This window comes from Sceloporus occidentalis, unplaced genomic scaffold (genome assembly GCF_023333645.1).
Source record: "Sceloporus occidentalis isolate IW3139 unplaced genomic scaffold, rSceOcc1.0.p SCAF_439, whole genome shotgun sequence".
In the NCBI taxonomy this organism is placed as follows: domain Eukaryota; kingdom Metazoa; phylum Chordata; class Lepidosauria; order Squamata; family Phrynosomatidae; genus Sceloporus; species Sceloporus occidentalis.
In genome coordinates, this window is record NW_028317419.1 from 205,001 (window position 1) to 321,110 (window position 116,110).

At 45.3% G+C, this 116,110-nt stretch overlaps 5 protein-coding genes across 8 annotated transcripts in view; 2 read left to right on the forward strand and 3 right to left on the reverse strand.

The window, feature by feature from the left end:
- Window positions 1-19,335, reverse strand: part of LOC149272575 (inactive dipeptidyl peptidase 10-like) — a 36,576-nt gene extending 17,241 nt beyond the window's left edge. Inside the window, exons 1-5 of one of the 2 annotated variants that reach the window (XM_089506941.1) lie at window positions 19,303-19,335; window positions 9,285-9,396; window positions 7,724-7,819; window positions 4,093-4,187; window positions 2,880-2,954 (exon numbers count right to left, since the gene is read on the reverse strand). In XM_089506941.1, coding sequence (XP_089363067.1) covers window positions 2,880-2,954; window positions 4,093-4,187; window positions 7,724-7,819; window positions 9,285-9,309 — 291 coding nt within the window. In that variant the 5' untranslated portion in view covers window positions 9,310-9,396; window positions 19,303-19,335. Of the gene's footprint in view, window positions 1-2,879; window positions 2,955-4,092; window positions 4,188-7,723; window positions 7,820-9,284; window positions 9,397-19,302 lie in introns of those variants that run through there. The other variant, XM_089506940.1, reaches the window with a different exon arrangement.
- A 21,174-nt stretch (window positions 19,336-40,509) lies between these two features.
- On the reverse strand, window positions 40,510-47,405 carry LOC149272576 (actin-related protein 3-B). 3 transcript variants are annotated; one of them, XM_089506931.1, is made up of 12 exons: window positions 47,362-47,405; window positions 45,571-45,626; window positions 45,222-45,346; window positions 45,018-45,128; window positions 44,540-44,635; window positions 44,058-44,165; window positions 43,679-43,822; window positions 43,217-43,390; window positions 41,645-41,737; window positions 41,432-41,557; window positions 41,264-41,347; window positions 40,510-40,605 (listed from the first exon to the last, which is right to left on the reverse strand). In XM_089506931.1, the coding sequence occupies exons 1-12, from the start codon at window positions 47,403-47,405 to the stop codon at window positions 40,510-40,512; spliced, it is 1,257 nt and encodes a 418-aa protein (XP_089363057.1). The 3 variants fall into 3 exon arrangements, with proteins under 3 accessions (XP_089363057.1, XP_089363058.1, XP_089363059.1); XM_089506932.1 differs by lacking the exon at window positions 41,432-41,557; XM_089506933.1 differs by lacking the exons at window positions 41,264-41,347; window positions 41,432-41,557.
- A 2,603-nt stretch (window positions 47,406-50,008) lies between these two features.
- Window positions 50,009-57,975, forward strand: LOC149272577 (solute carrier family 35 member F5-like). The gene is made up of 13 exons (XM_089506937.1): window positions 50,009-50,137; window positions 51,103-51,246; window positions 51,328-51,390; window positions 51,579-51,660; window positions 51,948-52,138; window positions 52,284-52,365; window positions 52,920-53,007; window positions 53,231-53,295; window positions 54,169-54,273; window positions 54,954-55,113; window positions 57,041-57,131; window positions 57,662-57,816; window positions 57,900-57,975. Exons 1-13 carry the CDS (start codon window positions 50,021-50,023, stop codon window positions 57,973-57,975), a joined length of 1,419 nt encoding a protein of 472 aa, XP_089363063.1. The 5' UTR covers window positions 50,009-50,020.
- Window positions 57,976-58,006: 31 nt separating this feature from the next.
- LOC149272578 (G protein-coupled receptor 39-like) lies at window positions 58,007-77,226 on the forward strand. Its single transcript, XM_089506938.1, has 3 exons — window positions 58,007-58,035; window positions 63,293-64,179; window positions 76,724-77,226. Exons 1-3 carry the CDS (start codon window positions 58,007-58,009, stop codon window positions 77,224-77,226), a joined length of 1,419 nt encoding a protein of 472 aa, XP_089363064.1.
- Window positions 77,227-77,514: 288 nt separating this feature from the next.
- Window positions 77,515-86,226, reverse strand: LOC149272579 (ly6/PLAUR domain-containing protein 1-like). Its single transcript, XM_089506939.1, has 3 exons — window positions 86,181-86,226; window positions 84,245-84,379; window positions 77,515-77,744 (listed from the first exon to the last, which is right to left on the reverse strand). The coding sequence occupies exons 1-3, from the start codon at window positions 86,224-86,226 to the stop codon at window positions 77,515-77,517; spliced, it is 411 nt and encodes a 136-aa protein (XP_089363065.1).
- Window positions 86,227-116,110: the final 29,884 nt, after the last annotated feature.

The window sequence follows — 116,110 nt, forward strand, 5'->3', positions numbered from 1 at the left end:
TCCAAGTCCAGACAATAACAAGCAAACGGATCCGGGCAGCCGGAAACTCAACAACACGCCAAGGCTGCAATTACAAGCGCTGCTAATTGGTGGTGATGAAGGTGAGCGCGGAGCGCTTGGACGGCGGCCGGGGGGAGATTTATGGATCTTTCATCAGTGACTAAAACACTGAGCTAATAACGTTGAATTATTACAGGACGGGAACCAGTGGCGGCGGCCGGAGCCGAGAACGTGTGGGATTTATATCACAAACACCCATTTTTAAGAGATTTCACCCCCAAAACAGCGTGGTTAACAGCCCAAGAAGGTACACGTGAGCTTCAGGGTGTGTCCAGGGTGTGTCCAGGGTGTGGCTGGAGGCGTGGCCAAAAATCACCAAGACTTTCAGTTATTATGGAAAAGGGAAAGACAATAAATACCAAATATTGAGCTTTTTACATGATGAGCAGCACATTGCACATGTCCGGTAACCGCCAATGTCCGTAGCGATGCCAACACCACGCGGCAATCTGGGGTCTCCTCCCCAAAACTGGGTACCTTTGGAATGCCTTGGAAGGCGGTGACTTCCAGACCCACCTCATAGAGGAACAGTTGGGTGGTATGGGGCAGGAACAGAGCCCACAGGTCCAACACCAGATTTAAAAGGACATTAAAGCTGAGCTCTGGGGCTGCAGAAAACTGCAAACCCCAAAATGCTCAGCCAGACACACACACTGTTCTTTTAGGCTGATGGCAGCTCTAATCTGGCGTTATCTGGGGGGCTGCCAATGGCCCCTCGGCGAGAGCAGTCTAACAGCTAATGTTTCGGGTTATTTGCACAATATATTGGTGTCCTGATGACACCGAGGAGATTGAAATGTTTCTCAGTCTCCAGAACACTTTGCTTCTTCAGACTTTGCTTCCTTTCTTGTTGCGTTGCAGGCGCATTTAATTAAACTCCGACACCATGCGCCGAAAAGATTAAGTGAACTTCTAATGCAAAGAAAATAAATCTAAACTTTACATTTTTCATTTCATCAAATGTCAGCGCGGGGAGGATTGTAATGGGATTTTTATGACTCGGATTAAATAAAGGAACCTCTTTTCTCGTTTGATCTGAAATCTTTGTAAATGGATTGCGCCTGGGGACTGAAATGCGCGGTTTTCTAGGCTCAGGATGAATTTGCCCCCCCCCCCGGGGGCAGGTCGCCCCGCATGGTGCTGTACACTCATCACGGCCAGGAGCGATATTACGGCGCTGGCTGAGTTCCAGAATATTACCCGTGATTACGAAATAAAGAAAAACGCGTTTCCCTGTCTCTGCGCTCTAATCACTGGTCTCTGCGCTCTAATTACTGGTCTCTGCGCTCTAATCACTGGTCTCTGCGCTCTAATTACTGGTCTCTGCGCTCTAATCACCGGTCTTCAAGCGCTCTAATCACCGGTCTCTATGCACTCTAGTCACTGGTCTCTGTCTCTGCATTCTAGTCACCAGTCTATCGCTCTAGAAACTGGTCTCTGCACTCTAATTACATATCTCCATGCAATCTAGTCCCCGGTCTCTGCGCTCTAATCAGCGGTATTCAAGGGATCTAATCAGCGGTCTCCATGCGCTCTAATCACCGGTCTCCATGCGCTCCAATCACCGGTCACCATGCGCTCTAAGCGCTCTAATCACCGGGCTCTATACGCTCTAGTCACCGGTCTCTGCGAGGATGCATCTGGGACTCGTCTGCGGAGAAAGGTTAAGAACAGTTGATTGGGGCGAAATCCCTCACACTCAGTGACATTTGGGAAATCTAATTTATTGATATTATGTAAATCTCTGCAATCTTGGGAACCGGGTTGAGTTTAATTATTTCTCAAAAAGCCTTCGGGATAAAAAGGAAGCAGAAATCTGCAGATCATCTCGCCAAACGCTCGCGGGAGAGCAAAGGAAGAAAAACGTCAGAAAATATTCCCAATCCTCGTTAATATACAGAAAAAAGAAGAGTAAAATCTTTCAGCTCCCTGGAGGCTCCACCTGCGCATGGAGAGACCTGAGAGACCCACAGGGGTATTACTACCTTCACAGCGGCAAAAATACCCCGCAGGGCACAGAATACAATCACTTTTCTTACATATTGATTGGGGATTTTTGACTGTTGCGGAATATTTTGTGCCGTCGGCTGACTGTCAATAAACGTCATCCGTCGGACCCACAAAGTTATATAAATTCTGATTAATTCTGAGGGTGAATCCCACCAAACATGCGCCATCTCCAGGTCTCTACACCTCGTAAAAGAATCACTCATTACAGAAACCTCTGCCGGTCGGTGATTTGGGGGCATGGTTCTGGAAATCTCATGTTCTGATTGGCCTTGATTGAATGTATAAATCTATTTCCAGGGTGTGACACGTGGGACCCCCCATGTCAGACGCAAGACCCCGATTCGTCCCCTGCCACAGTATCAGGACTCCAACGCCCGTATCAAAGTATCCCGACGGAGCGGCTTCCGGTTACTTGTGATTTAGTGTCGAGCCCCCGGGGAACCCCCCCTCCTGTACCAATAAACGGAGGTTCCACGAATCGACGCAGGAATAATCATTTCAGGTTTTTTGCGTTTCCGAGTAAATTGTATGATAAAAATATTTCAAGGATATTCGGCCCCAACGCTGATCATTTTGTGGCTGCGGGATGCCGGCGCCTGCCGGCCGGAGCCAAAATTAACTGGAAATGTTTAGAGTAGAATTTTCTTACATTTCGGTGTTTACGGGAAATATTTGCATTTTCTCCAAAAATATTTGAAATTTCCCACACTTCTTAGTTTCCCGGACCTGCTCCGGTGGCCGGTCTGAGGGACGCGAGTGCAGCAAACATACAATAACCAGTAACATGAATGAAATAATAAACGTCTTACCGGTTTGACGTCGTACGCCAGCAGAACGTATCTGAGATCCGGGGACACCGAGTATCGAGACGCTTTAAACGTTACCTGCAAATACAGAGAATGAAGAAACAAAGTAACAGGCGATCCCTGAGGAAGAAAGATTAGTACGCAATGAGTGAAGGTGAGTACACTGTGAGTATGGGTTGGCACTCTGAGTACAGGGAGAGTACACTGTGCATACAGGTGAGTACACTGTGCATACAGGTGAGTACACTGTGCATACAGGTGAGTACACTGTGCATACAGGTGAGTACACTGTGTATACAGGTGAGTACACTGTGCATACAGGTGAGTACACTGTGCATACAGGTGAGTACACTGAGTACAGGAGTACATTTAGAGTACTGGTGAGTATACCATGAGTAGACATGACAAACTATGAGTACAGGTGAGTACGCTGAGAATATAGGTCGCTCATCCCCGTCTCCACCACCTCTGCCCATGCGCCGGGAGCGTTAGTTGATTTGGAACTGGTCCATTATCGCGTGTCTTAGTGAGTGCAGACATAGGGTTGGATGAAGTATGTGTAACAATGATGTATAAGTGAGCCAGCGCTGGGGGTCTGCACATGGAGCTGTTGCTCAGGGAAGGCAGTTTCTGTAGAGTTCAGTAATTACACGAATATTCTGTTTGTAAACTCGCTATCGAGTAGAAATGTTTGCGCAGTGACTCCCGCCGTCTAATGGCTGCCCCTTTAACAGCTAATTTTGGAGTGAGAAAATGCCCAGAACGGCCCACGATAAATGAGCAATAAATGAAAACGCATGAAACCAGAGGCTACGAGTCTAAAACACGGGCACAATCTATAAATTCCATTCGCTTTATGAGATTCTAACGTCACCCGATAAATCCAACATCGAAAGACCCCCACTGGCCCCGCAGCTTGGTTATCGGGGGCCCTGGGAAGTAACTGTTCCAGGCGAGGACATGTGGATCGCAGACACTCACATTACTGAATCTGCAAGTTGTTTTGCGAGTGTAAGCTCATGCGATCTGAGTTGAGTTTGGTCAGCTGACTTAACCCTTCACTTGACTGACCACTTGACCTCTTAGTGAATAGACTCATGAGAGGTTTGTGAGGGTAAGAACTCTCACACTGACTCTTAGCACAACGCAGAGATAATATCCGCAGTCTCTCCCAACCCCCCGAAAACCTCCCGACCAGAGACAGAAAATCACTTACAAAAGTGGAGTTTTCCAGAAGCGCCGCCGTCTCGTTTGTTTCCGCATTGAATCTGAAGACGGAACCGTCCCGGTCTCTATACACAATTTCATGATCTAAATAAAGAAGAGAAATTTACTCCAATTTACCAAATTCAATGACAGAATATCACAAGAATTATACTTTAAACACCACGCAGGGGGTAGAACCCTGCCTGTCGCTGCCCACCCTGCTCCAAGGGGGCACCGCACTACACCGAATGGGACATTAACACATCGGAGCTAGATACAGGAACAACGGGAGGCAAATACATCACATTCCGGAAATCAATACTAATTCCAATATCTATCGATTTCCTCCAATTATTGATTTGCCAGGGGCGACACAGTTTGTTTGGAAGCCCGGAGAAAGCTGCCCTCCGCGCATGCGTCCCGGTCGCTGCAAATTACAATATTCTGAATTTTCAGATAAAATCGATGAGTAAATCAGTCTGCGGCCCCCAACGCGTTAGCGGCTCGTGCCGTAAATGATCATTAATGACGGCGAAGACTAACGGCGCTCGTTACTGACCCCCTCGCTACCAGCTACCCGGACCCCTTGTCTGAGGCGGAAGAAGCTGTTAATCTTCCTGATACCATGACAACGATCTCAATAAAAACTCATTGAAAATACTGGCAGAGACATAAAGTTCGAGGAGATTTTATTCAATGTTTTTATATCGTAAGCGGAGCGCAGACCGGCAGACGGGTTTCGCTTCACAATACTCCGCGTTACACGGCTCCTACCAGCCGCCGGGAACGGCTTCTCCTCCTGGCCCCCGCACCAGGCACCGGCCCCGGGGTAGCTGCGGGCTCTAAGGCCGGGGCCAGAAGGAAACGAGGCAAAAATCAGGAAGCTCTCGATACATCAATACGCTGCAAATACTCAAAACATGTGGGTCTTTGATGTAAAGCAAATGCACGCGTGTGCCTAGCGTGTACATGTTTACTCAGTGACACCCGCTATCGGGGTCTCACATAAAGAGCGATGGATAAATCTGGTTTGAAATCCTTCGGGACGGGGAGAGTCTGATCCCTCAGCTCTAATCTCGTTATTATTGTAAAAAGAGACTTTATCTCCGGGCCGCGTCTTTAGAAATAATAACGGTGATTTTCTAATGCGAAATAATCATTTTAGTGCAAATATAACATTTTCATTGGAAGAATCTTTTTTGGGGAAAATGAATTGGTGAATTTCTAAATATTATCGGAAGCGCTTTTAGAAAGTGAAGTTCTACATCGTTCCCGGCACAGCGAGGGTCGTTCCGGCGGCGAATGTCCGCACTCTGCGCTCGCTCGCTGATGTCCTCTGATGACAAAGAATTTGTGGAAAGGGGAAGCGGCTGACGAGAAAACTCGTTCAGAATCAGCCCCGCAGACGCGCATGCACATAACGCGCTTCCGCATAACAGTACAAAGCGCTCTGACCCCTGATTATGTCTCCTTACTTATTAAAAGCCCACAACCACAGACGAAGGTGAAGGCGCCTCTTACGGCTTCGTTTCCTAGAATGAAGAATTCCCGGAGACGACGTCTTAAGTGTATATTAATCTATTGTCATTTTAAGAATGATTCTGTGTAACCATGGAGACGAAGTCCTAGCGTGCAATTTACCAATTCTGACTGCTGCAGAAGTTAATTCTCCCAGAAAGCTCATTTTATTGATTCTGCTAATTATTCTTTCCCTTCGTCCTGCGGGATCTCGCCATCTTCTGCTCACGGGTCCAACGGCGTCGTTTTTCTCCTACAGACGCTTCTTTGGGTTTTTTCCCCCGATACATTTTCAGTAACTTTTAATATTGGCTGCCACGTGCTGGGTCGCTGCAGTGGTGAGGATTCATGGATCCCCATAGATCTCACGGGAATCCACAGATATTCGGACGTGGCATCTGTCCACGGACCTTCCCAACGCTACTGTCTGAGAGAAGCCATGGGAATGAAATCCTAATTACTAAAGGCTGGCGAAGCAGAGTAAAGGAGCTCGTCACCGATGTGATTGTGAGGCTGGCTCCATGTGGCCGAGATCATAATCCAAATGCCACAAAAGACTACAGCCGGGGTGAGAGTCACACGTGTTAGAGGGTATTGGGGTCCGTGCCAGGATCGGGGGCCATTAAACCGTCTACGTGTTTCATGAAGCCAATCGAAGGTCTATAAGGCTTCTTTGTTCGTGGGTTCCGGCCGTATGGTCATCCTGTGTTTATGTTTTTCCTCCCCAGCTGTAGAATGTAGCGTCGGTTCATGCCGTGAATCTTATTAGAATCTGCCGTGTGATGATGAAGGATAAAGCCTTGAACGGGACTCCATATTTATTCTCTCCAGGACTGCACTCGGAACGCCTTGACTCCGCATCGCGAATCGCGTCGGCTGTCGGAGGCGGATAGGAAGCTCACGCGACTCGTTACGGGAGAAGAGCTCGCATCTCACCGCGAACTCTCCGATCCCCGAAGTCTCATTAGAGGTCGCGGCCGAGGCGCGGATCAAATAAACAAAAACAGCGGAGTTTCAGAGGAGTCCTAATAAGACGTTAACCCTTCCTACACAGAATGTGGGTGACAGTGACATACAGAGTGACACAGAAACATAAAAACTGAAATGGGGGTCCTCAGGTGGTCTCCCACCCATGCCCCTATCACGCAGACAACATCTCAATGCAGATTGTACTGAGGATGATGGGAGTTAGTTACTTAGTATTAATGGCTGACCATGCCTGATTAGCAATCATAGGAGACCGCATGGGAAATAGAGATTTGCGGACCACCCTCGAAGTGAGTGGAGGTGGCCGGGCAGGTAAAACGCGAGCAGAAAGTGGTTCCTTTCCGTGACAAATGGTGAGGATGGCAGGTGGACGAGTCCCAGCACTCACAGCCAGCGGCCATCGACAATTCCAGGGAAGAATTATGAAAAATTCCAGTTCATTTTTTGCCAATTTGTCTTTTTCATTAGGATGCAAACGCCGATTCCGCGCTAATCGCTTCCGTTCATTTACAGACACGACTCAGATTTCTGGCCGTTTTGATCAATTTAATGATGACCTTTAATTATTGAAATGTTTACGAAAAAAGATAAGAGTTTGATTTGACAGCAAAAAGCCCACGATTTGCATAATAAAATCTGGAATTGTACGAAGGATTTAAAATCCCCTAACCCTGCAGGTACAGCGGGTCAAATACTTCGGTTTGGGTGAAAAAAGCCGCGTTTGGGGATCCGTCCATGAAATATTTCCATTTTCTGTCCGGCCGGTCCATGCAGCCGCTTCCCGAGGCTTTCGTCAGCATCGCGGCTCGGAGTCCGGGGGACATGCGGAGTTGGTGACCTTGATGGCTTTATCTCGGCCTTTATTAGTTTATAACTCTAGTCCACCATTGTCCCCAGAGCTGACATTCTATGCAGAGACAGATCTGCTGATGGAGACAAAGACCGCATGCAGCGTCCATGCTTGGTAGGGGTCAAGAAGCAGGTTCTTTGAATCTCTGCGGATGGCGCATGCTCTGCTGCCACGTAACACAGAATATGACGTAATAAACAATGATTATTTGCTTCATGGTTTGACTTTTGGTTTATTTGAATGGCTCGGTATTTCCTCTCGGTGATGGAAAAGATTCGGTTCTTACCGTGAATCCACCTGGGCTCCGGATCATGGATGGAAAATTCCTTCCGGAAAAGATCTTCCAGCGTGAGGACGGTTTCTGAGGAGTTGGGAATTTCATCTAGAAAAAAAAGACAAAAAGGTCATTTAAAGTCCAAAATCTTCACCTCCTTTTTTCTGAGGTTAGTGGCTCAAAAAAAAGGGTTTCATATACATTACAGGTGCGGGCGCCATGACGACATCCCCGACCGTCTGTCGCATGTGCAGGCGGTCGGCTTACAGAGGCCTTCATACTAAAGTCCAGGCGTCTCAATAAAAAGGCTGTCTTTATCAGAAAGGAGTGACGTCTCCTGGACTTCAGACCCTCGTGTCCTACCCATCAGTGTTCAGGGGTTCCTCTGGATTTGTGGGGTTACCCCCTTGGTTTTGGGTCCATTAGCGTGACCCTCATGCACTCTACAGACGCAGCGAAGACGCCACGTTCACCCACCAGGGACTGGTCGGCTTTAGTCTGACGCTGTAATGGAGCCCAAAGCTTTGTATACAGACACCAGATAATTCTCCCGTGTGGGTCTCCACGCTGCCTCCCCACGTGACTCATCACACATTCTAGGACAGTATGTTGGTATGGACCGTAACCAAGTTAACACACGTGACATTGTATCTCTGCGTGGAGGGGGCTATTTCTACATCCCCCATTTAGGGTTATTTACAGCCCTTTGGAAAAACCTTCTCTGACCGACAGAAAATCACCCGTTAAGGGACCGTCAAACATCCTCGAAGACGATGGCACCGGGGCAGGGAGCTCCCATGGGGCATTTTCTGTTACAGAGAAGAGGCTGGGTGGTTAGAAAAGTCATTGTTGGATTTCGAGCAAAGGCACAAAATATTTTCTTTAAAACCGGCTTCGTATGACATGCGTTACCCCCCCGGCCTGCGCCTGTCCTCCTCCCTGACAGATAATTAAATGCATCTCGGGGGTCAGATCCTGATTGCAGCCTTCAAACCGCAGGAAAAAACTTCTACAAGATCAGCATAAAAAATGCATGCGCTCTCGCTTCACCTTCCACGCGAATCGCGGCTCAGAATAGTAACGGACTCTCCGAGGGACTAATTAACACCAATCACCATCTCGGCCCCCCGACTGGTCCAGATTCCAGCAACAAATCTACCGGTCAGGTCTCGTAATCAGCGACCGGCTCGAGTGACGGCCACCCGCATGGTGAAGCGCACTCACTTCTCCGCTCGTAACAGGAACGGTGTGTTTAGTCTACGGGGCGATGGCGACTGGAAATCATCGACGGATGGAGGATGTCTCGCCCGTCCATCTCGCAAAACAGAGAAAAGCCAAGGGAGGGGACCACAGAAAGGACTCAGTCAGGGTGTGAGTGCTGCCACCCTGCAGACACCCTGCTGGCGTTACATGGAATGGCAAGGAAGAAAAAGAAAACCTCATGCAGTCGCTTCAAAATATTTCAAAAAGTCAGGGCAGCCCAGATGCCATATTGCCCCTCGTTTCCCTTGCCTGCCCTCTGCTGATGGCGTCCTGGGAAATATATATCGCATGCGATGGTGAAAACACTCACCTGGTGTGAGGAGGATGACGGACATTGTAATTAGTGAGCAGACCACCAGGATGACAAGCAGAGCGATGGCAATTCCCTTCCAGTTCTTCTGCGGCGGGGCGCTGCTTCCCAACTCCTAGACAAAGATAAAGTGAGCGTGAGTGTGAGTGTGAGTGTGCACCCAGTTCCCGAAAAAATGAGCTCACATTTCCTTTATACAACCTTCATTGATAACCCCCCCTCATGGCACTCTCAGGGTGCGTTTGATGAGCCTCGTACCCCCTACAGGGTGATTTAGGGTTAGGGGCTGGGCAGGAATTTTAATTTTTTTATTCTATTTGTTATTAACCCCTTGCATACCATAGGGGTAACCCTAACCCCCATGGTTAATAGTTCTTAGTACCCCTGTTTTTAAAAAATATATTTTAATGTAACAGGGGCTGTAATTTTGTGAACTTCGGACGAGGACATGAGATGTCACACTGAACCGCATGCCCTTGCCTGAACCTTGTAAAATGTAAAGTCGCAGACGACTTGCAAAGATTTGGGCCAAACGTTTTACCCAAAACCGGGAACTTGTAAGCGTTCCAAAAGTAACATTTAAATGAATTGCAGCACTGGGCCTGGGGGGCCGTGTTACCCCATACAATGACATCTGTCCCCCATTGGGTTATTAATCCATTTCCAGGATGTATTTATAAAGTCACTCGTTGTTAACCCTTTCGTCACCAGGCGATCAGTAAATGATTTGTAAAGTGTTTGGGGCCCTCTTAGCACTAACAGTTAATCAATAAATGGATCGGCCTAAACTGGCCAGTCATTAATTTACAGACTGTTATCTACGCATTTTAAAATGATCTGATTTCACCCAGAACGTGCTCTGAATGAGCCAGCGCTTCCTCTCGCCTCTTACTGGAAAGATTTAAACCGGGCAATTTGGGGTGGATTCGGTCCAAAAGCTTAACTTCAGAAAGCAAAGAGCAGGAGATCTGGGAGCGATGCTCTGCTGCTGCTGGAGCTCAGAAATACCAGTTAATAATGCATGGGGGGTTAAATACCAGTTAATAGTGCCTGAGGGGTTAAATACCAGTTAATAGTGCCTGAGGGGTTAAATACCAGTTAATAATGCATGGGGGTTAAATACTAGTTAATACCGCATGGTCATTAAATGCCGGTTAATACTGCCTGCGGGGTCTGAATGCCATTTTATATTGTCTAGTAGGTAATACTGGTGTATAAAGAGCCATTTTAGAGCAAAATGGTAAAAATGGAGCTGTTGCCATGGCAATGCCTGGATGGTTCCCCCCGATCTCTCATCACATAGAGTCCCTAGCGTGCGGAGCGAGTTGGGCTCAGCAGGCGCTGCTGAAATAACTGAGATTTTTATTTTATGGAAATTTAACCAAATGACTCGGTGTCGGCAAAACGTTTCAATCCGACGGCAAGAGGCGTCTTCAAAGGCTCGTCTTCAGCTGCCGGATTCCAAGAAACAGACTTTACTGCCCCAGACGGGGCGTCTGAGGCCGGGAATCCCAGAACCCAGCTTTATGCGGTCTAAAGGGGAGCCGGCATGTTTAACCCCTTCAGTATCAACTATGTACAATCTCAGATAAACTGCCTTTTGGAATGCACAACCGCTGACTAGAGTGTAAGCTCCTGGGAGCTGGTTTTGTACCAGTTTGTTATTGTGTGATTTTAAATAATTTTACTGATTCAGTTGTAACAGCGCTACGGAATCTGCTGGCGCTATATAAATAAATGTAAGGTTACACAGGGTAATGGAGGGGTTTGGAGGGACCAAATTGAGGTCTTAAAGCCTCCGGACCCTCCTTCAGCGACCCTAAATACAGCGCATCGGACAGTGGCTCTCGGCGCAGCTTTGCGGGTCTTTCTTCGGTTTTCTTGTGACGTTGGATAAAGAATTTGCTCTCACAGGGAACCCCAACCAGGAGCGTGAAGCTGAGACCCCGCAGCACATCCTCGGGGGGCTTCATCAATTCCATTCCCACGGATCCTCTCTCTTTCCAAATAACCCTTTTTATTCCACGCAGGTCCCGGCTGCGTTCTGCTTTGAAATAAATGAGATTTGGTTTCTCTGGCTGAGCTGCCGTCCGCGGTTCTCCACGCCAGGTTTCGAAGCTCTGATCTCCGCAGGAGATCTTCTTAAAGCCCCAGGAGCCTAATGCAGCCATCGCTGAAGCTGGAAGAACAAGAACCTTTATTTGAGGAGCGATTCATCTTTTCAATCTTTTCCACAAATGAATTATAAGTGAGATGCGATTATCTGCGGAAACGCCGAAGTGGAGCCGGAAAAGGGACTCTGAATGTTATTTTTCTGTTGTTTTTTTAATAAGTGAGAAAGAAATAAAATATGTTTCAAAGTAAACAGAACAAAGACACAAAAGCTGGAGAAAGGCCAGCGTTAACCCTGACCCCGCGCTCAGGGGAGAAATAAAATGCTGCCGGCGCCCCGCAGATCTGCCTCCCTCTGGGTAATTGGGAGCAGCAGTAAGAATAAAAAAAACACTTTTCTCAGAAAATTTCCAAAAAATCCCCATCTGGGGCCGACAATCAGAGGCAGGGAAGCTGCTGACGAGCGTAATTTATAATAATAATATCAATTTTATTTATAATAAAGCATTTCCACTAAATGCGGGCGGCGGGGTCTTTCTGATGGCGTCCAATGACTGAGCGGTAAAATCATCCTACCGGAGGACCATGCGCAGCACACAAGGCAGCGGCACCGGCAGATATTTCATGGAGCAAAGTGATATCGGGAAAGTCTGCCCAATAAAACAAAGAGTCTGCAAAGAATTGAAACATCAGGACTTTTCAAACTAATTCTGCTTCTAATATTCCGAATACTTGGAGCTGCTCGCTCCATTCCATAGTAAATAATCAGGTACCAGAGGAGGAGGGATTTATCGATATCTATATATTATTATCTAATATTATTGATTTACAGGAGAAAGGGATCAAGAAGCTACAATCCCATTTTACTTAAAAAAACACATCTGCCGGGGGGCTGCTCTGCCCTCAGTCTGCCGGATGGCTGCTCTTTACCCCCTGGTCTGCTGGGCGGCTGCTCTTTGCCCTCAGTCTGCCGGACGGCTGCTCTTTAACCCCTGGTCTGCTGGGCGGCTGCTCTTTGCCCTCAGTCTGCCGGGCGGCTGCTAATCACCCTCAATCTGCCACGGGGAGGCTCGTTGCCCTCTGTTCGCCGCGTGGCTGCGTATGATGCTTCTGTTTGGCGCTAATCTGGCTTCACTCGGCACCCGTTTCGGAAGAGTTTCTGAATTATTTATGGCTTCTCGGCCTTGGCTGTATAAATGTTTTATTAGATGTTTTCGATCTGCAGTTCATCAGGGTCTCCAGCTTCGTTCGGCTGCCGGGTTTCCACCCCTAGGCGGCTCCACTAAAAGAATCACCATGAAGACCGACCTGTGAAGAAACGTCCACAAATCCACCTTCTACCTCAAGCTGTGAAAACTCAAACCTCCATCCGTCTTTGGTCTCGCCTTTAGGATAGCGATCGCACGCGCACTCGATAAACGTGATGGATCCGTCATTTTATTCGGTGCCTATTCTCCATACGGTGCTGTTTACAGATTAGAAAAGCCCCATCCGTGTATTAGAAGCCCCAATGTGTGCAGCCCATGGGGTATTCTGGGGAAGTCGGGGTCAGCAGCATGCGGTGGAAGCCCTTACTGTGGATGAATGGCGCCGGACGCCCCGACCGCGCCGGTTTAATGTTTAACGAACACAGAAAAACGAGCGGCTTCATCTGAAGTCACCAGCGTTCCTCGGCATCTCCGCCACGTCCTTTCCATACCCTGACATGCGCCACGTCTCCCGCCACGGACACCAAGTCCCAGCTCAAACCACAATAAGACCGTTTAATAAACCATTTCCGCGGAATAAATCCAGACCCCAAAGAACCCCAAGCGTAAGGACTGGTAACGCGCGGATGTTCCTCACGGTAAAATCATCATCAGGAAACGTTAGACGCCGAGCCCATGAATGTTTCAGTAGAGAAGCCGCGCATCCTTTGGGCACCTCAACACGTTAACCCTTTATGGCCTGTGCTGGGGAAGTATTGGGGTAACCATTCCGTCTGCGCTCAGTCACCTCATTAAAAACAACTAAAATACCCCCAGTGGGGGGAAGCGCATTGTAGCCTCCATTAACTTCAACATTTCAGTCTATGGACTTCATTTATTTTGTAACCCAGTGTATACTCATTATTACTGGTGACGGTATACCCTGTGTTACTGCTGACAGTATACTCATTATTACTGGTGACGGTATACCCTGTGTTACTGCTGACAGTATACTCATTATTACTGCTGGCGGTATACCCAGTGTTACTGCTGACGGTATACTCATTATTACTGGTGACGGCATACCCTGTGTTACTGCTGACAGTATACTCATTATTACTGCTGACGGTATACCCTGTGTTACTGCTGACGGTATACTCATTATTACTGCTGACGGTATACTCATTATTACTGGTGACAGTATACTCATTATTACTGCCGGCGGTATACCCTGTGTTACAGCTGACGGTATACTCATTATTACTGCTGACGGTATACCCTGTGTTACTGATGACGGTATATTCATTATTACTGGTGACAGCATACCCTGTGTTACTGCTGACGGTATACTCATTATTACTGGTGACGGTATACTCATTATTACTGCTGGCGGTATACTCATTATTACTGGTGACGACATACCCTGTGTTACTGCTGACGGTATACTCATTATTACTGGTGACGGCATACCCTGTGTTACTGCTGACGGTATACTCATTATTACTGCTGACGGTATACCCTGTGTTACTGATGACGGTATATTCATTATTACTGGTGACAGCATACCCTGTGTTACTGCTGACGGTATACTCATTATTACTGGTGACGGTATACTCATTATTACTGCTGGCGGTATACTCATTATTACTGGTGACGACATACCCTGTGTTACAGCTGACGGTATACTCATTATTACTGGTGACGGCATACCCTGTGTTACTGCTGACGGTATACTCATTATTATTGCTGACGGTATACATTGGAGGAAAGGGATTTGGACCAATTGATGGTACTGGGGCAAACGTAAAGCTGGGTAACCCACCTACAGGGTTATTGAAAATGGAGTGAATTCAAGGAAATTGTAATTATCAGAGATTGGGAAGAGCCGCGGGGCCCCTATCTGTCACCCCGTCTGTCGGACACCGGCTGGGGACCAACGCTCCATTTTAATTATCTTTTCCTTTGCTATTGGCAGATTCTGCACTTCAAACGCGGTCACGTCGCTGATAATTAATCTTCGTAATGAGATGTCCCATGAAGACAGATTAAGATTCTGTAGTGAGGAAGACTGAACGGGGAGGAAATACATGTTTGTGAACGCGTTTAAAGGTCATTATCCACAGAAGAACGATACCACGAGATTACGCAGGAAAATGCTGCCTGTGGCCCCTGCACAGCCGTCCAATCAGAATGCGGGGTGCAAATTCCTGACGTGAATGTGTCCTCGTAGGAGTAACTTCGCACTGCTCTCCTCCGGTGTGCGGCCTTCCTCTGGGTGGCAGCATAACCCCCTCAGCCCCACACCGCGCATGGTGGAGAGTCTCACCATTAGACAAACAATACATTCTGAACCTGTTCCCAAATCTCACTGACCGACTTTCACGTTATAGCCCAAGCTCTGCTCTACAAGTGATCTCAAGCCCTTCGCAGGCAGGGACTCGCATCACAGGTTTATGAAACCCAGCTATGAAATTTGTTTCTCTCCTATTTATGCAAATGACCTGCTTCTCATTAACAAAACATAATAAAACATGATCTAATAATAATTAATATACATTGAGCACACTTACCTCTATACCCCATTTATCATACAGCCCCCAGGTATTATACCCAACTATCCCCCTTATTAATCAGCCGTAGCAGGACCAATTAATAAAAGTAATCGGTGGAAGCAGTGTAGTAGCGTTCGGATGGCTCCTCGGCCTGGGGGTAACCGCATAGTGAAGGGAAAAAAAATCAGCTCTATACAGTTTCAATAAATAACATTTACTGGACAGATAATACCACTTTCTATAATAACAAAACCCAAAAAACACAGGTTCAAAGAGACTACTCTGTCTATTCTACAAAGGTAAATGGATTCAAATCCTCTGCCTCCGGGCCTCCATTTCTGCAAATTGATCAATGATTTCATCAAAGCTATATTCATGTTCACTATATATTGAGCCAGACATTGGTGGTGGTACAGCATAACTCCATTACTATATACTGAGCAAGACATTAGTACACAGTGGTACAGCATAACTTCTGTCACTAAACCCTGTCAATCCTTGGTCTGGTCCTGTAGTGAGGATCTGCTTTATGTTTATCCCATGCCGGTTTACATTACCTCACTGTATTACCCTCTACCACTGCTGCTGGGAGACTGTTCCATTTCTCAGTTACCTTCTCAGTTACCTCTAAGCCTCTGACCCTCTAGTTTCAGACTATGACCTCTTGTTCTAATCTTTGCTCCTCCTTTCAAAATAAGTTTACTTCCTGTAGTGATGTCATCACTCCCTACAATTTTGTGATTGCCCATCCAGTGGTGTAATTGCCCCATCTAGCAAGACCATGAAAATCTCATGAGCAACGGCATATTAACAATGGGGCAATTGACGCATCTGCCCCAGGGACCATAGTGGCAAGTGGACACCACTTGCTTCAATGTAATTGATGCGTTTGCTGCTCTGCACAGCAGCCTGGGTATTTGCCACAGACAGACTAAATTGGAGGATTAGAATCAGTGATAGCAAAGTGATCTTCCTAGTCATGTGACAGGATCAACCAGTATGAATGCCTTTTCTAGTCACATGATGCAGTCAGTAAGCACGAAGCTGGCGGCTCTCTGCTTGTAATGAAAGGGCTCAGAGGTAGTGTGTCAGGATCTGCCAGCCAGCAGCCTGCAGTCACGGGGACGGAGATACTCTGTGCAGACAGGAGCTTGGATCCGTGTTTATGGCAGCCGGTGTGTGTTTGGGTGACATTTCTGTATGAATGTATGTGGCTGTGCCTATTACGCATATCTGTGCATGTGTGTGCATGTATGTATGTATGTATGTATGTGCATTACGCCTTCGCATGAAGCCCATGGAGCAGCGCAGCTTAGGCGGAGTGGGCCTTGACAGAGCTAGGTGGTGTGCAAAAAGGAAGGATTTAATTTAATTGGTTTAGAATTGTTATGGGTGGGGTTATTAGTAAGGTATATAAGTGGCAACCATTTTGTAAACTGTCACTTAACTGCTTATCCAAATCCTGGTTGTCCCACCCTCCCTCCCTTTAAGGTGGGTTGTGGGGGGTGACTGCCCCGTTTTGTCACAGCGGCGGGGTTAGTTGGGGATTATTGCCTAATACGGTGTTTTGTTATGTTTTTGGTTAATAATTTGACTTGGTTCAAGTTATTGGTGTAGGTTTCGAGCTGGTCTGTGGCTCAGAACCTGGGGTGGTGTAGGGGTGTCTCGGTATGCCTCTGCATTGGTGTGTGGTTAAATTGGTGGTGTGGGGGTGTCTCGGTATGCCCCTGCAGTGGTAATTTGGTTAAATCGGTGGTGTAGGGGTGTCTCGGTATGCCCCTACATAGTTATAATTTGGTTAAACGGTCTGGTAGGGGTGTCTCGGTACATCCCTATTGTGGTCAATATGTTAATATGTTAATGTGGAGGCACCTGGTATGTGTTGGTGCCATTATATGGTTAATTTATTGGTTATGAGAGGTCATTGTCAGTGTTAATAAGATTTGAGCTGTTAATAATGTTAACCGGGGTGGCTGGGTTGACAATGACCTCTAAATATTGTATATATGTTAATAAAGCTGTGGACAAAATATTTTGCACCCAAGTAAAGTGTCAGAGTCATTATTTGGGTATGGGGTATGAGCTTCCTGGGGCACAAACTCAACTATGCGCTTGTCATGTTTATGTATTTCAGTGCAGCAGCACATGGACAGAAGCTGCATCCATAATAGATATAAAGATTCATTTTTATAACTTCCATGCAGCTTTAAGGAAGAAAAGCTTTCTTTCTATGAAGGTCTCCTCAGTTCCCCTTAATATCATTCCTGGGGCTGATTGTGACTGGAGCTTTCCGATCACTCTCTCTGATTCTCGCTAATTCTCTGATTTCTGTCTCTTCCTCGCACTCGGTGAATCTCACAATATTAAACTAATATTAAACTGTCTGTCCTAATCAGCAGATACAATCACCCGCTCGCTCCTTTGCCCCAAAATGTAACATATTTATGAGCGTTAGTTACCATTTAATCCGTGAATAAATTCTACATATTAATCATTATCTGGAGTCCCTCGGCAGCTCAATTAAATCAGACAAATGTAAGAAGTCAAGATGTTTGGACTCCGAGCCGTCGACCCCCCGCGGCCACCTCTTTCCAGCAATTAAAAAGCTTCAAATGTTATTTAGCCTGAGCTGGGAATGAAAATTCGGGTGCTAGCTTCAAATGCCTCGCTGTCCACAAGGCTTCTAGGATATTCTATTAGACTGCCCCCCCCACCCTAAGGCCTTAATGAGAGTTTGAGATCTCTGTGAGGTCAGGGAAGGTTATGGAGGGCAGAAGGGTCCTATACCCATTTTAGTCCTCTCCTTCATCTTTACCTCTCCATGTTACAAATATTTTTGTCGCCCTACTCTCCAAATGCGCTGGGTGCAGCTGCACCTCCCTATGCGGTTCTCTTGGCTAATTGACAGCCAAGGCTGCTAGTCCTGGATCTTGGAGGAACTACTGCTAGGGTTGGGTTCTTGACACAGAGTTGGGGGGTAGCTGACCCAATTTACATGGTTCCCGGCCTATACAATATGATATAGCAAATTCTAAATATTAAATGTCTATATCGTGATACACTACATGTGGCCGACATGGTTGTAGTGCAGTCGACATCAGGGGACCCGTGTAACTGAACAGGACATTACATAGAAACTGAATCGGACTGAGCCTATCTAGGGCCCGGGCAACAAAAAGGCATGCCCTATCATGACCACACTTCTTCCTGGTTAAGCCCCTCCCCTATGGTTACATAAACACATTTTTAATTATTCACTACTTGTAATATTAAAAAAATAAGAATTTTAAAGAGTGTAAAAAATTTAATTTGTGGTTTTCACACAACTTCACAAAATTTTGGTTCTTATTAAATATGTATTAAATAATGGAAAAAATATGATATTGCACAAGTAATCTTAAATATATAAATATTTAAATACAGAAGCTCAATTTAAAAAATATAATATAAATAAATATATTTACTATCACTGTAAACAAGGACTAGAACTAGGAAGTACAAAGGCTCACTGAAAGCATATTAATATTCTGACACAGAATAGGTCTTCTCAAATAGAAACATTTTAACAAATATTAATTCACCAAATATTATAACCTGTCATTGGTACAGCATAACGAGCCAGAAACAGACAATGGTACAGCATAACGCCTATCACTATAAACTAAGCCAGACACAGAGTGGTACAACATAACTCCCATCACTATACACAGAGCCAGGATTGATGGTAGTACAGCATAATTCTCATCACTATACACTGAGCAAGACACAGCCTAACTTCCATCACTATACATTGATTTTGGGCTGGATAGAGGGAGGCCTTACAAACATCTACCTGTACACGCATACATACACATTCATGTTTGTCCTTACACACACATACTGGCTCACACTTACCTTTTGCAGCCACATACCTACTTGCCTTTAGGCTCGCTTACCCTAACATACACACATTTTCAAAATACAAACACACTCTTTCTCATCATCCTCTTTATCTCGTTTCTTTCTCCTTATCTCGCCTATTCTTTATCTATCCCTATCTGTTTTTTTTCTCATTGTCTCCCCTCCTTTTTTCTCTCTCATTTCTCTTTAGCGCTGCCATTATCCCCATCTCTTAACTTTCTCTCTCTGCCTTTTTCTTCTTAAACTCTTGTGGTGGGAGCGCAAGGCCTGTTTCTCAGATCTCTGCTTCTGTGCTCCCTCGGAGGATGTGTGGCTTCCATGCTGAGTGCTGAGATATGATGTCATATCCTGTGCACAGCATCAACTGCCAGAACACAGTGTTAGGGCTCCCTTCATTTTGGGCCAGTTAAAGGGAGATCTGTGATTTCCCCAACTGGCCCAGCACCCAACACCAGCAACTGGCTACTTCCGGGACAAATCCTGAGAAAACAGTACAGTTGGAGATATGGACACTGGCGGACAACCTACAGAACAACAGCCGCCCCACACATATATACGGTACATATGGGTACATATAGAATAGGCTAAACCTCATCACAGAACAATAAAGAGCATGCAGCAAGCAGCAGGGTACCATATAGCCAGCAGAGGCCTATAGGATGATATACATCTGCTAAGGACCTATTAAATATGATGTTGTAGCTGCTGACATATAACACTTTATTAACAGATTATTATAGCATGATATACAATAAGATACAGCTGAGCAGGGTATATGCTGTGTTACATGTAACTGTTTAATAAACCAAAAGAACGCAAGAATGTATATGGGAAAAATCTAATTTGCTACACTGTACTGTTTCCTTTCTTCTCATAAGCAAGTGACAAGTGGAAAATTCCAGGCCTCTGTATAGGTATCTGCTCTGAATGTAATGAATTAGTGCTATGATGTAAAAAAACAGCACAGTTATTAGCTAAATACGAGATCTTTAATGTAAGTAAATACCCTGAGAGGTTCACTTTTTACATGTCAGTCAGTCAAAATGCCCAGGTCCCATCAGTGCCTCAGTCAGGATAAATCGTGGGGCAATAATTTTCTGTAGCAGCATTAGAGCGAACCACAGCAAACCTTAGAACACAAATTGCAAATCATTCAGAGGAGGAGCTAACAAAAGACCAAATTACTCAGAGGCGGAGCTTACACAAGACCAAATTACTCAGAGGCGGAATTAACACAAGACCAAACTACTCAGAGGCGGAATTAACACAAGACCAAACTACTCAGAGGCAGAAATAACACAACACTAAATTACTCAGAGGTGGAGTTAACTCAACACTAAATTATTGAGAGACGAAAGTAACGAAAAAACAAATAATTCGGAGGCGAATTTGAACCATTAAATAACAACTGACATGCCCACTAATTCATCATCTTGCATAGCGTGTGCTATTCATGTACAAGTATTTCATGGTCTGGCAGACATGCTTATACTTAACATATGTGAAATGGTTGCACATAAATAAGCACACGTATATTCATAAACATACAATGTGCACACGTCCACAATGAATAAATGGTGCATATCACGTGTGATCACACACTTACATACATTATGCTCACATGGGTTATATAAAATTATTTTCATTAACCTGCATAAGGCTGTGAAAGCAAAGATATGTGTGTGAATACAAGGGGCTATGTGTATGTAGAGCGTGTTAACATGGCGTGTGAATGTGTGTGTACAGGCTGGTGTGCATACATGGAGATGAATGTGAGTACAGTGACGAGTGACGTGCGTATCCAGATGAGTATGTGTATACGTGAAGGTGAGTGTGTGCGTGGAGTTGAGTGTATGTGCGCAGCGAGTGTGTATGTACAGGTGGTCGTGCGTATACATGTGAGTATGTGTGTATACCAGCGGGTGAGGTTCTAGTAATGCGATGAGGAGAGGTACCTGCTCCTGGGGGGGGTTGGCCCTGCTCATTGCTGGCTGCTCCTTCATGGCTGTCATTCTGCAGATCACGAGATGCTCAGGACAGTCACATCCAGTCCCCAAATCATGCCCCCTGTGTGCGGCTGGCAGGTCTTGGTTGGGCCTCCCTGGGGCTGCCCGTGGTCAGTGGCTGCAGCTCCTGCAGTGCGAGGGTCCCCGGGCGCAGAGCAAGACGCTGCACTGCATGCTGCAGAACGCTCTGCTAGTCACAGTCTGTGTCAGCCTCAGCTCCTGCTTCTGTTCCCAGAGCCCCCTCCTTCTGCCTCTCCTCCTCCTCCACCAATCTCCCTCCCTCCCAGTGAGTGACGCCTCAGCCTCTCCTGCTCTGCATCCTCAGCATCCAGCCCAGATACCCAAAGCTTTCATCCAACCCAGAACCCAAACCTGGACAGAACCCCCCATTGTACAGCGCTACCGAATATGATGGCACTATATAAAACAATAAACAATAGGAACCTAAACCCTGCAACCCGGACAGAACCCAAACCCTGCATCCTGCACAGAACCCAAACCCTGCATCCGGCACAGAACCCAAACCCTGAAACCCGCACAGAACCCAAACCCTGCATCTGGCACAGAACCCAAACCCTGCAACCCGCACAGAACCCAAACCCTGCATCCGGCACAGAACCCAAACTCTGCAACCCGCACAGAACCCAAACCCTGCAACCCGCATAGAACCCAAACCCTGCATCTGGAACAGAACCCAAACCCTGTAACCCGCACAGAACCCAAACCCTGCAACCCGCACAGAACCCAAACCCTGCATCCGGCACAGAATCCAAACTCTGCAACCCGCACAGAACCCAAACCCCGCATCCGGCACAGAACCCAAACCCTGCAACCCGCACAGAACCCCAAACCTGCATCCCGCACAGAACCCAAACCCTGCATCCCGCACATGGGAGCTGAGATTGGTGGCAGACCGTGGCAGAGGCAGCATTATCCAATCAATTTCATATTCTGAACGTCTCTTCCTTCTCCTTCCCCATCTTTGGCACAGAGTGGCTGGTGCCACCTCGGGGACAAGAGTGAGCTAATACACCAGTGCCCTGTGCAGGCTATGGGGGAAGGCTGGTGATTTGGGGTTACATGACAACTGAGGCAAGGTCCGTTCGCATGCCTAGGGACCCCAGAGGGTCTTAATCCATCATATGGCAGAACCAGCATTATCTGGTTAGCTTCATGTCCTTAAGATCTCTAACGTCTCCAACCCTTACAAAGTCTTACTGAAGCAGTCAACAACATCAGCAACTTTATAATAGAGGAGAGAGAAATGAATGGAGGGAATAATCCTGCTCGTGCCAAAAACAGGAAATTAAGATGACTGCTCTCATGCCGTAAATATAGAGGGATTTCTAATACATAGACCTTCCTTATATTAATTTAGAACCACCATTATTTGGGTTTATTTAGTAGATAGTCATGGAACGTGTGGGATTTGGTAAAAGGGAAAAGTGACAAATTAAAGCTAAAAAAAGTAAAATATATCAAATTTGGTCAAAAGGTGGCAGCATGACACAGATAACATCATCAGACCAGAGGTATACCAGGGGTAATTAACACATAGAGAGCAGAAATAAAGTGCTAAGCACTCTCACGCCTTATAAGCAGTCATAACTCTCATGACACCCTGTTTAGTCTCCGCAGTCCCTTTCTGTGCCCGTCTTTCCTACCCCGATGTTCCATTTTTCAGCCACAGTCCTGCCGTCCTGCCGACATTTGGGATCATGAGCCGGTTACGTACCCCCCAATATGTGTCCGGACACGTGTGCTGGGAGTTGTGACAAGGATCCTTAACCTAATAGCCACCCTGCAAAGCTAGAGTCTGGAGGAAGCCATGTGGTGAGTTGCAATGGAAGCCTGACTGTACCATGAAGACCAGGACTGTTGGGAGTAGGTACAGGTGGTTACAGAGATTCGGGGGTCTGCACTCTGGGCTGTGAAATGTAATTCACAGTAAGAGAGGGTGAGAGTGAAAAATAGGAAAGAGCGGTAGAGAAAGATGGAGGAGAGAGATGATACAATGTGAGAAAGGAAAAGGAGACGAGAAAGGGAGACAGAGGGGAAGAGGAGAGGGAAAGAGAAAGTATAAAAGAGTAGAGAGTAAGAAGAGAAGAAAGTGAGGGAGAGGCAGAGGTTGAGAAGGTGTGAGAGAGAAGAGGAGAAAGCGTGAGAGAGAGAGGATGAGAGAAGGAAAGAGGGGGTGACAGTGAGACTGCTTAACAGCATATGGTGTAAATGTATTGTGTTAGCATGAGTGTGTGTGAGCGTATGGTTTCAGGAGTGAGCCTAGAGTTAGTGGCCCTTGTGAAAGAGAGGGAGAGTGTGTGGTGTATGGTATTAGAGTGAATGAGTGTGTTATTTGGGGGAGCCAAAGAAATGCTGCACCCTGGGGCCACTAACGCTTGGCTCATCACAAAAAAAAACAAAAGCATGAGACGCTGGCATTGTGTTTAAAGCTTGGAACGTCCCCCATGGGATGTCGCCTGCTTGATGGCGCCTGGAGATTTCTGGAACTCACGCTGGGTGAGTCTCACCCTGTCCTGGCATCAGAGCCCTTGCACATCGAACTCCCTTCTCACCACAGTGGAGAGGAAGACGAGTGACCCCGACCTGGGTCCATCCAAAGAGGGGAGATTCAGGCCCAAGTGTCAATGTTCCCAAGGGAGGCAGGTCATTAGGGGAGTGGTACCCTCAATGAGATGAGTGGAGATGCTCTACACACTGTGATGAAAGGACTCGTTTTAGGCCCTGCCGCTGTTTTGGTGAATCCATGAATCTCGAGGACATAAAAACATAGATGGTTCTGGATGAAGAGTCACAGACTGTTCCGTATGATGTGAACGCAGAGATGTTCTGTCTCCTCCAACAATGCATTCAATTCCCATTGCGGGACTGTGCTGGGCAATCCGGGACATATGGTCACCCTAGTTCTGTGGTTATAAGCCCCTCCGTCTAACGGCTGCACTTCGGCTTCACACTAGCTCCAAGAATCTGTCTCCGCTCACAGAATGAGTATATTTCAGATGAACTCACTAAATTTGGTTTAATGGCTGTAAAATGCCTTATAATTGCTGCTGTTAAAGGATCATAAAACAGGATTAAAAGGTGTGAGCTGCGTAAAAGGAGCTCATCTGAAGCAGAGTCTGAGTCCTGGGAGTGGGACAGACGGCCACCGAATTACAGACGGATCCGTGCGGAGCTCCAGACCATAAATCCTGCTGATTGGTGACGTTTCTGGATTAAATCAGTGGCAGAGAAGTAATTTGCTGCCAGCATCGGGAACATCTTCTAACGAAAGCCCGATTCATTTGGAGAACATTTTGGCCGAGCTTGCACCTCAGCACCTGCTAGGGTCTGAAATGTTGAAGTATAAAGTGTTCTTCGAGACCTGAAATGCGCTGGGGTCCGGATTATTTCTACAAGCCGGAGAGTATATAATATATAATATGAGGAATATACAGGGATATAATGGGTTATAAGGACGGGATTAGTTATACGGCCGGAGAGTATATAATATATAATATGAGGAATATACAGGGTATAACGGGTTATAAGGACGGGATTAGTTATACGGGCCGGAGAGTATATAATATATAATATGAGGAATATACAGGATATAACGGGTTATAAGGACGGGGTTAGTTATACAGCCGGAGAGTATATAATATATAATATGAGGAATATACAGGGATATAACGGGTTATAAGGACAGGATTAGTTATACGGCTGGAGAGTATATAATATGAGGAATATACAGGGATATAACGGGTTATAAGGACGAGATTAGTTATACGGCCGGAGAGTATATAATATATAATATGAGGAATATACAGGTATATAACGGGTTATAAGGACGGGATTAGTTATATGGCCGGAGAGTATATAATATATAATATGAAGAATATACAGGGATATAACGGGTTATAAGGACGGGATTAGTTATACGGCCGGAGAGTATATAATATGAGGAATATACAGGGATATAACAGGTTATAAGGACGGGATTAGTTATACGGCCGGAGAGTATATAATATGAGGAATATACAGGGATATAACAGGTTATAAGGACGGGATTAGTTATACGGCCGGAGAGTATATAATTTATAATATGAGGAATATACAGGGATATAACGGGTTATAAGGACGGGATTAGTTATACGGCTGGAGAGTATATAATATATAATATGAGGAATATACAGGGATGTAACGGGTTATAAGGACGGGATTAGTTATACGGCCGGAGAGTACATAATATGAGGAATATACAGGATATAACGGGTTATAAGGACGGGATTAGTTATACGGCCGGAGAGAGTATATAATATATAATATGAGGAATATACAGGGATATAACGGGTTATAAGGACGGGATTAGTTATACGGCCGGAGAGTATATAATATGAGGAATATACAGGGATATAACGGGTTATAAGGACGGGATTAGTTATACGGCCGGAGAGTATATAATATATAATATGAGGAATATACAGGGATATAACAGGTTATAAGGACGGGATTAGTTTTACGGCCGGAGAGTATATAATATATAATATGAGGAATATACAGGGATATAACGGGTTATAAGCATTAGTTATAGTTCATCCTTAAGAAATGTGTATCTAATAGTATTAAATTTAAAGATATATTCAATGGGGAAAAGTTCAGTTGTTCAGAAAACATCTTTTATTGAAAACTAAAGGGTTTGTGCGAAATCTATAAAAATGGACTAAATAATATGTATCCGTCCTCAGAACAGACGGGAAGCGCTTCTGCACGGTTGTTAAATTATCAGCAAACACATTTCCTTGTAAATCGAGCGTCTGAGATTTGATGGGAAATCAGAGCTTTAGAAGAAACAAACATTTTGTGCGCGGCGGAAGACGGCATCGCTTTCCCGAATCCGATATAAATCAGTGTTCGTTTCAGACTCTCTGATGTCTCCTCATCACCTTGACATTAGTCACCATTCTCGTTATGTGTCCACAGTCGATGTCATTAACGTCATTTAGTACAGATGCCGGGTGCCGGTCTTGCTGCCGGTGAGATGACATGTTCCCGACTCAATTAAAGTGAAAATAATCCATTATCAGGTCTTCCCGTTATTCCGACGCCACGCCGTATAGGGCTGTATCGTTCGGTCATTCAATGTCCCAAAACAGTCAAATACCTACTTATAATGTCAGGATTTCAGCTAATACACTCCTTCGATAACATTTCCCTAATATGACTATTTATTGTGTTGTGTAGCACCATCATATGCCGCAGAGCTGTACAGCGGGGAGTACATCACATAATGTGGACGGCAATGTAAGGAGGCGACACTCAGACGAGCCTATGATACTGAATCCATTAAAACAGTTTCACGCGTCCCTCTGCCCCCCGCGGCTCGATGGCTCCTCGCACCGTTAGCACTATTTTCCCGTCCACCAGCTGAAGCCGCGATTATTGCTCCATTTCACATATTAGAGGCAGTTATAAGCCTGGACGTGTTTTAAAGATGAAAGCTTCACATACATTTTCTGCAGTAAATGTCCATTTGCATGAAATTGCGCCAAACTGCGGCTGCATCAGGAGGGAGCGCCTGCTGAGGAATTACTGTTATAAATAAAAAGATGGAGCCGATACGGCCGCTTGATCTGGAAATAGATACGTATGTCATTTTGTAAAGTATGGATTCTGGGTGAGGCTGAGATGCCGGTGAAGCTTCAGCTTCCAGTAATTGGCCAATAATGACACTATAACCCTCTGTGTGTATAAACATATTATAATTCATATATAACATAAATATCCTGCCCACTTCACGCCATCAGCCTCTCCGTGTCCTATATGTATTTCATCCAGCACAGGATGATAGGAGTTGGTATCCATCATGCGCGATTCCTTGTGTTTTGTGAGATTTTGACTCTTGTTTATCTGGAGAAGCGCATGATCCAGTGAATTAGAGCCGTCTGGCCAGATACGAGAGATTTCCACTCACCGGGATCTGCGGATTTCCTTGATTAACTTAATTAATTCGACAACGAGAGGACGGCATCCGGGACAAAGAAAACACCCACCTGTGTGACGTTTCACTAGTGGTGGATTGGGGTTTATTCTGAGAAGGAAAAAGAATATTAAGAAATAAACATTTTTGGCACAATGACCTTGTTTTGCAGGAATGCAGAACAATCCCGTTAAAGCGTGAAGGTCACAAATTTCCAAGAAATCAGCCTTTCTAGGAAATACTAATTAACGATCTTTGTTGCTTCTTGGTAATGAGCTTTTACCAAAACTGCCCTTTTTTAGTGTTTGGAGATGAAAGTGATCCAACGAGTCGTTCCTTCGTTCGATCTGCTTCGCATTCAGGACGCCCCGGAGGCTTTATTTCATTTAACGGAACTAAACACAGCAGTTTATATAAGTATATAAAAAATCTAAACTAAATACGTAATGTAATCGATTGCATTTATATTTGTGTTATATTAAAACATGGCAATACGTGTAAAAAACCTACGAAAACCTACAAAATGAAATAAAAGCTGCTAGAAACCTCAAAAGTGTCCACCCAGAAAAACACCTAACATCTAATAACCAACAAACAAAAAAGAGCTAAAAAATATATATAAAGATAATGAAATCAACCAAATCTGCGATTAGTAAATATAGCAATAATAATGAGCATTAAAATATCTAATAATGACAAATATGATAATAATAAAAACAAAGTGATAAATGATGCAAAAATCCGGAGAATTACACTTTTATCAGCCCTGAGAGACGCTTTGCCAAAATTGCCTTGAAACGAGTTCAGTTCTTCACAAACATCCAGACCCAACATGAGATTTCTGCGCCCACCGACTACTAAAAATTAGAGGGAACGTTGTTCTTAAACCTCTCTTTTTGGGTTCTCTAGGCTTCATTGTGCTGATGGGGATATTATTCCCCTCTCTGGGTCATTAGGGTTCACTATGCTGGGGGCTCTTATCCCCCCCTCTTTTGGGGTCATTAGGGTTCACTATGCTGGGGGCTCTTATCTCCCCTCTGCTTGGGGTCATTAGGGTTCACTATGCTGGGGGCTCTTATCTCCCCTCTGTTTGGGGTCATTAGGGTTCACTATGCTGGGGAGGCTAATCTCCCCTCTCTGTTTGGGGTTTACACTGTTTCTAAAAAACAAAATACTGTCTGCGCTTCAGAAGTGCAGACAGTATTTTGTTTTTTGTATACATTTTGTATACATTTTGTATACATTATACAGCCAACACACTGTATTTGCAGCATGCTCACACTGTTTGGTAGGCCTCATATTATACATTTGTATTATTTGAGCCTGAGACTAGCTTAGCGCACCGACATTTCTTCTTTTCCCTGTTTACACTGTTTATTACTATGGTGAGGGTCTATAATTTTCCATTTTAAAGAAAATTAAAAAAAATAAAAATGCTTCTGAGGAATAATCTTATAATAATTTTCTGTGCTTGTCATGAAATTGCAAACAGTAAAGAGACACCAAGATCGGGCAGAGATGGGGAATAGAGGGGGAGAGATGGGTATAAAGGGGCAGAGACGGGGTGAGATGGGGAATAGAGGGGCAGAGATGGGGAATAGAGGGGCAGAGATGGGGTATAGAGGGGCAGAGATGGGGTGAGATGGGAAATAGAGGGGCAGAGATGGGGAATAGAGGGGCAGAGATGGGGTATAGAGGGGCAGAGATGGGGTGAGATGGGAAATAGAGGGGCAGAGATGGGGTATAGAGGGACAAAGATGGGGTGAGATGGGGAATGGAGGGGCAGAGATGGGGAATAGAGGGGCAGAGATGGGGTATAGAGGGGCAGAGACGGGGTGAGATGGGGAATAGAGGGGCAGAGATGGGTATAAAGGGGCAGAGACGGGGTGAGATGGAGCAGAAATGGGGTAGAGATAGAGTACTGATGATAAGGCAGAGACTGTACATGGGTGGGTTTATGTTCATATCTGCTGTATAGGGGGTCCCGTGGGATATCGTGTCTCATTTTGGCCGCACGCTACAGTGTGTTACAGAAAGAGTTAAACACATTTCTATTCCTGTCTTTCATTGTGTAAAATAGTCTGAAATCTGCTAATGACATCACTTTGTTGCCAAAACGGCTTTTATAAAGTGACATCTAATTATAAAATAGGGTAAGATGTAAAGTGCTCGAGGATTGTGTCACAGCCTCTAATTTAATGTGTTTAATGGAGGAAATGGAATTGTGCGTTTGATTTAATAGATATTTCCTGCGTGTTTTTCAAGTTCGTTTCCATATATCTATTTTTTCTTTTCGATTGAGGTTGAGCAGCGGCGTTTAATGGCGTGAGCGGCGTTCGGGGAAGGATGAATTGGGATCAGACGCCTTTGACAGCAGAGATGTTAGCAGAAGCCGAACATTCGTTTCGTGAGGATGTTTTAATGAAATATCCTGCAGATTTCACCAGAAATCTCATATGTTGGGGAAAGATGGTGGTCCTGGGGGGCGATCTGCAGAATCTGCTAAGGGGGTCTAAGGGACATCTCCTTAATGTAAGATCGGGCCCAGGGCCACTGTCCTTTCCCGCCCCTTGTTAAAGATGGCCCTGGTCAAATGCTTCTTGGTTACGGTGCGTGAGATGAGCTCTTGGTGGACATGGATTGCGCCACATTCACGCCACATTCACCCCACATTCACGTCACATTCACGCCACATTCACCCCACATTCACGTCACATTCACGCCACATTCACGCCACATTCACGCCACATTCACGTCACATTCACGTCACATTCACGTCACATTCACGCCACATTCACGTCACATTCACGTCACATTCACGTCACATTCACGTCACATTCACACCACATCCGAAGAACGTGCGGCTTTGGAAATTCATTTTTACATCCTGTGTAATAACGACGGACGTGTTCCTCATCGCAACATTCAACGGGGAGGCTTCTAAATGTTTGCCCCCAGGCAAATTTGAGTAAGAACGTTAGTTACACGATGCATGCAGCGAGGAGCGGCCCCTCAGTAATGCCCCCCATTCCCCCGCGTTTCCCCCGTTTCGTATCAATCTCTGCCGCCTGGAACGACCACATTTAGGAGAATTCCGGTGTTAACAGGCCCGGCTTATCACGGCACATGGACACACACGCCACGGCAGGCTCAGTCCCAGGTCATTTTCATCCTTTGTTCATATCGTTAGTTTGTTCTTTATGAAATTCGGCTTTCTGGGGATGGTTTATTATTTAATCACACAATTAATTTACAAAGTTTGAGTTATTGATGCAGAAATCTAATATGTTTAAATACGGAATCCCTAAGTTATTTAATTAGTCACACAGTGGATTAGTTACAGCCGACGGGGCCTGTGGGCCGTCACATGCGCCGTATCTGCTCTGTGCAATCCGTATGGGATCAGCTCAATAAATACCGAACCTCTGTCCCCATCCCTTCTCTGTCTGATGATTCCACCCTGGTTTATTCGCAGGTTCTGTGTTTATGACCATTCTTTGGTAGCACTTTTCAGCGAATTGTTTATTCAGATGGAACCGACTCTCATTGTATGCAGCAGAAACGTGGAGCTCCTCTACGCTTCGCTCTCATACTGTAAGGGCTATTTTGTGGCTGTTTTGTCGCGCGGTCATTTTTTCCATTTATCTTATATTTGATGTGTTCCCGTAAATTGTTTCATTGTCTGATAGGTTCCCCCACCTGATCTGTTTTACCTTATTCCCCCTCTCCCTTCTCTCCTCCTGATCAATTTACCTTATTCCCCCTCTCCCTTCTCTCCTCCTGATCAATTTACCTTATTCCCCCTCTCCCTTCTCTCCTCCTGATCAATTTACCTTATTCCCCCTCTCCCTTCTCTCCTCCTGATCAATTTACCTTATTCCCCCTCTCCCTTCTCTCCTCCTGATCAATTTACCTTATTCCCCCTCTCCCTTCTCTCCTCCTGGTCTGTTTTACCTTATTCCCCCTCTCCCTTCTGTCCTCCTGATCAATTTACCTTATCCCCCCTCTCCTCCTGATCAGTTTATCTTATTCCCCCTCTTCCTTCTCTCCTCCTGGTCTGTTTAGCACCCCCCTATAACCCTTCTCCCCCCAGATATGTTTTATTGTATCCCCATCTCTTCTCCGACCTGTACATATGAAAGGTTCCCAGTCCTGATTAGTACCGGGGAGATAATGAAAGGCACGGATTATATCTGTTTATTTCTGTAAATCCGCCAGCTCTGGGATCTGAATAGCAGATCTCGGGATCAGCGGGATCAGTCCCGACAAAAGCCGTGTATTTGCTCTAATTAGATAACACATGTCCTCCCTTTAGCCGATTATCGTATGACGCTCAGAGCCGGCATGTGGCATCTGACGAGGGTCTCCCCCGTGGGCCGGTTTGTAAGATGATTTATCTCAGGTTTCTTTCCTAGTCTAACCTACCGCAAATTATCAGACGTTTGGTAAAATGTGCAAATTCTGTTTGCGGACATTTTGGGAAATATTTCAAGGAAATGTTTCAAAATTAAACTCTAAGTATTTGTGTTCAACATTTTAACAGAATTTACAATTACTGGATTAAATAGAGAATTCATTTGTACAAAATATTCTTACGGTAACCGATTTTGGGGGCTTAGGCTACGCCGGTTTATGGCTCCTGTTCAGACGGCACAATGTTCTGCACAAACATGGAGGACAATAAAAAGCCGGCAATATTATTTTATATCGGTGCTGTTACCGAGGTTATGTGTGTTGGTGGCCGTGAAATCGTTCCCTGCGAACGCCCAAAGTTAGTAAAACGTGACATAGAAACGCTGCTGTCACCATGTGCATGAAGTCAGACGCCATATTTATTGTCACAGCGGTTTCTGGATTGTTAGCAGAGACTATTGCAATCTAAACGCCGTCACCCTGAGGACGCGGGGAACGCCGATGGGTTCTCTTCGTTCTTTCTATGGTAACAAACATTTGTCTGGATCATGGCCCACATCTGGATTCCTTAATTCCCTGAAGGCCACGTCCAGCCCAGCTCATAACGGGCAGCTCATAATCTTTTTCCAGATCCCTCTGATGGGTGTGGAGTCCTCAATAACTGCTAATTGATTTGTACCGGATAATTTTTAACTGTTTACGGTGTGGCTAGTTGCACATTTGCCAAACTAATCCCCAACTTACTGACCTGCGGCCCCCTCGATTTTACCTCCAACACTTTGTTGATTAATGGCTTGGTTGGCACGTTGGAACTCATTCATCTGGAATTTCCTGGGAAGGTTAAGGTCTTCGGGTATTACTGTACCATGCACAGCTTTGGGCGGCTTTTATCGCTGTGTTTCGGGAGAAGTAACATTAGAGATGACAGTATTTACACCAAGGTCCCGTTCGAAGGACATGAGATGATTAATGGCGGCCGAGTAGTTTGGGTTGGGGTGATTCCTGTGAGTCTCCCCGCGCTCCATCAAGTGGCATTTACTGAAGACCCAGCCTCACTTGTTTAATGTCCCCAAATTCTCTGACATCTCTGGGGCCACATATTACAGCAACAGGCAATACTGTGCTTATCGCCAAAATCTTCAAATTCCAAAAAGGAAAATGTCCGGTGTGGACCAGACCTTGAGAAACTGGACATGTTCAGGCCGGAGTATCCATTTATCCCAAAAAGCTGTTTTTTGGCCTCACTTTCAGAAGGTAAATGAAGGCAAATCGCACAGCAGTCGCAGCAAATCCCAGCGCATTACATTCAACGCGCAGCGCATGCCGGACGCGCCATCCTTTATATTTGGCCAAATCTCTGGGATCCGACCCGCGGGATTTCATAGACGCTTCACTGTTCTCTCGATAATGTTGTTGCTCTTAAAGTGTCTGATAATTATTGGCACAAATCAAAGAAATTGAAGAGGCTTCTTCCCATCGGGGCGAATCCCAGTAAAAGCAGATATTGTAATCTTTTCCCCAAATCTCCGCGGAGGGAAGGATGCATCTTTCAGGGTTGGTTGTTTGATGCTTATTAGCATTTTGCCAGGATTCGGCTCCTTTTGTCTTCCTGGGGGGCAGATCACCGGCCACTGCGGTTACTTCTATTAACTTTGCCGGAAATGCTCCGAATACCCTGATGTGCGAAGGTCTCGCATTAAAGGGAATATTTCAGTTCATTAGCGCTATTAAGCGGGTCCTGCTTTCTAAAAAGCAATCCGCGGCCCCAATTATACACTCCAGAGACGCAGTCCATTAACATCACGGAAAGCAAACTTCTCTGCATTTCTTTAGCTTCTGCCTCAATCGCTGCTGAGGGCCACATATCCAGGAGATACGACTTTCCCACTTAGAAAGGGTTTAAAGTAATTTAATCGCACGCGGAAATATCGCCTGGGGGGTGAGACCCCTTCATTTACATTCCTGGTCTCATCAGTGGAGGTTCTGCTGCCATTTCCTAGAAAAGCTCTAGAACAAATTGTAGTTCCCCGGCAGCCGGCAGAGTCCTCTGCTCAAGAAGAAGCCGTTGTGTTCTTGCATGGTGATGGTGATTTTGTAGCCTGGCCAACTAGACTGTTCCTGCAGACTCTGGCCTGTTGGTAGCTATCATCCTTTTTATTTCTCATTACTATACTTGTGAACCTCTAGGTCACGGTAAGTGGTACAAGACACGCGTGTTAACTAACCATGTGTGGGTGTGGAGACGGTGGGCCATTTTCACACTCGGTCTGCATCACCTTGTAAAAGCGGAACATAAACCACAATATTTGGATCAAATAAAGAAACTGATTTGTTTAACCTGCGTAATGTTTGTAAACAGCAACCAGTTGGAGCCGAGTTATAAAATAATTTATAAAATATAACATTTTTAAAAACATCCTGACTTTTAAAATATATATATATTTGTTCTCATGCACCACCCTTCAACCCCCATTGACTTGAATAGAAGTCTGCCACCTACGTTCAAGTGGGGCCTATTCACTAAACTGCAGGCACTTGCGTGTCGCGAGATAATGTGAGTTAGTTAAATATATGCATTAGTTAAATAAAATACATAACAGATAGAGAGGCCATGTTTTTAGCAGACGGTCGGTGAGACATAGAGAGCTGATTAAATTTAACGGTAAAAAATCCTCGTTCAGAGGACCTCGACACCTGCTGAAGAACAGAAGATAACGTTCAAAAAACACAAAACGTGAACAATAACTGTAAGCGTAGAGCTCGTTACCTCGGTAAAACATTTCTGTGATTGAATGAAGGAGCAGAGACCGTCTGAGGCTGACAGACGATGGCGGTCACACCTGAGAGACATCATACTGTCCAAAGGACAGGAAATATGTAACTCAGCCCAGTAACCGGCTGGCTTTCCACTGCCACAGATAGCGAGACAGAGCGGAGAGAGCCGGGTATAGAGAGCAGGATATAGAGAGAGCGCTAAGTATAGAGCAGAGAGACCTGGGAATAGAGAGTGCAGAGAGAGCTGGTTGTAGAGAAAGCATGAAACAGAGAGAGCAAAGAGAGTCGGGTACAGAGAGAGCCGAGATAGCGAGACAGAGTGGAGACAGCCGGGTACGGAGAGAGCAGGATATAGAGAGAGCAGAGAGCGCCGTGAGGTCTCGTTCATCTTAAGGTCTGGCTGAGGGTTTGTGGACAGACGGTGATTTCCTTTTCTCTCCTACAATAATTCATCAATCTATCGTAACCGAGAATTGGCGCCAACGCGCTTTCCCGTTATAGAAATGGGACAAGGAAAGAAATATGAATAATAAAAGCATCCCAGCCGCGTGGCAGATAACTTTAATACTAATGTGAATAATATCTGAGGACTCCATCTACAGAGAGGAAGAATAATCACATCGTGGCCTCAGGAGGACAGATTATGTGACCTTCATGGTGTCAAAAACAGGAAAAAGAGCAGAAAAGGCAAATCTGGGGATACTGAAAAGTGAATTACCGCATCACACCCAAAATTCTGAAAGTCTGCCACCCCCACTGTTCTTCACACTCTGTCTCCTCCTATCTCTCTCTCTCCTCCCTATCTTATTATCTCCCCTCCCTATTTCATTCTCTCTGTTCCCTATCTGATTCTCTCCCCTCCCTATCTCATTCTCTCTCCTCCCCATCTCATTCTCTCCCCTCCCCATCTCATTCTCTCCCCTCCCTGTCTCTCTCCCCCCTAAACTATTGATATTAGGAGTGTTACATTTTATGAATGAGACCCCCTTTTGCATGTAACAAGAATCCTCCTGCAATGAGGATGCGTTTGATGAATGGCGGTTAATTATTCATCTCCATGCTGTTTAACCAGAGGAAGCTTTGATGTTCCCGCCTCGTCTGAGCGGCTTTTAGTGATAACATCCGGGCTCCGGCTTTCAAACTCTTGGAGCTGCTTTGATCAAATTGCTGTATTTAGAGATGCAGGTGAGGATAAAGAAATAATCTGATGATTATTAATAAACTTTAGCTGATGAAATCTGAGGCCATTATTAACCCAACCGAGGGGCATCTGCCCACTGCCTGCAGACAATAATGTAATAAATGTGTATATATATATATATATATATATATATATATATACTATATCTATCTATCCAGGGCCGGCCCGACAATGGAGCCAAGTGGGGCAACCGCTCCAGGCGGCACTTTTTGAAAGGGCGCCCCAAGCCCCTTTTTTTTAAAAAGCGAAAGAGAGAAAGGGGCGCCGAGTGGTTTTCGCTTACCAAGCTGTCGGTACCCGCTCGGCGCCCCTCTCTCTCTCTCTGTGGCGAGTGTCCCTGTTCGGTCTCGGTGCCGGCTTGTAATGCTGAGTGCCGGAAGATTTCCTCATAGCCGGCACCGAGACCGAACAGGGAGACTCGCCGCAGGACTGCTGAAAGGTAAGTACAAGGGGGGAGAGGAAGGGTAGATAAGGGGGGGGGGCAGGGACGGAGGGAGAGGAAGGGTAGATAAGGGGGGGCGGCATTTTAAAATTCGCCCCAGGCGGCATTTTGCCTTTGACCGGCCCTGTATCTATCTATCTATCTATATATATATATATATCTATATATATATATATATATATATATATATAGTACCCCCGGCAACGCGAGCTTCCAAAAAGTAGCCAAAAGCTCTCCCAAAAAACAGATAAGAAGAGAGGGGCCCTGGATGGTGCATTCTTTCTGCTGTTATTATTCATGTCTCTATACAGGATTTCCTAATTCCACGGCAGGTTCCGCCATCCGCCCGAAGCCGGTCTACCGGTCACATTCTCCAACGCCGCTGGCGTCCTCGCAGGCGCGCGCAACATGGCAAGCGACACACATTACAGGCAACAGCGTCACGCGCGTCTTTCACGTATATAGAGAGAGTTTTTGGTGTAAATAGCAGATCTTTCATCCTCCCCTCACCGGAATGTAATAGAATCCGGGATGTAAAATATGATAAATAAGGAATAATGGTATTTTTCTCTCTTTCTGCTATTTTTAATTATTTGCTTCACTGAACACTAACGAGGTTAATTTCAATGAGTGGAATATGTAGCGTTGATACATTGGGAGCTGAATTTGGTGCAGGTACCTTATTAACGGATACAAATCTATTAAAAAACGAGCTTTGAATGTTCTGTGAAAGACAAACCAAATCCCATCAATCAAACGGCAGCGTTTTATAGCCAGACACGGAGTCTGCCCTGCAAGGACGCCCGATGTGTTATATTACCTAGAACCTCCTGCTGGGAGTCCGTTCCCTTCATGCGCCCGGACCCCCAAGTCTCTAACCCTAACCCCAACTAGTAAAAACAAAATTATCCAGAGACGACACAAGTGGACATTTGCGTGTCACCATGTCACGTTACACACCAGCGTCATACATGTGCAGCATATGGATTATATCCTGAGGAAGCCTTTGATCGGCGAAACGCGTTGAGGACTGTTTACTTTGGACTTTATTCGTCTTTTTATTCATTTTATTCTATTTACATATATTTTTTAATATTGTTTAAATACTTTTTATTGCGTTCGGACAACTTTGCAAACACCTATATGGTGTAGTTGCCGACTAGTGTTTGGTAAGGGCTAAGTCCCAGATTAAATCATTGATTCATTTATCCACTTATCTGGTATTTTTTGATCTACTTATGGCACATATTACCAGTTCATGAATCATTAAACATACACTATTCATCATACCATCCACAACAAGCACTTGCACTTTACCAACATTCACACTGGAACATTGAAGAAACTTTCTTGTGGAATCCAGCAAAGCCACCTCAGGAACTTCATCAAGGGATTGGTTCCGATCCAGGACAACAAACCAGACGAGCTTGATATCTTTCAACTAAATGTGAGTGCATTACCTTATAGCACACATACTGATTGTAAAGGTATTACCCTATGAGATATTTCTTGTCTTCCATACACGTGGAGCCAAGGAATCAACACATATACCGAGGAGTGGTCTGATATATGCGCTTAAGATCCATCCACATTGTGAGTGCATTTATTGAAGCTTTGTGCCAGAGTTTCAATTTGTTTACTGTATCACACAATTTTTTCTTTTCTTTTTTTTTCACATTTGTGTACGAGCTATTCGCGATCGTGTGTTTTTAAGCGCCCCTAGACAGAAGTCAAATTTGGATTATATCACGCCAGCTACATGCAGGTGCAACGTGTACAGCCCAGAACGTTGTATTATATCTCTATATATGACACATACAGCTTTTCATGTGTGTTACATGAAGATACTATGAATACATTTAAGATCCCCGCTAGCTCAGTTAATCGAAAACTTTTTAATGTAATCTATAGATCTATAGACTTTTGCTTTATGTTCCACTGACATCATCAGAAAGAGGGGACAAAGCGGCCGCTTGCGGATGATCCAAAGAACATTTTAATCTCGTTTACGGAAATTCCAAAACTCACCCAGTTTGTGACAACAGAACCCGCGTGTCCAATTCCTGCTTGCGGAATTCCAGGCCGGTTTATGGGCTTGTTGCTCCCTCTAGTGGACAGATCCTCTCACGTCAGCAGCTGATAAACGACACTTTGCTTTCTGTTCATCATCACATTAAACTTTCCAGGTATCTTCTTCCATCTGCTGCATTATTAACCTTATTATAGCTGGAGGCTCCTCATAGGAACCCAAAGAGTTTATCATGTCTTCTGTCTGCACCAGTCATCCGAGACCTCCTGTCACTCAAATCACTTATCAATAACGGGGAAAATGCCAATTCACATAAGTGACAATTTAGTAAACAAATCCCTGTCCATAAGCAGGACTTTGTTAGCATTGCCATAAAGCATCAGCTCATTGCGGTGTCTGAGCAGGAACAGTCACCCAACCTATCACATGCCTCTAGGGAAGCATAATGCACAAAGCATTTATTTCTCTATAGAACCTAACCTTTTCGCTTCAAAATAAATCTCACTTATCTTACAACGGAAGAGGATTTTTTTTTGTCAAGCTTCATCTTATGTTCCATAAACCATATTTTTTCACAGCAGCCATCATGACAGGTGGATGCTTTCTCCAGAGTGAGAACTTTCATTTCTCCTCTATGCTCCTTCCTCTTGAAACAATTACTGGTGGATAAATGGCGCCATTAATCACGTCTCTAATATACGTTTTCAACACGATCCTTCCTTCCGAGGAGCAGAGAAAGAAAAACGAATCCGTCAAACCAAACGCCTTTGGAAATAAAACCTCTAGATGTAGAAACGTAACATGCCCTTTAGTCTGATGATGAAAACTTGAAATGTTCAAATACCTTCTGCCATTACAGGAATGATTTTAATCTCACGTCCTCAGAAGCCACGCGAATATAAAAATCGCTGAAAATGTAAAGTTACAAAATGTTATGTGACCTTTAAGCGGAAATAACAGATTTCTCATCATAGATGAGTGACTTTATTGAGTCATTATCTTGGTCGGACAGAAGTAAAATTAAATCCACTTTCTCAGATTAGATAGCAGAAAATAGCAGAAAATGTTCTGTAAAGCACAAAATATCATTACACCTACTGCCCACAAGAATGGTAACTAGGGGTGATCGATGGGGGCATCTGGCACAGGGAAGCACAGTAAAGGAGTTTAGTAATGTTTTCATTCACCAGCAAGTTTAGTGAAAAGGCTCAGAACTCCTGCCCGGGTGTAGAAATTATCCCCAAATCAAGTAACTTCTTGTCGGCACAACAACACTTGGCTCATTATGGGTTTGCTGCTGAAGAGCTTTTTATGTGGTCGGTGGATAATTTAGGGCACAACTTTGCTGGGCAACTGAGCCCATTCCATTAGTTTATAATTTCTGCATCACTTTACCTGCCATGCAACATACAAATATAACACATCATGGAAAGCATGGCTGATGCGGTCATCCTACTGTCATTTATCACATATAACAGGTATACGGTAGACCGATAGAAGCCCACAAGGCAGGTTTCTACCACCGCTGTCTGAGGTGCAAGAAGACACGACTGACCCTGGGGACTACCAAAGGAGAGCTGCCTGGGGCAGAAATCATTGGGAGTGCTTTCCATGCATCTGAACAGATCTCCTGCAAGAAAAAAAAGGTGGGAGTGGGGGGCAAATGCATATGGGGGATACTGCGGAAATCTGTAAGGGGCCACGCAGCTATCACATGCATTAAAACTGGTATGATGACTGGAGTGTTCCTTTAATGTCCAATCCATGGGAAAAGAATGGGGCAACCGAGCCATTCCTTAATATAACGAGAGGCCAGCCTTCAAAGACTTGCTCGAGAAGGAAAATGATAGATGTGATCGATCAGGTTTCAAGGCCCAACGAGTCCAGCCTGAGAGGAAAGAGAGCCCCATAGAGAATATGGCGTCTCCGAGTATTCACCTATTAGCCAAAAATAACCTATATCTTGGAAGAAATACAAAGACAGCAAAGCGCACATGTACAAAGATTTAGGTCTTTATTGCAATATTTTAGGCTTCACAAATAAAACTTTAGCCAATTACTTTATTCAAAAATGACCAAAACTGCAGATCCCAATCATTCTTAAAACAAATATGAATAACCAGAGTTCCGAGTCTGGAGAAAGCAGAAGCAGAAGAGATGAGGATAGAGAGAGCATCGAGTTCTGGAGCCACTGCTGGGGCTTGAGGAGAAAACAAAAGCTGCACATTGGTCCCGAGACAACCGTTCAAAAGCCAGCAATCTAATCCTGGCCTTCATGTGTACCATATTCCGAGCGCACTCATCTGTCCGCTTGTAGAGCACGACATGTATTCACATGTAACACACAGCTCTGCCAAACTCACACATGCACAATATATGTTCAGAAGGCTGAAGACTAAGCCCAGCAGCAGAAAACAGAGCACAGAAAGAAGGCAAGCCCACTGTACTACTTTATTCATTCAATGGGGGGGCGATACTTAGACACAGGGTTAAGTCAGAGGGGTATGAAGTGTGTCCTTCTGGGGTCTGTGCTCTGCACTTCAGGCCCCTCAGACAGGGAGCGCTTTAAGCAAAATCATGACCTCAAGCTCCCCAATCGTGTGGAAATCGGACAGCCCTTGATGCAGCTGCTTATGACATGACCCCAAACACCGGGTTGTGACGACAGATGCTGGGCCCGATCTCTTCATAGTCCTTCTTTGTGTGGCACACTTGGTAAAATTCAGGCTAAAACACAAAAAACCCTGTGAACCCAAGCGATGGTCATACCAAACACAGCATCATCGAGGCATCGCGAGTCTCCAGCATGGAAATCAACAGATACACTAAGGCACTGGCCACATGCAATGACAGGGACCAGAGGATTTTTCCTGGCAGAAATCTACATTCTTCGGACAAAATCTTTGGTTCAGATGTAAAGGATGGCGATTGGCAGTGGCGCTACATTACACAAAAGGTATCTTTACAGTTGTCTTGAGCTTCATGGGACTCTACGGCAAAGAAGTTAATGGAGAGTCTGAAGCGACAGTCAGATGCCCCATACAGACCACCAATGCAGAACGCATACCAGAGTAAGGTTTGTGCATAAGAAGGGTGTCTCAGACACCTGTAAATCTCGTGTAAACCAGCACTGTCGCCATGTGCACTGCTAAGCAGGCAATATGTTTGGCCAAATTCACCTCCTGCAAGCCGGGGGCAGCGAGAAGCGCCAAATACATGCTGCATGGATGCAGAACAAAAAGGTATGCTATATGGGTGCTGCTTACAATACGATATACATTAAAGGACATCTAACGGCTGGGGTGTCTCTTAAATAATTGCACAGGACTTGTAGCAGGAACACCAAACAAAAAAAACTCAGCCTTCACTCAGGTTATTAACTTACCGTGGATGCCAACATAGAGCCTCCAAACCACACAGCGTATCTCTGCATGTGGTGGGTAATAACCTGAACGTCGATTGGCTTTGGCTACAAAGAGAAAAAACACATAAATCCATCACAGCCTTAAAGAGGGGCGTTCAGCTGTTTGGGAACAGGACCCAGAACACTCACCTTCAGGTGTCCTCCACTCAGCTCTTCACTAAGCTTCAGTCTGGCATCTACCGTCCTCTTTAAATCTCTCTGCAAACGGCGCCCAAAGTCACGGAACATGGTCGACCCTCCAGAAAGTACAATATTCTGTGAAGGAAGAAACATGTGAGGCCTTTCTGACTAGGAACCTGCATGATTCTCCGGCGGCTGCTGCAGGCAAAGCTCTCCACATACCTTATAGAGAGGCCGACGGACATCGATGGGGCAGTTCTGGATAACCTCATCCACAACTTCAGAGATAGGCTGGGTAAAGTCTGGATTGGCAAACTAAAAAATAAATAATTGACACCATGTGTTAAAAGATTTGTACAGGAACTTACTGGAAGCAGAAACCTAAATATTTTCAATTGAGTAACATTTGCACAAAATGTAGCATTTTATTAACAGGATTTTCAGTTGATGCTGGATTTAGCACATAGGCGCAGACAGGTGGATTACATTTACGCGCACTTATAAAGTCACTCGATAATAAGCAGAAGATACTTTGTGGCCATAGCTGGTTGGGGGAAGGTCACAAGTCAATTTCCCATCTGCTTGTCCGTCACTAAGACAGAAATCAACTTATAGCAGCGACATTTGCTAAAGAAGAAATCAGGAGTGAACAGTGCCCCCTCATCAGGTTCTCAAGGCAGCAGTTCACATCTGGAGACACCATATGCGATTGGGGTAAGATAACTATATTTTAATCACGATTCCATCCCGGAGGCCATCAGAGACTTCTTTACAGCCCGACACATCTGACGACAAGACCTTATTTACATTTCGAGTGCTGTGAGAAAGTATTTACCGTCTTCAAGGTTTCTTTATTTTTTTAGATTTGCTTATTTGCTACATTTAAATGTTTCAGATCCCCCTATAATGCCCCTAAACATAACTGGTTGCGCCAGCCTTGGCGGCAACGAATACAACCTAATGTTAGATAAGTGGCTGTGAAGGAATCTTGACTGCTCTTCTTGGTCAAATTGTTTTACTTCAGCCACATTGGAGGGGTTTTTGCACTTCAACAGCCTTCCTTAAGGTCCCTTTGGGATACTGGAAGGACTCGGCCACCAAAAGCTTCATTTTCTGCATAGACGTACAGAGGTGGAACCGCTTGTGCGTTTTGGATCATTGACCTTCTGCATAAGAGCTGCGCTTGCACTTTGGCTTACGAGCTAATGGCTGGACATTGTCCTTTAGGATTTTCCGGTAGAGAGAGAACTTGTGGTTCCATCAGTTATCGCAATTCTCTGAAGCAGCCCCAGACCACCTCCGTGTTTGACTGTTGGTATATTTTTATGAAATGCTTTAGCTTTAAACGAGGTGTACCGGGACAAACGTTCCGCTTTTTAGTCCCCAGAATGTATTATCGCATAAAGGTCATCAAAATGTTTTTTTTGGCCAATGCGAGGCGATTCTTTGCGGTTTTCACCTTGCATCTCTCCCATGAATGCCATTTTTTTGCAGTCTCTCTCATTGTGGAATTGTGAACACGACTGAAGCAAGTGAGACCTGCGGTTCTTTACAGGTTAGTCTGGGTTCTTTTGTGATCTCCTGGATGAGTGGAGGTTTTTCACATAGGCCCAGGTAGGGTTGGGAAGCCCCCCCCCATACACACACATAACATACATATATATGAAATTATTTTTTTTAAAAGTGCATTTTGTGTTTACTAGGATTATCTTTGCTTTATATTAAAATATGCAGAAATAGAAGAAATTGGGAAAGGGGCAAATATTTTTTCAAAGCACCGTATACAAGACTTACCTCTGGGTGAAAAAAGATCTCCGGACCCAAAAACCTCTCGTAACCAACATCAATGCTGAACTCCTTCTTAGAGACGGCGTTCACCCCTGTGTACTGCTTGATCCACTTGGTGCCGTCCGTGTCGTACTTGCTGAATTCTTTCACTAGGTCGGGGCAGACATAACTAAAGCGTTCCTGCAGGCAAGAAAGGCCGTCAAAGCCAGAGATAGAAGAATATTAACATTCTTCCCACAGCTTGCCCTGGATAGGGTGTCACCCATTTGGGGTCTACCGTTTGTCAGACCCCCAACCCCATTCAGTTAACTCAGAGCCAAATATGGGTCGGCAAATATGCTCTTGGTGGTCCACAAGCCCCTTAGCAAGAAGTACAAATCTATGCATGATCAGGTTCCATGTCCTTACGACAGTTTCCTAGCGCACTGTCCATTCCAGCATTACCTGCTCCTGGTGTCACCCCCTTACCTTCACGGCCTTGGCTGTTTCGAGGGACTGCTCAGGAGGGATTCCCACCTCCCTGTCCCTGAGTAGTTGTTGAATGAAGTAAGTAATGTCCCGGCCAGCAATGGGAATGTGTTTAATGCAGCTCCCGATAACATATCCCTCAGCCTGCAAAGACAGAGGTGAGAACCTTAACCTGGAGAACACAAAGGAAACGAATCCCCCCTGAAGGGTCTGCCAATTTCTGTCCGGCAGCAGCTGAAGTCTTTTCACGGATTAGACGCTACATTGAATATTGGGAAAAATGCGGGGAGTGCAGTCTATGACGTGATATGGGAGGGATTGGAAGTTGGGTTTGAGGTCTTGTGTGAGTGGAAGACTGGCTCAAAGGCAATTTACGTACCACAGGTATGACGTGAGTGACACCATCCCCGCTGTCTATGACCGTGCCGGTCAGCGTGCGCTCCCCCACCTGTCGGGAAGTCCACGATGCAGCAAGCGCAAGTACAGCCTGGGTAAAAAAGGGGAAAAAACCCACACAGCTCATTTAAGCCCCTTTCTTACACATATTGCTTATTTTCATACAGAAACACCATTACGTTGGTTTATTTAGGGAACAGAACACTTGCTAAAAATTCTTCAAGTTGTGCGAGGTTGGTGCTCTCGAACCAGACACACACTCACTCTCTCTCGAACCAGACACACACGCACTCTCGCAGCTCTGTCGATGTCAGTGGGGTGACAGCCCGCATCTCAGTATAAAAACCAGACTACTCTCTCACAGAAATCTCTACACAATGCATGAAGTCTGTCCGAGAAAAAGCCACATTATTTTCACATTTAACCTAAATGAAAACACAAACCGAGTGGATCGTCATCACTGACCTGAACCGCAATGTACAGGCCTGGAACGTTAAAAGACTCAAACATGATTTCCGCTGTGTATTCTCTGCTTTCCGGCGTATTTAATGGAGGCTCAGTCTGGGGAAGAAAAACAGTAAGTTAGATAATTGCAAACCTGCTCAAGATCCAGAGACAGCCTGGTCCTCAAATCATAATAGGTAATAAGGTTACTATTAGCAACAATAAAAGGAACTGTCAAAATATAACATTTTGTGCATTTTAATCCTGTCTTTTCTATTTATCTCTTCTGCTTACAGGCACACGTTCTACATACAATGAACTCGGTTTACAGAATTAACCCATGTGCGACGCGACAAGACAGACATCTCTGCTGCTTTAAATATTCTGTGAGCCACCATGACATCTTACAGCGCCACGGCCTCCTTCGCTCAATTCTAAGAATATAAATCATAATTCCTATAAATGGAAGATAAATGGAAATGTTAGAGGCAGCACCCACCAGGAGAAAGTAATGATCCTCAGGCTCTGCACGAAGGTACTTAAAGATAACTTGCTCCATAAACCTCTCCATCAGGTCCCAATCTTCCACGATTCCATGACGAATGGGCCACTAGCATAGATAAGAGTATGCATAGTGTTAAAGGAGGCTGGCGGGGAGGTAGCACTTGGCACAAGGCTATAAATACGCGCAAAACACTGGTACCTTAGTAGCATATGTCGGTTTATCAATAGCTTCGTCCCCAATAAAGAAGTCAAGGTCGTCCACCCCTTTCATCAGACGCCTCTGAGCTTGGTCTCCAACCTTGGCCGACTCCTTGATGGCGATGCCTGCGGAGGAACAGCATTTAGTTCTCGTCAGGACCACCTGTAACGGCCGCAGGAAGAACGCGGAACACCAACGGGGGAAACGTCCTCGTATGCGTAACGAGCTAGTGTGGACCACCACAGCAACGTTAGAGAGCATTTCCTTCTGTGGATCACTTGGAAAGAGTGCCAGCCCGCCAGCCGCCACAATCTGCCCGCTGGGGCATTAATCTCACAGAAATACTTACATGACGGGATGATAAACTGAGGTTCAGTATTTCCGGCATATCCAAGTTTCGTATATCTGAAAGCAGTGAAAACACCCATATATTAGTGGGGTACGCAGCTAACACTAACACAGCATTACACACCGATCACGGCAAACACACGCAACGAGGAGGTCGGCGCCTTCGTCTCCGTGTCCAGCGGGGTCAAAAGCAATTCTGCCATCATCTTGGGCAATGTTAATAAAAAGCACCATAAAGCGTCCATTTCATTTAGTGTCGTCCGGTCAGTCCAACCACAGCTTTCTGCGAACGCCTTCACGGGTCCGGCCGGCACCGATTCCAATTCCTGCAGCCGGTATACGAGAGCAGCACGGAGGACAAACTCCTGTCCGATTGGTAGCTCAAGCACTAAACATACCCCAGGGCAGATTTCGGGAGGGGGCTCTCCTGCCCAAACTTGCATTGGAGGAACGTCTGATAATGCATTCGTTCAGGAGACATTAACAACCAGATTCCTGGCTTGCCCCACGCATTTACATTTCCTTACCGTATTACCTATTAACGCTTTTGCTGGGAAGCTGTTCCATGTATCTACCCTCTCAGTAAAGTACTATAAAGGTGGGGGATCAGAACATCTGCTCAAAACCCCCCACAAAGAACACGGATATAAATATGTCAAAAACCAGCGCTAAATGGTCACTTTTCTTCTGGGCCAATATTTTAACCCATCAACTGCTGGAAAGAATTACACAAAACAGAAATAATTATAGAAGCGCGTAGTATCGGGACTGGCGGCGCCCCCCGCGGCGGCGACCTCCTCATGTTTATTTTCTTGGAAATGATAACGCGGTATCCGAGGTGCCCAGCCCTGCGTTATTCGAGGGCTGTGGGCAGGTTTGGGGATAAGTGCGGTACTTCAGGGGTTAATACGCTGTTACAGCGTTCCGGGGTTAAATTACCCTCAGAGCTGCGGTGAATTCAGGAACTGCTGAGCGTGAGTCATTGAGCCGTGCAGGAAATGGCATAAATACCAGCGGCCGAGGCCCGAAACACATTCATTTATACGCAGGCCACACAGTCATTCTTATAGCACCCACACATACTGCGGTGCTGTACAACACGCCACCGTCTAATCACAGGGGTTACAGCTGCCACGGGATGGGGATCTGGAAACACGTACGAGACAAGCAGAGACGGGTCCGGCCGCTGATTCAGGGCAGAAAAATTCCATATAAGGAAAAGACAAAAAAAAAAAAAAAATAATAAAAAAACCAGGAAGTGGCTGCAAAAAACAAGCAATCAATCAGGCGGCAGCCAAACTTCCCCATTCCCTCCGCAGCAACCCTCCACCCCAGAACCAGGGGACAGGGCGCAAGTGGTGGCCACCCATCACGCCCGGCCCCCCGAGAACCCAACCTGGCGTGAGGCAAAGACTAAAGCGTGGAGTCAATGCCTGCCACAGACTACGGGCCAAGAGGCAAATCACCTGTACCTGCAGCAGGCATTTATCCCCAACGGGAGGATTACCGGGGTGCCTCATTGTGGGGGTCCCCAAAACCCCGAGAAAATCTCTGCCCCCAGAGCGTGCAGCCCAACACACGGCAGCACGGACCCCGCTGTCAGTTACGCCCCAGAACACACCGGCAGGCACCCCGCCATATCCCCACCCCGGCTCGCCCTAAAACAAACATGGGCCCCAACCCATAACACCTCTGCACTAGACACACCCCTATTTTGGACACTGAAAAGTGCCCCTCCCCAATGGACCTCCACAGAACATTCTCGGTCATTATAGCCGTCCCCACTCCTCACCCGGTTCCACAGTCCACCACACAGGCCGGGAGCCGTGCCGCCATGACCGAACACAGGAGCGGCTTCCGCACAGACTGACAGCAAGATGGCCGCCAAGTGTAACGGAGAGGAAGAGCCCGGTGACAGGCAGCCAATCATATGACGGTACATCCACGAGACAGCCAATCAAAGGAAGGACAAGATAGAAGCGGCAAATCACAAGTAAGAGACATGGGCGTGGCATCAAATCACATAAAGGCTTCTAAGCAGCAGCAACCAATCATATTGAAAAAATAGAATTATACCCTATCAGAGCAGAACGCCAGGTACTAGCGATAAAAGAGAAGACGAAGGAAAGGGCGTGACAGAAAGCGGGCTTTATATACACCGAGACTACCTGAACGAAGGCGACAGAGGCTCTGCCTCCTCCCAGGCCTCGCTATACAGCATGAGCCAGAAAAGAGCTGGGCCTTACCTGTATAATGTATACTTAAATAAGTGAGCCAGCCCTTGTATAATGTATAGATAAATCGGCGAGCCGGGAACCCTTTATAATGTATACTTAAATCAGTGACCAGCCCCTGTATAATGTATAGAGGGTTAGTCACAATGTAGTATTAGATGTAAGGAAGGTTTGCTTTATTAAGAGGGTGGTACATAGGCTGAACAGCTACCCAGCAGAAGATGTAGAGGTTAATAATGATATTTCCATAGCAACCACAACCTGCTCATTTGGTAGGAACCTTGAATCGGTTTTTATTGTGTAAACGTTGCCTCCCTCCTGTTTGCGCAGCGTTATCCCAGTTGGTCGGGGCCATTGGAATCTGCCCCACGACTAGCGATGTCCAGTGAATGAACGAATCGTTCTTTTGAGCCGATTCGTTTCAATGAACCGGATGAATCAGTTCAGTAGACTGAACAACTCCTCTGTAACAGTTAACTGCACCCCTAGAGTGAGTTATCTGCACAGCACACAGACCAGGTTACAGCTCACCAGTTCACAGACTCAAAGAACCGTTCAGAGCAGTTTTAAGTCACCAGTTCACAGACTCAAAGAACCGTTCAGAACAGCTCTAGAGTTACCGGTAGTTTACACCCCTTACCGCACCTTAAGTTAAACCTTACTAAATTAATTCCTCAGTCTTCACCATTAAATTAACCTTAAAGACCTCACTAACCGTAACTGCCCCTAGATTAACCCACATCTCACCTAACTTTCAGCAGCCCGAATATGATTGTTATAGACACATATTACATGACTACAATACATCGGTTTGTAACGCATATGACATGATATTGCATTGCATTATACAACCGAATCACTTTATTGATCCGAACCTCTCATCACTACCACAAACCACTCATGGGGTGCAGCACCCTGCACGAAACACGCCCAGCTCTCCCCGCTCATTGCGCAGCGTCCCCTCTCCCAGTAGTCCCCGTTCTGTGGTCCTTCTTTATCACAAGCTTTGCTTTTACGCCCCGTCCCCTCCATCGTCTGAGTAAGTTTCAGCCCGGGAACCTGTCTAACGCAGAGATGCTGACGCTTACAGATCGTTACTTCCTGGTGTTTAGAGCAATACGTGCGCTACGCAATGACGACATGAGTAAGCCACTTCCTGTGGTAGGCGTGGTCTCATGTCAGGAAGAAACCCGGAAGTCATTGAGGCTCAGGTACCGGCCCCGGTGTGACACCGAGCGGCTTTGTGCACTGAGCCCCTGAGAGGTTTCGGTAACACTCGCCTGTCGGTACCTGGGGCATTGAGGGACTGTTATAGGGTTATACACCACGGATGGTGGGGGGGTAAATACCGCTGTGTTTACGGAATTGAATATTGTATGTAATCAGTGAAGTAACTCCCCAGAAATATCCCCACATTATACACCGTCTCACTAATTAAACTATACATTCCACAGGGCTGCTGGCTGATTTATCTATGCTTAATACAGGGCTGCTGGCTAATTTAACTATACATGATGCAGGGGCCCTTCACTGATTTAACTATACGTTGTACAGGGGCCGGCTTACTCATTTAACTATACACTGTACAGGGCCGTCTCAGCCCTCATTGTTTTGCTCATTGAAGTCATTAGATGTAATGCAGTCAGTAACACCTTTCGTATAACTTTTTCAGATGCTTTCCCCACATTGATCTGGTGCAGACAGAGATATTCCTGCAGGGGCCGGCCCCGGAGAGGTGTGTATTAACCATAATTATTACTAACCATTGTTCAGACCCAAGCTCCCGGGACCCGGGCCCTTTCCTCCTTTTGTAGCAGTTATAGTGAGTGATTTTAAATGTATCCTACCGCCTCTGATTGTAAAACTCTACAGAATCTGCTATATAAAGAAAATGTAATAACATTATCATAATATCCTGTTTCTAGCTTCACGTTGAAGTCTGCGATGTGTCTGATGATCCCGCTCTGACCCCTCGGTGCCACGGAATATGCTTTTTATTTCCAGCCGTAAGCAGTCTTAAGTGTAAACGTTTTTGTTTTTTTTTGTGGGTTTGTTTGGGAGCGTTTCATGGCCGATTCACCCCCCCCCCCCGAGCCGGAGGCCGGATCCCCATCTATCAGTAATGCTCTGTAATTACTACAGCGCACGCGGAGAGCCTGTTCTGATGCTCCTGATCCCTGCTCTGTTTTTAGGTTACTCTTGGTCCGGACGCTCATTATGAATCGAGTGATTGCTCCGGGAAGCTCGAGCTCACACAGAAGACGCCTGACTCTGGGGATTATCGTTCTGCTTCTGGTCGATGTCATCTGGGTGGCATCCTCTGAGCTGACGTCGGTGAGTAAAGCGAGCGGGAATGTGTCCTGCGGCAAGCGGCCGGCTGCTTCTCACCATTCCTTTTGTGTTTTTGCTTTTAACATTCTGGAGCCAGCAGCTGAACCGGAACCGTTTGGGAAAAGGTTTAGTCAGAAACGTCTGAAGCGTCTCCATAATCACGAGAACTGAATGAATTTTTATTAAATGTTATTTCCCTGCATAGATCATTATCAACAAAATTGTCAAAAGTCTTTTAATTGTCATATTTGGTTCATATAGAATTGTAGATTAAAGATGCGGAGTGTCAGGCCTGGTGTCTCCCTCTGAAGGCTTCGGCACTGATGAGTTTTTATCTGCCTCTCCTGTCTGCCACACATGATTATTCCTCCCCACAAAGCTATTTTGTGCTTGTCATGCTAAGTTGGTCACAGGCTTTGTAGTGAATGGGATAAGGAGAAAAGAGATCGCTTATCAGTTACCTGTCCTACACTTAACACGAGTTACGTTGTACAGGTACACAGTTATAAAGTTGTAGAGGTACACAGTTATAAAGTTGTACAGGTACACAGTTATAAAGTTGTAGAGGTACACAGTTATAAAGTTGTACAGGTACACAGTTATAAAGTTGTAGAGGTACACAGTTATAAAGTTGTAGAGGTACACAGTTATAAAGTTGTAGAGGTACACAGTTATAAAGTTGTACAGGTACACAGTTATAAAGTTGTAGAGGTACACAGTTATAAAGTTGTAGAGGTACACAGTTATAAAGTTGTAGAGGTACTAGTACAGAATACTCAGACCTCGGCTTTCTTGCAGTAAAATAGCAAATAAATAGATATAGAGACCAGGATTCAATTCGCTTAAAAGCCGGTTTACAGATCACGATGGGTTTGTTTCAGAAGCCGTTGGCCGGTAAGTTCTCGCTCGATCATTCGCCGTCGCCCTGCTCTTTCTTATCCTTATCCTTGGTTTATTGTCTCTTTCAGTATATATTTCAGGAATACAACAAACCCTTCTTTAGCACCTTCGCAAAAACATCAATGTTTGTCCTGTATCTGCTGGGCTTCATCGTGTGGCGTCCATGGAGGCAGCAGTGTACCAAACGCCTGCGCGGGAGACGTCCTGCTTTTGTGAGTTTGACTCCGTGTTTAGCTGGCTGGTTAGTGACGGTTCTACTTGGTTAGCTAATCCTTGTTTCTCAAATGACTTAGTTTACAGATGCTGAAGCTTATTTCACGGCGTGCACTACAGACCATTCACTCGCCAACGCGCTGGTAAGAGCTCCGTCCGCTCGGGGCCCTGTGTCCTATTCATACAGTGTCCTGGGCCACCGACCCCCTAACGGCATCGTCTGCTCTTCCTTTGTGATTTCAAACGTATATCTCCCTCTGTGACTCTCTTACTGTTCATATCGTATGCTGTCTGGGGGTCTCATGTTGTCCTCTGGTTTCTGTTCATGCAGAGCGAACCCCTCTACGTTCCTGTTAAGTTCCATGATTTGCACACTGAGAAAGTTGTGAATCTGAACAATGAAACAGACAAAAGTAAGGAACTGTAGAAGTTTAACGGTTATTACCAGTTATCATTATGGATAGTTCAGTTCTTCACATAATTACAGTTCTATCCCATGCTTGTCGAAGGAACGTTTCAGCTGGTTTGTTTTAAATAAGAATATTCTCTGCATCGTATGACTAGACAAATAGAAAAAAGTATCGTATGACTAATGAAAAGGTTTGGGTCTTCATGTACCTTTAAGAGACGTTTCCCTTTCATGGGATAGAGGAGCTGATGCCACTTCTGCTGTTTATTAAAACGTTTTGTTTTTTTCCAGCCTCCAAAAAGCCGCGGGTTAGATTTAGCAATCTAATGGAGGTCCGGCAGCTTCCTTCCAGTCAGGCTGTGGAAGCCAAGTTATCGCGCATGCCTCATGGTCCTGTTCGGGATACCGAGTCTATGCTGAGATCAGTCAGTAAGCTGTCGGTCTGCCAGGTGGCGAAGATCAGCTTCTTTTTCTGCTTTGTGGTGAGTGTCATTTATTTCTTAAGCATGTGGGTATAGGGGGTCCTCTCTGCCCCACACTGGCTGCGCCCCGTTAATAGGATCCTTTACCCACAGTTGGAATTCTTCTATTGATTTCTTTTGTTTTCTTTTTGTTTTGTTTTTTCAGTGGTTCTTGGCAAATTACTCTTACCAAGAGGCGCTTTCTGACACACAGGTTGCGATAGTTAACATCATTTCCTCCACATCCGGTAACTATTTACAGCGACACAACTCATGGATGGTCCTGCTCTTCATCATCCAAAAATGTGGGGAAAAGGGAATACAATTTGATTTTCAATTAAATATATTCCCTTTGAAGCGGACATGGATCATAGGGGTGCTTTGATCAGGTTATACGTTGCTATCCGTTTGGGGGGTTATGTTTGGTGGGTGCATGTTTGTAATATATGCTGGTATTAGAGCAAAGGGCTGAGCTTGGTCAGGGTAGGCACCAATACCAGAGTGGGGGATGGATTGGTGAAGAATGTGCCTGTATCGGGGCAGGGGGCATGTACTGGGGCATGGGATGGAGCTTGGTCAGTGCACCCACCAGAATCAGAGCGGAAGGGTTGATTGAGAAGGGCGTGCACGGAATCAGAGCAGAGGGGCCAGTTTTGTTGTTTTGAAGTGCCTCTAAAGATTAAATTACAGCAAGTTTCCATATTTAATTTTTTTTTCTACAAAATCGGGGCGTTTGGGGCATTTTCTCTGTTTACTCCTCTTTATGTATGGTGGTTCTTCCACTGTTTTCTAACTTTTTCAGGTTTATTTACCTTGATCTTGTCCTCTGTGTTCCCGAGTAGCAGCGGCGACCGATTCACTCTGTCCAAGTTACTGGCTGTTGTTCTGAGGTGGGAGCTGGAGTTTAAAATGCTTTTATTTATTACCGCTCAGCTGTTTGTTTGAAATATTCAATACATCGCAGCATTTTAAATAGGTCTTCCAGGCTTTTTATGCTGATGATGACGACAATGATGATGATGACGCTATTCTGTATGTTTGGCTCATTATAGTTTGCGTCGTAAAATTATATTTCACCCGCTACATATTTTAACCAATTCCCCTTGTTTGCAGCATTGGCGGCGTGGTCCTTGTTAGTTTGTCGGGATCCGAGAAATCTGCTGGAAAAGATACTATTGGTAATCCTTCAGCAACCGTGCGTTTCCTGTTGGGGTCTGGGCCATGGAGAGGTGGGCTCAGGGGTAGGGTCAGGCTTCAGGTCTAGGTACAGAAATAAGATGTGGGAATTCAGTTACAGTAAATTTCTACCACCATCTTGAATGTTTGGCGGTCAGTGTAGGACAAGTGGGTTATATCCTCGGTATCAATAGAGTCAGGACAAGAGAGAGATACCAAGATACCATTTCTGCTCCTGGCTGGGGTTTTAACCCCTGACCGCTCACAAGACTCTCACTGGGACAGGTTGGGTCCTATGGACTCAGAAAGTAGAGTTTTATTCTCTATTTCTCCTTTAGTCAAAGTTAGTCCTCTAGAAAGCAAAACCCTGATGTGTCGCTCTTCAACAAGCTGCCCTGGACCCCTTTCCCATCCTTGGCATCCTACCTGATCAACCGGGTAAAGGTTTGGTTGCTGCTTCTGTCGGACGCGCCTTCTGCTCCCTGCATTCAAAGGTCTTTCGATAGATAATCAGAGGATAGGGTGTTCCAGACGTGGGTCTGACGGCAAACACATTAGGCCACTGGAAGCCATGTCAGAGGCGTTGATCAAGTGTCCATTCTCAAGTTACCCGGTCTTAGTTCCCATGCTTCTTCAGACGTGGCCCTCGTATGCCTCAGGGATTTTTTCAGCATTAACTCTGTTTCTCGTAGACAGCGCTGGAAGAGCTCATTTTTGCCCTTATTTTTCCGTTCTTCTGGGCTTTGCTGTGTTTTCGTGATGGGGGGGGGGGGGGGCCTAAGACTCCAGGCCTAAGAGAAAAGGTTTTATTAGTGAGAAATAATGATGGTGGTCCCCCCAGCTCCAGTACTTAAGCCTGGGTTTGTCTCTCTCAGGTTGCCTCTGGTCACTGGTCGGCGCGATGCTTTACGCTGTCTACATAGTCATGATAAAGCGTAAAGTTGACCGGGAGGATAAGCTGGATATACCCATGTTTTTTGGTGAGTAGTGTGTGGATTTTAAGCTGGTGATTGCCGAATTTGATGGCGCTATATAAAACAATTAATAATAATAATAATGTTAATCCTGGAGTTTGTGAGAAGAAATGTCTTAATACGCGGCACGTAACTGTAACCAGCCCTGGGTCCATCCCGCGGGGTCCATCCTACCCCGACTTCCAAAATCTCCCTGTGATGGAAGCGGGAGGAATGAAGGTGAAGCCATTACATTGCGTGTATTTATGAAGCCCCCGTAGATGCTGTAGAATCAATAACATTTACACTTATATACGTGACATCGTCTTCCCAAAACATTGCGTGGAAATTTCTCATTACACCAGCTTCTTATATCCGTATACATTGCGCTATATAATGGTAGCGATAATCACCGTGTGACGGGAGCTTCACATGTCTTTAGGTTTCAGGTATGTTTAAGCGTGGACCTCTGACGTGTCCTGCATGAGAGGAGTGTTTCGAGGCCAGTACCCTGGGTGGGTTTGGGTTGTCGTAGAGGGTTCTGTTTGGAATACTGACGTGGTGCTGAATTAAACCAGAGTATCCCTTTTTCCGGAAATAGTCCGTCGCAGTTCTATATATTTATCACTCTGTCTATAGATGATGTACATGAAATGAGTGCACTTGGGACGCAGTGATTTGGCTTCTAACACGTCTCCGTCTCCCAGGATTCGTGGGACTCTTTAACCTCTTGCTTCTGTGGCCGGGCTTTTTCCTTCTGCACTACACGGGCTTTGAAGCCTTCGAGTTCCCCAGTAAGCTGGTATGGATGTACCTGGTGATTAACGGGCTCGTGGGGACCGTTCTCTCAGAGTTCCTCTGGTTATGGTGAGTAGCTGAGACCTGACGTGACCGCGGTGTTATTGTCTACGGAGTGCTGAAAGCTTAGCACAATTCACCAGTAGCTGCTGCTGCCCTGTCTGTTCACTCCTCTGAGGTCTGTGGCAGAACTGGCATTTTCTAATTACTTTTGTGTGCTGAAGTTCTCCCGTTCCCCTCCAGCACCCTGATCAAAACTGCCTGAACCAACCAGAAACTCAGCAATAGGGAAGAGGTAACTTAACGGGGAGGAATAATGTCTCACCGATACTTTAAGGTATTCTGGCTATTGCTGTCCCTTGAGATCAGTGACACGCCTCTGGGCCACATACCAGTATCTTGGTCAGAATAGCTCTTGTTGCCACTGCTAATGGAGGGAATGCCCCGCGGATCTCAGCCGCGCCCCCATTGCTTTCTAAAGCACACAAAAGGGTAGATAACGTATTGTGTGAGCGAGAAGTGGCGCAGTACTGGTTGTGAGCACCGAGTGGTGCCAGACCACCACGAATTTCCAGCCATATGAAGCAAACTGTTTGGTACAGGGCACATTTTAGGCACTTCGTGCATTGACTGTGGCTTAAGTACCATATTTGCTCGATTATAAGACGACCCTGATTATAAGACGACCCCCCAAAATCTGAATATTAACTTAGGAAAAAAAGAAAAAGCCTGAATATAAGACGACCCTAAAGGAAAAAAGTTTTACCAGTAAATGTTAATTCATGTAAACTATTTTTTTTAAATAAAAGCTATGATTGAGAAAAATATTTTTTTTGTTTTTATTTCCTTGTATTTTCCAACCTGTCCCCCAGTTTCGCACATCTGCCCCCAGGCTTGCCACACCAATATGGCACTGTGGCCCATGATATGCCTTTTAACCCTCTATATGCCACTGTGCCCCATGGTATGCCTTTTGATCCCCTATGTGCCACTCTGCCTCCAGAAATGCCTTATACCCCTATATCCCATTCTGGCATTTAGGGGGTTAAAATGCATATTGTGGGGCAGAGTGGCATATAGGGAGGTATAAGGCATTCCAGGAGGCAGAGTGGCATTAAGGGAGTTAAAAGGCATTGTATAGAGCACTCTGCCTCCAGAAATGCCTTATACCCCTATATGCCACTCTGGCATTTAGGGGGTTAAAAGGCATATTATGGGGCAGAGTGGCATATAGGGAGGTATAAGGCATTTCAGGAGGCAGAGTGCTCTATTAAATGCCCCCTTAACGCCACTCTGCCTCCTGAAATGCCTTATACCTCCCTATATGCCACTCTGCCCCATAATATGCCTTTTAACCCCCTAAGTGCCAGAGTGGCATATAGGGGTATAAGGCATTCCAGAAATGCCCTATGCCCCCATTTAACACACACACACTTACCGGTGCTTCCAATTTCCTGCTGTATAGCCGGGGCAGCGGGTTGACGTCTCCTTCCGCTGCAGCCGGAAGGAGGCGGAGTTGGCAGCGGGGGTTTGTCTGCGGTGCGGGGAACTCTGATCTCTGACAGTCGGGGAAGGTATCCGCGACGGACGCAGACAACCCCCGCTGCTAGCCACACCTCCTTCCGGCTGCAGCGGACGTTGTCTATGCGGATCGCGTAGACGTCAACCCGCTGCCCCGGCAATACAGCAGGAAGCACCGGTAAGTGGGGGGGGGGACAGGAGGATCCAGGTCCCCTGCAGCGGTGCGGGGGATCTGGATCTTAGTCTCCTAATCAGACTCTATTTGAGGTCTGATTAGAAGACGACCCCGATTAGAAGACGAGGGGTATTTTTCAGAGCATTTGCTCTGAAAAAAACCTCGTCTTATAATCGAGCAAATACGGTATTTTCCTTAATGATTTCTCTTCATGTCTTCCAGTGCTCCTGGACTCTCTCAAATTCACCCATTTGGTTGTTTTGCTAGATTTAGGCTGTCCGTGTAATCTTTTCTTTCCAGGGGATGCTTCCTGACCTCCTCTCTCATCGGGACGCTGGCCCTGAGCCTAACAATCCCTCTGTCCATCATTGCTGACATGTGCATGCAGAAGGTAAATCATGATGAGAGCAGCGCTGTGTCCTAACCGCTTTTCTGCTTAAATTAGTACGTTTTCTTTTCTTGTTTTTCCCAAAACTTACATTCTGTGAACACATCTTTAATTGCGGTGTAGCCCATATTGTTGCAATTTATTGCCGACCATTTGCTGTTTTTAACAGCTTCCTTATGTAAATTGGCTGGGATTTTATGGCCGTTCAGTCGAGCTTTCTGCATCCCAGCAAAGGCGCGGAATAACAACACTGACATAAGCAAATCACGCAGGGAAGGGATTTTATCTGTGATCATCCGCTGAGATTCGTGTCCCCTGGGGATGAATTGGTTGTGTTTGCTGATACAGATGCGACATGACGAGAGCTTTTATCTGGGTCCGCCGCTTAGCTCTAGGTAGGGGAGGCATCTCTGCCACGAGTGAAGGTCGGGACCGAAGCCTCGACACAGAAAATAGTTATGTTTTTAATGAATCATTTCTTGATGTCATCCCTAGGTATTGCTGTATTTCTTTATTTTTATTGTCTCTGCTAGGTCCGCTTCTCTTGGGTGTTTTTTGCTGGGGCTGTCCCTGTCTTTGTATCATTCTTTGTTGTAACTCTCCTGTGCCATTACAATAACTGGGATCCCGTCATGGTGGGGATACGAAGGATTTTTGCCTTCATTTGCCGAAAGCATCGGATTTCAAGGTAAATTCCAGGAGAAATGTATTTTCTTCTCTGGTGCGCGCTGCCCAAGCCCATAAATGCCACTCTTTCTCTACTGCTTTTAGGAGCGAAGACACGGAGCAGAGTGAGAGTTTGATACCCTTGAGCAGCGTCTCCGAGGAGGGAGGATCGAGCCAATAGTGCAGGTACAGAAACCCTTACTGTGAGCGAAATGCCCTGTGCCGGAGCGAATATCACGCTGTACGTTCCATTACTTTTATGTGGATATATATATATATAATGTCATATGACTGTTAGTATAGCGTAAAGCAATTTAAATATCATTTACGGACGTTAAACATACTGGTACGGAAGGAGAAGAGGGCCCTGCTCCAGTCTGTACTGACCTTTGTGTTTTGTTTCTATGTAATGGCTGATTTCACATAGATTTCTATATTCTTGCCTCCGTATCTGGATGCAGATGTTTCCTGGCGAAGTGACAATCATCTACCTGCGAACCCTGGTGCTGTCTCACCTGTCTCATGCTGCATTTCCATGTGGGTCTGTCTAGCACCCACCTGCCTTATCGAGCCCCGGCACCCAAACTCTACGCACGAGGAAATGCCGCTATCAGCTCCGTTAACTTATTTTGCGTTTTCTGTAAATGTTGCCGAGTGAAAAGGTGCAAATAATAGTGCACTCTTGGACTCTTTATCAAACTTTGTATAAAAAAATCCCCAGTAGTCTGTGGGAAAAGCAGTCAATATGTACATGCGCTGCTGGCAGCCCCGTCTCACACCATGCTTCACTAGTGCTCCACCATTGATGATATTGTTGGATGGACGGTTGCCGGGACAGAGTAATTATGAAGTTCTCACTTCTGGATACTTGAAACTTTCTTTCTTTTGTTGTTTTTGGAAATTTGAGACGGACCCGGGAAATTTCTTGGTAGCGTGACGGTTCTGACCTTGGTTCTGACCTTCGGGTTGTTGGCTGTGTTCAGTGTTGTCTGTTTTAATTTGGTCTGCCCCTCACGCACCTGAAATATTACTCTGGATTTTCCCTGGCCGGTGTGGTGGCTGCCAGTCGGTACCGACGTGTCTCCTGTTCATCTTCTCGAGTGTGTTCTGTGTCCCCCCCCGAATCTTTGTGATGGCGACTGATGCCCGCTCCATGTATATTTAGGGACTTTGGTGTGTTGGAGTGTGCCTGTTTCCATCTGTGTGAATGGCGTGCACGCTGTGCGCATGTTGGGGAGGGGGGGCTCCACATATTTCTGTGCCTTTCTGGCAGCAGATTGGCCTTTGACTCTTAGAAATCCTTTTGGGAATCCAGAAAACCCATGCTTTACCAAAGATCTCATATTGGGTGCGGTTTTTCCTTCAGATCGGTTACTCTGCGCATGATGTGTCTCTGGGGCTCCGTGAGATCATTTATTAGTGCTTTCTCGTGGATGCGGCTCCTATTGACACTTCGTGTGAAACTTGGCCGGCGATGCCTGAGTGTCCTCCCCTGAATCAGACTTCCGCACCGAGTCGCACTCAGTAATGCCGGGATGAGTCCGGGTTAATCTGCGCATTGATCTCTTCCCTTTCCTTACATTTTACGCAAAATAATTTGAACCTGTTGATTTACTTTGAAATCCGCGACACAGTCGTGGAAAAATCTTACTTTTGTTTAGGCAGCAATCAGTGCGGGGGATCTGCCTTGGTAAGAGGTGATATGATTCCGAAATCATTCCAGGTGATATCGAGGCGCCCTGACGTGTCTTAACATCAGACCGGGAGGAATGTCCTCGTCCTTAAGACGCCCGGGAAATCGGGTCATCGTGGCTTCTTCTACAGTCTTCCTATTAATGTGATCTTAAGACACGCTGATCGGTGCCGCCGAGCCGCCTTTTAATCTCAGGTTGATTTCGTTATGTTTTTAGTTTTTTTTTAAATAAATTGATTTTTCTGTCTCTGGAAAGCCCTGGGATTTCTTTCTTCTTAATCGTTTTTATTGTTTTATCTCTTTCATGTTTGGGATTGAATGCAATGTAATGTATGACATAATGTACAATAAAGAGAAAAGACAAAAAGTGGTTGTCAAGTGTGGTAAATTGTCTGTAGTATCCTCGCGCGGCGCGTCCTTTCTTCCCTTGGGATGTATTATATGTTGTAGGAGGTCGTGTATTCCCTATAGAATCCCCCATCTGTGTAGCGCTGGGATGTTTTCATTTCTATATGTGCTGGCGTCGGGTAACGTGGTTGGAGTTGCTGCTGGTTTTGTGTCTGGTACTGGTCATACTGGTCGTGATACATGGTGGGTGCAGAGGGTATTGTAGGGGCTGCGGAACGCGTGTAGCATGGAGGTGATATCTCTACCTCATGAATCATAATTAGACTTGACTTGGTAAGTGAAATCTGCATCTACTTCCATCGCGGCGCTGCCAGAAGGAGTAAGAGTTACCGCAGCGTTTGGGTTCTCAGGTTAAAGGGTCCTTGTAGATGTGAGGGGACACGGCAGCCATGATATCCACTTTAATGCGCGTGATATCTAGGTTTAATCATTATGACGGCCCCTTCCGTTTGGCTGATTTGCAGTTTTCCTCGCCCTCAGCGGTTTGGCTTCCGAGACAGGTTTGGCTGAAGCACATCTCTCTCTTACCCCTGCGCAGAATGCTCGCCGCCGGCCCAGCGCTGACTTCTGCCCGCATTCCAGCTGCTTGCATGAGATTGATTTAAATGGGAGCAATTTCTTTTTGTAATGATTCCTTTTTCAGTTTTGGATTTGTCTTTTTAAGGCGCGTTATGACACAGACCCAGAAGAAATTGTATTCGTTGAGCTCCGTCACGTTCCCTCCTCAGACGCTGTTGGTGGAATAGCGTTTGGTAGGAGCTCTAGGTGTGTTTGGCAGGGCCCGTGGGCACGAAGGGCTGGTTTGCCGAACAGGTACCTCTCCTGTACCTCTCAGTGATGTAAATGCCCTCAGAAGAGGAGGTTTTTGCTCCTTCAGCCTCGTCCATCCATTGCACGGCATTCCTTGCGCTATTAATGCTCCGAGCGTGAAGACGTCTCCTCTCAGCTCCGTCTCACGGCTGCCTTAAATCATCTTAATTGCTGGTGTGTGACAATTATCAGCAGTGACTCTCCGTGTTCCGCCAGCGGCGGCAGATTAATGTCACTGGTCTCAGGCAGCGGCATTTCCTGCGGATTATTACTTTATAGACCACAAACTCTTTCGGCACCAGACATTGCAGACCCCAACCAGGCCCAGTAGAGGACACTCCATGATCTTCAAGCATTATCATTAATCTACATAGTGTGCACAGCGCTGTGCTTACTGTATGTTATATCCTATAATTCTGCACCAGAAATGAGGTCTCCATCCGGGGAAGTGCTTTCTCGTGGCCCTGATCCCCGTGACACTTGGCGGGATTGTGCCAGGCCAGTGATTAAAATGTCGCCAGGTGGGATGGATGCGGCCATAATGTGCGCAGGCAGCTATGTTCTCCTCCTGAAACGCTTCCCAGAGGTGCTCTGACGATATGAAAGCAAAATCAGACTCTTTCAAGAGTCATATAAAGGAAGAAAAATTGGGCAATTACAGTAATTCAATCCCATCCCCGACATGCTGTTTGGAGCCACGGCATAGTCTGAGAGCCGGCTTTCTGCAGGGAAAGAAGCTCGATTTCTGGATCCATCGTGGCCGTCGTATTCTAACCATAAAAGCCACGTGTCTGACACCACCGCTTATCACTCGGAAATCTCATGATTAATCTCGTGAATATAACTCCAGAAAATCCCTTTCATGGGTGTTAAATTCTGCCGTTTTCTCTCTCACGCGTAGACAAAGATTTCCAAAAATGCACATTCCTGCCTCCTGTTTTTTCTGCTCTATCCACCTCGGGCCGGCTATTCGGGAGACAATCCCGACGTCCCAATCTCATTCTCCCGCGTCTGGGGCTCTATGCGCAGGATTGTGCGCATGCTCAGTAGCGCTGCCGGTCTGAGTGACATTCTACCTCCCAATTGGCCGGGGAAGGGGTGGGAAAGTAGGCAATTTCCTAATAATAACAATAATGCAACATTTTTCATATTCATCGTGCCCAGTGATTTGGGTTTTGTGACTCCTCTCTTTCAATTAATTTTTTGGTTAAAACATCGTTTTCGATGCGTTGTGCTGCATGACTTCAGATGGATGCCGCTCCAGAGGTGTTTTTCCACACGGTGTGACCTGGGGCAAATCGGCGGCCCATTTGGCCCATTTAGTCTGCCTGCCATTTATGTTCATTCCGAGCAGCTTGATTCATTGCTACGGGGTCAGTATCCCCCCATCAGCTGATAATTTAGTTAATATAAAATTGTAATATTTCCGCTGCAGTTATCCGGCTTTCTTTTGTAAAAAGACCAGGAATCACCTTGGAGATGAGATTCCCATTTTCTGTGTGGAAAAAAAATGCAAAGGATAAAAAGTCTAAATATTATTATAATCCTTTCTTCTTCCTTCCCTTTTATTATTTTTAGTAGAATTTTATCTTTTATTTATTATTGGCATTAAGTCTTATTATCCTTTATTATTATTTATATGAGACCAACACCTTATGCAGGACTTCTTACAGTCAGTACATTCAAAGGATTTGATCAAATATGAAAGAATACATGGGGGAGAATAATTCGTGCCATCTGGCCCCAAATCATCATCTTCATGGGGCTACCCAGAGTATGCAAACCTTTCCCTCCCCAAACGAAGGGCCCGTGGGTCAGTCGGATGTTGATCCCCCTGGAGGAGGGTTACCACCGGCGTCTTCAAAAGCCAGACCCCCTCCATACACAAACACCAAAAAATCTGCTTCTTCAAAAATATATATTCATATTTACAAAATGATTGGCCCACATGCTCCGTAAATAGAGCAAATGTCAAGAAAATAAAAAAAACATGAAAGCCATGGCCCTTAGGCGGCCATTACAACATTTTCTTCCATCTGCCAAAAAAAAAGTGCCTGCCGAGGGCAAAGTTATTATTTTTACAGCCGCTGGGGTGTTGCCATGAGTGATGTGTATGAGAGGCCCTGGCCGGGTTTCTATGTATATATATAGTATATGTAATATATATGTGTCTGTATAGTGAGGCATATAAAGTCTTCCATGCTTTAGACTGCGTGGAATTATTGGAGTGTTTTATATGGAATGCTGAGTTGGATACGAGGTAGTAGGTGTGTGTATATATATATATATATATATATATATATATATATACACACGGCTGTATACTGAGTTACGTTATCTGCTCCGCCGCTATCAGTCCGGTTAATGATTAACCCTCAGCCTCCGCCGCCCGGCTCCGTGGCTGCGAGAGTGAAAGAGCCCTGATTACCTGAGACAGCAGAACTCCTCTCTGCCTGTCTCTCCCTCTTACTGCCTTGTTCTGTCTTTTGTACTCTATTCTATCGCTCCCTCTCATTGCCCTGCCTGTCTCTCTCTCTCACACTCCCCAGTCTGTGTCTCATTAACCAATCTCTCTCTCACTTCCCAGTCTGTCTCACAATCTTTCAATCCCCGGCCTGTCTCTCCTCCACACCTCCCAGGTCATGCAGCCACCAGAGCCGTGCCCAGAGCGGATCAATGACTCTCATGTGCCGGAGTTTGAGGCAAAGCTGGCGGTCAAGGTGGCCCTGAGTGTGGTCTATGGTCTGATCCTGGTGGCAGGTGTGTTGGGGAACGCAGCCACCATCCGAGTGTGCTGTGCACTCCGGACCCGAGGGTACCTGCAGCCCCCTGTCTCGCGGCATCTAGTGAGCCTGGCTTGTTCGGATCTGCTGCTGCTCGGCCTGGGGCTGCCTGTCGAGCTGGTATGGGGCATATGGCTGCCGTTCGAGGCCAGCCCGGGTGCTGTGGCCTGCAAGCTCTACTGCTTTGTGCTGGAGGCGTGCAGCTACTCCACCCTGCTGCATGTGGCCACCCTCAGCCTGGAGCGCTACACAGCCGTGTGCCACCCACTGCGCCCCCTATCTGGACCACGGACCACCACACTGTTCATTTGTCTGGCGTGGCTCGCGTCTGCGTGTGTGGCTTGCCCACTGCTCTTCACCATGGGGGCAGAGTACCCGCTAAACCCGGCAGACGGCTGGAGCTCCAACTGCACCGGCTCCCAGGGGCTCTCCAGCAACGTGACCATGTGCACCAGTCTGGCCTCCCGCTGGACGGCTTTCCAGGCCAGCATGTTCTCGGCCTCCGGAGTCTACCTGCTGGTATTGGCCTCTGTGGCATTTATGTGTCGCAGGATGATGCTGGCCCTGCAAGTCACCGGTGTGCCTGAGGTGAGGGTCCGGAGTGGCCGCGGCTCCGGGGAAGCCCACATGAGCAGGAGCGGCAGCTCTCCAGAGGCCAAGGTGGCCAGAAAGCAGAGCATCGTCTTCCTGGGTGAGTCTCGGGGCAGTCTTGGTGGGGGTGGAATTGATTTGTGGTTTACTGGAGCTGGCTGGTGTTTTGATTCCTTTGCGCATTCGTCGCTTGTATTTAAGACGCGACCGTCTTACATTTTATTAAAGAACCCCCATGTTGGGCAAAACCCATTCTGTTAAATACACCCCTGGTCCCAGCATCGATAGCCCCACGGAGCGCTTCTGGTTCTCTGTGCCGAGCTGGCTGCAGAATGGACCGGCAGATTAGATTTAAGGAGTCCCCGTGGAGCAGGGAATCTCGCTGCACCGCGCAGGATCATGAAGAAGCCATTATGTTTATTAGAGGCTCTTCCCCGAGAAAGTTCTCACATTTTATATTACTTCTGGAAACCTGCGAATTGGGCCGGGAGGGCCAGAGCAAACAGCGAACGCGGGACGGTCACGGGTAGAGCAGGCAGGACAGGGTGACACGCGTGTCCTCTGTATGGTCCGTCTCCATCATTACACTGAGTCAGATGCAGCTCAGTCACACGAACGGCATTTGGCTCCTTGCGTATTCTGTATGTGTGTTAAAATAATGGTAATTTACACATTTATATTCATTCATTTACATTTTAATGCTTTTTGTACATTTCTGTAATGATTGGTGTGTAATTTATTAAAAATAGGAATTAGAAAATTGGAAGCTCTCAGGAGGAGGCAGAAGAGCATTTTCTCTATTATTATTCATTTTTGTATTAAATATGTTATTTTCATCAAATATGTTGCAAAACCCATTGGGAACCCTGAAAATAGCTGCGATCGCAACACCTGTACCCTGTTGTGTATGACTTTATATAATATATATATATATAATATATATGCTACTACGCTCAGATGTACTTGGTGCTTTACAGTATAATGAAGGAGACCGTCCTATAGTAAGTACAAGAGGCAGACAGACAGTATGAATACATTAGGAAAGGAGATCCCCACCTGAAGAGCTCACAGTCTAATTATCAGGGGCTAGGAGGCTCACCCCTATAGTATGCCACTGCTCGATGGCCATTAAACAAAGCAACATGGCATACAATCATGACAGCAGATCGGCCCCATGCGGCCCCCGTCTAGTCGCCCGTTCCTCCTGCTATAAAGACTCAAACCTTAGTTGGTCTCGTCTTAGATTCAGGAGCCGTATGTCTATCCCATGCATGTTTAATACCCTCACTGTATTACCCTCTACCACTTCTGCTGGGAGGCTGTTCCACTTATCCACCACCCTCTCAGTGTTGCTAATAGTAACTGGCTACCAGTATGTGGCTCCGTTCCAATGATATATTTGGGTTTATTTATGCAGCCTGCGCGTTCTGGTTTGCGGCAGATACCACAGAACAGGACACGGGAAATAGTCATTTAAACACAAAACAAGAGGTTTAATTACTGTCCCCCGGGGAGCTTCTCTCCGTAAAATGAAATATCAATATCTTCGCTCCAAACAGCGTCTCGTTTTACATCAGCCGGGAAAGGAATTAAAGCATCGGAGAAACGCGAGGAGGAGGCAGCAACAGAGAGGAATCCGGAACAGGAGAACAAGGTGATTAAAAGCAAGACTGCAGGAGAGTAACGGAAGAGTAACGCCATGAAAGAGAGCGACGGAAGAGTAACGCCATGAAAGAGAGCGACGGAAGAGTAACGCCATGAAAGAGAGCGACGGAAGAGTAACGCCATGAAAGAGAGCGACGGAAGAGTAACGCCATGAAAGAGAGCGACGGAAGAGTAACGCCATGAAAGAGAGCGACAGAAGAGTAACGCCATGAAAGAGAGCAACGGAAGAGTAACGCCATGAAGGAGAGCGACGGAAGAGTAACGCCATGAAAGAGAGCGACGGAAGAGTAACGCCATGAAAGAGAGTAATGAGATGAAACAGAGTATCAAAAGAAGAACAAAAAGTAAAAGAAGAGAAGCAAAGAGGATAGAAGAGGAAGAGAGTTTCAGCTGGGGCTATAGCCCTCACTCGTGAAGAGGAGGACGAGGGTAATAGAAAGAGAGTAAGAGAGCAACATGCAGAGCAATAGAGAGAGGAGAGTAAGAGCGGGAGTAATGGAGAGAGTGACTGGGAGGAAGAGGGTAGCAGAATGTGTAAATATTATTTATTGTTTTATATAGCGCCATCAAATTCCGTAGTGCTGTACAATGGGATGGGGATCTGACTGTGAATGTGAGGGAGACATTGAAGTTGAAAAAGACAGTCCTGCACCGCAGCCTTTTCTTGACCCTTTTTTACGCCATCTTGTTGTTTCCTTCACTTATTCCCCCAAATGTCTCGTTCCAGACCTCATTCCTTCCCCCAATTGCCTCCAGAGCCCGTGCTCCACGCCTTCCCCCCTTTCCTCATGTTCATGTTCTGGAGCCCAACGAAAGCTTTGAGTAAGCAGATGGCGAATTAGTGAAAGGACACGAATTATACCGAGCGGCACTCGGCGGTCCTGCGAAACATGTACAGGATGAAAGTGTCGGTAGCCGTGTTTGCAGCCCGGTGAGAGACGCACACCTTTCCCCACCGCCGCCGTATATCTACCGTCTCTTCTCAAACCTTTACAAGAAGCCAATAAAGTCCGCCGCCTGATGGCCTTCGCTTTGCCTCAGTCCCGTAACATAATGTTTTGGTAATGATACAGAACATGAATTTTAGAGCCGGCGCGGGATGACAGATCTCGCGTCTGTAATGCCTGGAAATTGAGTTTGTGCTGTTTAATGGCCGTAATGTTTCATGCCGGTCTTTCTTTAAACTTCACTTTCTTTGCTCTTATTATTCAGCCGGCTTCACAGAACGAGTGGCCCCAAAGAACTGGAGCAGGAGATACCGATACTTTCACACGAGAAGACAGTTCTCTTCCAAATCCTTCTTTGTATTTCGGGTTACAAAGCTGTCTCGCTATGTAATGGCTGTCTCCGTGTGGCTGGTGGGCCTTACTTCCTACTAAAGCCACGCGTGGTGGGATCTCACGCTTAAATAAGTGTATTTGGATGGTTCCTTCGTGGGATGGACGCGATGTATTATGGAGCCATGTAATAGGTACCTATATATTGTGTAAAGACATTCCGGTTCTAAATTTGACAGATTTGGTAAACATTCCCCGTTTTTAACGTGTAACATTCCGCGTCTTCCGACTTCCCGCCCAAGTTTGTTTAATATGTCGGTGAAGGAGCAGTCTGCGTCTTGGCCGTGTGACGCTGGCATTTTTCCTCTGCTTTGCTATTTAATTCTTAATTTACATTTTTAATGTGCTGTGTCCTCATTTGTATGAGTTTCACTCATCTGCATTTATATCTAATAGAATGACATTTTCCACAAATAATTCCGCCCGCCGCGCTGCAGTTATGGCCTCCGCCGTCAGTTAGAGCTGCTGAAATTGGTCCGTTCTCAAGATGTTCTGCAGACATTTTGTGCTTAAAGCAGCGTTTTTTCTGCTTCCTTCTCGCACAATAACGTCCCTTCTGTCCCCGACTCAGGATTACGGATTCATAATCTGTTCCCGTGCAAAAGAGTCAGGGGTATGAGCTAAATCTACCAAACGGGACACAAATATTAACGTGCTGAGTATCCACGTCTCTGATGTTTTTAAAAATGTTGGAAGATTCCGCTTTGGGACTAAAGAGAAGTAAAGTTACAGCAAGAAATGCGAGGGATGATCTGTAACGGCAGCATCCAGGCAGACATGACAGCTCCAGGATCCTTAAATCCAATACTGGCGTCCCCCCTCCCCGGCGTTATCCGTGCAGTGAGTCCCCCCCCTCCCCGGCGTTATCCGCGCAGCGAGTCCCCCCCTCCCCGGCGTTATCCGCGCAGCGAGTCCCCCCCTCCCCAGCGTTATCTGCGCAGCGAGTCCCCCCCTCCCCGGCGTTATCTGCGCAGCGAGTCCCCCCCCCAGCGTTATCTGCGCAGCGAGTCCCCCGTCCCCGGCGTTATCCGCGCAGCGAGTCCCCCCCGTCCCCGGCGTTATCCGCGCAGCGAGTCCCCCCCGTCCCCGGCGTTATCCGTGCAGCGAGTCCCCCCCGTCCCCGGCGTTATCCGCGCAGCGAGTCCCCCCCGTCCCCGGCGTTATCCGCGCAGCGAGTCCCCCCCGTCCCCGGCGTTATCCGCGCAGCGAGTCCCCCCCGTCCCCGGCGTTATCCGCGCAGCGAGTCCCCCCCGTGCCCGGCGTTATCCGCGCAGCGAGTCCCCCTCCCAGCGTTATCTGCGCAGCGAGTCCCCCCCCTTCCCGGCGTTATCTGCGCAGTGAGTCCCCCCCCTTCCCGGCGTTATCTGCGCAGCGAGTCCCCCCCGTCCCCTGCGTTATCTGCGCAGCGAGTCCCCCCGTCCCCTGCGTTTTCTGCGCAGCGAGTCCCCCCGTCCCCTGCGTTTTCTGCGCAGCGAGTCCCCCCGTCCCCGGCGTTATCCGCGCAGCGAGTCCCCCTGTCCCCGGCGTTATCTGCGCAGCGAGTCCCCCCCTCCCCACCGTTATCCGCGCAGCGAATCCCCCCCATCCCCGGCGTTATCTGCGCAGCGAGTCCCCCCCATCCCCGGCGTTATCTGCGCAGCGAGTCCCCCCTCCCCGGCTTTATCTGCGCAGCGAGTCCCCCCACGTCTCCGGCGCTATCTGCACAGCGAGGCCCCCCCTCCCTAGCGTTATCCGCGCAGTGAGTCCCCCCCATCCCCGGCGTTATCCGCGCAGTGAGTCCCCCCCATCCCCGGCGTTATCTGCGCAGCGAGTCCCCCCTGTCCCCAGCATAAGCTCCAGAATATGGCGGTGCTATAGAAATCAATAAAGAGCAATCAGTAGCGGCTGTGAAAATGTAAGGTTGGGGATGATGTCCTCGGTACCGGCCGGGGGGGGACTTTTCTGTAATAAAGCGTAAGAATGTGGCGTGTTGCACTCGCCCCCTCAGTCTGTGAATGCTGAAAATATATTTCCCTAATTGATTGGGACAGGACACTCTCTGCCCCCCGTTAAATGCTAAAACCTAATCAGTACTTGTTACAGATTGAAATCCAATGGAGTCAACCAAGAGTGAGCGAGTAATTTCTTTACTATAAATTATTTTACCCTTGAGGACTATGAGTGAAAGCAGCTCTGTGCGAGACGCTTGACGTATTAGAATAAAGCTGCCGACTGCGCAGAGCCTCAGGACTGGAACGTATACATTGGGATTGACAAACAGTTATTCTCTTTGTGCAAGAAAACTACATTTTTGGCTCGAGGCTTTGGATACATAAAACCATTTGTTTTTTTCCTTCATTTCCAAGCTCTGGAGGTAGAAGGACAAGCCGGTCACGGCTACGTTGTCTCCGCGGCTCTGAAATAGCAAAGCCGCTAACTTCCAGTGACCCCGACTCACAAAGAGCAGGCGATGCTTCGGGTTTCACTTCACGTCAAAAGATGATCCAAAGAACCAACGTCCCCCTCATTCACATGCTTCTTTTTTCATTGAGAGGCTCGATATCTGCTGGAGATCAGCTCCATGTTTCACCTTCCCCTGCAGAGGAAATATCTCCTGATAACTAGCGAGTTCTGGGCTTTCTAATGAGACCGCTCTGCGCAGAGAAAGCCGCGTTTCAGACGTTGGACGGCTTTCCCAATTTGTCACGTCGACGGCAGAGCCGCCTTCATTAGCTGCCCAGGTATAATGGATGATAATAAGACTGTTACCTGGCGCAAGAAACATCGTTTGTATCCGACACTCGTCTTTTTCCTTCGTAGGATTCTGGTCTCCAGCCGGCCGGGGACTGTCTGCGCTGGGGCCGAGCTGGAAGCCACGTGGCCGACTTGCCACGGTTACACATAATGTCATCTTACCCCCGCGCGTTGGTGAGAGAACGATTGCAGAGGGTGTTTTAGGAGAAGGGTCAGGATGTACAATTATTTAACTTTCATTACCCTAAAATAATAATTTTCAGTATCAATGGAACCTTTGCTGCATATAATACATGGGGGCAATGCCCCCGGGTGCTGCAGAATATGTATGAAGAATAGATTGCAAGCTCATATGGTGGGCACCTGCTTTTTATGTTGAACATTGGCAGCTCAATCATACGAACTAACTAAGTCCCTTGTGGGATTTCGCTGAATCTTGTACCGTTCGTGGCCCTTTTGGGTGTGGAGTTGGACACTCCTGATACTGCATTCAGGCTCCGTACTGACTTCTCCTCTGGGTGTCTGACCATCGTCTGCTGCAGAGTATCTCGGGTCTTACGTTTATCCAAAGGTTCTTTATTGACCCCAAATCCTGCCAAAAGCCCCCCCCCCATGACTGCAATGGCTTTTTAATGAGGTTAAGAATCTTCTTATAAACAGAGACTGATTAGCAAGGAGTTAATTTCTGTCTCCGGATCAGATGCCGAGCGGCAGCAACGTGCTCCCTAAATCAGACTTTAAAGTGCGCAATGCAGAAAAACGAGCCCTTGTTTCCCTCCAGGGTCAGTAATAATAGAGGCAACGTTTGATTTGTTAAATAAAGTCTAATTAAACAGTGAAAGCGCTGGGGCCGCCGCTGCAAACTCCACGACTTCCTCCGCTTTAGTGAGAGAAACAATTTATTGAGATGAAATACGGGAAGGAGTGGCGTGTCGGGCGATTATTACGCAGGAAAGGCTAAGACTAAGTGGAATATATGTCCCAATTACGGGAAGCCGGCCCGTGACCCTCTTGTGCTCCATTTTTTGCTGCTTGGAAATTTCCTCCCGTCAGGAAGAGATCTGAGGCGGCGGCAGCGGCTTTGGGTCTCTCTTTATCGGGGTGAAGGATTTGCTGTTAATGCGTTTCTGAAGCTCATTAACACGATTGTTAGCTGTTTGGGGCAACAGCTGGAAGCGCCAGTCGGCCGCAGCTAATGCATATGTTAATAATACTAATGTGGTGGCATTTGGTGCTTCCAGCGAAGGACGGTGACTTATCTGAGCCGTCTCCAAACGCTCTCGCAAAGAAAAAGAGCCGGGGCCCTAACATAAACACAGCGTGGCAGCCGAGTATTTATAGACTGGGATACGTTTCCAAGTCCCCCGTTCAATGCGGAGTCTCATAAAGATCCCACGCCATGAATTATTCAGCACGCAAACTACTAAAAGAAAGGAAAGCAGCCATATTTTAGTGTCTCTCCTCTCCAATAAAAATAAATCGTGGAAGAGTCGTCGTAGCGCCGCGGATGTAAGCCCTGGATGTTCATTATAATCCTGCTCGCTCTGTGTGAACAGGGAGATTAGGCCATTAAAGCCACAGATGAGCTGTTAAATTAAAAGATCAACTTGCTTCTTATTTACAAACTCTAATTACAAGCTCTCGTTAGGAGAATTAACCCTTTCCGGCTTTGCATTTTGATGGTGCTTCTGTTGTTTCTTGTCTCTGTCACAAGGAGATAGGCTTCTCCATTTGTCTATTTCTTGGTTGCGTACCGTCTGGGGGGGGGGGGGCCGCGCGGGATTGGGTACGGTCTGTGGTGTCTTTGAAAAATTCCTTCTTGACTCCAAAAGGCTATCGAATTTCTCCTTGGATAAACATTAATGTTATTCTATTTATTGTCCTGTATCTCATCTGTATTATTACAATTATTTAATATATAATCGTGCTATTTTTGTTATTGTTTTCTGTGTAAAAAAAAAAGGAGCTAATTTAAGGTAATTTATAATTCTCGGCACCGAATGCTTTCTAAATAATGAATGCAGCACCAGGACTGCGCTGATCACATGACCTGCAGCAAGCGACTTATATATTTATAATTAGGAAAAAGTCAGAGTAATCGGGCAACGCGATTGGGTTCAGCTATGTGGACGAGGGATGAAAAAATTGTGCAAATATTATAAATGCGTCTTTTACAGGAAGATTCTCCGCATTTCATCTTCTTGTCTCTGAGCCGCTGAAACGTAATTATATTTCCGTAGCCACAAAAGGCCATCTCGGAGCCTTCGTTCCCTGAACATTAAATTAAAACAGTTATCTTGCGTACTCTGCAGCCATTAATCGGCATTTCCTGCATGAAACATGCGCTGCCGTTTTGATTTATCAGTTTGGATACTGGTGAGAAATAAGTGCGAACGCTGACGGTAAATCACTTAATCCTTGAGATGCAGGTTCTGGGGACGAGCTTTGACCACCAAACCCGCCTGCAGTTCTAACGCTTCTCCTCGACCTGCTCGTAGCGGCCGTGAGATACTTATAGAAACATCAGCCGATCCGGCTCTTTGGCTGTTCCTGCAAAGTCATCGATTTATCTCCTTATCCTATGAGTTGAATCGATCGCGTCGGCCCCCATCCATCCACCGCAGCCTCGTATTTGGCAGTTGAGCCAAATCATACATGGATTTCACAGGAACCATCTGTGTGTCGCCTTCCAATCCGGGATTTGCAAAATCTGCAAAAAACTAATGTAAAGAATCGCGAAGAGATAAAAATCAAAAGACTTTTAGTGCATTATTACAAACCCTACCAAATGCAAGCCGGCACTGGAGGGTGTGATAGGTCTAGAGTCCGCGGGGCCCTGTCTGGCACAGGAGGGTGTGATAGGTCTAGAGCCCACAGGGCCCTGTCTGGCACAAGAGGGTGTGATGGGTCTAGAACCCGCGGGGCCCTGTCTGGCACTGGAGGGTGTGATAGGTCTAGAACCCGCGGGGCCCTGTCTGGCACAGGAGGGTGTGATAGATCTAGAACCCGCGGGGCCCTGTCTGGCACTGGAGGGTGTGATAGATCTAGAACCCGCGGGGCCCTGTCTGGCACAGGAGGGTGTGATAGATCTAGAGTCCGTGGGCCCTGTCTGGCACTGGAGGGTGTGATAGGTCTAGAGCACCCTGTGCCGTCTGGCATAAAGGGGTTTGCTGCCCACACAAGCATCCGCCATAAGACTGCAATGATCTGCTTGTTTTTATGGCTCTTTTAGCGTGAGATGTCTGAGTAAATCTATTGATTCTCTGGGAAGAAGCCGTTCCTCCTGCTCGGCACTTTATGGTTTAAGCAGGTTTTTTTTTGTAGTCAGATGTATAAAGAACTTCACAGTTTTCTTATTCGGCTCCATTGTTAGAAAAGCTCACAGTCCAGGTTATCCTCTCCTATCCCAGTACCTCTGCTTTACTTTTCCAGTAGCCCGGAGCCTCATTTATTTATTTCACCCCTCCCGAAATTAAACAAAAATTGCCCGAAAAATCCAAAATGTTTAATACCCAAAAGAGGTGTCTATTGCTTGAAAACTCGAGTTCCCAACAGAAAGCTCTAATGCCGAGTCTCTGTTCCTTTAGTCATCCAATGTCTCTCTCAGTAGTTCTCATTAGAGATGTCTATTGCCAGAAAGTTCTTCTCCTTGGTGTGGTGTCCAGAGAGAATTATTCTCTATGCTAGAAAACATGGAAACTGAAACCAGCTTTTATGGCTCTGCTTTAAATAGGTCGCATGCCCTCGTTTAAATGGCAACTGAACTTTCGCCGGCTGTCCTTGCCACTATAATTTAACAGATCAAGCTATTTTTATGTTGTCTCTTCCTGTCTTATTGGGAGGTCTCACCCCTCAGAAAAAACATTTGTGTATTTGTTGGTCATTATTATTCCCGGGAATCTGAATTTGTTGCTTTTATGCTTTTTGGGTTGTGTGCTCCCCTAGTTAGTGTATTTCTTGTCTTTGATGCTGTAGCAGGGGGAATGTGAAACTAGCGTGATGCAGTTGGTGGAATCCGCGTTATCTAATTATCCATTATCTGAATAGCTGCATATGTTACAGATTTCGCTATATTACAGATAGAAGCCGTCACAGCTATAAAAGCTCAATTTACAAGAAAATTGCAACAGTGCGATTAACAAGTACACTTTGCTGCATCCATTAATAGCCTCTAACGCCTGTTTCCACGCAGGGGCAGAAATAGTTACATTAAGAACTCGCTTCAGACTTATTTTCAGGGCCGAACTGGCCATCTGAGGAGCCGGGCCAATGTCTGTGGAGACAGGGGCCGATAGGGCCGCATACTTAGCTGCCCCTGCAGTATACGTCTGCTGACTCCATACATGCTGCAAGAGGGAAAAGAAGTAAAATGCGGCCACATGTATGTCGTTTGATGTGCGATGGCCGCTTAGCCGTCCCATGTCTGCCTTGTACTCTGGGCCCAGGGCCTGCTCGGCTACCTAAGCTGACTGGCCCCTCAGCTCTATTGCAAACGTTATTCCTTTTTCTATAAATGCAAAGAGTCAGCAGGAATAACCCCGCCGCATGTCTCTGCGTCGCTGCACCGTTGACCGGACTGACCTGTTCCCTGAAGCATTAAATAGACTGGGACCCGAGTCCTTGCTCTCTGTCGGGGCAGAATATGTGCTGAATAAATAAGGTTATGGCGGTAAGTGCCCCAGCTGAGTCTCGCCATTTACATACATGTGCAAGGTTAGTTAGATACTAGTTGTCACACATACTATCAGCACTCTAATAACCCCACTATTTACCCCTCTGTGCTGGCAGTGACTGTCACACATACTATCAGCACTTTAATAACCCCACTATTTACCCCTCTGTGCCGACAGTGACTGTCACGCACCATACCGATACTCTAATAACCCCACTATTTACCCCCGCGTGTAGAGGAGCACACAGCTAAGCCCCTAAGACGTATCGTGTTCATCTGCTTTGTGGCTCTATTTGCGGTCAAGGCTTTTCTTGTGACAGAGATGAAAGGGACGCGTTGTTGATGCTCGGAGAGCAGAATTGGCTGATTTCTCTCCCCAGATCAGAGAGACGGCGCGGCTCGTAATGCTCCCAAATTGTTGGTCTGGTTTTGGCCGCCGCGTGATATGTGCCGCCGCTCTGTGGGGTGAGTCTCTGGGTCGCCTTGTAATGAGTCGTCCTCCTTGTTCTGTAATCAGGACGCCGACCTAAGATCCTCCAGGAGAAATTGGAGAATTTTTACTCGCCCGGCAATTATATTATTTCTATTATATCAGAAGGCGGCTGCTGCAGCCCTTTGCTGTTTACATTATTAGGGACATCTAAATGTCTGCCGCTGCATACACGTAAATTCCCTTCAGATACCGAGAACATTATGTTAAAGTCAGATTTTGCATTTAATGCTTTGAGCCGTGAAGCTGGAGCCGCTCACGGAGAATGAATTTCAATTCACAAGTCGGAAGGATCAGAGCCAAAGCCTTCGGTGGGTTTTAGTTAAATACAAACAAATGTTTGAATCCTCTGCGCTGGGAAGAGCTTTTCAAGCAAAAGACGCAAACGGATCATCTTAATCACGGCAAATACCCTCATCTCCTACCCCAAAGACCCGGGTAGCTAATGAACAGCACAATGAGCCAGAAACGGCACAAGCGGGCAACCCGTTCCATCCCCATCAAGGATTTGCCTTTATCCTTTAATGCTTGTGAAATTCTGTTGTTCGCAAAGGAAAGCCAAGGGAGACCAGGCGATGTAAGGGTTAATAATGTTTCTGGTTCCTTGTCTGCTCCCCTTATTCCCGCTCAGGACGCGCCTCTTCCCTGTCATCACTATCTATGTATCTATGAGTGGCCCCCGGTTTGTTTTAAGGACACATTTCTCTCATTGGTGCTGGGATGTGGAACGCGCATTACATGCGGTGTTGCTGGATGTTGTGGCAGGATGCGGCGGCTCTGGGTGGCCGAGCCCTGGATCAATAACCTCATCATTCCGAGAGTTTCTCCTGTTACACGAAACAAGCATCATGTCCACCGAGATTACATTCATTCGCTGAACGCATTCTTTTTATGTTAATTAATTGGCGCATTCAGACTGCGCTAAAAAGCTGCTGTTTGGGTTTAACGAAGGCGCAATGGCCTGACAGAGCGGTTCTGAAACGTTTCATTTGGTTTTATTTCTACGTGTGGTTTGTGAACACGTAATACGTCGTGTCATGTAGTTTGTATGTTATCATACCCCTGTCTGTTTGTAGTACCCGTCGTATGTGTTGCAGGACACGGTGTTTGTGGGACTTTTCTCTTTGTAGAAAACCAATTGGTTAATGCCAGAGGAGGCCCCTGCGGGCGACCAGTAGAGTCGTTCACGCAGCCCTTTAACTCCTGACGGCGAACCTACGGATTTCCGCTTCCGTTAACCCCTGCAATGCTGCGTAGATAAGGTAGGCTAGATGGGGAAGGGACCAGGGAGATTAGTAAACGAAGATGAAGATTCGTCGTGTTGTGTGTCTTTGTATACCTTTTGCCGCCGCCATGTTCGGTATTCGGGCTGAACAACGAAAACGCACCCTTGGTGTTCCTTTTCATGTTTTCACAAGTCTAGTCTTTATTTACTGTATTTTATGGAAATGCAGTGATTTATTCAAGTGATTTGCCAATTTACTTTTCTTGAAATCCTACAATTTTAATGGGCGCTAAATGCACCATTTTGTGCCAGCACAGGAAACATATCTAAGTACACTTCCTGCTTCACAGAGGGACGAGGAAAGGGAGGAAGAAACTACAACAGCAAAATAAAAATAGGGACTCCGATAGCACAAAGAATGGAGGAGTAGAATGTCTTAAGAACTTTTGTAATTAAAAAAGAAACACGTCATTTTTCAGACGTCTCTAAGCCGCTCACTAGTTTCTGTCTCTTTCCTCACAGGTCTGATTGTCGGATCTCTTGCCCTCTGCTGGATGCCTAATCAGATCCTGCGCATGATGGCCGCCAGTATCCCGAAACACAACTGGACAGTCAGCTACTTCCGCACCTACATCACCCTGCTCCCCATAGCAGATACCTTCTTCTACCTCAGCTCCGTGGTCAACCCCATTTTATACAGCCTCTCGTCCAAGCAGTTCCGAGAAGCCTTTGTGCAGGTTCTGCGATGTCACTTGACTATCGAACACGCCAACAAAGCCAGGTTCCTGCAAGTCCAATTAAACTCCACTAAAAGCAGCACCAACTACAAACGTCCCCTAATCTTCACATCTTTAAGGCGAAGCTTTTCTTCAAACGTTTCAAAAGAAAAGTCATTTAGCACATTTCAGAGCGAGTCTGATCCTTATTGCACCACAACAAGTCTAACCTCAGCCAGCTCAAAGGTGGAACTGAAAGCTCCAGAGACGGAAGTTTGCGCCAACGGACTCTGTGAAAGTGAGATCTGAGGCCGTGGAGCAGGAGGGATGTCAAACGTATCATGGGATACATGCAGGAAGTGAAAGAACATTTAGGATCATGCAAATGGCATGTGCTTGTTTAACACGCTATCTGTGCCCGGATCGAGAGGCGCTCTTTATTGGAGTGGAGATTATAACCACGCACAAAGTTTAATCAGCCAAACCATCTATAACCAAAAATATACTTCTGGTGAGCTGTCATTTTTGCTTTGGAAAACAAATCACGTCCTTGTCCCCGACGAAGAAGAACAGGGCTGCTTCTAGAGAGGTTTCAGGTTACAAGGTTATCAGGGTCACAAACAGTGCCAGAGCCGGGGCCAGGAATCCCCCATGGAAGACTGTTGCCAAATTCCCCTTCCTCTTGGCTCTGGGTCCATTGCAGAGAGGAGTATTACAGCAGGTGATACAAACAGAGTTCACTTTGCCCGGGGTGCAGAAGGACTGGTACCCTGACGAGGCCATGAGGCAAGCTCCAGACGATGCGCATGATTTGCGATACAGTGTTCCTGCGGGGGGGGGGGGAAAAAGGTTGGAAAATACAATTCAAAGGGATTGAGGGGCTGACATTAAACAGGCTAGCGAGACACATTGAGGTGGACGAGAGCCTGTGAAAAGTCTACTGTATCTCAGCAATAAAAATGAACTATACATACAATGGCTCAATGCTGCTACCTCCAGGGGCCATGTTCAGCTAAAGAGTCCACAAGAGGCCACTGACACCTTCAGAGGCAGCCGCGGTCGTTTATGCGTTTTCTAATCTTATTTGTGTTTATTACGACGTTCAATCTCATACACAGATTTGGAAATGGGGTAAATTCAAACAATTTACAAAGCACACCTGATTCATGATATTTCTCATTAAATGCTGGTTTTATTGTATAATCTCAGATTTCTTTGTGGCTCATTTGGTGTCAATTACCCTAAATTAAGTAATAAATACGGACATAGCCCTATGATGAAGTCTTAAGTTGAAGTTACCCTTTTTGGGCCAACATAGAAAAAGATGTAAAATTACACAAGCTCTTGGGACCTCATCAGTCTCTTTTTCCATGTGTCGACCCGAAACTAATATAATGCGTACAACACAACACGCGTACAACACAACACGTGTACAATATGCAACTGAGCTTCAAACATCCTGTCAGGCCCCATCCAGCCTGCGGAGCTGCATGTCTTTTGTTTCCGTGTGTCTTGCTGTGGTCCATTTCTGGATCTCTCTATGTTCTGTCCTGTTCATGTCGGATCCTGGGTATTACTTGTCTTGTTCCCTGTGGTACCCTGTAATATGTATATCTTGTCTGGTTATTTTTCTTGCTCAGTCCCCCTTGCTCCTCGCTCTGTCCCCCTTGCTCGTTATGTTTCTCCTGTACTCTGCTTAGCTTTCCTACTCCCAGCCTGCAGCATCCTGCACATGATTCTAGTGCTATGTCTCATGCCTGCTCCAGGGTGCCTGCAGGATATCTCCAAGTTCTTCTCTGTTCTGGACTACGCTGGTATGTGGTGCGCAACACCCGGGTGAGTGCAGTCGCCCCGCAGGCCCTGTCTAACTCCGCTCCCGCTCAATAACTCCTGAACTCCATCTGTGGGCGCTCTGGGTGATTACAGTTGTCTGTTTGGATCCAGCTCCTGACACCTCCTAAAAATAGGAAATTTCAGATTTTACAGGAAGCGGTCCAGGTGGAATATGGTCTGAAGTTGGGACGCTTGCTGAAAATGTCTCTGAATATCAAACTATTTCACGTGGTTTAGAAAATGAAAAGCTTTAAAGTTTATTGTCCGTATCGTGTGAGAAATGAATGACGATATCTCAGAACTAGCTGCGAATGGCACAAAACACGTCATGCGTCACTTTCCCACCCAAATCTATGGAAATCTCTGGTTTTCACGGTTCACAAAACCGCGGTTAATTCTAAACCCCGTGCAGTTTAGCTGCATCTAAAGCCCCAAATCCCGTTCATCTGCTGCACGGCGGCAGGTATTGGAAGCAATTTATTAATAAGGGAACATGCCCGGAGCGCTGTGCATTGCAATATATCCCCCGTCAGCTTTACTGAGCACTGAAAATTAATGAGGCGGCCAATAACTCTGCATTCACAAGTCACAAGTTTGTTTATCAGCGGCTGCAGGCGCTGCGCTCTGTAAACCATCATGGATCCATCACTTAAATGTGTAAATCACGCTCACGCCATCAGACTCTTTTCATGCTTTTAAAACACCTTTCATATTGAATCTTTGGTTCTTCATGCGAGCCGAGCCTGTGTCCCCGTAAATAATACAAGTTCTACCCCCAATAATACATCGCAGATAAAACTAAATCCACCTCCAATATGGAAGTTTGATGATGTCAGACATTATCTGTAAAGTAAAAATGCAGAGCTGTTAATCGGTCACGTTACAGCTCGCTGTACCCCAGGGGGACAGAGCCCACCATACCAAGGGGGACACAGCCCGCCATACCAAGGGGGACACAGGCCGCCATACCAAATCGGACACAGCAAGCCATACCAAAGGGACACAGCAAGCCATACGGACCCATGTTGACAGCTTGCAACCCTGAAGGGACCTTGTATGTGGTATTGTTCACAGTGATTCGTTCACAGAGCCCACGGCCATGTCTGTAGAAACCACAGTGAAAAGATATAACATAAATGCACAGGCGAAGAATACAGTATTTCAAGGAGAAAAGGAGAAAATTTAAATAATTAAAATATGTCTAATATAACAGCCTAACCTGTCCTCACCCGATTCCTTCTCAACATCTACTGTGATGCTGCTCAGCTATTCTGGAAATTCACTCCAAGTTACTGGAAATATTAACGCATCATCTAATGGTGTCCCGGAAATGTAGATTCATTCGGCACCCGGTATTCTTCCAACGCTTAAGCAAAGTCAGAGCCTGAAACTAAAATCATCCCCAAGGGATGCGTCCAGAAGACTAAGGCTGGGTATTTTAACTAAAGGCTGGGCAAATCGTCAGGGAGTCTGTGAACAAGATGTAAAAAGTGGCCATGATGACACCCCCCACGTGTCCAACTCTTACCACGCAAAGGAAGACTCATACAAGTGTAAACAAACACTCCTTTGGGCCGCATGTACCATATAACGGTATCACATTGACGAATAGGTTGTGCCACGCACACAGATGGTTATTCCCCCCCGGTGTCACTATATTTAACACATACAACTGGTGCACAAATATTTATGGGAAACTGTCCATTCCTGGATGCACCCACCCCTGGGCAGATGCGATACAAATGATTCCTTGTTGCAATACTATGGGAACCCCACCTCGGGTGACATGTCCTCTACTTCTAGAGCCGTAGGTTGCCATTCAAAACAGGAATTCTGTCTGCAAGTATCACTCATCACCCAACACGAACAATATGAACGATATAGGCACTAACTTTAGTACTCAGTACTCACTAAGTGTACAGCAGTAACCGGGCCGACTTAACTCAGAACCCCTCGACAGCACCTGTCAAGTTGAAAAACTATTTCCCCAAAGCCGAGGTCATGGCACATGGAGTCTGCGTTTAATGAGCTCTGGGTAAATTCGTCTCATCCTGGGAATCCAATTGATTTTGATGAGTTTTTCCACTTTTTCTACAAAGTCGACTTTTCGTGCTTTTCGGGGCAGCCCCCCCAAGAGCCAGCAGTCGAATTGGTTTTAACACAAATTGCTCCATTTAAAAAAAAGCCAGCGGAGTCTTGCCAGAGCGACTTAACTCAGCTCTTAGTGAATAGAGCCCAAAATACGTGTGACATGAAATATATTTGTTCTCATTGGTTTATTTGCTGTGCTGTTCCTTAAGGTGCTTGGATAGATGGACACAGAAGTCCATTCCTCAGCATTTTCTTGGCCGAGGCTGCCGTCCCCGCTGCTCTGTAACACGACGATATTTACTCTCAGCAGAAAATCAAACGATCGCCTTTATGCCCAGTCAAGGGGAAAAACTATAATTACATGATCCTGTTTTCAACCAAATGCAAATCCTCAGCTTCCATGCCATCCGCGTGGAAGTCGCGACTCGCTTACAAGAGACAATCAAACCCGAGATGAAACGCGGAAGATAAAATGTTAGTGTTTTGGCTATTCATTATATTTGTGGGCACGTACCTCTCCTTCCGGGGTAACGGAAGAGATAAAGCGCTCAGAGTGAGCAGCCTCTCCGTGAGATGAATAAAAGGCACCAGCAGGTCGGCCGCGGACCCGGCTGTTCAGAGGGCTTAAGCGTTAAAGAAATGAATTATCAGCAGATGAAGTGTTGACCCTCACCCTCTGAGAGAAGAAAGTGTCTGACTTCTCCTCCGGCGCTCGCTGCGTGTACAGAACATAAAATACCAAGGACCAGCATTCAGAGCGTGCGCGGCGGAGGCAATCACGCAACCCAACAGCGCTCAGTGCATTAGGACCAGGGCAGATAAAAGCTGCGCTCACCTTTAATCAGCCTCATCGACGTAAACATGCAAAATTAGGGAAAATTCCAGGTCAGCTTCTAGGGAACCAACAGCAAATACACAGTATTTTGGCTTAAAACCCAAATATCATAACCCACCATCTTTATTGCTGTAACAATAGGGGAGAGATAACTAAATGGGGTGGAATAATCATGCAGATCCTGAGAACATGATGTTAAGATTGCTGCTCCCATGGGATGCACATAAAGTGAGCTTCTAATTTTAATCTATAAACCGTCACTTTGGCTATTTTCACATATTAATCTGTAACATGTAGGATTCTTTAAAATCGTTTAGCAGGAATTAGCCGTTTCCTACAAATCCAACAACTGCTGTTTTATCGCCAATCAACTTTACAATATTCCAGAGGAAGGCAACAAAAGACCTGAGCGCGTCCCACGAAAACGAACCCTCTGCACACAGTTTCCTCCAAAATGTGTTAATTCCGACAAATCAAACCTTACAGCCTCAATGAGGAAAATGCACCAAATAACCAGGATATTTCCTCACGTCCTGCGCGAGAATGACGAATAAACTGATAACCATCTTATTTTCCCACGGCATCAAAAAACACTCAGAGCGGAAAGTAACACATCGGCTGAATGATACTGGGAAAGGGGCAGGTGTACTGGGAAAGGGGCAGGTGTACTGGGAAATGGGGCAGGTGTACTGGGAAATGGGGCAGGTGTACTGGAAGGGTGTTGGAGCAGGTGTACTGGGAAATGGGGCAGGTGTACTGGGAAATGGGGCAGGTGTACTGGGAAATGGGGCAGGTGTACTGGAAGGGTGTTGGGGCACTCCATGCTGACACCCGGGTCCTATGCCATGGACTGCATTCTGCTGTGACCCAGCTCCACAGCGTTAGACCCTACTGCGCAGGTGGCATCGTTAACCCCATAACCAGGCGGCCAGGGCAAATGTCCCAGGCAGAGGGGTAGGACACATGAGTGTGTGATGGACGGGGTAGAGACAGGACAGCTGTATTGTGTAGACGTGCGCGGAGGTCTTTGGCCTAACATCTGATGAGTCAAATTTAAGAAATATCACAGCTGTTGCAAACCAATAAACGGTTGCTATGACAACACCTGCGCACATTAAATCGAAGGCACATGCTGCTTACAGGGGCGTCTATATTAAAAGCTTCATGTTAACTCGGCCGAAGAGCCAGGGTCATCTTTAATTGGAAGGGGGCCCAAGGCAAACCTCTGCTGTTGGCCCCGCATGTAACCACCTGTTTGCGGCCTGGGGGGACCCCAAACCAATGGGAATTAAACAAAAACATTAACTATAAATTTCTAGTTTTTGCTGACATTGAAGAAACTGAACGAAGAAAGATTCTCTCTCCCAGAAGTCTGTAGGGATGAGACTTCAGGAGGAGATGGAGTTTCGAAAGGGTTTTCTTCTTTCCCCAGTGAGATAATTAAAGGGCAGATGGATCGGAGAAAACAAAGGCCTCGGGCCCGCGGCACAAACACCTTCTGGGTCTGATTCTTCTTCCCCTTTAACAGAACACAAACTGTTTCTTCTTCCAGTGTAACAATTATAATATATTCTGATAAACTAATAATAATTAATAATAATAATAATAATAATGTTTTAGGCAATTTAAATCTATGGGTATTTTATGTCTGTGATGGGAGTTGTTTTCTTCTGTGGCGCTTTAGGTCATAGTATTTGCGCAGTTCTGCATATGGCGCATTCGGCGAACGCCATCGCCCTGTCTATATACAAAGAGCTTTTATTAACCGGAAGCTCTCCTGGAACGTCTGACTGCATATTCCCGTTCAGCCATCTGGTACACCAGGACTGTCGCTTAGTCGAGGGGACGTTGGGGAGGCGCCTGGTGCTTGGAACGACTCAATCAACCAATCGGGTTATTTTGGTGGATTGAGCGGCTTTTATACACTAAAGGCCCTTTACATAACTGCTTTTCACATGGTCACAGCAGGAACTACCCTTCCGAAGATCTGACCGACCCAGGTGATGAATCCAACAAAACACAAAGAAAATCCATTCCCAGCTCAGCTCACACGCTGCGCATGTTCACGGTAAAGACACTGGAGGGCAGCCTACCGGATTCAGTATTACCCCAACCTCACTACACTCTCACAAATGAACCCTTCCTCAACTGGGCCACAGCAAATGAAATGTGACAGCTGGCACTCATGAACTCAGGGCAAATGGGTAGATTCTTGGGGTTTTACACTCAGGAAGAGACGTCATATTTTATTTTGATTTGGTGATGACTTATTTCATGTTCCTGATGCCTGCACAGAAAACACTGAATAAGAGACCAGTGTTAATTTACATTTACACCAAGTTATTAGGGAAGAATAATGATTATCGTCATGTTAAGAAGGGTCAACCCATGAAATGGGTGATTCTATTCTGTTTGCCTGTCCATCCATTTATCCCAGCCATCTATCTGTCTGTCTATATGTCTGTCTGTCTGTTCCACCTGTATATCCATATGTCTGTCTATCTACCTATCCATCAGGATCTTGCATCATTCTCAGTCTGCTTCTGACATTAGAGCTGCGGTCCTCACCATCGCTCTTCTCCAGGACTTCCTTCTGACACATGTTCTGAACGTTGACCGTGCAGTTGACGATAAACTCCGGGGCCGAACAGTCATCCGGCTGGAATTCTTCACACTGGTAGCACTGGATCTGCAGAGCAAACCCTACAATGGAAGGAAAGCATCAGGACAGGAGAGGTTCTCGCATGACGTTCTACATGGAACAATCCATGGTAGCTCAGGCTATGGATGCCAAATCTCCAAAGGGAGGGTATTAAAGGTCTCTCTACACAGAGTTTAAAGCATAGAGGTGGGCGAGCCTGACGTTTTATGGTACCGAGGGCCGAGCATGAAAAGCTAGAAACCAAAAACCAGACCGACGGCCCAATTGGAGATAAATTCATCCCAACTGTATAATTCCTGCACGGACGGCACCTCTCCTTTATTACAGTGTAAAGTGCTGAGTACACCTGTTACTGTTTAATAAATGCTGTTTTTAGTAATGTCACATGGCCGTGGACTTGTATATTTAATAAATAAAGAATTATATAAAAAAAAAAACATTCTATGGAAATCTCTCCAAAAGGTAAGAGGGTAGCAGGATTACACCAGCAATCCGATACATTCCCAGTAAAAGAATGCAGATTCTCAGTAAACGCATACATTCTGCAAGGAAGTCAGACTTTCTACAACTGTACGCAGACTGCACACGGACACTCTCTCTGTACAAGTTCCACACGGACACTCTGTATACATAAAGATTCCACGATCACAGGAGTTCTCTGTACAGACCATCTCTCCACACAGATTCTGGGATCATGGGCTTTCTCAATCCACAATCACACAGACACTCTCAGTACAGATTCCACGATCACACAGACACTCTCAGTACAGATTCCATGATCACAGACACTCTGAGTACAGATTCCACGCTCACACAGACACTCTCAGTACAGATTCCACGATCACAGACACTCTCAGTACAGATTCCATGATCACAGACACTCTCAGTACAGATTCCACGATCACACAGACACTCTCAGTACAGATTCCACGCTCACACAGACACTCTCAGTACAGAATCCACGATCACAGACACTCTCAGTACAGAGATTTCACAATCACACAGACACTCTCAGTACAGAGATTTCACACAGACGCTCTGTTTCCATACAGATTAAATAATAATCACAGAGCTCTTCAGACGGACGCTCTCTATGTACAGAGGATGGAGTAAGGAAACTGGTGCAATAAATACAAACAAGTGCAGCGACAGCACACACAAACACGCACACATGATTAAGTACAAACGGACTAAACAAAGTGACAGTGACAAAGTGACAGACGGAAGCACTGGGGTAACAAAAAGCAAATTAACACAAACCCTGACATATTCAATTGGTCCAGGGGGGATATTGGTGCAAGGGGCAATAACCTCTTGGCCTGCTCCTATTTAATGATATCTGGGCTACTATTTGAAGCTTTTGGGGTGTTTTCCTTGCATTAACACATCAAGCCACTAGAGGAGTAACAAGGGCTTTAGGATGTGTTTACACCCCTGACAGCATCCTTTATGGGCTCCTTTCATTTATGTTTTCTCTAAATGTGCCCTCAGCAGGACTGGCTCCTGTGCACCAGGTGTGTTGTCAGCCTGGGGCTTTATTATGTGGAACTGGGGTCAAAGTGTTTAGAGGGGTAGTACAGCCGGTGGGTGGGACAGACAGCCAACGAGGCAGAGTGACAAGCAGATGGGGCAAACAGCGGGACAGACAGAATCACAGAAAGAGGGGTAGACAGAAGCACAGAAAGAGGGGTAGACAGAAGCACAGACAGAGATGCAGCCAGACAGGGTAACATGGGGCAGAATAGCCAGGGGGCAGACAGGCAGAGGGGCAGATAAAGTGACAGACGGGAAGACAGACAGCAGTAACAGAGAGTGGGGCAGGTACCCATAAACACTCTTTACCTGCCCCCAGCAGCCCCCAGCAGGTCGCCCACAGGAGAAGCCACATCCTCAGTCGGGATTCACACACCCATCACTCTTGAGTGGAGATCGTTACCCAGAAAACGGGAGGTTAAACGGCCCCTAGTCTCCGGTGCAAATACAACAAATCGGTGATGTAAGAAGCTTCCAGTTTCGGGAGTCTCCGGTCTGAGCGGCTCTCGCTCTTCAGTGTATCCGCTCTGGGCGGCCTCCGGTCCCCGGTGCCTCCGGTCTGAGCGGCTCCCGGTCCGCGGTGTCTCCGGTCTGACTGGCATCTCTAGCTTTGGCACTAGCAGCACTGGACGCTCCGCCCATAAGACGCGTCATGGGGTGTGGTCTCGCTTCGTTAATTAGTCTGAGTTCTTGCTGTATCCCCAACGAATGTTCACAGCCCCCCCCTCGAGCATTGACCCCGCCCATGTCACGCCCACACAGCCTAACCCCCCCACCCGCGGCATTATCCGCACATTTACTGACGTTTATAAATCCCATCATTCTGCTGCTATGTATGTTTTTGTGTATAAGGGTGTTACTGTGTGTTTAAGTACATTACTGTGTGTTTCTTAGTGTGTGTGTTCATGTTACTGTGTGCGTGTGTGTATAAGAATGTTACTGCGTGCGTGTGTTAGTGTGTATAAGTATGTTACTGAGTATAAGTATGTTACTGTGTTAGTGTGTATAAGTATGTTACTGAGTGTGTTAGTGTGTGTATATAAGTATGTTAGTGTATGTATAAGTTAGGGTTAGAGGCACTAAGGGGCCAAAAGTGTGCCAAGAAAATATCCCCCACACAATGGTGTAATGGCACTGCCACCAGCAGCCTGACCCGGTGAAACGAGGTGGGATGGACAGCCATCTGAATGTCGCAGCCGGAATCGAAACTCATCGGACCAAGCGACGTTCTTCCAGTCTTCCATTGTCCAATTTTGGGGATTCTGTGTGAATTGTAGCCTCAGTTTTCTGTTCTCAGCTGACAGGAGCGGCACCCGGTGGGGTCTTCTGCTGCTGTAGCCCATCTTCAGAGATGGGATTCTGCATTCCTTGGTTGTAACGAGGGGTTATTTGACCTTTCTGTCATCTCAAACCAGTCTGCCCATTCTCACACCAGTCTGTCTGAGTTCTCAGTTTGAACTTCAGCAAGTTGTCTTCACCGCGTCTACCTGCCTAAATGCATCAAGTTGCTGCCATGTTATTGGCTGATTAGCTATTTGTGTTAAAAAGCAATTGAACAGGTGTACCTAAGATAGTGGCCAGTGAGTGTGTGTATATATATATATAAATATATATATATAAATATATATCCTGTATAATGTGTGTATATATATATATACTGTATAATGTGCATAATCATCGTAACACAAGAAGTATTGTAACAAAGGAGTCTTTCCTGGCCTGGGCCTGCCCCTTAATGGCACATTAGCCTGTTAAGCATGGACAGGAGCCTAAAGAGTTCATGGCAATAGTTAATCTGGGTGCCATGGCTGGTCCTGTTGGTGCAGTGGCAAGTCAGGGTGCAGTGGCAAGTCGTGCGGGCTAAGGGGCAAGTCAGTTTGTGAATTTGGTGACAGAATCTGCACCATAATAACTAGGCAGAGCTGAATCATGCTAATTATGTGGGTTGGGCAGAGTGGGTGGAGTTTTGGGGCAGTGGGTGTGGTAAACTTTCAAGAAGGTATATCTGTGCTGCAATTCTCGCACTTTCGGGTGTATCGAATCCGTGGATGTAGGGCAATGTGACAAATTCTTGTTTCCTTCCTTGGAACCCCATCAGCTCAGAACAAACATTTCTCTTACCGTCCATATTTTCTGATCATACTAATGCTGCAGATTTGTTTCAGTCAGGAAATGTGCAGAAAAGATGCTGCTGGAGTGTGCTTTTATTTCAGGTGAGGGGTACTCACAGATTGGGGCATTTCCACAGACACTCAATATCCCTGTCAGGCTTCTAGCCCTGGATCTATATGATCCCAGAGATCTATTTTCTATGAAATGCCCCAATGCCCTTTCTAATGGTCTGCGGTTTCGTGTGGAGAGAGTGGTCTCTGTTCACTGCAGCGAGAAACATTCTCGGCAAATATAAAGATAATATCCAGCTTAGATCTCCTCCGTCGACTGGTAATGAAACCGTCTCTCCCACTGCAGAGAGAGAACGCTCTAACCGACTGCCTTTATTCTGCTCTTATTACGAGTTCATTTCTCTGCATCCCAAGAACATCTTCAACATAAGTTTTTAGCAGAAAACTATAAATTGACCAATCATCATCGCTTATTGGCTGCTTATTCCTGAAGCAGGATTCCTGCTCGCACTACAATGAGCTTCATCTTTTTAATTGAATGCAAAGAACCTTCCAGTTAAATGGACAGTAATGTTTAATTCTAGTGAGATATCAGTGAGGCATAGAAACTGTGTGTTACAGGGAGCCTCATTGAGTGGAGTCTCACAGCTCTCGTATACTTGCCAAGTGCACATGCCCCAGTATGAACCCCCACAGGGCACCATAGCTAAAGGTAGGTGCTAGAGTCGTCTAAAGACTTGATTATGGCCCATGAGCCATGCATCGGGGGTATTTTCCGACTGCTCCAGCAGAGCCTACAACAAGATGGGCCTAGGTGAAGGAACCCATTAAGGCAACAATTAAGCCCCACTGGCATTTGCTACATTGTATCCAGGGTGGTCTCTGGATGGGGAAATCCTTTTATCTTTAGAATACTATCTACAGAACATACTTAACAGAACAGACCTATTACAGATTTTAAGAATTCCAGTATATAATTCTTATCAAAACCATAAATATAAAAAAACTTTACTCTCAAACTTTACTTTTGAAACGAGAAAAAAAAGCTTTTGCTTGGAGTTTTTTTCCAAGCAAATCTCATCTCTTTGCTGCAAAGTACAAAGGTTAAGGTTGGAAGTCTCTAAAAGGGTAATCTCTAATGAAAAGCAAAGCCTCGTCTTCCACTTTTCGGTCAAAAAGCTTTGTCTATTTTGTGCACCGAAGGTAAAATCATTTCAGAAATAATGAATCATTATTCTTTTTTGTGCTTGCGCAGAAATCCCATGATTATTTGGCTGTAGCAGACAGTGACCTTCTCGGAGCTGCCGATCAGACTCTGAAGGTAACTAATAAGAGGTCCGCGTCCTGCTGTGTTAGGGAGACGCCATGTAACATTACCAGGCCGCTCGCTAGTATTCAAAGCCCTCGCTCGCTGCATCGACGAGGAACGAGACGTATCCAGCTGCGTGCTCCTCATTTCACTTAGAGATTTAATGGTTATTGTGAAGTAGAGATGTTTATATCAAGATAACATGTCACCTGTTGATTAATTTTCCAAGGTATTAACATGTTTGCATAGATTGGGATGAACAGAGAAGAGGCAGACGCTCACTGATTTTCAGCATCACTTAATATACTTTCGATTCAACCTGGTAATGATATTGTTGCTGTTATTTATGGAAAGTGAACCAGACTAAAAGCCGTTTAGAGTGTGTTTTCTCAATAACACACAAGAAAATGTTTAATCCCTAATGGGTTCTTATTAAGCCTTGAAAAGAACCATCAATATACCCTAATACTGACATTAAAGGCAATAACATTGTCAGTGACTAGGCCTAAGCCACCAGGGGACCACTTGACCAAGGGGACCTAGTTGACACAGCCTTTGTAGCTGGGACATGACATCATCTCCCACCACTCAGAACAGAGAATGTGCAGTATGAAGTAAGACCTTGGGGACTGGCTGGGGAAGGTCCCCTGGGCCAGGATTAAGCCAGCCACCCCCTTAAATACACCATTGACCATTGCCATAGATGCATTTGTCTTCATTCAGTAATAGATGAGTCCAGGTGGGAGTCATGTTTCTCGGAATTATCAACACTGAGTTAACAAGTTGCCCTGGAGTCAGAAATGCAGTGAAGAGGTGAATGTCAACACTACTCACACTTAAAAACATGAAGTGCATTAGATAAAAAGCCATACTTATACTCAGAGCCTGCTCTGCAACCGAGGGTCTCTGTCTGTCCAGCACCTCCTGACCTGTGCCTTGCCATACTGCTAGCTGCTTACATACATGTGATGCTTCTGGTAGAATACTTGTGTTCCATTTTGGGCCCCTCATAGAATGAGACTGTCTGGGATGATGGCCACATCTGAGAAAAGCTGCTCTATATATCATTTGCAATTATAGGATTCTTTAAATATTTTTTATATTTGTGAAAATTGTTTAGAGCTGTTCGTGTGCTCTGTATACCTTAATGACATAATGTGCATTGATCCAGTCCTTTATTAATGAGGATATCTGCTTATATTTAAAATGATGTGAACCCTAACCCCTACTCTACTCTGGATCTTCATCTCCATACATATCGCCCATTATCCATCTACCCCATCCCACCACATATCATCTTCACCAGTCTGTATCACCATGTACATCCGTGTCACCGCCTTGTCATTTACATGCCGCCTCTCCACACATCATCCACATACATTGGCACCTCACCTCCAGATTACTTACTTATCATTGCCCCATCCACCTCTCTCTCTCTTCCTCCATCAACATTAACAGCCTTCGTCACTTCCTTGCTCCATAGCAGATTACTGCAGCAATTACTGCTCACCGTGGGCTGGGCTTACAGTGATCAACCAATTACACTCCACAACCTATACTCTAATAGGAGCTTCACCTTTAGCCCCACCCAAGATTACTGCCAATTCCCACCATAACCAGGCTCCTGCTTTATAACTAACAAACGGGTGTAATTGTAGTAATATCCTCTCCACGCTAATGAAGCCTTTACGTTGACGCTCAGTTCCATGGCTGGTAACACTAAACAGTCACTAACAATCCAAAAAGGTTACTCTGTGATCGAACGATAGGAATTTAAGTGTCAGCCTACCCTGACCGCTCTGCTAGGTTACGTTATCTTTTGGAGATGTTGTTCTAACTCCAATACCAATAATAATTTTGAAAAAAACATGGCGAGAAATATTGTATGTGATGCTGTTTTAATCGAATTACTCATTAGATCTGGTGGTTGAAGACACGCGGGAAATGTTTTCAATGATTTTTATCAACAGCTCCATAAAAACCGTATCGCTCGCTTAGGGCCCAACATAATTGGATATTAGCTCAGAATTTAATTAATCTGTAAGTGAATTATGGGCCTACAAATATACCGCTACATAATCAATTTTAACCAAGTTCCTTTTGGAGATAAGATAACGACAGGAATGCAAACTATGGGGGCTGATGCAGCCTTTATATGATGTACGAGTTTTGAAAGGGTAATTCTAAAATCCATCAAAACATCAACTTAGAATTAACACCATTAAATGTTCGTACCAAGCGATTTAAAAAAAAATTTACATATTTATTAAAAATCTCAGAGAAAGCAGCAGGAAGCGGATCTCATTATACTAAGAGGGGAGAATGGATCTTAAATTGTAGGAAAATTTGGCAGAAAAAACTGCCCGGAGCCACAAGACCTACATAGTTGGTAAAAAGGAATCCCAAACACACTGAGACGGCTTAAAAAACTCTAGTCCCCCTCGGTCAGTCCGGCCAACATAACCACATAACCAAATAGGGGTGAATACCTAGGCTATAGAGCATAGCTCCAGGCTGAGGTAACATTAACTTAGATGCCCCTGGGAATACCATAACTCACTATCCCATCCCTATGTGATCAGATCCTTTCATAGTTACATAGTACATAAGGTTGAAAAAAGACCCAAGTCCATCAAGTTCAACCCTTCCACCTAACCTTCCTACTCTTGATCCAAAAGAAGGCAAAGAAAACCCTAATTAAGCTACTCTGAATTCTGCCATCAGGGGAAAATTTCTTCTTGACTCCAAAAGGTGATCAGATTTCTCTTTGGATCAAGAAGCTCTAAAATATTAATTCTATTCATAGCCCTGTATGTCCTGCCTTTGTAAAAAAAATATCCAGACCCCTTTTAAAGGCATCTAATGTATTTGATAACCACCTCCCTTGGCAGTGAATTCCATACCTTTATTGTCCTCACTGTAAAGAATCCCTTCCTTTGTCGTCTATGAAATCTCCGCTCTTCCAGGTCACCCAGTGTAGGGACTGGGGTGGGAGCTTTAAGGTAGAAAGTGTAGACACCCAGTAGCGGGTAGTCCAAAACAAATGTCAATAATCAGTCCAGAAGGTCAAGAGCAGGCAGCACAGGATAACAAAGGGTTATCACAGAGCAGGAGATACTCAGGTTAACCACGTAAAAAGATCGGGAGAACTAAGTAAAAAATTCTAAGGAAGGGGCAAATACCACTTCAGTCCCCAATGCCATGCCATGGTCCTTCTTGAATTTCTTTAATTCCCGATAAGAAAAATGCATATACTCGTATTTAAAAGAAAATTGAGTCTTTAGTGAACGTTGATACCTTTTATTGGCCCATGCAGAAGGAAATGTAAAGTTACATTAACTTTCAGGACCTCAGGGGTCTCTTCTTACCATGGAATGTGTCCTTTACATTAGACTTGTGCATTCGTCTTCGGGCGAACATGAAAACGAGCACGAAGAGGCCGTTTTTTTGTTCGTTCCGAAGGAACGTAGAACAGAATACAGTGCCGGCAAACCGTAGGCGAAGACGAAGACTCACAATCACGAAGATTCGAAGATTCTTCGTGATCGTCTTCGTTTTTGCCGCGCAACCGCCAAAATTTCAAACAGGAGTGAGCTGATCCTCGTCTGTCCAATCAGCTCACTCTTGTGACGTAACGCTAAGGGTCTCGTCCAATGCCTGTGCTGCTGTTTTTTGAATTCTGAAGGCGCCTTTATAAGACCAGAGCTTGCCTGAGAGATCCATTCATTTTTCGCTGTGACTGCTTTGGCAACACTGCTGTGCTGCATCCGAGCGTTACAGAGAGAGATTGTTCTGTTCTGTGTGAGACTGGTAAGCCTTAGCCTGCCATTTCTCACTGTGTACTTCATCCTCACTTCAGTGCTACTTAATTAATATATTTAATAATAATAATTTGATTAATTTAATTTTTTTAAAATTAATTTGTCATCAACTTTAGTGTAAGTGCTGTTGAGTTGACAGTGCACCCAGTGCCTCAGTGGCACTGGGGTGCCCTTGCCCTGGGCTGGCACTAGTGCCTATTGCCTGTCCTGCTTAAATAAATTAAATAGAATTTATAAATTACAATTTAATAGAATCTATAATTTAATAGTTCATTATAATATTATATATATATATATATTTGTCAGTCATATATATATATACTATAGTATACTAGTGTAGAGTGTACTGTAGACATTCATCTACTAGTGTCTAATTTAAAATCAGTAATATTAATTAATATAATTAATAATTGAATTCATTATAAAATTATATATATATTTGTCAGTTATAGTTAGTAATAGTATACTAGTGTAGAGTGTACTGTAGACATTCAGAACATCTACTAGTGTCTAATCTAAAATCAGTAATATCAATAATTCTCTAATTCTTTCTTATCTTAATAGTTAATTAAATTAGCTATAAATAAAAGTAATAATATTAATTAATTACTACTAGCGTATAGTTCAGCTAATCTTATTAGTACTGGTGCTGCAGCTCTATAGTTTGTGCTTTGTTTTAGCAACAGTAAGAGACCAAGTCAATTTTTCTTAATTAATCTTTCATTTTATTTCATTTGTTTTGCTCACCTCAGTCCATCAGTGAAGTGAACTTGTTGGGCTAGTGAGTGCAGCCGCATAAGTGCTGTGTTTTTTTTTGATCAGCAAGCAGTGACGTTAACTGTTTTGCAAAGATTTTCTCATTTATTTTACATTTTATTTCAATTTTATTAAAAGTACCCTTAGTGTTTTGCTCACCTCAGTCCATCAGTGAAGTGAACTTGTTGGGCTAGTGAGTGCAGCAAGCAGTGAAGATAACTGTTTTGCTGTGACATTTTATTTTATTTCTAATTCTTTTCAAGAAAAATTGACTGTGACGAGCTGTACTAAGCAAAGCTTCAAGCTACTAGCTGTAGTACTAAAATAATTCTAATCTTCTTTAATCTTAATCTATAATATATTATAAATAATAATATTCTAATTCATAATCTATAATATAAGTAATTCTAATTCTAAATTCTAATTCATAATCTATATTCTTCTATCTATAATACATAATATATAAGTAAATTAGTTCTAATCTATTAATATTATATAACTTAATATTAATTAATAAATCATATACTGAATCTGATTTAACCTCACTTTAGCTTAGTGGGTTTGAGAGCGTCTGCCTAGAGGTAGACTTATAGTAAGGAAATATAGCTTTAGGCTAGCATAGTGGTAGGCTAAGCTCTTAGGCCCGTGTAAATTCAAATTAAAAATAAAATACTGCTAGTTATTAAATAGTTAATCTTGAGTTAATAATTTCAATAACTTTAGGATTTTGGCAGATTGCACACAGCACAGTGCAGTAGTGCATAGTTTTACTTTTTAAGCAGTAGCACTGAAGAGAACTTCCTCTAATTTTTTTGTCTTTAATTCGTTTTTCCTTTTTTTTATTTTTATTTTTTTATTTTTTTTTTTATAGTTTTTTAAACACTACACTACACTACACTACACTACACTACACACACAACACAAAATTTGAAATGGATCCTCCTTTTGGGACTAAGGAGGGACAAGCTCCATCTACCACCACCACCACCACCACCAGCACCACCACCAGCACCACCACCAGCTCTAAGATGCAGCCTTTGCGTCAGTCTAGTCGGCCAAGTAGGCCAAGCTCTCGCTTATCATTTGGGGAAGCATTGCTTGAAGGATCATCAAGTAAAGGAAAGGCACCAAAAGCAGGCAGTAGTAGTGCGGCTAGGCCCACAAGCTCTATGGTTTTTTACGGAAAGCCTAAAGCACCAGAAGCACGTTCAAAGTTAAAGGGTAGCACAAGTAGTACCAGCCCAGTGACTAAAAAGAAGTGCCTTTTGCCCCAAGCAGCATCTTCCCCATCCACCAGCAGCATGCAAGGTACCAAGCAGAGCCAAATTAGCAGCAAGACTCAGAGGGGTCCCAAACCAAAGCGATCTCATTCCTTTGTAGGGAAAACCACCACCACCACCACCCCCGCCTCTACCACCACTAGTGCTGCGCCTACTGTTCCCACTGGTACCGCCACGCCATGTCCTCCTAGTACCTCTAGCAAGCCACCAAGTCCTTACAAAATTTTTGTAAAGACAGTTAGAGAGAGGGCTACACATAGTGGAACTCCACCTAGCGAGGTAGCAGAGGAGCCTGAGACTGAGAGGCCAAGTGCAGAGTCTATTCTTCCTGCTCGCACTACTACTAGTCACGAGTCTCACGACGATATCAGTCTTAGCTCCAGCCTAGCAGGAATTCCATTCGATCTGGCTAATGAAGAGCTAGACTATGAGCCAGAGGAAGTAGAGGAGATGAGTGGTCAGGAATCAGATTCCTCAGGGAGCAGTGTCCAAATGACTAGTGCACAATTTTCCCCTGAGCCTCCACCTTCTCCGCTACGATCATCACCATCACCACCACCAGCAGCAGCAGCAAAACCTAGCAAATCTAAAGCAATTAGCAGTCCCACTATGGCCAGTACTGTTACCACCAGTCCCACCACCACTAGTTCTGCCTCTGTTCATCCACCCCGAGCAGTAAGAGCAGCACCCAAGGCACACTCCAAGGCTATGCGCGCCCCAATTTGGGAGCACTTTGAAAATGTTGAAGAAGGGCGCTATGGAAAGTGCAAACATTGTGGGAAGCTAATAAGCAGAGGGAAAGTGTCTGGCCATTTTACCAGTGCTAGCATGAAGCATCACCTCAGCACTCAACACAACGCTGTGCTATTGGGGAAAGATGCAGAGGTAAAACTTAGTGCAGGCAGCATAGCTGGTGGCCGTGGAAAAACCCCAACAGCTTCTTCTTCTGAGCCAATAGCAGCAGCAGCAGCAGCAGCAGCAACTAGTGCTGGCAGCCAGAGACCAAGGCAGGTTGGAGCACTGCATGCCCAGCCCACCCTGGAAGAATTTGGGGCATTCCACTCCAAGAGAACGATGCCCAAACAGCAGGCCAATAAAGTAACGCGACTTATTGGTCAGTTCATTGCTGTTGGAGGGGCATCCTTCTCCATGATTGAAGGGGAGCCTTTCAAACAATTGATGGCGGCTGTGGCTCCACAATACACAGTTCCGTCACGTTCCACTTTCAGCAGGAACATTGTCCCCTCGCTGTATCGGTCCTGTGTTGCAGCAGTGAAAGAGGAGCTTTCCAAGGCTGCTGGTCAGTGTGTTCATTTCACTACAGATTTGTGGAGTGCACCTAGCGCCCAGCATGCCTTTCTTTCTTTGACAGCACACTGGTGGCAGCCCGGTGTGTCTAAGGAAGTTGCTGCAGCAGGCTACCGATCATTCCTTCTCCATGCAGAAGTGATGGATGAAAAGCACACTTCCCAAAATATTCTGCATGCGATTAGGAAAATGTTTAGCCTTTGGGTGGGAGCAGAGGCGGGCACCAATGTTGAAGTTGGTTTTGTGGTAACTGACGGAGGTGCCAATATGGTGAAAGCGCTGCGAGATGGTCATATTGTTGGTGTGCGCTGTGCAGCCCACATCATCCATCTTGTAGTGAAGGCAGCAATGTCAGAAGGAACTAATGTGGCAGCAGTAGTTCTGTCCCGCTGCAGAAAGATCGCTGGGCACTTTCACCATAGTGTTAAGGCTAGCCAACTTTTGAGGGAAGAGCAAGAGAGGTCAGGTCTTCCCGTACACTGCCTACGTCAGGATGTCAGTACACGGTGGAACTCCACGTTAGACATGCTAGAGAGGATTTTGGAGCAGCAGAGGGCAATCCATAATCTTGCCTCAGAGCACAATATTGGGATTACCTCTCCATTGAATAGGGAGGATTGGACAGTGATCGCCCAGCTAGTGGCAGTCCTTAAACCATTCAGGGATGCCACAGAAAATTTAAGCTCAAACACTGCCAGTCTGGCCCAGGTAATCCCAGTGTTCTCCCATCTAGGCAGCAAGATGGATGTGTTCCTTGGAAACCGTGAGGCTGTTCAAGGTGGCACTCTACATCCTGACGTAGCAGCCATAGTCAGGAAGCTGAAGGATCTGCTAAAAGTACACCTTCGCAAGCGAATGGAAGAGAGTCCCGAAATGATGCTAGCGTGCCTTTGTGATCCAAGAATTAAGGGAAAGCTAGCTTTGAAATTCAATGTTCTCAGTAGCTACCGGGAGCAATTGGTCAACAAGGTGCGTGACTGGCAGCGTAAAATGGGAATGCTGTCCGAGGAGGGTGAGGTGCAGGAGGAGGAAGAGATGATGTGGTCTGCTACCCCTAGCAGCAGCATCAGCAGCAGTGCCACAAGCAGCACAACACAGCTGAGTGGAGCAGCTGCGTTTTGGGAAGAGGCACTTGGCAGTATAGTTGGACCATCTGACAGAGCTAGCAGCAGAAAGGAGAGTAGTGCTGCTGAAATGGTCAAACTTTACCTCTGTGAAGTTCCTTCTGCTCCTAATGTTGATCCTCTTAGCTACTGGGATGAAAAGAAGAGTGTGTGGCCTGCACTCTCATGGGTTGCGCAGCAGCTTCTATCATGTCCGCCAACCACTGTTCAAAGTGAGCGCGTGTTTTCTATGACTGGAAACATACTGAGTCCACAGCGCTCACGCATGGCACCTCATCTGATGGAGCAGATTGCCTTTCTTAAATTCAATCTGCCCAAATTGGGTTACCCAGCTCTTAGCTTGGAAAGTTAAATTTTTTCTCTCTAATGTTTAAGGTAGTTTCTCCCCCTGGTTGCACTTGCTGCGGTGTGGCAATGCCTGCTACCTCCGCTGGTGTAGCCAATTTACGCTAGGGCCTAGTGTCTGAGCTCTGTAAGTCCGCTCCCAAACGCCTAGGACTGACAGTCTTTGGATGCTTTGCCCTGGGGTGAAACAGGTGAGTGGGTCGTCAATTGCCCACTCATTCACCTTTTTCCGTTTCCAACGCTGCTGCTGGTGGTGGTGCCAGTATCTTTTGCCAGTTCGCTTCCTGGCTGAAATCATGCCTCAGATGTCCCTAATGGAAAGGGTAGTTTCTCCCCCCTGGTTGCACTTGCTGCGGTGTGGCAACGCCTGCTACCTCCGCCGGTGTAGCTAGCTTATGCTAGGGCCTTGTGTCTGAGTTCTGTAGGTCTGCTCCCAAACGCCAAGGACTGACAGTGCTTGGATGCTTTGCCCTGGGGTGAAACAGGTGAGCGGGTCGTCAATTGCCCACTCATTCGCCTTTCCCAATTCTGCTGCTGCTGGTGGTGGTGCCAGTGTCTCTCTTCAATGCCAGTTCGCTTCCTGGCTAGTGTCATGCCTCGAATGTCCCTGATGGTAAGGGTAGTTTCTCCCCCCTGGTTGCACTTGTTGCGGTGTGGCAACGCCTGCTACCTCCGCCGGTGTAGCCAGCTTACGCTAGGGCCTTGTGTCTGAGTTCTGGAAGTCCGCTCCCAAACGCCAAGGACTGACAGTTTTTGGATGCTTTGCCCTGGGGTGAAACAGGTGAGTGGGTCGCCAATTGCCCACTCATTCGCCTTTCCCAATTCTGCTGCTGCTGCTGCTGGTGGTGGTGCCAGTGTCTCTTCGATGCCAGTTCGCTTCCTGGCTAGTGTCATGAATCAAATGTCCCTAATGGTAAGGGCAGTTTCTCCCCCCTGGCTGCCTCTGTCTGCGGTGTGGCAACGCCTGCTACCTCCGCCGGAGTGGCCAGCTTACGCTAGGGCCTTGTGTCTGAGCTCTGGAAGTCTGCTGCCAAACGTTTAAGACTGACAGTGTTTGGGTGCTTTGCCCTGGGGTGAAACAGGTGAGTGGGTCGCCAATTGCCCACTCATTCGCCTTTCCCATTTTTCAATGCTGCTGCTGGTGGTGGTGGTGGTGCCAGCATCTCTTCTCTGCCAGTTCGCTTCCTGGCTAGAGTCATGCCCAAAATGTCCCTAGTGGTAAGGGCAGTTTCTCCCCTCTGGCTGCGTCTGTTTGCGGTGTGGCAACGCCTGCTACCTCCGCCGGAGTGGCCAGCTTACGCTAGGGCCTTGTGTCTGAGCTCTGGAAGTCTGCTGCCAAACGTCTAAGACTGACAGTGTTTGGGTGCTTTGCCCTGGGGTGAAACAGGTGAGCGGGTCGCCAATTGCCCTCTCATTCGCCTTTCCAATTTTTCAATGCTGCTGGTGGTGGTGGTGGTGGTGGTGGTGGTGGTGCCAGCATCTCTTCTCTGCCAGTTCGCTTCCTGGCTAGAGTCATGCCCAAAATGTCCCTAATTGTAAGGGCAGTTTCTCCTCCCTGGCTGCCTCTGTCTGCGGTGTGGCAACGCCTGCTACCTCCGCCGGAGTGGCCAGCTTACGCTAGGGCCTTGTGTCTGAGCTCTGGAAGTCTGCTGCCAAACGTCTAAGACTGACAGTGTTTGGGTGCTTTGCCCTGGGGTGAAACAGGTGAGCGGGTCGCCAATTGCCCTCTCATTCGCCTTTCCAATTTTTCAATGCTGCTGGTGGTGGTGGTGGTGGTGGTGGTGGTGCCAGCATCTCTTCTCTGCCAGTTCGCTTCCTGGCTAGAGTCATGCCCAAAATGTCCCTAATTGTAAGGGCAGTTTCTCCCCCCTGGCTGCCTCTGTCTGCGGTGTGGCAACGCCTGCTACCTCCGCCGGAGTGGCCAGCTTACGCTAGGGCCTTGTGTCTGAGCTCTGGAAGTCTGCTGCCAAACGTCTAAGACTGACAGTGTTTGGGTGCTTTGCCCTGGGGTGAAACAGGTGAGTGGGTCGCCAATTGCCCACTCATTCGCCTTTTCAATGCTGCTGCTGGTGGTGGTGCCAGCATCTCTTCTCTGCCAGTTCGCTTCCTGGCTAGTGTCATGCCTCAAATGTCCCTAATTGTAAGGGCAGTTTCTCCCCCCTGGCTGCCTCTGTCTGCGGTGTGGCAACGCCTGCTACCTCCGCCGGAGTGGCCAGCTTACGCTAGGGCCTTGTGTCTGAGCTCTGGAAGTCTGCTGCCAAACGTCTAAGACTGACAGTGTTTGGGTGCTTTGCCCTGGGGTGAAACAGGTGAGCGGGTCGCCAATTGCCCTCTCATTCGCCTTTCCAATTTTTCAATGCTGCTGGTGGTGGTGGTGGTGGTGGTGGTGCCAGCATCTCTTCTCTGCCAGTTCGCTTCCTGGCTAGAGTCATGCCCAAAATGTCCCTAATTGTAAGGGCAGTTTCTCCCCCCTGGCTGCCTCTGTCTGCGGTGTGGCAACGCCTGCTACCTCCGCCGGAGTGGCCAGCTTACGCTAGGGCCTTGTGTCTGAGCTCTGGAAGTCTGCTGCCAAACGTCTAAGACTGACAGTGTTTGGGTGCTTTGCCCTGGGGTGAAACAGGTGAGTGGGTCGCCAATTGCCCACTCATTCGCCTTTTCAATGCTGCTGCTGGTGGTGGTGCCAGCATCTCTTCTCTGCCAGTTCGCTTCCTGGCTAGTGTCATGCCTCAAATGTCCCTAATTGTAAGGGCAGTTTCTCCCCCCTGGCTGCCTCTGTCTGCGGTGTGGCAACGCCTGCTACCTCCGCCGGAGTGGCCAGCTTACGCTAGGGCCTTGTGTCTGAGCTCTGGAAGTCTGCTGCCAAACGTCTAAGACTGACAGTGTTTGGGTGCTTTGCCCTGGGGTGAAACAGGTGAGCGGGTCGCCAATTGCCCTCTCATTCGCCTTTCCAATTTTTCAATGCTGCTGGTGGTGGTGGTGGTGGTGGTGGTGCCAGCATCTCTTCTCTGCCAGTTCGCTTCCTGGCTAGAGTCATGCCCAAAATGTCCCTAATTGTAAGGGCAGTTTCTCCCCCCTGGCTGCCTCTGTCTGCGGTGTGGCAACGCCTGCTACCTCCGCCGGAGTGGCCAGCTTACGCTAGGGCCTTGTGTCTGAGCTCTGGAAGTCTGCTGCCAAACGTCTAAGACTGACAGTGTTTGGGTGCTTTGCCCTGGGGTGAAACAGGTGAGTGGGTCGCCAATTGCCCACTCATTCGCCTTTTCAATGCTGCTGCTGGTGGTGGTGCCAGCATCTCTTCTCTGCCAGTTCGCTTCCTGGCTAGAGTCATGCCCAAAATGTCCCTAATGGTAAGGGCAGTTTCTCCCCCCTGGCTGCCTCTGTTTGCGGTGTGGCAACGCCTGCTACCTCCGCCGGAGTGGCCAGCTTACGCTAGGGCCTTGTGTCTGAGCTCTGGAAGTCTGCTGCCAAACGTCTAAGACTGACAGTGTTTGGGTGCTTTGCCCTGGGGTGAAACAGGTGAGCGGGTCGCCAATTGCCCACTCATTTGCCTTTCCCATTTCCTTTTCCATTTCATTATTTTCCTTCTGATACACAACCAACCAAACATAACACACACAATAACACATATAACACATATAACACACAGTGACATCACACATAACACACATACACACACACTTACAATGCACAAAACACAAGGACCTTTTCCTTGTTATTTGCCCTGGCCTTCACTCACTAATAGCATTACATTAACACTATAACTCACACTTCACCCTATAACATTTTTCCATCCACATACCTGCCAACAGACCCAACTTTTTCAGGGACAGTCCTGCTTTTTTCCAGTCCTGTCCCATCTAATTTAGCTAAACTAGGTATGCAAAATGCAAATACACATAGGTAGTTATAGCTCGGTAGGTAACGCTACTATAAACATTTAATAAATATAATCAAGTACTAAATAATAAATCTAACTTTAAAATACATTTAAATAAACCCCTATTTTTTTTTAAAAAAAAACATTAAAATTTAATTATTATTATTTAGACATAATCCATCTTTAACCAAACCAGTGCACTGCTACTAATCTTAAACATAACCGTACATTAACCCTAAGCTATTTTTTAGTTCTTGTCCAACATTTTTCCATCAGCATACCTGCCAACACACCCAAGATTTTGGTGGACAGTCCTGCTATTTTCCAGTCCTGTCCAATAAGTAAGTTGGGTTGTTGCAAAGTATGCCATTGTAAATAGGTAGCAAATGTTAGGCATGTAAAGTGGTCCAAAATCAATTTAAAAATGTAAAATATTCCCTATTCTTTTATTAAACATCTATGGACAGTACACCTCGGTATGTGTGTGCAACTCTATTGGTCGTTTCGGCAGGGGGCTCGCCTGCCATCAACGAATGAAGTGCATTCTGCAGTTCTGCAATTCACTCGTTGATGCCAGACCAGCCCCCTGCCGAAACGACCAATAGAGCTGCACACACGTACCTTCACGGCAGCTGCTGCTGCTGTGATGTGTTATTAACCCCGTATTAACCCCTGCTAGGCAACCAGGAGGAAAACGAAGATTAAACGAGCACGAAGAATGTCCGCGAATATTCGCCCGAAGAGAAGACAGGAACGGGCGAATATTCGCGGAATACGAAGATTTTTTTTTCCCCGAAGACGAGCACGAAGACGAACACGAAGAGCCCCCTGGTGCCCAAGTCTACTTTACATCGTTTTCTCTGTTGGCTCAATAAAAGGCTTCAACTTCAACTTTAATACCAGCAAATTTTTGCCCATGTTGGTTCCACGTAAAACAGTGAATGCAATGATCATACATTAAGAACCAGTAAACTCTTTATTTAACTGCAAGGGCAGAACTCATTAAAGCTTCATACATAATTATTTCTCACGCCGGAGTTATTACTTCAGGGTAATTAGAGGCCGTTGAAAAAGTCTTTTCTCTGCAATAAAACAGCCGTTATTCAAGGCAATAACCCAGTTGTAGGGGATAATGTTAGGATAACAAGAAGTGCACAAACACCTATACATATTTTATTTACATAACCTCATGAATTTTGTATCGAAATGGGCAGTAAACCCAACATGGAGGAAATAGAAGTCAAAGCAATGACTGTCCTCTCCAAAGCAATCAGCGGGGTCACCTAACAAGGCTAAATTCCACTCTGCAAAGTCATATTGATCAGTCCTGGGGTGTCTTTTCCAGGTTGATTTAATTAGGCTGATATCTTTTTAACTTTACTATTGACTCAGTTCTAACAGCCTGGTTCACAGAATACGGCTTTATGAGCACACCTTGGAACACTCCAGGTGAAGCTCCGCTCCTCGAGGTCACTGCAGGTTAGGGGAGTGGCATTGCGGGATGTTCAGCTCTCCGCCCACTTCCCCTTCAGCAATATCATGTCTCGTAACATCAGCGGGACCGCCCACTGATGTCAGCGGCACCCCCTACACGCATCACGCGACCCCCTACACGTATCCCGCAAGGGGGGCTCCTGGTAGCCAAAGCCAAATACTTCCCAGGTGTGTTTATGAGAATAAAAAGTGTGGGGAAAATCAACATTTCTGGTTCATTTAAATATAAGCTACCAGGGATAAGACATGCAGTCCTGATCATATTTGATTGCAGCAATTCTGACAACAAAAAAACACAACGAATTGTCTTTGATTTATGTGCCCAAGGAAAGTTTAAAAGAAATTGAAACACTGATGATTAAAATGAGTTCTCTCGGTAATTGCTTTTGAAAAATCTCCTTATCTACCTTCTCTGTGGTTCGCACAAATCATTCACAAGTCCCATCTAGTGGGAGATAATAAAGCACCGGGGACCTCAGATCCTGCGCAAAGGGATTTTATTTACTTAATTTTCTGTGTGTAATAGAATGCAAGGAAAGAGATTGGACTTTGTGAGATAAAATAAGAAATGGATTTCTCTCAGCAGGAAGGGACACAATAGAAAGACCAGATTAAAACATCAAGCACAAGGTGAGACGGCAGCACTAAACAACCTACAGCTTTTCTTCATGGAAATGTAATTGCGATGGAAGCCGCAAAATATTTGTGCATCAAGACTCGATCATCTCCTGAGTTCCTTGAAAGCTCTTTAAGGCTTGGATCTGACACTCTGGTTAATGTTAACATTTAATCATTATGCTTCCTAGTCTTCAACAGGGCGCTGAGTCTGAAGCCGCTCAGATAATCTATAACATTTCCTTTCTACATTTTACTTCTACTTCGCTAATAAACCGTCGTCAATAATTCAATTAAAACATTATATGTAATAATCTCTCTGGAGCGGATTGCAATTCGGTGATTGGCTTCAGATACAGCAGAATTCAGGAGACAAAACAAGAGTTCAGCCCTTCCTAAATATTATTAAAATATTACCCCCCCCCCAAGTTATACGGCGAAATGCAGAAGGGATAGAGAGTTCAGCCCTTCCTAAATATTATAAGAATATTGAATGCCCCAGCATGCATTATTATGTGTAGGTGTAAAGTATATACTTCTCCTTCTGCTGCTTTTATTAATTTACTAAATTCACCTTCTCCCCCTTAGTAGGAGGGCAGCTGCATGGGGCAAATGAATCGGGAGAGAGGCACTAGGCAGAGGACTATTCTTTCTAAGGAGACAGGTCTGATGTGCCAGTTTACCGAGGGAGGTGGGCATATTGGGACCGAAAACGCTAAGCCCCTCTTGCCTCCCCAGAGCTCTAAATGTTTGGTGCATATGAGTGAGTCACACTGCAGTAATGATTAGACAGCATAAAATGTCACTTTGAAATGAAATTGTGTAAATACTTGTCTCAAAACACAATGGAAGAAAATAGGGGTGCCAAAGAGTCTTCTTGCCCAAGACGCTATTTGGTCTAGAACATAAAATATAATGCGTCTCTGAGAGCATAATTTAGGATGCATTAAATGCCATTCCGAGGGCTTGTGCGGGTCGGCTTCACATTCTACAATTTACTGGAAGCCCTAAGAGACATTTGAAATACTTTACAATATGTTAAGGTCAATAGGAGACCTAAGAAGTAATACAGCAGCGGCGCAGGCTTCAGAGGATAGTAAAGCATTTATTCACGTTAAGATGTAGCTTTGGCTGTTGGCACCATATTAAATGAGCCATTCTGTAGTTAAATTGAATGACTCTGATAACAGACTCCTTGCTATCAAAGTTCTAGATCTGCTGGATTGAATTTCCTGCATATTGCACATTTCCAGGCTCCCATTCTCTCTGTTTTCATTGACAATACAAGGTCACACTAAGATGTGCTTATAATTCATAGTTTTTTAAAAAGTCTTAAGTTCTAAAGAAAAAGGGGATTCAGAAAAGTCAAAAGCAACGATTTATTAAATGTCTTCATTTTACTTGCCTGAGATGCCAGGAAGGGCTTGGGATAACTCCTTATAAATAACCGTAAATAGAATTGTACGTGTAGATAAGTCCTTCCGCTACAGATAAATAATATTCATGTGTTTAATATTTTCATTGTTTGAATAAAGTTGGTTTGTAGCAAAACAAATTATGTATCAAAAAATAACAACTCACTGTAGCATTTACTCCTATAAATCATTTAACACCGACCAAGCTCTACAACCTAAATAGACAGATGAACCCATATATAATGAGTCCATTCGGGTTTCTTGCTGAGCGCGTTGACAAATTAGACAAAATAGTACAAGACATACCTTTGGTTTTGCATCAGTGATGTTTTCCAGCTGCAAATCATGACATTATTGTTAGAGGTTTAAACTGTGGTAAAAATGAATAAAGTGCACATGCTCTGCAAAACACAAAAGGCCAGATTTATGGATTCAGTGGGTAAATTGGACGCATGTTCTCGCTATAATTTCAAATATTCATTTCAGGAACGTTTGGTTTAGATTTACAGTACCGACTGTGCTGAGTCGGCACGGACTCCATAAAGCCATATTCAGCCCCACACATCCTTAAGACCTCGAACTTCCAGGTTCAATGAGGTGGAGCATGGACAGGGTAACATGTCCTACTCATACCAACGGTTGGCCATCAGCAGAATGAGTGAATGAGATGGCAAATTAAGGATGAACAGTTTAAATCAATTGGACCCAAATTTACATGAGAGGAGCTGCTGACCCAAAAAGGATGAATAAAATAGTTTCCCAGCAGAAGTGGTAGAGGGTAATACAGTGAGGGTATTAAACATGCATGGGATAGACATACGGCTCCTGAATCTAAGGTTTTTGCAGATTATGGGCAGATTATCTACCATCAAGCTTCCGTGTTTGAGAAGTCATTAAAATCGCAAACAGCTCACAGTCTCTTAAAAAAGGGGGATACCAATGAAGGTCAAGATAAAGAAATCAGTGCCAGGCCATGGCAGAGGAACTTCACAGACCAAGCTTCAGATTAAAAAATGTAATGATTTTCTTAGGAGGTTTTGGCCCTTGGTCCAGGCGTCCTTTGGCGCTCCAAATTCAGGGTGACTTCTCTCCACTGGTCCCATTAGATTTTTTCCATTAATTTCTTTTTCAGGACATGAGGGGTTTCTCATGTCTTATTCACCTCGTTGCGCTCAGTCTCAAAATGTATTAATTATGTGCATTGGCCTGCGATCCTCTCATTGACATTTTATTCCTTCTTTTTATACCCATCATTTTGACTTGTTTTCTCTTTTGTTGCTGTTTAATTCTCCTGAAAATGTTATAAATCACAGAAAAGAGATTTCCGGGGTGGTTGAAAATATTCCAAACGTAGTGAATGCAGGATAAAGTTTTTTGGTGTGTGATTTCCATAATGTTGTATTTCTTCATGTATAACATGTTTTACTTGTTTGACTCTATCTGTAGAAGAGACCTATGGGCCCCGAGGGCTTATGTGAATGATGTCATGGGCTCCTGGAGGGGACTGAGTGCCAGCCTCCTTACTACAGACTATGGGCCCTGGTAAGGAGGGCCACGTTATCTAAATCATAAGAGACTCTAAAGACTGTGGAGCTCGGAAACAGATTTGGGGTTCCTGATTTTAGGACTGTGACGGTTCCTAGAGTCACCCTACGCCTCAGTTATTGTTATCCTTTTGTGTGTTATTAATAAAAATGTATTTTATTATTTCCTTATTTCCTAAGCGTTTACACAGCACACTAAGGTCTGGGAGATAATCTAATCAGGACAATGTGTATTCCTTCTCTTAGTGGCGTCTCTGTCCTTTTGCATTGTTAATCCCGTTACTGCCCCTGCCTGGGGATATTGCCGACGCATTGCGGGGAACTATTGTCCTGAAAGGAGAAGTCGCTCTCTTGGCGGAGAGGGACAACCTGAGGTCCCTGGTCGGTCCGTCACAAATGACATATCTTTTTTACATTGATCCAATAAAAAGTATCACCCTTGATTAAAGACTCCATGTTCTCTTGGGCTAATTCGGTTCTAAAAGATCATCCATTTATTTCATTTTAAAGACATGCCAAGAACCTATTTATCAATTAACGCCGTGTTGTTTAATAAGAATGTTGGCAGATTCTCTATCCGTTCTCAAGGTGTAGCTGCCATCCTCCGACAGGCGTCACTGGATCACGATATTGCAGTGAACTCCTCTTTCTCGTTTGTCCGCCCTTAGGACAGAACTTCTTGCTATTATCCCATTCTGTCTGGACTTGAGATATGACCATATATTTAGACGCTTGGTCTTGGCTGAACACAAACCGACAATAAAGAAGCCAAAGCACTAAAGAGATCTAAACCCACACAGAGCACTTTCGATTCAAGCCATTCCTGTTCAGGGTTTTAAATACATTTCAAAAAATTGTGGAAAAAATCTCCTTCTTAGTCTGCATTTACAGTTATAAGAAAGTAAGCGATGGCTCGTGAAGGGTTTCTCGTGGAGAATCTGAAGGAAAAAATGAATTTTCCAAATGAAAAGCAGAATTAAAACTCGCATAGTAACAGATCGGTTGAACTTTGCAGATTCCTCAGACGTTGTACGGGGTAAATAGGTTATTTTATAACATGTATGGGGCCCAGGAATGAACGAAAACATTTCATGGCGGTTTCCGCCACCAGCACATGGCGGCTGCCTCCAGGGCAATCAGGTCGCGTTTTGTAAGTATATATATTTAACATGTTGCGTGTTGTGATGCAATATTCTAGTGTAAATTCACTTAATAAAACCTGAAAAAACGTATCCAACTTTTAACGTTGTTTCTAAATTTGTCCATAATTAAATATTTTAAGGAGAATATTTCCAGAGAAAAGACTTTGTTAGAACGGACCATCCATTTATAAGTGAAATCTCTGTGCATCCATCTGCGCTGCTATCTGCCGTGCAATCCTCTTCCTCGAACGCTACTGTTTTGTCACAGTCACCAGAAATTGCATTTGCAAAGAGGAGATAACTACAGGAGTACTTTAGGCAGCCACACGATGCCAATAAATAAGGAAAAAAATAGATTTCACTTGGCTGCGAGTGACAGAAAGATGGATTGTGCAACAACTGCTGGTTTCTTAGACAAAGCTTTGGATCAGATAAGAAACCCAAATTAGCCCATAATAGAGACATTTGTCCTCACCGGACATTCTGTTTGTGATACAAAATTAATTTACTTTGTTCGGGTAAGAGAGCCTCATCTGTTATATTGTGGCAATAAAAAAGGAGTTATCAGGCAGCTTCTACAGCCACCAGTCCACAATCTTTCTGAAGTTTTGTGCAGAAAAAACAATAAAAGCAGCTCCAGTAAAGTCAGTTTTAGCGAATACAGTCCGATTACTTGCGTCAGTCAATGGATCAGAGAAAAAAAAATGACACGGATTCTTTCAAATTAAGTCACGCTTTTTCAATTTGAATATCAACAAAATTTAACCCGGTGGCAAATAAATCTGCCTCTACTTTTTCCACGTAGTCTTATGCTGATCCTGAACCTTTAGAAGAGGACCTTCAGTATTCTGGTCTCACGTCTCTATAAATCTTTAAAATGTATTCTCTATAGATTTTTTAATGAACAGCTTAACCTTTCTTCATTCCTTCCTTCCTTCCTACCTGTCTGTCTGCCTCTCTCCCTTGCATTCACTCCCAAATTCCTAACGTTCCTCAATCTACCCTCCCTCCTGATATCACATTGAAGGCTACGCTGATCGTTCCATTCCATCGGTACGGTGATAAGATCACTTTTTACATTTGTCACCAGAATGAGTTTTATTCATATTTCTATAGCACCATCACCTGTATGGCTCTGGGTGTCTGTCTCGTCGCGGACCACACTGCAAAGAAATTAACGCAGATCTGTCACTTTTGATAAATATTCTGTTTTGGAGTAAATTAAATTTAATGGTCAATACTATGGGAGCATCAATAAAAAGTACGAGAGGCGACACAAATATAGACTAATTCAAATGGGTGCATAAACCAAGTAAGAAGCTGCCCCCTTAGCAGTATTCTAATAGGCAACCATGTATCTAAGTCTGCACAACAAACTATGAATTCATTGCATACATAATTAATACAAATAGTGAAGAATTATATAAACAGATCACCAAATACACCACTTTTCTTATCGTTTGTGAACCTTGCCGCCAGCCCGACCTTTCACTCGTGTGATTATGATTTCTTGACTATCCCTCGGCAGCACATACCTGGCCTTTTGTGCTCTACTTCTCGATATACCGTATATGTATATCTATATACAGTATATCTATCTATCTATATATAGCTATATATATATTTTAATACACACTACTGTTCAATTAGCCTTTTAAACGGAAACATTCTGTAAATGTTCTAAATTGTAAAATAAACTAACAGTTTGAGAGTTTGCTTTATTTGAAGAAAATTTTAAATATAGTGTTTTATATTTTCAACCATTCTGATAAAACTATCTTTCAAGACAGGTGCAAAGCCTTCCTAATCTAAAAAAATGCACCTTGCATCAATTTTTAAGCAGTTATGCATTATATATTATAAAGTCGACTGAATATTATAGCGCACGGTATACAGGCTTTAATGAAACGCTCATTTCATGTAATCAATACTCAAAAGAGCATCACAGGAACCTTATTGAGATTTATATATCTTCCATCAGAAGCTCCCTCCTCAACGTCAGATGGTGACATTAAATGATTACAAAGAAAGGAACCTTACAATTGCTATATTCGCCACAATATGATGGAATCATAAACACGATTACAATAAATGCACATTGATAAAGACTTGGCCAAACGCGTCACTAAAAGATGTCTAGGAGAGCACAAACTTTATCAGTTATCTCGTAATCATCCGCATCTGTCTGACGAGCCACCCGCCAGGTGAATCACTCATGGGACCAGGTTACCACGCCAACGGGTTGGACCATCTTCCTGTCAATCCTCCCAACTTGGCTCCTGAAGACAGTTCTGGTGGGGACTCGTTTCATAGGGGGGCTTTGGGCTACAGAACTCCACAGACAAACAACATTTTTCTGCTTGTTTACTATTTTTATTACTAATTTAACTTATGGTTATTCAACCTGGATTACTTTTGGGGGCTTTCTGAATTATAACATCTGGGCTTTTGGCAAATATTTGTTTTCCCCAAGAATATTCTGCAGGTGATGGAAACTGGGTCTATTTGGGATTTTAAATCACCTTTTTAACCCTTCAAATGTTTCTTTATCCACTCACAAAAATCTTGGATCACACAAGTTCATCAAAAAAAGTTCTTTAATATACACATATATTGTGAATTGTGAAGAGACACTTACGATGTGTGTTACACAATCAAAGGATTGGGAAATAGTTGTATTCAGTAGCCATGGTAACAGAGGGAAATTTGGAAGGACTCTGTCAATGAAACGAGTAAGTGGGTAAGTAGGAGGTCAGTGTTTGTCCACCGCAGAGGTGGGAAGAATCACTCAAACATTACATTTTATGGCATTAAGCAGTTTGTGGCTCGTGTGTCTCTATTTATTTTTACCCCAAATACATTTTTCTGATGATACATATATAATCCCAAATAAAAACCCCACGTTTTTTAACAGACCGGTGTCAGGGAATTTGGCATTTTATTTTATACCTCTGAACAATTTATTTTTATATACAATTAAAAGAGTTAATGTGAGGGTTTTTTTTAGAAGAATTAGAGTCCAGATTTACTTAATATATTTCACATTTTCTAAAGTGTTTAGATAATTAGTAATCAGGACGCCATGGAAGTGTTAATCTTGTTACATTGAAAATTTGAGATGAGTCAAGTGGCTGATTATAAACGTGACCCGGCGCGTTCGCCAATATGATCTTTGGAACCCCTCCTTAGCGTACTTCATATCTCAAAGTCATTAATGTCATCTGTTTGAAACAATTAATAGGAATGTGGAATAATTACTTGAGGGAGCTTGGGACTCAATGAATTTTGAGCAGTAACATACAAATGCCGTTCAATGAAACTCTTCATCTTTTACTTTAACATGGAAGGGTTTGAAACAAAGAGTTAAGTCTGCTTGTCTCTCCACATTTGGCCAAAAGAGGGGCACTTTGGGGGCAATCATTCTTTAACTCATAATATAGGGATTGTTTTTTAATTAATAATGGTGTTAATTATTGTTTAATCAGAGCTGTCTTTACCACAGCCAAAAAGGGCCTTTATACCCACAGGGGCCCACCCTTTCACTGCTGGTTCCTCAGTTTTATATAGGAGTTAGGAGTTTAAGAATCCCGTCTTGGAGGACATGATGCAAATGCAGAATCTGAGTCTTTGGTGGGGCAAAGAAATCCATATCTCGAAAAATCCTGAGGCAAACTCTGTGTTATACGACAGAGGTAAGAAAAGGACTCGGGTATCTCCCCAGACGACTCCTGGAAAGTTAGCTCTGCCACCCACACCGCGTGGGAACTATTAGCGGGTGATCGGGACGAGTGCCATGAATGTCCAGATCTGACAGCCCAGACTGTGACTAACACTCTTTAGTCGAGATCATCTGTTTGGGGACAGTCCATTCCTCCAGCCGCCACAAGCCCTCCAGTGCAGTTCTATGTCTGGGACCCCCATCCCACCTTCAGTGTGCTGTCTGACAAGGTGAGGTTTAGTGTCCTAAAGCTAAAAGTCCAATAACTTTGATGCTACCCTTTTACATGCGCAGGTATCTGTCAGGTTTCAATGTGTTTACAAAGCTTTTTTTTTAAATAAAGAATAGCTTTTTTTATTTGAAATGCTCATTACCTGCATAAAAGTCATTAAATCTGGAATTCATTTAAGAACGATGTCAAGACGGTGATTCCATCGTCTAGTGAGAAAACATCTTCTGACTAATTTAGGCATCGACAAAATAAATGAGCTTTTCTTTTGACAAATAATGATGTTGTGATTATTATAGATTTTAATGGCGTCGCGGCCCTGTGGTAGGCTCACATTTAAATGCATTTCAAACCTTTAAAAAGCTGTTTAAAGCATGTGCAGATGTCTGGAAAATTAATACTATCACATATCCATAAGCTGCAGCTGCAGGGCACAAGGTTATGGTGCAGAATCAATACGTGGCTCTAATCCACACTCCCTCCTCTCAGCCAGGACGGGAGGGGGTCCAATCTATTTTTCCATTGATTCATTTAAAAGAAATAGAAAATAGTATCCTCTGCTGCTCTCATATACATTTAGTGGCCATCGGCGTTGGTATTAGCGCAGCGAGAGTTAGTAGGAGTCACGCTGTCCATGGTGCTGAATGTGAGGATAACGTAAAAAAGGATATATGACAACTTTTAATAAAATAATACATTTTTTTTAGGAGATGTATCACTTAGTTATTAACTTGGAGGGTGACGCCTCTCCCAACTAAACCTCAGCGGGTCTAAAGAATCAGCCTTTTCTTCTGTGATTTCCAAAAACGGCTACAGCTAGAGGTCTTCTCCAAAACTGGGTATACTGGAGCAGGACTCGAGACGTCAGTACACAGAGATAATGCAGAAATGGGCATCAAGGCCAAAGAGGGATCTGGTGCACAGTTCAGAATCCAATGGTGACGATACAGCAGATTAAGACAATTTGTCAAGGTATGGTACTGGGGACCAGTGCAAGACTCAGGACAAGGCAATTACAAGGAATAATACCCTAAGACTAAAGATTTGATTATTCCTACAAACTGCTCACTATCTGCGATCACCGCCATCCCCATGTCTACAGCTCTCACTGTGAAAAGCATCCTTTTGTGTGGCTCTTTTATTGTAATAAGTGGCCCCTGGTTATCTGCATGTTCTGTGTGGTGGAGATTTCAAGATTCTTCTCTAACACCATGGCAACTTTTTAAGAATATATTTATTTTCCTCTAAAAAGAAATATAGGCTCAGCTCTGAGAGACTCACCCAGATTATTAAGACGCTGTATACAGAGGTATAAATGGAGGATAGACAGACTGACAGGGAGTAGACAGACAGGGGGTAGACAGACAGGGGGTAGACAAACATATCGGGACACAGACAGACACCTCGCTTAAGATTCTATGCATATTTAAATATAATATGTCATAAAATGTTCTAAATGCAGCTTTAAATCCTCTATTATGAAGCAGATTTAACACTTACTGTCCTGGGATATTTACTTTCAATCAGTGATTTAGAACTCGCCGCAGATATTATAAGTTAGGACTATAAATAAGTGAAATCTGTGGCCATGTCGTGTATCATGTGTCAGCAGGCGATGCTTGCGGCTCTTGTTCAATTAATTAGATCCAAATGCATTTAGCTGGATGGGTATCATTTCCCAAACACTTTAACAGGTCTGAGTAGAGAAGTTGTAAGGAACTTAACCCTTTATCACCCAGTTAACCAATTAAATAATAAATAGGAATAGAATTACCGTACCTTACCGTACCGTAGGGGCCAGCTCGCTGATTTAACTATACATTATACAGCAATACAAATCATGCATTGCTGCTAAAGATGGCTTATATGGCTGAGAAATTATATGTCTGTGAGTACAGAAAAATACATTTATGGTTATTGTTTTTGAAAAAAATAGAAATCTCATAATGTATTTCTGAAGCATTAGAATTTAGGGGATTTGGAAAATTTGACCTTAGCGGGTCATGTAGTGTCTGTCCAAATGTGCAACATATACAGCAGCCAGATAAGGATAGATAATCCAGGACTTTATGTCTATAAAGATTCCAGGTAACGTATAATTTAAGAGATGGGATAGTTATCCTGTAGCACCTCATTTGGGAAAATGTTGGAGCTTCAATTCAATTCCCAGTAGACAAGGTTATTATTCCTTGTGTCCTTGCCTCCTATACGGACCTTGTAAAAGTCAGCAGACAGAAATATAATATTCTTCTTTCTCTCAAGTTCATTCCCCACATTAAAAATGAAGAAGGAAAACTAATGGATGCTGATGTAACCACACATTATTCTGGCGTGTGATTTTTATCTTGAGATACAGTATTACACAACCTCAGCAAAGTAAAAAAAGGTCTACTCAATGGTGTCATAGCCTTTGAATGGAGCCTTGAATTTTACCAGAATCCAGATCATTATGACGGGCAGGTCATGATGTGCCAAGCTTGGGATGCATTAGTAAAATGCAATATGGGACAGATCATATCTTGTAACACGAGTAGGAGCTTTGGGATCTAAAAGATCAATTACCATTTGGATTGACACATTCATCTTTCTGCTTCTGCACCGAAAGTAACACTGATTACAGAACTCTGGACTTTTTGGCAAAGCCGAATACTAAACTTAAAAGATTGTATTAAAAAAGCAAACAGGAGATGCTTGTATGGCCCGCATCTCTGAATTCTTAGAGTGCATTTGTCCATGTCTCAGTTGTTAAATTGTCATTTGTTATCCTGTATCTATAATTGCAGATGTGGTCCTATCTGAATTGAGCTGTGGTTATTCTTCTGGATGCATCATGTGATTGCAGTTACATTTTAAACTTAAATAAGCTGTGCCTACTTACTCATCACATAATCTGTGACTAAAAGAAGGTAACATTATCCCCAAGAAACTATTCTAGTAACTATGAATAGGGCCTAAATTATGAGGGGTAATCAGTACGTACTATGCTGTAGAGTGCCATATCATGTATTTCTCTTTTCGGGGGGGGTATCACCAAACATTAAAAAGACCATCTATGTGACAGTCCTATTCATCCCAAAAAGTTATTTCAATTATGTTGTCTCTTAAAGGTGTTGGGTGGGGTTGAGGTCAGGGCATTGCGAGCCACTCATGTCTCTCCACACTAAACTCACTAAACCATGGGGCCACAAAGATGAAAGAATACAGTTGTCTAAAATGTCTTTGTATCCTGTAGCATGAACATTACCCTCCACAAGAACTAAGGGGCTCAAACCCTGAAAAGCAGCCCCAGACCATTATCCCTCCCCACTAAACTTTACAGGCACTATGCATTGTAGTAGGCAGCATTACTCTGGCATCTGCCAAACCTAGAGCTATCCATCAGACACCAGAAAGTGAAGCGTGATTTATCACTCCAGAGAACATGTTTCAACTGTTCCAGAGCCCAGTGTTACTGGCTTTACACCACTGCAGCCCACACTTTGCATTGTGCATAGTGATCTATGGCTTGTATTCAGTTGCTCCACCATGGAAAGTCATCTCATGAAGCTATCAGTGCATGATGCTTATGCTGATGTTGCTTCCAGAGGCAGTTTGGACATCTGCATCGAATGATGCTATAGGAGATGTGCAATTTTTACGGGCAGCGCACTTCAGCACTCAGCAACCCTGCTCTGTGAATGTGCATGATGTACCCCTTTATGGCTTAGCTATTGTTACTCCTAGACACTTCCACTTCACAATAATACCACTTAAACTGCACTACATGTAAAGTCACTGAGTTCTTCAATATGACCCATTCTACTGCCAATGTCTGGCTGCCTGTAGGCTTGATTTTATACTACTGTTAGCAATGAGTTCTCCCAGATTCCTTCCAAAGCAGGCCTCCTACATCACTCATTCATCTTTTTTTATTACTTCACAGGCCCAATGTGCAAAGAAAAAAAATTCATCGTAGTGTAGTAATAAGACTTTTTTCAGCAGTAATTTCTGTGAAAACAGTGAGAATGGCCTCTATAATTTTCTATTTATTGATTTATATTTTGCTGTCAGTTCTGCACTTTTTCCACAGGGTGGCAGCATATCCCACATAATGCCTGTAGTGCCAACTTTCTGCCAGCAAGTGGCAGCCATTCATTCAATGT

Excerpts from the sequence above, each read along its gene's own strand:
- LOC149272577 (XM_089506937.1), top strand. The coding sequence starts at position 50,021 with ATGAATCGAGTGATTGCTCCGGGAAGCTCGAGCTCACACAGAAGACGC. Across the intron at positions 50,138-51,102 it reads CATCCTCTGAGCTGACGTCG|TATATATTTCAGGAATACAA; the intron begins GTGAGTAAAGCG and ends TGTCTCTTTCAG. Across the intron at positions 53,008-53,230 it reads TTACTGGCTGTTGTTCTGAG|CATTGGCGGCGTGGTCCTTG; the intron begins GTGGGAGCTGGA and ends CCTTGTTTGCAG.
- LOC149272578 (XM_089506938.1), top strand. The coding sequence starts at position 58,007 with ATGCCCTGTGCCGGAGCGAATATCACGCT. Across the intron at positions 58,036-63,292 it reads GCCGGAGCGAATATCACGCT|TCTGTCTCACAATCTTTCAA; the intron begins GTACGTTCCATT and ends CTCACTTCCCAG. Across the intron at positions 64,180-76,723 it reads GCAGAGCATCGTCTTCCTGG|GTCTGATTGTCGGATCTCTT; the intron begins GTGAGTCTCGGG and ends CTTTCCTCACAG.
- LOC149272576 (XM_089506931.1), bottom strand. The coding sequence starts at position 47,405 with ATGGCGGCACGGCTCCCGGCCTGTGTGGTGGACTGTGGAACCGG. Across the intron at positions 44,166-44,539 it reads GCCTGTACATTGCGGTTCAG|GCTGTACTTGCGCTTGCTGC; the intron begins GTCAGTGATGAC and ends TTTTTTACCCAG. Across the intron at positions 43,391-43,678 it reads AAACAGCCAAGGCCGTGAAG|GAACGCTTTAGTTATGTCTG; the intron begins GTAAGGGGGTGA and ends TCTTGCCTGCAG.
- LOC149272579 (XM_089506939.1), bottom strand. The coding sequence starts at position 86,226 with ATGTGGCTTCTCCTGTGGGCGACCTGCTGGGGGCTGCTGGGGGCAG. Across the intron at positions 84,380-86,180 it reads CTGGGGGCTGCTGGGGGCAG|GGTTTGCTCTGCAGATCCAG; the intron begins GTAAAGAGTGTT and ends CTTCCATTGTAG. Across the intron at positions 77,745-84,244 it reads AGTCCTGGAGAAGAGCGATG|GAACACTGTATCGCAAATCA; the intron begins GTGAGGACCGCA and ends CCCCCCCCGCAG.